Genomic DNA, 144,179 nt, shown 5'->3' on the forward strand with positions numbered 1-144,179 from the left:
GAAGAAAAACAAAGAAAGAGAGAGAAAGCAAGAAAGAGATGGTGTGGGACTGAGAAGGTAAACATTAAGCTAATTATGCATTTGCAAAAACAGGTTAATTGCTCAAGGAAAGAGGGAACAATAAAGGCTTCAGAAAAGAAACAGGATCCAGAATCCTTGTTAAAAAGCAGTACTTCAGCTTTTGTGTAGGAGATCAGACTGTGGGAGATATACAGGTCTGAGTCATCTGTCCATCCTTAATCTCGAAAACCAAAAGAAAAGGCCTATACTGTCCTACTGCCACTAAGCAGAGGCTCATATTGGTGCGTGGAGTAAACAAAATGGGACACTTATTCAGAGACAAATATATTCAACGTCACAATGAATGGAGTTTTGGTTTCTATAGCTGCAGTAATGAATTCACTCTAATGTGAGTTGGTTTAGTGCACAAACATCACTCAAATAAAGAGCTCACTGTTGGCTGAGCTGCAGTGTGAGGGAAGCTAATATAATCATCGAAGAATTATGTTGTTTTGTAAAACATGACAGCATGGGGTGAGTTCAAAAAGTGAAGCCATTAAAAGCCAAAACCAACAGTTCAGACTGCAATAATGTAGCCATTAACAGTGATTGCATTTCATCTAAGCATAAAGCAGCATTACCATTTTACTTAAAGTAAATCAGTCCCCACAAAATCAAAAATATATTTTTTTGGCTTTTAGTATGAATACGTTAAGGTTATCTGTAAGCTAGTGTGTTTTAAAACAGTTACAAAATTCGCATTTACAAGATAGAAGCATTCAAAAGTTAACAGTCTTACACTTCCGCCAATATGAATCAATGGTTTTAATGACATCACCCTGCACTTCAGCATTTCATCAAACTTTCTGTCCAATCAAATGCTCTCTAGAATCCGAAGTGTCCCGCCCCCTACACTATAAATAGATGCTGAAGCTGTGACTGAAATTGGTCACTTGTTCACAGAATTAGTATTTTCTGTACAGCGAATGGCACGTAGTGCACTATATAGGGGATAGAGAACGATTCATCTTTTCTTGTTTCAGTTAAAATTACGTCAATACATAGAATAACGCTGCATGGTTCAAAGCACTTCACTGGACCTTTAAACTTTTTAAAATCAGAATGAACTCTCTTTGAATTTTTAATTGACTTTAATTGGCTTCTTCAGTCAGAGATGTCCTGCACTGCTGTGATTATATTTAATACTTAAGTTAAACCACTGCATGTTTCACTGAATTATGTGGACAACACATTCAATCATCTGTTGGTAATTGTGGATCAAGTTTAGAATTACAAAAGTAATCACAAGACTGAACAGCTTCCAGTGTGACCTGCCAAGAAATGATGGAGTGCAGTGCATCATGAAATGAACCAGGAGTAATTAACTGCAAACGGTTGAAAGATAGGCAAAAGTAGGCAAAGTACTGGGCAGTCAGCTGTCATTACATTAGCTATTAGCAGTGACATGACCAAGACACAGCAATCAACAAAGTATTTGTAAGATGAGTAAAAAATCTTCAGAAACTCCTCCGCCTCCTCTGGGATTTCAGGGATACCAGGGATTCCCAACTTTTTTGTCAGACAAACTTCTTTGACCCAAAATATTTACTTGAAGCATCCCATGAGAAGTAAATATTTCCATAACCTAATCTGAAACAACTTTCAACTTTTTCATCATCTTCCACCACCCTCTTAAAGAGACCTTACACCTCCACCCATACGAGAGGAAGTTCCAGTAAAGTCGGACTAATGTTTTCCAGTCAAGTGCACTGTAGAGCAATTCCTGGTTCTCTGCCACATCTTCCTGTTGTCCAGCTAGTGAATGAGATGGGCACATTGTAGCTGGTTGTAAACATGTAGATGTAGCCAGACGGCTCTGCTGACATTCCACTCCACATCCTGCACGCGAGGGAAAACGGAATCAATAACTTTCCATGTGCGTCAGAGCGGTGACACATTTTGCCCATCCTGAATAGTGAGAATGACCGTGGTAAGGGGAGCTAAAATCTTTTATGACCCTCGTATCACTATGCCAGTCAGAGTGACACAAATATCTAAAAAGGACACCAAAAAACTCTTGAAAGTATGGCTATAAAGAATTCCATGATGAATAGACAGAAACATATAAATATTTCAAGATCTCAAACAATGTGTTAAAGGGGAAATGTGCCATGTGTTGTGCCACAGACTTTAAAAATCTCCTTGTCTTGTCAAAGCAGGAAATTACATCATGTGGAGGTGTTTGCAATATTAGACGGTTAGGCCTAGAGCCACTGTGTGTACACTAAGTGGATCTGGTCATTTTCCATGTGTAAAATTTAACCCTGTAAAGCTTCACATATGAAATTAGTTGTTTTTTTTTGTTTTTTTAATGAAACGTTTATTTAACCAGTCCCACTTTATTTTAAGGTCCAGTTCTCACTATTAACTATGACTTCTGCATCAGAAAAAACATTACTGTTCATTACTAACTAATTACTAACAATTAACTCATGACTGCTAATTACTACTAACTAAACTAATTACTGCTTATTAATAGTAAGGTAGTTGTTAAATTTCAGTATTAGATAGGATTAAGGATGTAAAATATTGTCATGCAGAATGCTTTATACATACTAATAAACAACCAATATGCTAGTAATATGCATGCTAAGGCAACTAGTTAATAATGAGAATTGGTCTCTATACTAAAGTGTTACCATTTAACCTTTTGACAATCTAAAAAATGCGTGTTTTTGTGTGTATCACATTTGATCTATCAGACAATATTGAGTTTACACTTGAGGAGGAAACTAGGAAACTAGTTTTATTCAGAGGACTAAACTGAGCAAATTTGTGCAGTTGCTCATATTCATATGGCCAAAAATTAAGATTGAATTCTGGAAAGCCTGTAGTCTAAACCAATTAGATCTTTATAACAGCACAGCAGACTGTTTTAATAAAACATTAAATATCAGTTGTCACTCTGTATCTCCCCATAACAGGTCATAGTAAGATGATATTTAAATTGTTGGTTTTATGATTTAAGTAAACCTCAGTTGCTTTAGGCCAGTAAATGTTCATCTTGAAATATTATTAGCAATATAAGAGTTATTCTTACATTTCCTTTTTTAATAAAGATTTTACAGCAAAAGAACTTATGTACTATGACCTAAAGGCCTTTTACTTGCTTAAAAAGTGTATATGGTGTACAACAAGGTTTTAGAATGCCTTAGAATGTGCAAATCAAATATGATACAGTAAGGTTTATAGAATAAAGTATGGGTGTAAGTTTGATTGTATAACTTCAGAGGAGGGACTGTAATTCAGCTCTTAGAGAAGAATGAAGTGTATGTGTTGCATTCAAAAATGAGGATTGCTGTGGTTGTTTAAATTGCATTCATCAACACACTACGTGGTTTGTGGTTACTGTTCATGATTAAAACGTAATTATGCAAATATTTTAGCCACACTGGTTGACCATAACAAAAAAACAATTCAGGAAAAGTATTTGAAATTCTCAAAATAGCCTTACTATGTACTTGCACCAAATACCCTTCTTTCAGCATAGACTTAATGTTCCTCTCTTCTGTCCTTGTTGGGAAAACTTCCTACTTTCTGGTCTGCTGTACTGCATACCAATCTTCTGTGCAATCTACTGATGGACTTTTAGTGCCTTCTCATTCATGAACCAATCACATTTCAAGCCGTCGACTCGAATGCTGAGTCAGCTGTTTGATTCTGCTTGGATTACTGTCATTTGCCAGTATGTTGCCTCTATTTACTGCACTAAATGACCTCCTGCTCTGGTCAGCTTAGCCGTATGGTAAAAATTAGCCTGAATTCTTAAAACAGAATCATATTAAATGGGAAAAGACAAGTGAGTGCACAGCACTTGTTTCAGTTTAGTCAGGCTGAGGAAGGACAGCTAACATTGTTAACGTAACATCTGAAGTGGGACTGTATTAAATCTGGGCATTTTATAGCTACAGAGAAATTAAGATTTGGAGTGGCTTAAAATGATGTATAGACACTGAGCAGGGCTGCTTTGATAAGGACATGTTAGCACTTGATTCATACAAACTTGTTCTTGGGTCAAACCCAATAAAAACTCACCAAATTATTTTGGGAGAGGCTAAAACAAGCCAGATATAGTTCTGGAATAAGGTTTCTTCAGTGACAGATACGCCAAATAATCAGAGAGCATGTACGTTCACTAGATTTTGATTTCTTTCCATTTCTGTTTTCAAGTATCTCTGCTATAAGCATCTTCTGAAGCATCTGAAGTAATAATAAAAATGTCCATTTCCACTGGGTATGCAAGAAAATCTTCTTGTGCATTGGGACAAATCCGACTATGAACTTGACAGTTTTTGAAACTTTAACCTCAATTTCTTGCTCATCTTTTAAATGATAGCAAACTAAGGGAAGTCCTTGCAGCCTTGCCCAGAGAGGAAAATACCAACTAAGCAGCTTCAGTAAGGGCGTCAAGCTGTCCTTTGTCTGTTTACTGTGAAAACTTTTTAACACAACCACTTTAATGTTTCATGACAGGAGACAAATGATTTCTGTAATGGACAAATAATTGCAAAGGTATGTTTATCTATCTATAGTACACACATAATAGTTAAACATTTATCTCTTTATGATCCACCAGCACCAATATACATTTACTTGTGTATGTGCTACAGTAAGATACAACACCCATAACAGGATAGAGATGCAATTCAAACATGACACACCTAAGCTGACAAACATAAGAGAGCATGTTTACTACAGTGAATAAAACTCTCATATCAGCAACAGAAAAAGAAACACTTTGCAGGCTTTGTTAAGGTCTCTCAGTGTGTTCATGCTGAACAGGCAGATGTTTTGTCTGTGTGACACTGGTTCAGCTCAGATTGTTTTACAGCTATCAAAATGATGCTGCTTATTTAACACTAGTATAACGTGTAAGAAAGAACAAAACCTTCCTTCACTTGTCTTCTTTAAACTCTGTTCTCCTTTTGGCACTGAAACCCAGCAGAAAGTGTTTTTGATGAAACACACACACATCTAATAAAGGCAAGTCAGATGCATTCCGGTCTAACCTCTTCCAATGATCTCACTGTGTGCAAGAGAATGTTCTTGCAACAATTCTTTCATACTAATCTGGGACCAGCTCTGTCATTACTTCTGTAATGTTTATTTTATTCCTGTAAAGCCAAAGCTGAGTTTTCAGCATCATGACTTCAGTCTTCACATGATTCTTCAGAAATCATTCCAATATGCTGATTTGCTGCTAAAGAAACATTACATATTTTTATCAATGTTTAATGCTGTATCAATTTTGCAAGTCTTTATTGTGACTTTTGAGCAATCTAATGTATCTTTGGTCAACAATATTATCAATTTCTTTTACAAATATGTAACTGACCCAAACATTTGAACTGTAAATTCCATTTTGGTCGATTATTCTGGTGAGTAATCAAGTAATCGTATAATTATAATACAAAACTTTTTGTGACAATACAAATTGAAAAATTACTTTGGAACTGTAAATTTCATTTAGGGCTGTCACTAACAGTTATTTTGGTAATCGAGTAATCGGTCGATTATTCTGGCGATTAAATCGGGAAATGGATAATTATAATACCTTTTTTGTGGTAATAAAAAATAAACCTAAGTAAACAAAAGTCTTCAAAATTAATTTCGGAACTTCTAAATACCATTTAGGGCTGACACTAATGATTATTTTGGTAATTGAGTAATCAGTCGATTTTTCTGGCAAATTAATAAAGTAATCGGATAATTATATTTTTTGTGTTAAAAAAATTGACTTAAGTAAACAAAAGTTATCAAAATTACTTTGGAACTGTAAATTCCAATTAGGGCTGTCACTAATGATTATTTTGGTAATCGAGTAAAGGGTCGATTATTCTGGCAATTAATCGAGTAATCTGATAATTATGATACACTTTTTGTGGTAATAAAAATAGACCTAGGTGAAGAAAAGTTTTTAAAATTAACTGTAAATTCTATTTAGGGTTGTCACTAATGATTATTTTGGTAATCAAGTAAACGACTGATTACCCTGGAAAATTAATCAAGTAATCAGATAATTATGATACATTTTTTTTGTGGTAATAAAAATAGACCTAAGTGAAGAAAAGTCTTCAAAATTGCTTTGGAACTGTAAATTCTATTTAAGGCTGTCACTAACAATTATTTTGGTAATCAAGTAATTGGTTGATTATTCTGGAAATTAATCGAGTAATCTGATTATTATAATTAATTTTTTTGTGGTAATAAAAATAGGCCTATGTGAACAATAGACATTAAAATTACATAGTATATAATAAAAATGGTAATTAGTTCAAATAAAGTATCAAAAGCAATTAATCAAATGTATATTTCGCATATTAAATGACTGCAGAGGGCGACAACGGCCTAACAATTGTTATAACACTGTGCTGTGCAATCTAATCCTTGTTTAATATTGGCTAAACAATATTTAATTCCAGTATCTATTTAATCTACTCTATCTCTAAAATACAAAAATGCTACAGCCACTGTAATTTCTTGAATATGTAGACATCAAAACGTGTAAACTCAGAATGAGCGTTTAAGCTTTTATTTTAAAATTGCAATGAATAGTTAGCATGTTTAGAAAGATATTGATGTATTCTCCTGTGTTTGCATCCTCACAAATTTGATGAAACAGCGCATGTTGCATTCCCAGATGAACTTCATAATAAATCCAAACTCACAGCAATATGCAGATATGAAGTTTGAGTCGCTCCACACATGTAAATTATAACAGTTATTGTGGAGCAGCATTTACTGTAAACAAAAGCTCTGAACACATGTACATAATCTACACACATGTAAATAATTAAAGTGCATATACTAGACCTGCATCGCATATATTTAATCAATTGAATCATAGTGTTTGTGAATTCCACAATAGCATTATGCTTTATTATGAATTTTAAATGGGTTTAATATATATCATGCAGCCTTGGAAAACAGTCTAAAATGTCTTTCATGGATTCTTGTCTATAGAACGCACCATTTGTGGTATTTTACCCATTATTTGACAAGGGGAATATGCAGTCAAGGATTTTTAAAACTCACATACTGATAGAATTCCATTATAATGATTCTTCAACCACATGTAAAAGCTTGTAGTACAACATTCATTGTGCAGTGTAAATGAAATTTTGTCACAACAATGTAATGTCTTTTAATTATTTTTTCTCATCAAAGTGATGCATGAGCAACATATTGACATGAAATTGATTTGATTAATTATTCAAAACACGACTGATTTAATTACAATTTGCATTTGATCGACAGTTCTAGTTTACATCCATCTGGCTGCAGCAGGGAAGTGGCACTTTTAACCGTGAGAAAGAAAAACTTGCTAATGAGAGTGAGGGCAGAGCTGTGCCCTTGAGCACAACAGCAGGTCACCACCCTTTACAGGTGAAGCACTTTGCATAATCTCCTCATTAATCACACCTCTCTGCACACAGGACACGCAGTGAATACCTATCAGACTGGAGAACATTTTCTGAATTCTGAATGAAAATATCATCTGTTGAATTAATCTCTCAGAGAGAGAGAACTGTTTAAGTGTCCTTATGTAAAACTTTTTGCTCTTTGGATGCTACTGTGTTGAAAATATTTCCTAGGTGGTTACTTACTGGACAAGACAAAATGCCCACCCCCAAGTCTCTATAATATTTCGGTATCTAGATATCCTTTTATGGTCCGGCAGAGGAATATTCGGAGGAAATAAAAACAAATTTTGAACCACTAACTCAAGGAAGACCATCTTTAGAAACTATAATCTGCTTTGGACAGTAGAAACTGTTAAAATAACTAGATGTGTTTGTATATACATGTATCATGTTTACTCCCACACACAGATACACCATCAATACTGTAGCTGTTCTCTTTGTAGCAGATAGAGTCATTCCAGAAACCCAGACCAAAATTCTTTTGTTGTTCTCTAAAACAGCAGTAGATTTTGCACACTTAATGACTGACGAGCTGGACAAAAAAACAAAACAAACAGAGCCGTTGTTCTAATGACCAGCACTGTTATTACTGTTGCTATCATCGTACAATACAATCAAAACCCTCTCTCTATCATTTCCCTTCAACAAAACACTTGGCATCTATGTTCAGTATTACACAGACCCTAAAACATGTGGACAATGTGAACCTAGTCACCCATGGGGTGTTGGAACGCTCTTCAATCCTTTTTTGAACAAGCAATTGCTCGCTTTTCCTCCAGTTTCTCACTATTTTTCTAACCCACCCTGATGTACAAACAGTACAGGCTGGTGCTTTTCATTTCGGAACTGATCTGAAAATAGCCTCACTGTTGAGCCATATTTGAAAGAGAGGGTCATCTAAATGGCTGCTTAGCACAGGCACTGGTTCATTCTCTACTCAGCTGACTGCAAATAACACCCTATTGCTTCCAACACTGCTGCCATTAAACATCCGATTCGTCTACTTAGATAAACACAAATGGGAAAAAAGTTTAAAAGTCATGTCTGATTTCTGTTCAAAAAACTCATTTCATGGATTTTTGGGATAGTCGCTTTTGACTTGCTTCCTTGGTATATCTCGGCTGTAGAAGAAGGGAATGTGTGGATAGATAAAATGAGCTTCCCCTTCCAATGAACAACCTCATTCTCACAACATGAAGCCAAACACCAGCTCTGACTCAGAGACTGAGCCTGTAACCTAAGCTGACCTTAAAAGAGTATTTTTGCTGTGAAGATTACAAGGTTTGAGTCTTGTTAGTCTCACTGGGTCCAGGGGTTTGGGGTCTTTCAAAACAGAAAATCTGATGCCTTTGAAAAGTTGAGGAGAAGACGAATATGCACTTTAGGCTGTAATGTATAATTCAAACAATTTGGTCCAATTTAGAAGCAGTCGTTACACAGTACTGACCTACTTTATATTAAAGGATTTGTTAGCTTCCAGAAAAAAAAAAAACCTCTGGAAGAAAATAAAAAAAAAATTACTCACCCCCATGTCATCCAAGATGTTCTGTCGAAAAGAAATTAAGGTTTTTGAGGAAGACATTCCAGGATTTTTCTCCATATAGTAGACTTCAATCATGGCTGTCATGGTTAAAAGTTCAAATTGCAGTTTCAATGCAGTTTCAAATGGCTCTACACGATCCCAGCCGAGAAATAAGGGTCTTATCTCGCAAAAAAGAGCTGTCATTTTCTACAAAAATATAAATGTGTGTACTTCTTAACCACAAATGCACATTTTGCACTAGCTCTGCAATGCGCGTCAGCGACTTTATGCATCACATTGTTAGTTCTGTCTACTTCGGTTCAAAAAGGTAGGGTAGGGCGAAAAACTCCATCTCATTTTCTCCTCAAAAACTTAAAAATCATCCAACATCATTTCTTTACCTTTTTTCTAAAGGCCATTTGACTTTCTTTGCGCGTTCGCTTTGTAAAAACTAGGGGCCAGATTTACTTAACAGGACAAATTAGCGCAAGAGCGCAATTCCAAAACATCGCCAATGGGCGTGGAAATTTCTGTGGGTGATTTACTAACAACACGCAAATTAAAGAATACAGACGCAACATCTCATTTACATATCGACCAACACAATAAATCAGGTGCAGCACAAATTAGCGTGGTCGCAAATAAAGATTAAAGAAATAAAGAAGCCACAGTACGCTGAAAAGAACCGGAGGCCAAAAAATGAAGGGTTGCAAGAAGTTTGGATAGACCTGGTATTGCGTGACTCCTAGTTGAGGGTTCCAAGTCGTCTTTTATTTCCTGAAGCAAATTAAAAATAACATAGCTTGGCAAATGATATGTTCAGAAAATGTGTTCTTCTGGCATTCCAAATAAATTAATAAGTGTGGAAAAAAATCCTCTCCCTTCTACCACGCGCTCTCTGTTCTCTGTGGTGCCTCCTCCTAGCAACAACAATTGCAGCCATTTCAAGCGCAAAACAGTTTAAGATGTGCTTTTTTGAGCATTAAATAATGCCACAAATACCAGTATGTTGACGAGTGCAAACATTAGTAAATCGCATTGCGTTATTCATTTGAATACCCTCCTCCCATATATTCTGCATCTGCAAGGGAAACTCCTACAAATGCATACTCAGAAAGGTCAGGCACAAAAATAACAGTGTCCACGCCTTTTCAGAACTAATTCATCACTGCGCGTCTTTAGTAAATCCTAACAGTATTATTTAAATGCTAAAAGATGGTTTGCGCTGGTGCAAGCTGTTGGTAAAACTGGCCCTAGGTCGGTATTTCCGCCTATGTCACACGTGCAAGATTACGTAATGCGTAGGGTCGAGCTAGTGCAAGACGAGCATTTGTGGTTAAAAAGTATTTAATTTTTTTTTTTTTTTTGGAAAACGACTGATCGTTTCGCTGGACAAGACCCTTATTCCTTGCTGGGATCATGTAGAGCCCTCTGAAGCTCCACTGAATCTTCAATCCACTGGCTCCCATTAAAGGCCACTATATGGAAAAAAATCCTGGAATGTTTTCCTCAAAAACCTTAATTTCTTTTTGGCTGAAGAAGGAAAGCCATGAACAACTTGGATGACATGGGGGTGAGTTTATTCTGAAAGTGAACTAATCCTTTAAGTTTCTTTAGCTACTATGTGTTAATATGTATCACTATGCATAATTTCCCCCCTTTAGAATCAGCAACTCTCCTATTGCAAGAAAAAAAATGCCAATTCAAAGATGGACTCACATAATAATGTACCATTGTCATATAAGCAAGAACTGTCGATCAGTTCATGTTTGTATGCTGTACAAGTTATCTAGGTATTGTGCTGTGAACAAAAAAATCCGTACTTTAAAAGGAATGTAACAAATGTAATTTCTTATTGGATTTTCATGAGGACATGTATAGTAGCGAACTGAACTTTCAGCGAATACAGTCTATACTACACTGTTTAAACTCTATACATGGTAAATGCATTAACAGTTGATCAGAGGCCATCTAACTCTATCCAAGCATGAACATATTTCATTTAACTGGGCAAGTGGTCAAAACACTGAGCTCTGAATTAATGATTTCATACAGATCTGAAGTTCAGCCAAAATATGAGTTTTTGTAGCCGTATATTTAGCAAGATGTGTTCCAACACTGTGTAGTATTGAATACAGCATTTATTATTCACTAACTCATTAAAAATTAATATATTACACTCATTGTTACATTGTTACGAAATCACACTTTTTTATAGCCATAATACGCTCACAACTGGTCTAATTCTAAAAAAAAAACTTGAACACTTCCAGATGTGATGCATCCAAATGTTATCTTTAAAGTAAAATCTCTAATAGGGTGGTCTTCATGAAGGGGAGACATCCGCCTATGGTGGAGGGGAGCGTTTGCACTCTTTTCCTTATGGAAGCTCATTCTTATGTGTGACTGAGCTGCCTGATATGAAGTTAGTGACAGTGGGTCTGCAGTGCAGACTCATGGAGTCCAGCTGTTTCAAAATGATCTTTAAATCACATTCTTCTTTCTACTCTGGTAGATTGATTCAGTGTTGACTCTCTCAAAGCCAGACTCATTTATCAAGCCTTCTACATCATTACATTGTTTTTTTGTCTTTCAATGTGCAGGCTGATTTACGAAAAATTATATCTGATCAGAGATCTGGCTAGTGAAAGGAAATGTCATCAAAATGAAACTCCTGGTGAATATTCATAGCATTACAACTGATATTTATTAAAACAATCTTTACTTTTGCCAAAAGGTGTAAAGCTGTAGAGGTAGATAAAGATCGAGTTTTTGTGTGTTCAGCATAAGAACCTACTGTTTCATTTCAAACGCACATACATAAACACACAAACACACAGCGTTTGGCAGCGTTTTCCATCGTAGATAAGGCTCCTGCAGTGGTAAACTGGCAGTCAGCCACAATCTCTGTGCCAGACAACACACATCCTCATTTACCAGCCACACACACACACATCAAGACTTCAAATTCCAGCAAGTCTTACAAAGAAGTCTTCTTGTGGTCTAACAAAGAAGACAAACCTTAGGAACTCAGTTTTCAGAAAACTCATGATTTTCACACATGAATCAATCACAAGGACAGGAGAAGATTACAATAACACTGTAATGTCAACTTTCATGAGCCACCGTAAATAAGTGAAGAACAGAGACAGCACAATATATGAAGTGATATGGAGAAAGAGATACCCGAGAGACTGAGGATGTGCAGGAGGACAGGGAGATAAAGCAGACTGTTGCTTTCCATCTCTGCAGTTAAAGCTGACTGAAATGAAGCAAACTTTGAAATGGTAATGCAATAGAAAGTTTATCCCCCAGGGTGGATTGTGGACATGTAACGCACACACATAGAGATAATCTTTTTCTACCACACAGACTCTTTTCATTTAGTGTTACTCAGCACATTTCTAGCACACACACTGATATCCACATGGCTAGATATTCAAATCTTCAGAAAAAATTATGTAGTGCTTCTTGCAAGTTCCAGCTATGCAGTTGCTAAGGTGTTGCTAGGTGACTGCTTACAGGCCCATGGAGCCTATTCTTAGGCTGTGTGTCCACCAAAGCATTTTTTTCTGAGGCTAGTGTATCAATTGTTTTCAATGAGAACGCCAAGTTTTTTCTTAAAACGCCAGCAGCGTGACAAGTGCTGAGCGTCTTTTTCATGCTGAGCGCTCAGGCATTTTTTCTCTTTGTCGAGAGCTGAAGAATGTTCAACTTTGGGTAAAATGCAGTGTTCATCACTGTCACTTTTTAGTCAGCCATCCAGTCACAGTGTTGTACAGGCGGGACTAATACCACTCCAACCAAGTGTCACACATTGTGCTTGTACTATAGCTAAACAACATTGGAGGAGACAATAATATTTCTTGTGTCTTAGTCTTCATGTCTGAACCTGATGGGATTCCCTGATTCCTGCCGTTTTCAGCTGGCTAAAAATGTTTTGGTGGATACACGGCCCTCAATTTGCCATGAAATGAAAACTATGACCAACTTTTCTTTTCTATTGTGCAATATATTTAAAGGGATAGTTCACTCAAAAATAAAAATTCTGTCATTAATTGCTCGCCCTTATGTCGTTCCAAATCCGTAAGACCTTTATTCATCTTCGGAACACAAATTATATTTAATTAATGGCATTTTAAAGTGTCGTAATATTGTGTTGGAGTCCCCTACAACAGGCTTAAATGCATCTAAGGTCAGGTTGTAATTTTCTGAGAATACACATTTAAAGGGTTAGTTCACCCAAAAATGAAAATTAGCGCAAAATTTACTCACCCTCCAGACATTCTAGGTGTATATGACTTCCTTCTTTCAGACGAAACCAATTAGAGTTCTATTAAAAATTACCCTGGCATTTCCAAGCTTTATCATTGCATAGGCTGGTGTCTCTCTTCATCAGTCCAAAACAACTCTAATAAAGTGCATCCATCCATAATAATAAGTGCCTCACACAGCTCCGGGGGTGAATAAAGGTCTCCTGTAGCGTATTGATAGGTTTTTGTAAGAAAAATATCCATATCTAAAATAATCACTTTAATTTAGCTTGTGCCAGCTGGTCGTACCCGAAAGCAGCTCCGTAGGACGTCGGTGTTGCGCATGCTCTGTTGAGTCTTGTGAAAACCAACTTTTGTTTACAGGAGCAAAGGAAAGTTTCCTTATTTTAGCAAAGGAAAACCAGTCTCCTCTTAGATTATACTAAAATCCTCCGACATTTTCCTTTACAAATTCTCGGTTTGAACAGCGTGTTTGCGTTCATCAATTTTGCGTATTACATCATCTGTCCAGAGCAGTGTGAGATACTTTTTATTATGGATCAATGCACTTTATCGGACTGATAAAGAGAAACACCCACCCATGCAATGATAAAGCTTGGAAATGCCAGGATGATTTTTAGTATAACTCCGATTGGATTCGTCTGAAAGAAGGAAGTCATATACACCTAGGATGCCCGGAGGATGAGTAAATTATGGGCTAATTTTCTTTTTTGGGTTAACTAACCCTTCCATATTAGAATCATTTTGCAATGATTTCAAAACAATTCAGTCAAAGCAGTTCTGAGCATTAAGTCTGTAAAGCCCTCCTTTCCATAAGCCTACTCTGCTCTGATTGGTCAGTATACACTACCGTTCAAAAGTTTGGGGTCAGTACATTTTTATTGTTTCGTTTTTTTTTTTTTTTTTTTTAAGAAATTAATACTTTTATTCACCAAGGACGTATTAAGTTAATAATTAAAAGTTTATTAAAAGTTAATAATAAATAATTTACATTGTTATAAAATATTTATATTTTGAATAAACACTGTACTTTTTAAACTTGTTATTCATGAAAGAATCCTGAAAAAAAAAAAAAAAAAAAAAAAATCACAGGTTCCAAAAAATATTTGGCAGCACAACTGTTGATATTATCCAACACTGATCATTCTAATAATAAATCCGCATATTAGAATGATTTCTGAAGGATCATGTGACACTTAAGACTGGAGTAACAGCTGATAAAAATTCAGCTTTTCATCACAGGAATAAATTCTACTTTAAAGTATGTTAAAATAAAAAACATTATTTTATATTGTAAAAACATTTTGCAATATTACTGTTTTTTTTCTATATTTTTAATCAAATAAATGCAGCCTTGATGAGCATAAGAGACTTCTTTAAAGACTATTACAAGTCTTACTGACCCCAAACTTTTGAACGGTAGTGTATATCAGTAACAGGCAGAAGATTCGAAAATATAACTGAAACAGTCTGCAAAGTTGTTAATCAAAAAAAGTGCAAGAAAAATAACGCTATTGTCTGAAGCATAGCTAGATTACAAACCTCAAAAAAGATATTTTTCAAAAACCCATATGCCCTGTTCTTTAAATTATAAGATATTTTTGTTGTGTGTCATAGTACTCTAGTGAACACGCATCAAAGACTGACACAGAATAGAAGAAATTGTTGAAAAAAAACTCTATTTTTGTCTTCGCTGTGCACAAAAAGTATTCTCGTAGCTTCATAACATTACAGTTGAACCACTTATGTCACATGAAATATTGTCCTTACTACCTTTCTGCCCTTGAATGTGTCAGTTGCGTTGCTTTATATGCAGAGTCAGAAAGCTCTCGGATTTCATCAAAAATATCTTAATTTGTGTTCTGAAGATAAACGAAAGTCTTACGGGTTTGGAACGACATTAGGGTGAGTAATTAATGACAAAATTCTCATTTTTGGTGAACTATCCCTTTAAGTGAAAGAACTTATTGAAAAGAGAAAAGAAAAAGGTAGTATGGCACTTGATTTTGACTTCTGATCCGGAATTGACAGGACTGTAGAAAGTGGACAGCTGATGACAAATGGATGGTAATTTTACGTGACAGGAAGTGACAGGAAGTTAAAGTAGAAGAGTTGAAACTGATTCCATTAAAAAAAAACAACAACTGTAAATTTTGAGTCTCTTTGATACTGGCTTAAACACTGCTTGTGTGCCTCCTTTAAAGTAAATTATGGGAATTTTGCTTATTTTATTGCCCGCAGGATGAAAATTGCAAATCTTCGTAACAAGCCACATGATTTGCGGTATCATTCATGTTCGTAGCAAAAACATGTGGGAAAGTCTATGTTTACTTAGTGTTAGTGGTTTGATCAGATGTCTAAACCTAAGTATGAACAACAGTAAAATGATGCTTGCTATTTCTGAGACGCTTTGAGGTAATGTGTCTTGACAGGATATACACACAGAGAAGTGATGAAGAGCAATGGGATCCGGACAAGTGTAGATAAAAGCTCCATTCATCATCCAACTTACATTTACCCCCTACAGCTGCACACTGATTCTGCCCACAACTGTGAGTAAAACAGCAAAAGAGAACCAAAGACAGAGGAGAGGAACAAAAAGATGCAAAACAGACAGAACAAACAAAATACATAGAGTAAAAAATAGAAAATGTATTATTGTTAGATGGTTAAACACAAAGAGAGTTGATCGCTGTGACTAATGAGCCCACACAAGTAAACATACAACCCCAGCCAGGATGAATGATAATGCAACAGATCCACAGCACAGTGATATGTTTGTCAAACCTGTGTCCGGATCTTCTACCCGGGTTTCCTGGTTCCCCATGGCTGCTACACGCTGCTCCACAGAGGACACTAATCCATCAGAGCAGAGCTCCGACACACCTGACAGAGCACGCTTGATTTGCCGCCCTTGCGTACGAGACAAAGACAATGAGACAGAGGTGTTTGTCCTCTCCCCTCGTCCTGCCGGCTGTGAATCAGCAGCCTGACAACATTCCTGCTGACTGTCAGTCCGTCCCAGCGCAACTCTCTCAATCTTCTTCTCATTCACTTGTTCTGTCTCTCTCTCAGCGTCATGCAGCAGCTGCAGCAGGAATGTATTCAGTGTGTTATTAGTCGTGTCTCTGTTTTGGGGGTGTGGCCTCCCTCCGTCACATAGCTGCTCCTCCTCCAGCTAAAGCATGAAAATTAGAGCAAGCAACTCCCTCTTTTATCTTGCTCTGTTTCTTCTTTGCTTTACATTTACCTTCAGAAATGAAGACTATGAAGGAGAAGAACAGATTGAAAGAAGAGGAGGAAAGGAGGTTCTTTTCGTCTTCCTTTACATGTAAACTTTTCTGACCTCATTCATCTGCTCTGTAGAGGACACTAGGTGATGCACTGGGACACACTTGTACAGAACCACCCTGTGTTTTTGTCACAGATTTCTGCATTATCATATTATAGGAGATTAGAGCCCCCAAGTTATACTGAACCATTTTTGTCTGTTCTCAGTAGGAGGCATGACAAGATAAATGTGTTATTTTCTTTAGCTCCTTCCCTCCCCCTCATTCTCTATTCATGTAAAATGCATATCATGAGTTAAATATTCATGCTCGGAAAAAACATGTCATCTTTGTCTGAATCTGTCCCTGGCTTGACAACACAGACAGAATCTTTGTTGCTCCCTGACTAGTTTCATCTTATTTTCATCTTTTTCCTTTTTTAATTTCAATAACAAGTTTTAATAATATATTTTATCTCATACAGAGTGTGGTCTAAAAGTCTGGTACCACTAGTGGAGTGTCTATTTTACAATTATCATAATCATTCGAGTCAAAAGCTGAATTGAACGCACGTTTAACGTACGTTTCAGTTTTTTGTTTCTTTATGACAGCAGCACTTAAGATTAATGAATTCGACAAGTTTTTGTCAAACCGATGATCATGTTTTCCAGCATGATTTGAGATGATGAAGTTCAGTAGGCTCTTTGGATTAAGAATATCTGTCTGTCTGCCCAGAAAGTCGCATGATCAATATCACTTATATAATCAGTGACAGAGCAGAATATTAAATATTTATAATTTGTTTTAAATCATAAAAAATATTTGGTGCAAATAATTCAAAATACTAAAGATAGTTTATTTTCAATTTTTAAATTTTAAATCCTGTATTTTAATGTGGTTTAATATGGTAAAATAAACACAGATGACTCGTTATCCTGCTACATTATCCTGCTTCTTATGCAGCTACTTACCAAATCAATAAATAAACGGGAATGAAATATTGATTTGAGTTATTTTATTATGTGAGAAGCAAGAGACTGTAGTGTGATATAAGACATATCAAACCAGCAAGTTATTTAGAAATTCAGTCAGTTCTATTTCTTAGCAGGTTTTACACAAAACTGAAAATTCTGCAACTGACCAATAAGAATCAAGCATTCCAGAGAACTACGTAATGTAAACTATTCCAGTGTTTTTATTTTCCTGTTTGTTGGAGTGCCTCTCATTCCTACATTTACTCAAGTACAGAAGTCGCAGGGGTGTTTTAAGTTTTCTTAAGGAAGTGCAAATCATTAAAGTTGTTAAAGACAGTGTAAATTATTATAATATTATTTCTTATTGTTCTTTTTGTCGTTCTTTCAAATTTACTGAGATTATATAAAGCCTCTCCACCCTTGGTAAATAGGCCCAGTTCTAATCTGCACTCCTGTAGCTCACTCACATTCACAAACAGAGGCAGAACAAAGCCTTTGTGAACTACAGCTGAGCTGATCTGTGCCCACCCAGACCTCTCACAGCCTCACCTCACTGACCATACATGATCAGAGATCTAGTACTGTTAGAAATGACAAGAATGTTCTAGGTTTAATACAAGCTGAGCTCCATATTTTCTATTACCTCTAAAAAGAAATTTTTGATTTTTCCCTCAGTTTAAAAAACAAATAACATTTCACAAATAACATTTCACTGTAATGCACTTGTGGAATTCAATGAGGCAAGGCATTCTATACAGACAATTTGCATATATTTTAAAGCGAATATTAATGTTCAAGGCAAAAATGTGTATAATTTGAGCACTTTATAGGTAGGACTTCCCAGTCTAAGAATTTATCTTGTGCCATAATGCTAGTATTCTTCAGTATTAAAGCAAATTAAGTTTAGTCATTGTCCAGTATCTGCCATATTTCTTCCCAGAGGTTATAAGCACTCAAAATGTAAAGCTGAGGACATCTTGTGAAACAATGGCCAGTGTTGCCACCATGCAGACGCTGTAAAAAATATTCTAAAATTGAGGGAGTTATGTGTGTCTCATATCCCTGCTGAGGTTATGGCCTTACCAACGTGATGAGATTTCAGAAGAAAAAAAATCCATAATGTTTCAAACTGGTAAGTGGTAAAACTGTTTAAGATCGACATACTCTATGGCAAGCCCTTTTAACGTTTAATCTATAAACCATACTAGTATTTTTTCCATGCTACTAGTAGTTATTTTTTGGATACAAGTATCTTTTCCATTAAATACTAGTACTTATTCATTAGCTACAAGTGCTTATTTTTTAGGTAGTAGTACCTTTTTAAAAGATACTAGTATTCATTAGATACTAAAACCTATTAAATAGCCACTAGTACTTATTTTTAGATACTAGTACTAATCCATTAGATACTGTACTTGTTGTTAGAATAGTACTAGTATCATTAGATTATTATTAGATACATTATTATTAAATGCTAGTATTTATTTATTAGATACTGTACTTATTATCAGATACTAGTACCTATTAAATGGATACTAGTACTTATTCATATGATACTAGTACTTATTTCAATAGTGACTAGTAACTATTCTATTGTTTCAAATTTCAGTTTTTCGCTATTTTCACAATTTTTATGTGCTAGTCAGTATTCATTAGGTACAAGTACTTATTTTTAGATAGTAGTACCGATTATTCGATACTAGTACTTAAGTATCTAAATAGATACTAGTTCTTTTTTATTATATAGTATTTATTCATTACATACTAGTACGTATTTACTACCTACTATTGTTTATACAACAGATAATATTACACATTTATTTGACACTAGTACTTATTTTAAATGTTACTAGTAAGTAATAGTATAGTTTATTTTACTAGTAACATTTTTAACTGACCTCTACTGTGGTCATTTGGACTAGTCATAAGACGAGTAAAAAAAAAAAAGCAGATCTGACTAGTAGATTAACAATTGTAACTATTAAAAATTATAAAAGATACTAGTGTCTAACAAAGAAGTACTAGTACCTAATGAATAACTACTAGTATCTATTAAAACGTACAGTATCTAATAAATGCTTACTAGTAATATTTAAAAAGATACTAGTCAGAAATACATGATATCACAAACAGAATAATTACTACTACCAGTTTATTTGGAGATATCTTTAACCTCATAAAGAACTAGTGAGAATTCATTTGAAGATATCTTCATTCAAACAGATCATTACAGAAACATGAGTACCTCTCATGAGTACCGTCTAATCAGAGTTCACATGGTATTACAACACATTTATATACTGAACGAAACTGATTGCTAAGTAGGCCTAACTGGCTTTGAATGTTTTTTTGTTTGTTTGTTTGTTTTAAAAGTACTACTAGCATGAAAATAGATACTAGTACGATTTATAAATTAAAATGTTAATTTGGCTTACCATACATACTCCTCTAAAAATAGTTCAAGTACTTTACTGTAACTTTCTAATAACTCATGTGATATGTAAATCATGGCACAGTGCACATCAAGGTCAAGTCATTTCTGTGACAGGTAGCTTTACTTAGTCACTCTGTGAAAACAACTGTTTGAATCAAAAAACACAGTTTCAGTTAAATCAGCACAGGAGAATAATTTCCTCACCCTGCCATGTTTTATGAAGGTCAAGCCAGCATTAATATTTAAAGGCAATCCATATGGTTGGCAATATGGAAGCAATCAAGAAACACCTTGAAGGCAAAAGCTCTGATTAACTCTGGGCTAACACAAGATAAAGACAATGAAAATGACAATATTAGGCTTCTGCATAGAGCTAGGAGTGTAAAATGATTTTACAAGCATTGCAGGCAGCTCTGCTATCAGTCAAGTGTTCATGCTGTCAATTTTAAATGACTATTTGCTACATAAGTTTCTAGAAAGAAATCCAAAAGAACTGTATAAATAAAAATATTTCATGCATTCTTGATGAATAAAAGTATTGATTTCTTTCGAACAACTTTTGAACAGTAGTATTTTTACAAAATTTATTTTGCAGAACAGAAACACTCGGCCCACACTCGAGAGAGATTACCATGGCAGCTCTGCCTAATTACCCATCAACGTCAGCTGAGCCAGACTGTGAGTCTGAACTCCTGTAAGCTGACAGCATGGAACAGGGTGACAATGCACTATTCACACGTACGTTAAATCCACAACACTGAGTCATGCACTTAAAATGTCTCACAATGACATAAGCGCTATTACATCCAGCCTAACTGTCCACATAAGCATCCAGTCTCTATATGGTAACTGATAACAGCGCCACAGAGCTTTGTGAAGTGGTGTGTATTGGAAACAAAATAAATGGGAGTGTTAATTAAAAAACAACAAGACAGAATGACATGTGACCTTAAGCAAAATGTTGTCCACCAACACAGATGTTATTTATAGAAGAGAGACCATGTGCTTCTCACTTCATTTCACTTTAGAGACCTAACAGCTAAGTAAAGCTTTATTTAAATATTGATGAGGACCTTCTATGGCTGGCTAAGGTGATGTGAGTTGTCATATACTGTAGCAGCGGCTGAAAAAGGATTCTTACTGCCCGCCTCAAATTATATTTCCAACACATTCCTATGGCAATTCGTAACTATTTTACATTTAGACTAATTTTTGTGAATTTTATTTTAACATTTCCATATGATCTTACACTAACTATAGGTTATGTGTAGGGATGGATTTTTTCCCCTAAAATTATACTTTTCCATACACTTTCATATAAATTGTCAGCTCCAAAGTAGTTACCTTTTCTCATGAGATCAGGTTGATGTTTCCAAGTGTAGTTTATTTTTACAGTGTGTTTCATTCTCTCATAGGGTATCTTATGAGCTTATGGCACAATTTGAGGATTTAGGTAAACTCTATAAATGAATGTAAAAAAAAAAATGTTTATTAGTATGATACCACTGATGATAATTCTATTTTTCATGTCCTCATTCACCTCACTGATCAAGCACATTAGCACCACCTTTGCCTACAGATAAAACAGCCAGCCGAGCATCACAAGAAGTACAAAGAATTCTGCTACACCCTGTCTCTGGTATTGTACCATAGAGCCAATCCTGCAGAAGTGATGCAGCCAGGCAACATTCCTGTTCAAACACAATGTCTAGCTTGCATCTTTTTTCCATGTGTGGGAATGTTGACGAAAAAGGAATTATTAATATCAGACTCCTTCAATCCTGTCCAACAAGTTAAATGTGCAATCTACAAAGGCACAATGCCTCACATTTCTCATTTTCACATTTCACAAATACAATCAAATTAGAAGCAAATTGAATATTTTTTATGGTTCTGTTTCCATCATCTAATACTGGAGGGTAAACCATGTTTTCCATATTATATCAGATTTGGATTCTGTTCAGTTCTGTTGAGAACACAAATCATCTATCTCATTCTTCTAGTCCAGTCAGTTCAAGTCCAAAGAGTGATCTTTTACACAAATACATAGTGAAATATTGAACTGCCATCACCCACATAGAACAGAGCCTGTCCAACTGATGCACTAAAAGCAAACTAATGAATTGCAGAACAGGAAATGAACCAAACGGCTCTTCATTATCGGAGAACAGAGTCCTGGTGCCCTCTAGAGGTGATCAGCTGCATTCACAAGAGCTGTGCAGTGATTGTATTCCAAGATATTAAAAGGATAGTTCCCTTAATATTTAATAGTTCCTACACAAAAATGAAAATTCTGTCATTATATACACATATCCATATTTTTTCAACCTGTATGATTTTCTTTCTTCTTCAAAAATATAATAAGTTACAGTTTGGCTACAAACCTTTGTAAAAATATATTTTCAGTCTATACCAAATACATAAATGATGAAAGAACTTAGATTTTTGGGTAAACGATCCCTTTAGGATTTTATGAAAATACTGAAGTGTCATATTGGTGTCTATCATCATGTTTGTCAAGTCTTCAGCAATACAGTATTTTAATACGTACAGTTACGGTCTGATTAAACATCAAACCCCAGAGCCACTTAAACAACACTTTTTTAATAATTTTTTCATATTTCTTATACTGGGAGAGTGCATCTATTGTGCGTAAATTTCATTATTGTGAAAAATGGACATTTTAAATATAAAGTACTCCATGCAACCAATACTTACCAGTTAAGAGATAAATTAAGGGGTTAAAAGCATTAGCACGAAGTCATTGCTGAGTAGTTTTATGACTGCACACTATTAGGAAATCTGTATGACCACATGAGTTTTATGAGATTGTGTGTACAATGTAAAATCCTACTTGAAGCGCTGCGTGGTCTGTTGTCTGAAAGCTCAGCGATGGCTCCTGTGGTGACGGTCTTCTTTATGCGGGACACAGCAGCCACTGAACCCTGAACAGGTTTAGCCAGAGCATCATCACTGCTTGCTCTTTTAATCTATGGACAAAAACATTAGCATTATCAGTGAATCAGTAATTTCTGATAACACTTAAAGGAGAAGTCCACTTCTAAAACAAAGATTCACATATAATGTACTCAACCCCTTGTCATCCAAGATGTTCATGTCTTTCTTTCTTCAGTTGTAAAGAAATTATGTTTTTTGAGGAAAACATTTCTGCATTTTTCTCCATATAATGGACTGATATGGTCCCCCGATTTTGAACTTCTAAAAGTCAGTTTAAATGCGGCTTCAAACGATCCCAAATGCAGTTGTAAATGATCCCAGCCGAGGAAGAAGTTTAGCCTTTCTCTCCCTGAACTCTGTGTATTCTGACTCAAGACAGTTAGAAAAACTCAGATTGTATTTTCTCCCTCAACTTCAAAAATCATTTTAAAATCATCCTACATCGCTGGAGAAGTTCTGACCCAGTTTTTGCAAAGTGAACATACAAAGGAGATCAAACAAAAAAGGTAAAACAAGGTAAAACAAAAAAGGAGAACATGAGATGGTTTTTCGACATACCCTAACGGTCATGAACCGGAACAAAAACAGCAGAGTAAGACAAGACGAGCATTTGGCATTAAAAAGTATATAAATTGTATTATTTTTATTAAAATAACCAATTGTTTCTCTAGATAAGACCCTTCTTCCTCGGCTGGGATCATTTACAACCGCATTTGGGATCGTTTGAAGCCGCATTTAAACTGCCTTTTAGAAGTTCAAAATCGGGGGAACATATCAGTCCATTATATGGGGAAAAATGCTGGCATGTTTTCCTCAAAAAACATAATTTCTTTACGACTGAAAAAAAAGAAAGACATGAACATCTTGAATGACAAGGGGATGAGTACATTATATGTGAGCCTTTGTTTTGGAAGTGGACTTCTCCTTTAACACTTTGTGAAATTAAATTACAAAAAAAAGTTTTGTGAATTTTAGTCCATGTCTGTTATCTCAGACAGCTCTATGCTTCTGAAAAGTTGATGAAATTATCTTTTAGCATCATTCTTGCACCTAAAATGAACAGCTCTTTTGTCTAAGAAAATTAATCGATATAGTATCTACTTCTGACCAGCAACAGCAATGGTAATGCAATGACAATCACTTGGGATCAGAATGACTAACACTAATGATTTTAGACTCAAAACACTTAATTTAGCCAGAAGGTTACAAGTTTGCAGCTCTGCCAAATATTGATAAATATGTAAAATACTGACATATTTCACTTATGAGGAGGATAAGGAATACAATGTAATTTTAATTGGTCCTATGTACCGTACATCTTTGGGCATCACATCTTGCAGTTTACACCACTTTTGTTCTGCATTCTGCTGTTTTATTAAGACAAGAACGTGTGCTGTGTCAGTGCCCCATTACTCCCACTGCTCATCCGTCCCACTGGCATAATACAGTTGAGGTCAAAAATTTACATCCCCCTCTCAGAATCATTAAAAATGTTAATTATTTTACCAAAATAAAAGCAATCATATAAAATGCATGTTATTGTTTATTTAGTACTGACCTTAGTATATTTTTTTAGATATTTCACATAAAATATGCTTACATTTAGTCCACAAGAGAAAATTATAGTTGAATTTATGAAAATGACCCAGTTCAAAAGTTTACATCCCCTTGTTTCCTAATACTGTGTTGTAACCTGAATGATCCACAACTGTGTTTTTTGTTTACTGATAGTTGTTCATGAGTCCCTTATTTGTCCTGAACAGTTAAACTGCCTGCTGTTCTTTAGAAAAATCCTTCAGGTCCCACAAATTCTTTGGTTTTCCAGAATTTCTGTGAATTTGAACCCTTTCCAACATTGACATGATTTTGAGATCTTGAGGACAACTGAGGGACTGATATGCAGCTATTATAGAAGGTTCAAATGCTACAGAAAGGGGGGTGAAAACTTTTTAAATTTAAAGATCACAGTAAATATAACTTATTTTGACTTCTGGGAAACATGTAAGTATCTTCTGTAGCCTCTGAAGGGCAGTACTAAATGAAAAAATAATATTTAGGCAAAATAAGAAAAAGGCACACATCTCCATTCTGTTCAAAAGTTTTCACCCCCGACTCTTAATGCATGGTGCTAACTTCTGAAGCATCAGCAAGCATTTGAACCTTCTGTAATAGTTGCTTATGAGTCCCTCAGTGTGAAAAGATGGATCTCAAAATCATACAGTCATTATTTGAAAGGGTTCAAATACACAAAAATACACAAAAAAATTTTTGTGGATCATTCAAGTAACAACAGAGTTAAGAACACAGTTTTAAGAATCAAGTGTATGTAAACTTTTGAACCTGGTCATTTTTATAAATTTCGACTATTATTTTCTCTTGTGGACTATATGTAAACATATTCTAAGTTAAATATATTACTCAGGTCAGTACTAAATAAACAATAACATGCATTTTTCATGATCCCTCTTATTTTGGTAAAATAATTAACATTTTTATTGATTCTGAAAAGGGGATGCAAACTTCTGACCTCAACTGTAGTTACAGCTCACCTTGCTAAGTCGCAGATCAGAGGCAATGGTGCTGGACGATCTAGAGGTTTTCATCCCAATGTTGCTGGAGTATGAGCTAGACAGCTTTGCACGCTCTGGGGCTCCCATCCTGGGCAGTGCCGCCTTGGCGGTGCCCCCTTTCAGCATGGTCTTCTCCGTTCACAACTCTCACTACTTGTCCTGCGGACAAAGCAAGAAAAGGAAGCAGAGGTTCAGAGTTAGATGGTTTTCAGATTATAGTACAGGAAATAGTTTAATCCTAATGGGATTGCTGTATACAAACACTTAAAACAATCTGAATTCAGCAGAATCAGAACACCCAAAATTAAAACACACACATTCTATGTATTGTTGCAGGTTTGTTTAATAAATATTTTGGCTTACTTCATAATAAAGCATTCATCTTTTAATACAAGTGTACCTAACCCAAACCAGACAAAAAAAAGGTATTATCTTAGGGTATCCATTAATTTGTATTTGTAATTAATGAAAGTTATTATAAAACTATGAAACTATTTTATTGTTAAATTACATGTCTGTAAGAATCTGTGCATCTGGGACTACTTGGTCAGTGATGTCAAGTTGGGATTAAAATTTCACAGTACCGCTTGGATCAAATCATAGTTTATTTATTTCCAGAATTCAAAGTAGTGCTCTTAAAATCATTTAGAATTTTGCAAGTTTTCCAGAAATCCAGAAAAATTAAAAGAAAAAAAAAGAGCAGCAATCTGCAAGAAATAACCTTCCAGGAAGATGCAGGATCATTCAACAGATAGCATCTTAAAGCAAGTGAAAACAGGGCAATTTAGAGAAAGAGAGATAAGGAAGAGAGAGAATGTGAAAGAGACACAACCCAAAGATAAACCTGAAGATGGTTCCTGTCATATTATTAAGTAATTTAGTAATCAAACGCCCCTATCAGACCCAACACCCTCAATGCAGAGTGTAGGTCTCACCCTAGAAGACCTCTAAAACTATTAATGCACACATACAGACTCAAACTGAATGCAGGAAGTATTAGTGAGCAAAACAGAGGTAATGTGAGAGGAGTGGACAGGTGGCCACTGACTGAAAGAGACATGAGTGCTCTTCAAAACAGAGAAGGGAAGAGGGTGAGGGTGCTAATGTATTTTGTAGAGAGCTGAGCATATACCCTTGTGGGTTGCTCTCATTGATTTGAATGATGGTGGGGTGCAAATGTACACAGGCCCAACCATTAACAACATCCCAAGAGATATGTAATGACAAATATATGAACAGCAGAACCTTATCAGTGAGAAATACTTCAGTTCACATCTTTCACCCTCTCTGTTCTTGTGTACCTATACACAAATAGCAATAAATTCCTTAATATTCAAGTAGAACTTGAACTATTCATCTTACTGTAGGGTGTAATGTATGACCTATGACTAATAAAATGAGTATCTGATCTCTGACTTCTCCCATCTTGGGGTGTTAGATCACTCAAAAATAAAAATTCTGTCATTAATCCAATCACGTCATTCCAAACCATAAGACCTTTATTCATCTTTGGAACACAAATTAACATATTTTTGATAAAATCTTAGAGCTCTCTGACCCTACATAGATGACCTACTGAAATGTTCAAATGGCCCAGAAAGGCAGTAAGGACATTGTTAAAATAGTCCATGTGACCACAGTGCTTCATCTGTATTGTTATGAAGCCACAAGAATACTTTTTGTGTGCAAAGAAAACAAAAATAATGACTTTATTCAACAATCCTGCTGGCGCAGGAGTTGCCGTTATTTTTGTTCTCTTTGTGCACAAAAAAAAAGTATTCATAACATCACAGTTGAACCACTGATGTCACAGACTATTTTAACAACCTTTCTCTCTTACTGATCATATTTCATACCTGCTGAGTTTACAGTTTTTAATGAATTTGACTGATAAACACCCTTAAGAAAATTAAGCATGGTTTTACTATAGTAAATATGTAGTAAAAAATATATAGTAGTTTTTTGTTTGTTTGTTTGTTTTTGCAGACTAACGTTTGGTTAACTAATATTTTACTACAAATACCATGGTTAAACTATGGTTAGTGTAGCAAAACCTGGATTAATTTGTGGTTACTATAGATCAGGGGTGGCAAACTCTGGTCGTGGAGAGCCGCAGCCCTACAGAGTTCAGCTCCAACCATAATTAAAACTTACCTGCCTGTAGCTTTCTAGTAACCCTTCAGACCTTGATTAGCTTGTTCAGGTGCGTTTGATTAGGGTTGAAGCAAAACTATGCAGGGCTGCGGCTCTCCAGGACCGACGTTCGCCACCCCTGCTATAGATGAACTACAATTGCAAATTTATGGTTTTATTTGTAGTTAAACCCAATTTTCTAAGAGCAGTATTGCTTGTGTGCATCAGTGCTCTTATTCCACTGTTTAAAATGGCTGAATGAATGTGCAGTAACTGCTTTAAAGAAATGTAACATTTAATTAAACATTTAATTAATTTTAAACATTAACACATTGACAGTGTGACTACTTTGAACATTCATATTTTGGCATTGCATGCAGTGAATGATTGTGAATGAAAAAAAAACAGAATAGTAACTAACCTATTGGATACAGATAAATAAAGGTTCATTCTGATCTAAATTATCAGATCTCACACACTGTAGTGTTGCAAATTACTAGTTTAGAGCAACAGTTTTCAATCCTGGTCCTGGGGGACCCCTGCTCTGCATATTTTGCATGTCTCCCTTATTTAACACACCTGATTGAGATCATCAGTTCATTAGTTCAGTTCATGGGTCTCTCTCCTAATAAACTGATGATCTCAATCAGGTGTGTTAAATAAGGGAGACATGCAAAATGTGCAGAGCAGGAGTCCCCCAGGACTGGAATTGAGAACCACTGGTTTAGAGCACTGACACTCTGTGTCATACAATTAGGACTGCCCTTGACTAAAGATTTTTCTGGTCAAAGTAATCGTTCTTTTCAAGCATTACTCAACTATTAGTCTCACGTTTACTAATAAAACACATAAATCATAATAATGAGTCATTATCGTCTCATCTCCACAGCAGTGATGCGCTTGCATGAAAGTTTCATACGGATAGCATGATCTGAGAATATTTGTTTTCTATTTGAATTGGTTCATTTGAACACAGACATTTCACGCTCTATAGATATTTTTTTTATTTCTGTAAGGCAAGTATACACAGAGTTTCAAAGTTTCACACTCAAGTTCACAGAGACTGAGACGGTAGAAAGCGCACCGTGTTTGCTTTATTTTACAAAAGCGCAACGTTTCGTTGTTATTCTAAGTGCACACAAATAAACGTTTTGGAAAATAAAAGTCTTTACAGATTCGAAAGATGCATAACTTATCTGTATGACCAAAAATGACAGAGTATTTTAAGAGCAAGTGACCACATCAGCGTCTCCATCTGTCCTGCAGTGAGTGCGCTACTATTCAGCTTCCACACTCCGCACAGACACTTCAATAGTGCACATTTTTCTAGGTTAACATTAGATTGAGCTGTCATGTAAAGCTGCTGCTACTCACATATTTCAGATGAAAAGCCATATTTGAGGTCGATGAATGATAGGTGAGCATTTGGATATCCTGCCCGTACTATATTACCACATAGACCAGCTGTTAACGATTTATTTGTCACGAACTGCGTGACTTCACCACTTCCTGTGAATTTTTTTCTGCAGCTAAGCAGCTAATAAAATTTTGGTCAACGAAGCTTCTTATCATCAACTAACGGTTAGTGGACTATTAGTGGACTATTAGGGGACAGCCCTCCATACAATCACATATGTTTCCCAGCCACTGCTTTCTCAGATCATCTTAGGTTGGATTTAAACTTCAAGTTCCATTGAGTTTGGAAAATTCTGTACACAGTAATCATCAGAATATCTCTTTTCTCGTCTCTAAAAATGTAACATTTTAATAGGCATTCAAGTCAACCAGATGATTACAGCACATTGAAAATAAACATAACCGGAAATAACTGAGTTGTATTATGTCAACGGAACAAGGCTTAGTAAAAGTAGTCCATTGAGGGAAAAAAAAAACAGTTTAGACTGTGGCCCCTGTAAGTGGTTGTCAGCTGGTAGGTTTATGATTGAAAAAAAATGGGTCTCAGGTCAAAACATTGTCAAGTTGGTTTATCATTTTTGATTTTCCTAAAATGAGTGATTATCTTTATGTGAATACCACCAGTGTTGTATTTTTATTGTACTTATTTTCTACCACAGCAGTAATCTTTGTATTATGGACAATAGTGCTCATCAGCAGCGAAAAAAATTCTGAAAGCCAACCACTCCAATTCAACCACATGTAAAACTGCACACTGACATGCACACTGACTGCTGTTGGCAAGAAAACAGTAAATATATGGTGGGTGGGTGTAATTAGAGGAAGCCTGTGAATGCTTATCTGATTACAGCACATTATGCAGACTGTTTGAAGGAACGGTCATATGACGGAAGTTCCCAACAGTCCCCTCTGAAGATCACACAACAAAGAGAGAGCACACAAGGATACTGTGATAGGAACCTTTAGAGTGACAAATGTAAAAGCCATTATTTAAAATGAAAAATTAAATAAAGAGTTTATTCGTTTAACATTCGTTTAACCCATGACAATCCACATCTCAGTAGGTTGCAGGCCCACAGCGCCAAAAACCCTACATAAAAAGCCACCTTAAAATAGAGCGTCATTTCAAATCTCACTGCCATTTCTTCAGGTCAAAATGTTAATGTTGCAATAGTTATGTGTTGCATATTTGTATCTCTTTGTATTGCAGCCAAAATGTCAGCCTTAGGGACTCAAGGGAATTTAAGGTTTATCCTTGCTGTTAATAGCCTACAAAAACTACATCAGCAAATTGCAGCGCAGGAGAGGTTAGCACGCTTCGCTCTAATAGCTTTCAAGCAGACCGTGACATTGGCACAGAGCATGTACAGTTATCTGAAGATAACCTTCACTTTGCCTATAAAAAAAAACAGGTCGGTCGCTCATGATGCTGTCCCATATAAAGCGACCTAAATTGAAATCTACTGTCCCCAAAGCAAGGAAGCAAAATGTAAACTAATAAGTGCAGGATTTAAAAATTAATATAGCAGGTAAGTCATACATTTAACACGCCATTATATATTTTTAATCTGTTCAATAAGGATCAAAGTGCTCTCCATATACTGCACATTCATGGTAATCAAACTGAAATATAATCAAATCAATTCATGAAATCTGTGTCAATATCCTGGACTATTGGGCAATATTACAAAAGAAAACTACAGCCTCTATGGTTGCAGCACAGCTATAAAAGGATAAGAAATATTGGTCAGCAAGGCATCCTAGTCTAGAAAACCATTCTGGGAATTTCCTAAACTAATGACCTGAAAAACATGAGCAATTTACCATGGTCTAAATCCTGAACTTTTCTTTTAATTCCATATCTATTTTCTTCTATTTACTTGCATATTTAGGACAAATACCTGGGACAAATACCATTCCATTTAAAACCTGCCTCTGTCCATCTTAGAAACAAACTATTCTTCTAACCAAGACAGATAAAAACTCTTAATGACTAAGCACTAAACCTGACTATAGCGATTCTGAAGTCACAAGAATGCAGATAATCAGATGACCTTCAGGGACTTCTCTATTTACAGCCATCATCAATGAAATGTCACCTTGCTATGGGTAAAATGGTTAGGCTAAAAATAGAGGTCTTTTACTAACATGACTTTGTTAGTTCCTGCTGATATAATATCTCAATATTTCTAGTATTTTGTCAGTACCAATAATTAGACTATATTTTGCTGAGTGTGTTTTTGTGCTGGCAGTTTGGCTGGTTTAGGCCTGTCGTGGACAGCTAACTCCTGAAGATCTTCACTGACAGAGATAAACTGCTCTATTAAAGGCTGGAACACACTACATAATGTCAGGATCCCAGACCTGTTCTGTCTAGTTTTTCCACTGTGTCTGTTGCTGTTCTGTATTTGGTCATGTTCCTGTCTTCAATTAGTCTAATTAGTTATCCTGTGCACCTGTGTTCCCAATTACTTCATGTACTGTATTTAAGTCCTAGTCGGTGTGTTCCTCCTCTGTTGGGTCTACATGTTATGTTTGTTTGCTTCTCCAAGTTCCTGTTGTGGATTTATCCTGTTGTGTTGCTAACCTTAAAGACTTACTCTGTGTCTTCTGCGTCCTTCCAGCAGTGAAACTGTGAAAGAAGACCTGACCAAAAACAGTTACCTCCATGTTTATTCCTCCGTTTTTGCTTCCTGTTTTTTGCACAGTTTTCTTGTTTCCGTTGTGTCTCCTGTGTTTTTGATGGTGGTGCCGATGATGGAGAGCCAGAGCCGGCCGTGACAGAGCCGAGGATGGCCATGGTGCCAGAGCTGCATAAGCCATCAGACCAGGTGTGTGACCCAGCTACAACGCCAGCCATGAGGGAGTATGCCGAGGCGAGTGTTATTGCAGAGAGGAGCTCCGCCCACTGCAACATGGCTGAAGGTGAGCTGGTTGAAAATTTGGGACTGTTTGAGGCTGAGGTGGTATTTGACAGGGACCTTATTGATTTGTGGGCTGACCTGTCCCCTCTCCTCTCCTCCCTCGTCCTTCAGAGCCCTCTGTCACCCCTGTTCCCACGTCCTGCCCAGAGAGTGTTCTGGTTTCCACATAATGCCTAGAGGGGGCTCCCGTTCCTGAGTTTAACCCAAAGAATGACTCTGTTTCTAAGGGCATCCCTGAGAGCCCAGAGGCTCACAAATGCTCGCCCTACCACCAGATCCTGCCTCCTCCTCCGCTGTCGTCTGGCAGCCCCTCTGCTCACCCTCAGCCCTCCAACTGGGCTCGCCGCGGATCAGCCAGTCTCCATCGGTATTAGGGATGGCGAAAACTAAAAAATTTCTTGACCGACCACCGAGCCTCATTAGCCGGTTGAAACCGGTTAACCGATTAGTTTAAAATATGGTACGCTATTTGAAATAACAGCCATTTCGAGCCGCGCCTGCAATTTCGCAACTCTGTCGCATCTCTCTGCCGCTCTGCCTCCCGCACACACACACACACACTGCCACTCACGTCACTTTTTTAAAATCCCCTACAGCGCGAAACATGAGTCCTGCAAACGCGGTGCCGAAGAGCTTGTTGTATGTAATCGTAGGACAAATGGCTCCTTAGTTTCAAATGGTTTGGGTACAAGGTGATCGCTTTGAAAATAAAGGCGTTTGTCTAGGTTAGAAGCTCATTTGAAACATTGCCACGGCTCATTTAAGAAAATGACAGCTCCGAAGAGACGCCGCACTAACCTCGAGTGTTTTAGCCTGTTGCCTTTACTTTTCGCAAACCTTGTGAGCACGCGTACCCAAACGCTGTGACCTCGCGCCAAATGTTTTTATTGGTTTATTAAGTACAAACAGGCGAGTTATGAAAAATTGAGTGTGAGGGATAATTTGTTCACTTAACACAAAAAGATGAGGAATGAGATGGCTAACTGTAGTAGCGTATAGTTCACTGTCTATAATAGCCTAATTTAGATATCACTTTTTTTTTTAACCGACTACCGACAACTTTGACCGGTTAACGTTGATACGGTCAACCACCGGTCAAACAGTCATCGGTTAACATCCCTAATCGGTATTACGGCTGTCTCCGCCTCCAGCCTTAGAGTCCAGGACTCCGCCTCGGCCCAGCAACCCAGCGGCTCTACCATGGCTCCTAGCTTTCTCCTCTCTGCCGTGGCTCCAACAGGCTCCCTCGTCCCTCCAGGCTCCGCCTTGGTCTAGCGTCAACCATCCTGCGCCATTTCTCCAGCTTAACCTTGGTCCTCTGTCGCTCTGGCTCCACCACGGCCTCCCAGATCCATGGCTCCGCATCAGTCACCGGAGCCACTTGTTCCATTTCGACCCTCCGGATCCTCCTCGTCAGCCTTGCTCATCGGCTCTCCATCTCCACCTTGGGTTCCTCCGCCACCTGCTCCACCACCATCGGTCGGCCTCCTGAAGTCGTCAGCCCTTCCTCCTCCATGGTATCCCCCTCTGTCGGCTCCACCGTGGGCCATCATCATGGCTATGGCCTGGGTCTCGCGTGGCTCCTCCTGCCCCAAGTCCCTCCTGTTGTCCCGAGTATCCGTCCTCCTCCCCACTCATGCCTCCCTCTGTTGTTGTTTCCACGGCAAAAAAATGTTTGATATCCTCTGGCTGGATGGAATCAAAGTCTGTAGCTAAAAAAATCAGAGTCTATGACCATCATACACTACACAATCTTCTATGAAAACTGTCGACTCAAATCTGCAGACTGGCTCTGACTTTCGCCAACTAGTGACAACTTCTCCAGACTGTAAATCAGCGGAAAAATGGGGCAAAAATAATGTAGTGTATTCCAGGCTTAAGGGGTGATATCTGTCCCCTTTGTATCAAACGTGCCATTTAGGTGCATTAATACCACGATTTTAATTAAAATCAATTCAAATCTCTCCATGTTCTGCTTTTGAAGAAATATTGCACTATCGTGCTACAGCACGCATTCTGTCAATTGCAGTTCTGGCGCCTCCGTCTCAATATACTGTACAACGTGACATACATTCACATCAAATGTTAACTCAGCAGTAGAGTTACACTCATAGGACACTGCACTTATTTGCACAAAAATACATTATTTGCATGTGCTTTATAGCCTTGCAGGTTAAACATTTAATTTGTGTGCTGTTCTAACATAGGCTTTTTCTAAGTGTGTAGACATGAAGCTTGTGCACACTAAAAAGCCTTTAAAACAGCGCCTGATTACTGGACTAGCTTATCTTTTGCCTCTGATAGCGCTAATGCTGTTAAAAACACACAAGGTTTACATATAAACACAGCTGGTTATGTTGAAAGTGAAAGTAAACAGTTGAGAGAAAAACAGATGCATGCCTGTATATTAGATGTGCGCAGTTCTTAAAGCGACAGTACTACACATGCTGCCGCTTGCAATTTTTCACCCCAAAAATTAAAAAATGCTGACACTATTAATTGTTAAATATAAAAGTTACTTTCAAGAATGTGGGTTACTGTCACTGCTTTTGATTGATGAACTTTTATATAGTTGCATTAATAACAATCAGTGCAGTGAAGTGTATAGTGTTTTATTTTTATATTTATTCATTCAATTTCATGAAATATTAATCGTTTGACAGCCCTAGTATATATAAAGACACACACATACAGTATATATTTAGAAAATATTTACATGTATATACTTATATTCATATAATTTATATTATATATAAAGATATTTAATATATAAACAACATTTTAATTAAATATGCATGTGTGTATTTATATATAATATAACATAACATAATATAATATATAATAAATATACACAGTGCATACACACATATATCATGTACACAAAAACTTTTTCATTTTGGATGCGATTAATCGCGATTAATCATTGCCAAGCACTAAATATTATTAATATTAAATTCTTGTTTATTAAACTGTTTTATAAAATGAATAGCACATTTGCAGTTGTGATGTTTAGAAAAAAACAGCCTTCTTGCTCCTGTGATATTGCTTAACTATATCATATGATATCAACTTATTCTAACTTTATTCAAATAGGCTACATCACGCAGTGCAAACATGGACTCTCGAGGTGTGTTTTTGCAAAGTCAGTGACATATTCAATGTCAGTTTTCACATCGTTAAAATAACAATTACGATATTACTGTAGATGAGTAATCCCAAATCCCTACTGACAGGCATTCAAAAGTAGTCATGTACTTTCAGCATTTGCCATTTAGATGGATGGTAATGCTAATGAATAACTCCAGTAACTGTAGTCTCTTGAAAAATCAGGGAGAAGACCTATTTAGGGAAAAATTTCTTCCTCAACCTATCAGCATGCTAAATGCTAAATTTAGGATCAGGTTAGGGTGTTTTTATTATTAACAAATGAATTCCTCCTACTTGCAATGTGAGGATGATGATGCAGTATAACCAACTTCCTGTTAGTGAGAGAGAGAGGAAGAGAGAGAGGAAACTCATAATGACTCAAGAGTTCTCAGTTTTAGCTGTTAATGACGCATGGACTCAAGCCACAATACTGAAGAGCTAACAAATTTTGCAATGGCCACTGCTAATTTCAGAAAAGACAACATGCTCCTTCCATTTCAACAAGAAAAAAACCTTCTGCATATACATTTTCTTTTCAGATGAGGGTGAGGCAGACCCAAATCCTTCTGGTTTGAGCTTCAGTCTCATGTGCTGCATGTTATCGCTGTGAAACCGGTTTGAGAGGATGTAGAAGCTAAATATCAGCCAGCTTCATCACATCCTCTCAACATTTTTCTGGTCTCAGCTCGAGTCCGAAAATAAATCAACAGCATTTCAACAAAAGGGGATATGAAAAAGGTGGCCCAAAAGTCCAGATTAGTTCCTTTAATGCAGCATGTGAAAACATGAAACTAAGAACAGGGAACTTGAGGTATCCAACCTAAAATGAAAGCTGTTTGCACAAGTAATTGGCCTCTGCTCTCTCAAACATAACCACATACACACACCCACCCACAAATATGTAAGTGCTCCCATTATAGCACTAGTACCAGTAGCTATACTATGTTAAAAGGAAAACACAGACATTGACAGGGATGAGAGATGAATGAGAGGGGAGAAATAGAGAAGATAAAAAGATTTAAGAGTTGTCAAGAAGATTAAAATGAAAAAAAGCCATCAGTAGTGTTTTTAAACAGTCACGGTAAAGCATAAGCCCCACTGGTACAGCATTTACTTACAGACTGAAGTCTATTAACAGTGTGTCACAAGGGTATCAAACCATTCCCAGAGTCCCAGCTAAATCACAGTAAGCAGCTTTTAGCATCTGTGACGCTATTGTTGTTCCTCATATGTAAGTGACTACTGACTGTATCCACAATCACTGTGTTGTGTTGTGTTGTAACCTGCTGAAAAAGCTCCTTTTAAGAAGTGGATAGATCGATTGGCTGTGACTGGACGAATTCCGGTTTTAACTACAGTGATCTGTTGTCAGACAATAAAATACATTTTAATCTAACTGCTAGAAATTAATATGACAAAAAATGTTTGTTTGAGTAGCCCAATATTACAACATTACAACATTAGAAACTGATAAAGCTACACAGACATTAGGACAAATGACAGTTGTAATAAACCAACCATAGCTTATACTATATTTTGCAGCACTGCTAATAAAATTTGTACATGCTTCATGTTTTGAGATCTTCAGCATGACTAAGACTGAAAGAACTAAAATGTGAGCACAGTTGTTTCGGGAATAACCTGGCTTAAAGTTTGGACAACCTGACAGAGCTCCTCTGTGTGAGTGTATGGAATCTGTGAGTGTCGGGAGAAGAGTGCCGTGACAAGGCTTTCCAATCCTTTCTTCATTTATAGACATTTTTCTTTTCGTGGTTGGCCACTCATAAGCCATGACTGATGCCAAGACTGTAAAGCAAAGGGGTAGAGACAGTAATAAGGGTGGAAGAAAAGAAAGAGAGCTAGAGAAACAGGGACTTTCAAACTGTATTAAAGACTGTCTTTGTGTCATTGTTTTAGTTTCAAAGTGAAAAGGCAGCAGTCTGCGGTCATCAGTAAAATTGAAGCTAACAGTGGCCACGTCTCAGCGTCTATCTTTCAAGACTTTGCTAATGAGGGAGACGTTTAAAGAGAGCTTTATGAGCCACCAATTGCTGTTTTACACCCAAGGAAGAGATTTCAAAAATGATTAAGGCCAGATCCTGCATACTTGCATCCCAGTATCAAGTGAGGGAAACGAACTCAGCTTTTAAATGGTATCAGACAGGCCACAGCAGGATATTGTGGCAATGCCTTCTAAACAGCCTGCATACGGTTAGGAAATTAAGGAGAGTGGGGGAAAATTGCTCTAATCAGTCAAGATTGAGCCACACTCAAGTATAAATCAAGAAAGACATTTGGCTGGGATCACTGTAGGTAAACCAAATGTGGATAAACTTCTCACAAGCAAGATTCATTCAAGACTTAGGTCATATTATGGGTGGGTGATTTTTTTTTACTTTACTGATTAATTCCAATACGTGTTTTGCCACAATTTTTTTTTATGAATCATGCTTTTGAAGAAAAATATATATACTCGCACCTATTTCATCCAAGATGTTTATGTCTTTCTTTCTTCAGTCGAATAGAGATTAAAGTTTTTGAGGAAAACATTCCATGACTTTTCTTCATATAGTGGACTTTAATGGGGATCAACGGGTTGAAGGTCCAAATTGCAGTTTTTTAATGCAGATTGACAGGTCAGGAATAAAGGTCTTATCTAGGGCAGCGATTGGTCATTTTCTAAAAATATATATATATATATATATAGAGATATATATACTTTTTAACCACAAATGCTTGTCTTGCACTAGCTCGAGTTCATGCATTACCTAATCAGGTTGGAAAGGTCATGTAGGCAAAAGTACCTCCCCAGTGTTTACAAAGCGAATGTGCAAAGAAAGTCGAATGCCCTTTACAAAAAAAGCTAAAACAATGTTGGACAATTCTGAAGCTGGTGGAGAAAATGAGATTTCTGCCCAGCCCTACCTTTTCGAAGCGAAATACACAGATGAAGAACTAATCGCATGTGACTTTTCAACATAATTACAAAATGCGTTAAGGCGCACTTGCGCATCGCAGAGCTAGTGCAAGATAGACCATATTTGTGGTTAAAAAACTATAAAAAAAATATATATATATATTTTTTTAGAAAATGAGCGCTCAGTCGCGTAGTGGAAAGTCACCACAAGTCCGAGGGGTGGTTGGGGGGGGCGGCTGTTATGTCACAATATTGGAATTTTTTCTTTTTAAACAATGAAGGCAAGGTCTTAATCTCTTGACTACACAAGAAACCCTATTTGGACAGGACTAGTTTTACAGGGGGTCGTTAGGGAAATTTATGTTTCACAGACGTACTTTGCGATTTTAATCCCGTCTGAATCTGCCACCTCTGTGTTTTTCTCACACAACCTCTATAATAATTCCAGAGCAAATTACCTACTGTTTTTCGGCAAAGAAATAAAAAATAACAATAATAAAATCAAGAGTCAGATTACGCAAACTGTTAGGACTGGTTACTGTAATATCAGCATCAGGTAAGATTACTCACATTCATTTCTGCACTCAATTACATAATGTTTTAGTAGCCATATTTATTTAACATAGTATCTGTAGTAAAAGTGTTGTTTAACTATGGTAATCAATCCGAATGACTATACGCAATGCACGCATACAGAGCACGTGATCTCTGCAACGCCCAGATGTACAAAACATACCCTCCCACATCTGTAATAAACACTGACATGCTAGCCTGGGACATGAAAATCACAGACGTCAAGTGATAAGAATTAAAACTTAAACGTAGTTTAGAAACTAGTCCCATCCGAATAGGGCGAAAGACAAATCTACTTTAACATATGCTGATAACAATATATAACTGTCTTATTCCCTTAATATTTTTCTTGTGGCCCTATAGTGAAAAACATGAGAAGAAACGTATTACACATTAAACAGGTTGTTTTTAAAAATCAGAACATGAATTACAGCTGCTCTTAATTTTCACTGATGACCATGGTGTTAAGAATTTTAATTATAGGGCTATAATTCATTCTTTAAATTAATAGACCTGTTTTAAAAAACTTTTTAAAAACATTTTCAATGAGAACTAAGTTAATAGCCAAATCTTTTATTATTCTCACAACGCGTCATGCGGTGATGCTATATTAAACTGTTGCGGGGCAAATTATTTGTAATTTATTAATAAAACTAACCTAATAATTATAATAGGCCTTTTAATAATAAGAATGTAACAGAAAGAAAGAAATGAACATCTTGGATGACATGGAGGTGAGTAAATTATCAGGAAATATTCATTCTGAAGGTGAAATAATCCTTTAACTTGAGCTCTGTATTTTTTAGTACACCATTTCATGTGTGAGACACTGCAAAAGAAGCAAGACACCAGAAGAACAACAATCAAATGCTCATCAAGCGCATGTTTACATAGAAAAAACAATGAAAAAGAAGTGCAGTAAAATGCACTTGTAAAGAACTACTACTGTATGTCTGATATCATGTTTGCATGATGGTGACAGACTGAAATGTTCTGTTATTTTCTTTGCTCTTAAAAAACATTTAAAGCTAATAGTAGCCTAAGACTGAATGTCTACATTTTAAAACATTTAGCATTTTTCCTATTTTATATTATTTCTGAACATGTTTAAGACATGTTTGTACAATATTTGTACATGCATCTTTTCAGCAAAAATATTTAACAAGTGAATTTGTTTGACATTTACATCATGTTGAGCACTTCATGTGTGGTGGACTTGGAATAGAACTTTCTTTAACCAGATGGCTCTGCAAGTTTTTAGTAAAGAGAATGTTACTTAAATCACATTGTAATTATGTGTTTAAGCTGACTAGTTAAAAAAAAAAAAAAATCATAGGTCAAGATTTATGTCCTTTTATTGTTTTGTAGGGCTAAATGCCATAAAATGTATAACCAGGCTCATTGCAGCAGTCAGCTCCTTCCTTTTACCACAAACTCTGTAAATAGATGCAGTGAGCAATAACATGCTAAACTAGCAGAACATAGTGTAACAGTGTTAATAATGCAGAGGAGTGGGTTAGGCCTACAGCCAATACAGACAGTCTCACTGATATCACCACCTGTTCTGTGATGGGAAGAGAAATTCAGACAGAAAGTGAGTTTGTGGGCCACAGCTGACTGAATCGCTCTTTTCTAAATTTGTCAGTAGAGGAATTAACAGGATATGGGAATGATCTCAATTATTGATAGCAACTTCAATTACATAATCTTGAAAAGTGCAGACTAAAACATCTGATTTATGTCTACTACTGTTGTTTCAAAGGTTTCTGTTTACAATGTGTGTGTTTTTTTGCAAAGGTAAACTGTAAACATGCAAAACCATGTCAGATGTATATATCAGTGCAATAGTGAATAAGTCTGTATCGGTAATAAATTATTACTTTTTTGTTGAGATTTTTGTTTGTAAAAGGGCTGGACTAGCAGGAAAAAGACCTGAGTTTTCTGTTGTTTTTTTACAGTGCTCTATTGTTTTGACTTGCTATTGAAAACACACTGTACCACTTATTTTATATCCTTCCTCAACTTTGTCTAACTAAAATGCTTAATGCTCAAACTGTCATCAAAGTGAAGCTATGAACAATGCCACTAAAATCCCAATAGCAGCATGGTTTTATTTACTCATCCATTTATGAAACCACTGCCTGAATTCCTTCAAAGCAATCTATTGTGATCCTTTTCATACAGATGCTGCAAAACTACAGCGTCAAAGGCAAATAAACCAAGGGTAGACTAACCAAACCTAGAGTAAATATCACCCGTCCACATTCATGTCTATTGGCCAATGAACAGAGAGGCCAACACCTACATACTGGTATACAATAGCCCCCTTTACAATATTAACATGCTACAATGCATAAACAGAAGACGGAGGCATGTGTAGTAGGGACATCTATTCATGTCTTTCAAATGACCCAAGACAACAAGTCACCTACGCAAAGTACAGACAAGGGTCTCTATTTATGTACTGCTCTATGACATGGCTAGCCTTCTGAAACACATGGTGATTATGGTTGTGTCCCAATCCACATACCTTCCTGCCTAAATCAAATGCAGTGTTAGAATTATACCCATCTTAAATCATGGTACATTAATAAAAAGTATGTCAAAGATGCCCAGATGATATACTATTTCTGGAAGGTTTACAAAGTGTGTTTTCAAAGCTCTACTCAAATGTGCCAAAAATGCAGCCACATTTTTTAAATCAGAGTAAGATCGATGTGTGGATTTAAACACATTAATTGGTTTAGCGTTTAAAAATGTACAGTATTCAAGCAGTCAAAATGACTAAAATGCACAGCCCTGATTGGCAAGTTGTGGTGTGGAACAATTATCAAAACTTTTAGGTATAATTATGGTTACAGTTGTAAATGACTCTACATGTTTAAATAAGTACACATATAATGCACAGTAAAAGTATGTGAATTGGGATGCAGCCTAATACCCTGCTGAGTCCAGTATTGGAGAAAACTCCAATAAATAACACATGAATAAAGTCAGTATGGGACAAATTCATCAGATTTTAACATCCCTTTAGCCCAGTTTCACTTCACTCTTCACTGCTACCAAAACCAGTGTGTTTTCCATTTTTACTGCTGATTTGACATAACCAGTTAACCACAAGACCTGCTCTGCAAGTCTGGACAACATCTGTATCTCATATGAACAACTGCGGTTTCAGTCCCCTTTTATTTAGACCCACCTTTAACTGAAGGCTTGCATTCTACTTCAAAACTCTGCAAACTGTGTCTAAGAAAGGAAAACTTTTTAGTGGTAGGGTAAGATTTGACAAACAACAGATGTGCCTTCATTTTCTAAGCCAATGGCTGTTTTCCAGCCTGACAGCTGATTAGACAGCAGACACGTGCAAAGAACTGCCAATTAGACATGTGTAACACAGGTAGCGAGAGGCTGTCGCCCCATGAGCCCACTTAGGAGTGCCTTTTACTTTTTCAGACACGCATAAACTAGTTAGCGGGTGGCCTTAAACTTAATTTAAACGTGACTGAGAAGAGCAGCGCTAAGATGAGACAGCAAAAATTTATAATGAACAACTACAATTGTATGATTTGATTTCTAAAGTATTCAAAGCTCTACTCAAAATGTGATCAAAATGCATTTAAACACATTAATTGGTTTTACATTTAAGTATTAAATGCACAAACCTAGTACATGTCAAAACTGAATTCAATCAGTAACACTTAAAAACTGTTTTATGTGAAAACATCTGAAAGTGCTTCCATGATGCCTCTAATGGTCTGTATCATCTCAGTGATTGACCTCCGCTCAAGATGCACAAATGCACACACACAGGATTAGCTGTGTGTCCACGTCAGTGAAGTAACATCTGTAGAGCACATGAGAGCAATAAATGTGTGCTGGCCCCTAAAATGCCAAGTCATAAGCTTCGAATTACAAAGCAGGACAGGAAGTTATCATTTCCATCCAAACTCTTCTCCAGTGCTGTGGGAAAGCTGTCACACAGTCTCCTCTAATCTAGAATGGGCCTACAGAAACAGTCCCCAAAGAATTATCAGGAAAAAACTTACTGATAAATAATATAAAAATTACTGTTGTAATGTCTTCTCCTACCAAGGCATCCAGTGAGATGTAGATGAAAAATGTGTGCTGTAAAGAAGATTACATGCACTATGATTTCCGAAATTTGGAAAACGTGGACGGAATCATGGAATTCAGTTATAAAATTGGCATGTACTATAACGCAGAATGTCAAGGAATTTTGGATAAATAAATTAAAAGCAGGTCAGTACACTTGAATCAAAACATGATATGGACTAGTGTCTATGAATATTGAATATAATAAGCCGCAAAAATGCTATTCAAATATGAATCTTAAGTCCTGTGTCTGTGTGAATGAATGGTGCAGACACGCGGTTTCATTTATTACACACATACTGAAGCACGCATAAACATAATTTTTAGAACTGCTCTGAATCACTTTCTCACACACAACAAGCCGCACAGCAACCCATCAAAAAAAAAGTTTGTTTTAACTTGCAGAAGCTGTGACAGAAATATGCTGCTTAATGTAGGCCTAATGATAGTACTTCTAGTAATAATTAAATTATTTTAAGGAATATTTACCAGAAAAAAACATTTACCACAATTTATTAACCAGAAAAAAGTAAATACATTACACAGTATTTCAGAAAAAAAAAAATAAAAGTAATAATATAATAATAATTTTATATATATATATAAAAATTCAGTTCATGGGAGAAAACGTAATAAAACCATTAAAATGGAATCAAGAAAATGAATGGAAAACATAGAATGTGACAAAATAAAACTGAATTTTAGAAAAAAATAAAATGTATTTCACAGGGCCTAAAAATCTCATTTTTGTTAAACTTTTAATAAATTGCTTTTAAATTGTGAATACACAACTATAAACGTGTACATTTTATGATTTAAATTAATTAGACACGCTTTTTGTTTATTATTTTTTAATTGAACAATTAAAACAGACCAAAAAACGGAATTTAGGAAACAATAAAATGCATTTCATAGAGCCCTAGAAGATCCACGTCCCCCTAAAGCAGAGCAGCTCTGCTAATGCCCACAGCACTTTTACCACTGCTGTCTGATTAGCTTGCAGTCTCATTAATTTCTGGTTTTGATCTTGATTTGATTCAATATAGATTCCTTTGGATATGTGTCAGGTACAGTAAATGACTTTTTTTTTTCCCAAAGAAAAAAAATCTCTTTCAACTAAAGCTTTAAACTATGCAGTAAATCCTGCACATTACCATAATAAGCTCAAACTATTGCATTAAATTGCTATTTTATTATTTATTATATTATAATGTTATAAAGATTATTGAGTGATAGCTTTCTTGAAGTAAATGCAGCATTACATGACATTGTTACAAGCTTTTTTACTGGTGCCCCTCTGTGTTTGAAATACTGATTAAGTGATTGCATGAGACATGATACATTTTCTAATATTAAACATTTAAGCTAAACGTTTTCAAATGTATGGTGTACACTACAGTCTCCGTGTTCACAGCGTCACAAACACAAATAATTTTTATATTTATTTATTTATATTTATATTTTCATTGTATGGCTATCTGGCATTTCGGTATGGAGTTAAAGGGTAGGACTATCATTTTTTGGTAGTATTACATCACATTGTGAGTGTATAATTAGTACCATTTGTTGTTTTCTCGTGTCATCTGATAGAGCGTTCGGACCCGGAAGTCACAGAAGAGGTGACGCTTGATGTCAGACTTAACAAGCGAACAACGGAATTAATATTGTCAATCCAGGCTAGCAAACATTTGTTTGGGGATTTTTTTTTAGCAGAAATCAATTAAATTGTGTCCAATACACATTTTAGTCCCTTCATTTCAGAATAATGAAGGGACAAAAGTTTATCAATAAAACATTCAGCTGAATATCACAAACAAGGCACAAGACAAAAAGAGGATAATAGTCTCTCTTGTCATAACTCAGAAAAGGACAAAGTATGCTCAAGGGTGCTACCAACATTTCCTTATTATAGTGTCATATAAACCATTACTTATTAACAGAAACATGTACTACTTAATGTAAGATCCCTGAGAGATAGTCGACATATTACAATATATTCAAAAAGGATGAGAACACAGATAAAAGAAGAGAAGGGATAAAAAGAGATGAACTGTATGTCAAACTGCTCATGCAGTATTCACAGCAGAGAGTTGATCTTTCTCAGAGATCTGCAGTCCCTGTGGAGCAGAGCTTCCTGTATGTGTGGTGTTAAAGCTGTGGATGAGTAAACACTCTACTGCTTACACTAGGGTTTCTTACTTCTGAAACAATAACCTCAACTGAACTAGACGCAGACTGAAGTCAGGAGGATTCATAGGCATAACTCAATCATTGAATGCTGCTTTGTGTTTACAATGTATTTGGACACTTAAAATGTGTGCAAATACCAGATGAATATATCATCATAATCAAATATCATCAGAAATGTAGAAGATGGGAAAATATATAGTATATATTTTTGACTATATTCTTAAATGTTATAATGCTTAACTGTGGTTGTCTGTTTGAAGGAACACACTTGTTAACCAGCTCTTTATTGACTGTGAGTAGTATACATTGGACAACAATTTGAATGATTTAAGCCCAACTTATTTAAAGCTTTTTTAAGTATGCAAGTGCCTGATTGACAACTTCATGCATGCACTAAATATCATCTTGACATCAGCTGATTAAAAGGCAATCCTGATCCTAGAGGCTCCACGTCCTGCAGAGTTTAGTTCCAACTAGACCCACCTTGCCTAGAGAGTTCTAGTAATACTGAAGATCCTGATTAGCTGGTTCAGGTGTTTTTAATTATTGGAGTTACACTCTGCAGGATAGTGGCCCTCCAGGAGCAGGATTTGACACCCATGTTCTGTCATCATTTGCTTGCAGATGGCACTTGGGCCTTGTCCACACTAATATGTTTTCATTTGAAAATGCATCTTTTTCTCTCTGTTTTGGCCTTCTGTCCACACTGAGATGGCATTTTTGACTAAATTGGATACATTTGAAAACACTATTTTGCATTGTAGTGTGGACTGTAAAAACAGAAGCTTTTGAAACAATGATGCACATTTAGTCATGTGACACATATTGTACCAACAGATATCTGTGTGTATACCACTTTCATACTGTTGCTACAGATTTCTTAATTTGTACACTCTCTATATTACAGTCCTGTAAAGATGACAGAAAATTTACCTGTGAAAATTTACTTTACTTGTGTTGTTGTGCCAAAACAAGAGGGCAGCTGCGTTTTAGATCAGACATGATCTAAATAACGATAAGTAAATATGACCTGGATTCGTCACTGAGATATTTTCCTAAATAAAATTATCTTGCCAGAAGAACTGCATGGAAAACTTTTCATGTCTGTTCCATCTGTATCATCTCAGTGAGCTTTTTTGAGACTTTACACACTGAAGCAAATTTAACATTTTCAACGTGTTTTGGTGGGAATACGAAACTTTTGGAAAATGCTTTAAAACGTGTGGATGGAGAGCGTTTTAAAATGAAAAGTCTGTTTTCAAATGTATAGAGATTAATGTAGATTTGGTTTGATATTTTCTATCTATTGCAAAAAGTGTGACTTAAAGTGGAACTTATTATGGACACTTATTACATGCCCTATTTGTTTATTTACTACATGCTACAAAGTGTTTCACATTATTCTTAAAAGACTACAGCAATATAATACACATTGTCATGAATAATAATCATCACTGAACATAAAAAGAAAACTATTACAGATACAAAATGTCTTTTTTGGGGTTCACTCTGGGCACACCAATGACACAAATAGCACAAATAAGCCTATACTAACTCAACAAAAATGAGAACAGGCCATACACAGTTATCCCAGATTGTATAATTATGCTTCTTCTACCTAGGGTATAAATTATTCCATATTAGCTGTATTTGCTATTATCACTATTGCCATTTATTTCTCATCTGCTTACATAGGTTATAACACCAATTTCGGAGGAATTTACCAAATTATTATGCCCTTACACACAAGCAGCAGTAATAAAATTGTAAGCAGAGTTTAAAATAAAAGCATCGCTATCCTCAAGTGTCAAGAACTTCAAAAATCAAGACTGTATGAAATTAAATTAACCGTGGCATTTCACTATCCGATGTGGCAACAGCATTCCATGCAGTTACCCAGGCTGACTGAGATTTACACAGCAAGTATGCAGTCCATTTCCTCCACACATTCCTGTCGTCTGAATGTAGAACCGCCAAATGTATTTTAACTGCACTACCAGATATTCAGCTTTGGGATATTCAGCCTGTTCTTCAGAAAAGCTACACTTAAGTTTTCTTAGGTCAAAATGCAACAGCCTTTACTAAACTACACCACTAATCACCATCATCAAGCATGTTTACAACACAAATAGGGTTACAACTAGGGTCAGTTACCTTTTATCCCAAACTCCTCTGTAGTGTGGAAAGATTATTATTTCCCAGAAAGCAGAACAGCCGGCAAAATGAAAGAGCGGCGTCAGAGACGCTGTAAACACACCTCCATCTGCCAACTCAGAACAGAGGCTGGCGCTTCAATCATTGTCAGTGACAAGCGAAGGGTGTGTACTTGCGTGCTTGAAAAAATGCAAACCATGCACAGCAAAGTATCAGTGAAAGCATCAGCGGTGCTCACGTCATGATCACCAACTGGGAAGTGAAGTTTAATGAAATGTTTGAAAGTAAGAAATCATAATTGGAAAGTAAAAATACCTTTGGATGAATGTCTAGGGTTTCACACATCCAGAGACAAAGGTAAACTGGAGCATGTCCTTTCGCTCTGATGTCTTTATGTGTGCAATTAGAGTCACAGTCCTCAGTTCTCCTGGGTACTGCTAAACTAATCCACCCACAAACCAAACATCAGCCACAGAACAAGACAGAGAGGAAAATTCGATCAGAGGAGGAGGCCTGAATGACTGTCTGTAAACAGGTCATGAATTAATTGAGTTTCTAGCTCCAAATTCAAAACAGGCTTCCCTGGTTTTCACAGAAGTCTAACACTATGTTCTAACCAAGTGTGACGCTGATAAAGATTCCAGTGGCAATTTGTGTGTGACAAAGAATATGACAATGGGGTGTGACAGGACACAGTTCTTTCTGTTTGTGCGCTCCCTTGCACTGGGATCGCAAAAAAAAAGATTATTATACTATTATTATACTATTATTATATTATGATTATTATTATATGATAAATTATACTGCCTATTAAACATGTATATTGAGTCAGTAAGCTCTACAGACCTGACCGGCTAATCTACAGTCAATTTGTTTGACTTAAGGCACACTGTTTAGTCATATCTCTGGAGGAAATCCCTGATGTCATTAACAGGTATTGGGGACACGTGGCGCATGCAGTTTCCCCGACAACTAAACAAGTCTGATGTTGCCAGGCATTTAATCAGTGGTGACTGATAATGTGCTGTGTGTGAAGATGCAAATGACTAGTATATTACACATCATTCCTTACACCACACTAGCTGTGTTCCAAAACCTAGTGAGCTCCTTATGGAGACAGCATTTTAAGGCATCTGACACAAAGGCTGTTCCAAAAGATCTGTATCTTAATTCTTAATTACACTGCCTACTAAGGTTTTGTTTTGGCAGCATCATATCACATGTACACTTCATAAAGAAATCTTAATACTGTGTTTTTTTGTTTAGTGATGGTCAAGTTTGTCCTGAACAGGTAAACTGCCCGCTGTTTCTTTCAGATTCTTTGGTTTTTCAGCATTTTTGTGTATTTGAACCCTTCCAACAATGACTGTATGATTTTAAGATCCATCTTTTCACACTGAGGACAACTGAGGGACTCTCATGCAACTATTACAGAAGGTTCAAACGCTCACTGATGCTCCAGAAAGAAAACACAATGCGTTAAGAGGCAGGGGGTGAAAACTTTTTGAATTTGAAGATCAGGGTAATTGTAACTTATTTTGTCTTTTGGGAAACATATTCTGAATGGCAGTATTAAATTAAAAAACATATATATGATATTTAGGCAAAATAAGAAAAATGTACAAATCTTCATTCTGTTTGAAAGTTTACACCCCTTTAATGCATCAGTTTTCTTTCTGAAGCATCAGCGAGTGTTGTCTGCGTTTGCACAAACTGACTTGCTGAAATCAAAACAGGGACGATAATAGGTGAGCACCAGCCAATGAGATCTGCACATTAGTTCCACCCACTACCAGAGACACTGGCAGTATCTTATAGTTGTTCTTAAAAGCTGAAGAATTCCAAAAAAAAAACTGTTATTTTGACAGGAAAATACAACAAAGAATATTGCATGGTATGTAATACTCTCTCACTCTCTTTCTTTGCATGTGTGTGAGAAACAGTGCTCTCAGCAAAGCAACGACGAGTTGTGTGCCTTCACACTAGAGTTTATGGTACGTCAAATACAGGTACACTGCGCATCTATTGAGATTAAGATTGAGATCGAGAATTGAAAAATAGCAAAGATCACTCGACAGAGAGTGAAACTCTGGAGGGCTTAGTCTGAGTGTTCAGCGAATTAAAGCATATCTGTGCTAAATTTATACTTAGCCTTTAACTCACACACTGGCAAGTAGAATTTATTAGCCAATGCTAGACATCATTTAGTTGCCCAGAGTGAAGATTAAGTTGCATATGCAAATAATTTACTTGCATTGTAGAGGGTTGTGTGATGATCTCAGTGAAAAGAATACATGTAGGATAACTCATAATTGTGATTATTAATTTTGATTAATATAATTTACATACTTTTTGTAGGCATGCACATGGCACAATGACAGATTGTCTCTTAAATTAATGTAATCTTTTTTTAGTATCATTGGCTGGGGTTATATTACCTTCCTTGCATTCAGGTAAGATTCATGTTAGAGAATCATCTCATGACAAGACTCATGACAAGAGTCAGCACTCTTTTCAGGCTCAGAATTGACAGCAGAAAAATGCAAAGCATCCCATTTACTAAAATAACTCCACTGAATCAGGTCTCTTCTGATCGTCCCATTGATTAGACTAAAGCTGTGAAATAATGTGATGCTGTGTTGGGATGTGTGATGCTGAGCTGCTGTGTAAGCAACATTCCTTCTGTATGCAATTAAGCTTTACTTCACACACACGCACAAAACCACACTGGCTACATAAGAACTAATGGTGCACTGATCACTTTTGAGAGCAAAACCAAATCATACATTCAGACATTCTCATTATTATTCATCTACAAATGCCTAAAAGTTTTCCTTTTTAAATATTTAAAATTCCCTCTACTACCAGATATTTACAAACATTCTTCAATTATTTATTTATTTTATTTGTTAAAAGAAAAAATCCCATCTTCTCATCTATGACTGTTACAGACACACACACTGCTATAGCCATTGAGAACCATTGACTCCTGAATGTCTCATTCGACTGGAATTGACCTTCCTATTCCAGAGGCCAAATACTATTTATAGTGACTTCATTTGATCTCAATGTGTGTGCTTTTGTTAGAGCAAAGAGGATGATGTGACCAGGAAGCTGGGCTGTCATTGCTTCCTTAAATTATCAGAGATAATTTACTTTATCTGAAGAACCAGTCAAGGTTCTTACCGTATATATGACTATTCAAAACACCTCAATTACACATGGATTAATGGTTTAAAGCTGTCTTAACTGCTGGTATGACCTCTCAAATTCCAGCATCTCATACAAACACTCTACACTACATTATAAAAAGCAAAAAGATTTAACCTTTATCTTTTGAGACAGCAGGGGTTTTATTCTGATCAGACTGCTGTAGTATGAACTCATAGAAATGCAGAAAGCTCTATCTAGGACAGTGTGTTCTAGAGAGCTTAGCTGTCTATCCTAGAGACACACTTGCTACTTCCTTTGATGGTTTAACCAGAAAAAAACTTGAGGGTGTAATTACCTACAAATAGCTAGACACTGGGTGATTTAGGAAAGTTTTACTTCGGCTGTTTTTAGCTTTATTTTGGTTGGTAGAAGAAGTATGAAAGTTTTCGAAGAAAAAAATGATGACTTGTTTTCCACTGTTTTTTTTTCCCTCTATCACTGTGTAATCACACTGGAGGACTGACTACGCCCAAGACTGATTGACTTGCTATGAAGATGCAATAGAGGTCTAAACATTTCCTCTGTAAAAGGGCATTTGTAGTTCAGCCTAATTTTATGGTTGTATGCAAAGCTAAATTTACCTCCTTCAATCTGACACACACTGACTCCAAAAAAAATGCAGACTTTTTAAAGGAACCCTGGCTTGTATGACTTGTATGGCTTAATATAACTTAAAAAAAAATAACATAAATTATGTCTCTTACTGAAATATGTAGTAGAAAGATTTACCTAGTTGAAAGATTTACGTCATGTAAAAAACTTCACATTGTTTTATACATATTTCACAAGTTCACCTGCCCATCCTGTCCTGATGGAGGCTCAAACCCGAGGCTCCGCTTTAGCAGTGAGTTCAACCCCCGACTGTGGTACTACTCAGAGGGAGAATAACAGAAATAGAGGAGAAGATAGCGGAGATGGACGGATGTTGGAAGGAATGACGCTGGGACTGTGCAATGAGTGCTGCTTATATAGGCTCGAAATGATGATTGACAGGACTGAATGATTAGGCTCCTCCCGAACCTATGTTTGGTATTTGCTATTTTTACCTCAACACAACTTGAAAAAATAAAATACTGATACGATGCCACATTGTACAGAAGGGCAACAAGAGAAGCAAAGTCTTCACTGCTTTCTAAGCAATAAGAAGAGGAGAAAAAAATGGGAAGATGCCTGTGGACGAATAAAACTTCCTAAAGACCCGCGTCTTTGTTCTCTCCACTTTAGCCCTGATGCCTTTGAGGCTTTTAGTAGACCACAGCTACTGAAAGAGCTTGAAAACAGCAGAGACAAGAAAAGCTAAATGACATCTTCGCAGGCTGTAAACATGCCAACACTTGTCATGACACCTTAGCCACTGAAGGAGTTTCTCAGCGTGGCTTTCACTCGATTTCCAGGGGCATTTATACTCCTTGTGGGGAAAAATTTGGTTTAAGCCTATGCTTATATCCATCTTCATCTGTAAGCTCTTTCAGTAGCTGTGGTCATCGTGTCAGTATTTTATTTTCCGAGTTGTGTTGCGGTTAAAATAGCAACAGATAGCGGCAGTAGCTGACCGAGTGCAACCATTTCACATCATCGAAATAATTGCGCCCCCCATAAACCAAAATATAAAACAATATGGATTTTTTTAAATAACGGAAATCTTTCCTGGATTTTCTACTGCATATTTCAGAAAGGGACTTCATTTACATTATATTAAGCCATAGAAGTCTTAATAATCAGGGTTCCATTTAAAGGGGTCCTATTATGCTTTTTCACTTTTTGAACTTTAGTCAGTGTGTGGTGTGTATCTTTCGGCATAAAAAATCTACAAAGTTACAAATCTCAAAGTCCACTCCAAAGGGAGATATTTCATTTTTAATTTTTCGTTTTTAAAAATCCCTTTTCAAGAACTACAACAAACGGCTCCTTTGGATTACAACGTTTGTTTTCCACATGCAATGATGTCACAACGCGGTCCATTAGAATATCATTAAATTAAATCCCGCCCACAGAAATTTGAATTCTTGGTGTGGGGATGAGGTGAGGGATTACCCTAACGATGCAGCGCAGAGAGCCGCTTCAACAAACCGCAGCGCGGTGGGTATAAACACAAGCATTGATTCAGAGCAATAACGCACCACAGACGTGTACAGTACAGGGGGTCAAAACACATGCCGAAGCCGTGGTCTGCTCCGGCTGCCGCGTCGGAGCCATAACGTGCCGGTGGTAAGATGTTTTATTGATGTGGTAAGGATTTATTCATCATACAGTGTAGATTACGTTAGCTTCACTTATACCGCGAGTGTTTTTAAAATGCATAAACTTGCACTCGAACAGGCTAGGCTAATCAGTGATGATGTTCTTTGATAATGTTAGGCTGCTTTTAGCCTTATGCTGGAGCTGGTTTCAGGCAATGAAACTAAGTATGTAAATAATTAAATACATTAGCACGATAATATCACGTATTGGCGATCTCGCAGGCTGATGACAGGACTCAACACTACTGTAGCGTATTATTTACTCACTCTCCATGCATCCTAGGTGTATATGACTTCCTTCTTTCAGACAAATGCAATCTGAGTTATATAAAAATTTGCCTCACATGGCTCCAGGGGGTTAATAAAGGCCTCCTGTATCAAATAGATGTGTTTTTGTAAGAAAAATATCCATATTTAAAACGTAAGAATCACTTTAATCCAGCTTACGCTAACAGCTGTACACGGAACTTGCTTCTTTGACAAGGGGCGTGGCAGTGCTGACACACCATCTAAGCTGTTCGCCAATCGCAACGCAGTGGGATAGCTAACCAATCACAACACATTTAATTTTTCGAAAGGTGGAACCCGGAACTAATCGAGTCATTTGTGCCAGGCTGGGAGAAATGTATTGTAATTATGTAAACTGTGTTAGAAATAATGCGTTTTTTGAGCCACCAAGCATGAAAGCATGTTCTAGTACACCCCCAAAACAAAATCAAGACTCTGTTAAAGAGCATAATAGGACTCCTTTAATGTTACATTTTTGGCAATGTGTTGAAATACACAAACCAATTCTCTTTATTTCATTGGTTATCATAAGATGTTTCATATAGAAGCTGCCATGGGCAGTAATTCTCTGAAACAAAAAACAGCTGTGAGACGTAATCAGAATTGTGAGAAAAAAGTCAGAATTACAAAACGTAAACTCAGGATTCATATGAAAATTTCAGAATTGTAAGATATAAACTTAAAAATGCAAAAAAAAAAAAGAATTTTTACAATTTTTTTTCCCTCAGAACTGAGAGTTTCTGTCTCACAATTATGTTTATATGAGAAAAAAGTCAGAATTTTGAGAAAGCGTCCAAATTGTGCTCTCTTAATGAGAATATATACTAGATGTAAAATGCAGCTTTGTGGTCATATCATAATGTGTGTGAGCACATAATAAGCCTTTAGGGATCTATTAAAATTCAGAAAGCAATTTCTCACAGACGCCCATAGTAAAAACAAGAACTTTTGCTACCGCTGCACAATACTCTAACCAAGAACAAATGCTGAAAAGACTGGAGGTGCTCCAAAACACACAACTAAACACAACACAACTAATTCTATGCATTTTCAACATATAAATACGTACAGGTTTCATATATGTTGAAACATTTTCATTATCCACATAATAAGCTAGCCAACGCGTAAACACAGCATAAACGCTTACGAAAAAATTTTCGCCTGTTCCCATAGCAACACTTCGCCGCTCCAACGATTTCTGGGCACTTGAACGGGCGCAGAATTTGTTTGTAACATTATCAGTATCAGTCAACTTCGATTATTTACTGTTTTAAAACACTACTGTTACTGTTTACCTAACACGAGTATACCACAAAAAGTGTTTTGTATAAAAGTTTTTTGTTGACAGTTCAGTTCCGAGAGACCTGTTTTTGAACCACCCTACAAGTAAAATAAATAAATAGAAATCTCAAACTAGATAGATAGATAGATCTGCATTAGCAATAAATACTAAACACTGTGTTACACTAAATCATCTGACGTTACGTCTGAACTACTTAAAGACGTAAACACTTCACTATTCAGTTCTCTTCAAAAACATTCAGAATCGTTTTCAAATAAATTAAATACGACATGTCCAATTTTGTCGATGCCTCTCCGCAGTGACTGGTGTCTCAGAGCTCTCGTGACAGAACTAACGTTACTGCAGTATCTCACCGCTGACTGTCACCGTGTCGCTATCCGAAGAAAACATCACGCGAAATAATGAATATAAAATAAAATGAACATGTGAGCTTTGAATCGCTATCCTTATCACAGCAAAGGGCTCATTAATCAGACAGCGGTGACCGTTAAAAACAGCAGCTCATACTCTGGCGCGCAACACTACAACATCCGCTGATAAAAGTGCGGGTAAGTACAGCGTTTGCCCCGACGTCGACTGTAAAGGATTCCTTTAAGTTATAAACTGTATTAAACAGAATCACTACCATGACAATATATTCTCCCACACAAGGAAAAACATCATAAATTGAGGTTGAGACTCACCTGTTCCCTGACGCCGAGGAGCGACGCTGTCACCAACTGAAGATGCTGGAGCGCCAAACATAACTTCTCCGCTAGGTGGAGCGCGCGACATTTTGGTGCAGTGAGCGAGGGGCATGATGGGTATTGTAGTTGTTTTATTTACAAATACTACATACCCAAGAAAAATATAGTCGCTCTATTATTAATAGATCTCAGATTTCCTTGCCTGCTTGTGTGAGTTTTTGGAATAACATATTTACTGATATAGAATGGGAAGATTTTTTGGCTTCTTTGACAGAAATTCAGTTTATCTAATAAAGTTGTTATTAAAATTCTCTATTAAAATTATACATAATTGCTATCATGTAAATTCTAAATTTGCTAAATTTAATAATAGTATGTATGTATTTTAAGATTTATATTTGTATTTAAGCTACTGGAGAGAGTCAGAAACAATTTACACCTCTTTGCTTATATAGATAGAATAGATAGATAGGAAAATAATAATTCTGTAAATATATTCAGTATCTTTAATAATCGTAAGAAAAGTAAATCATTCAGATTCAGAATACACACACACATTTTTTAATTTAATTTAATCACTCACATTCAACATTTTACAGTAGCAAGCCAGAGGGTGAAGGAAAGGAAAAAAGACAAAACACACACACACACACACACGTTTGTTTTTGTGAATTGTGGGGACTTTCCATAGACTTCTATAGATTTTATACTGACCAAACGATATTGTCTATTCCCTAACCCAACCCTAACCCTAAACCTACCCCTTACAGAAAACATGTTTGCATCGTTAAACTTTCAGATAAACACCATTTAGTATTTTAAATCATTTTTTAACATTGTGGGGACTGCAGGCCGGTCCCCACAATGTCAAAAATTTCAGGTTTTACTATCCTGGGGACATTTGGTCCCCACAATGTAGCAAAAACAAGTACACACACACACACACACACACACACGCATGTTTGTTTTTGTGAATTGTGGGGACTTTCCATAGATCTCTATAGATTTTATACTGACTAAACGATATTGTCTGTCCCCTAACCCAACCCTAACCCTAAACTTAGCCCTCATAGAAAACATGTTTGCATCATTACACTTTCAGATAAACACCATTTACTATTTTCAATCATCAGGCTGGTCCCCACAATGTCAAAAATTTCAGGTTTTACTATCCTTGTAGCAAAATGTAGCAAAAACAAGTACACACACACACACACACACACACACACACAAATCTTTACATACATTAATACACTTAACAGCTTTCTTGTTTAACAGATGGTAAATAGATTTTAAGTATTGCTTAACTTCTGATTTCAAAATTATAAATAATTGCTTATAATCTAATATATATATTGTCCTCAAAACAAAGATGAAAGCTATGATAAAGGCATGATATGAATAAGGTCAACTCCAAAAAAATCGTATTATCGTTATATAAAACATTCTCAACGTCACAGGACAGTCGTGATTGGTGGATTGCTGTGCCATTGCAAAGGTCACCTCCCTTTCTGTCGAATCTGCAGAACCAATGATTATTACTAGAAATGTGTACAACATAAATGTGGCGTGAAGTCCTGTAAATACTTATAATTTTATCACACACAAAACAAAATTGTAAGTATTTTCGGGATTTTATAACTTACCAAAATGGCGTCTGTTATTTAATTGTGTTTCTTTTAAATATAAACGAATGTGCTCTTGTTTTACGTCTGTGTGACTGAAACAACACGCTTTCAACATGGCGGCGCCCGCAAAGAGCACGGATGCTTCAATATCAGTTACTACGGGTCAATCGGCAACTGTATCAGTTGCGGAAAATGTTCCACTACAGTATAGTCTTATTCTGGATCACCTTATTGGTGACAAAAGGCAAATTAAAGACCTGAATCCGACTGTTATGGGTGCTTTACCGAGTCCTCAGAAAACCAAGGAGCAGAAGATGATCGAGAGTGGAATGGAGAGCTGCGCGTTTAAATCACTCATAGCATGTGTCGGAGGTAAATCACTGACAGACGCTCATTTAATACGTCTTACAAGCCATACGCCTTAAAACAGACTGCACTGGTAGATCCAATCTATGTGTTGTCATGTCTGACAGTTCAGCAGTGAACAGAGTAGACTCGAGTATTAGGATTCCAGTGATATATTAAAACTAAAATATTGAGTAATGCAAAAACCATATAATGTACAGCAGTATTTGTTAAGTTGCTCAATATGTTAATGATTCATAAGTGGACTGAGTCGTTAGAGGTTTTGTAAGAAGGAGTAGACTGTACTACTTTCTCTAATGCAGTAATTGTGTCTTCTGCAGGGTTTGTGTTGGGAGGTGCTTTCGGTGTCTTCACAGCCGGTATTGACTCCAACGTCGGGATTGATCCCAAAGACCCTCTAAGGACCCCCACAGCAAGAGAGGTGCTGAGAGACATGGGACAGAGAGGAATGTCATACGCTAAAAACTTTGCTATTGTGGGTGCTATGTTTTCATGCACAGAGTGTCTGATAGAATCAGTAAGTACTATCTGACTGACCACCTTTTGTTGTTATCCATTTTTTATTTTCTAGTCAAACACTAATTGTTTTTAAAAATGTAAAATCTGTTATTGTAACCTATTGTGCATTAGGAAAGAAACACATGAGGCAGATCACCATCAACGAATGTATTAGTATTAAAGGAAATGGTGCAACAATGATAGAAAACACACTGTTCTTCCAGCATATAGTGCATGGAGGGAAACCTGAGTCTTAAAGGGGCCAACATCCAGACCGTTACATTATGCATTATAATTTTTTATATATGCAAAGGACATCCTTGTGCCTCTGCTCTACGTCCTTAGGATGTAACGGAAGGAAAGAAAATGAGCACAGAGGAGTAGAAGGAAAAAAAATGTGTATGTTGGAATATTCTTGATCACTCAAGCATCACTTCAAAGCATCAATGCCCTGTTGAAATATCTGAAATGTATGGTTTATTTAAACTGCAACGGTAAAACATGTTTAAATGACTGACAGATGTGAAGGGGAGGAGAATTTACATGTCCAATTTACGTTTTTCAACAAGAAATACTTCCACATAGGATGCACCTGTGTATCCTTACTTATAGCTCCTCTGGAAGCTTCCTCACTCCTCGTTCTTCACAGTGCAGTTAGAGAATTTAGGATGGAGGAGCAAGGAAATGAGTATTTGAGTAATGAGATCCAACCATTCATCAATTTAAGCAAACTAGTCATCATCTTTTTATACTGATGTACACTGTATGAAATACTACAGTATATTATTATAAACACAATGTTTGACTTATTTACTAAAAATACAAAAATTAAACTTGCATATGCATCTTTTGCAAAATATCATTGAGCTAATCTGGATTAATGGCTGGCTCCACCTAGTGGTTCTGTGTTTGAACAGTCTTTCTGCTCATCCATTCCTTATAGAATGTTTTGCAAAGATTTTTCAGTCGCCAATTTTTCAGTACTGATCCTCCATCTGAAGAATAAATTTATTTCTCTTTTCTAGCATCGTGGGAAATCAGACTGGAAAAATGCAGTGTACAGTGGCTGTATTACAGGAGGCGCCATTGGATTCAGAGGTAAGTCATTTATCAACTTAAAGTGATAGTTCACCCAAAAATGAAAATTACCCCATTATTTACTCATCCTTAAGCCATCCAAAGTGTACATGACTTTCTTTTTTCAGATGAATACAATTGGAGTTATATTAAAAAATGTCCTAGCAGTGAATGGCTGTTGAGATTCTGAAGTCCAGTAAAGTCCATCCATCCATCATCATAAAAAGTGCTCCACGTGACTCCAGGGGTTAATAAAGGCATTCTGAAGCAAATCACTGCAATTATGTAAGAAAAACATCTATATTTAAAACTTATAACCCGTAATCTCTAGCTTCCTCTAACTGTCATACTCGCGTTCAAGTAGATGACGTAGGTGTACCATAAGCTCCAGTGAGAATATGCTGTGTGAACCAAGTTTTGTTTACAGCAAAGTAAAACCAGTCTCCTCTTGGCTCTGACTGAAGTCCTCCAACATTTTGCTTTACAAATCCTCATTTTGCACTTCTAATTAGTGACCAGTGTTTTGTTTTGCTCTGTCCGCTGTGCTTCCGCATTCATCACCGTGTTTGTCTAGGTCACTGCTGGAACACCCTAACTCGTATAGTTTCTAAAGTTTTAAATATGGACATTTTTCTTACAAAAACGCATTGATTTGCTTCAGGAGTACTTTTTGTCAAGTACTTTTCATGATGGATGGATGCACTTTTATCGGACTTAAAAATCTTAAACCCGATTAGTAAACCTTGGAAGCGCCAGGACATTTTTTAATATAACTCCAGTTGTATTTGTCTAAAAAGAACAGAAGAAAGCCATATGCACCTAGGATGTCTTGAGGGTGAGTAAATCATGCGGTAATTTAAATTGTTGGATGAATTATCCCTTTATAGAATAGAAAGGATTGAGATGTGTGGTAATTTTCTATTATTTTATCTATCTGTTCTTCTTTTCACTAGCCGGTCTTAAAGCTGGAGTTTTGGGTTGTGGAGGTTTTGCTGCTTTCTCTGCTGCCATTGAATACTACCTCAGATGAACACCAGCTTCGGGACTGTTACCATGTACTGTTGTGAGTTCCTCACAGTATAATGAAAGACATTATGACAGGGGACAATTGTCTTCTGTCCGAGCAATCAAGAGGCGTTCCATCCCTTCAGAAGAAATTCGGTTGCCTGAGTGGACCAATAGGACAGTAAACTCAAGCAGAAGTTTTGTTTTTGTTCAGAGGGATGTCTTCATTGTTCTGTCTCAAACCATCTGATGATGCTCATGACCTAAAAACATCCTAGGACAATAGTTGTACATAATTGTACCTAAAATGACATGTCTGTGCTGGTTTATGTACAGAAGCAAAATTTGATATGTACAGTGGTATACCTTGTCTGTGGAAAAAATAATAAAGAGTGGTATTAAGTATTTACTGAAGATCAGGGTGTAATGGGGCATAAAATCGTCGTATTTGTTCACACTCGTACCATATATTGTACCCTAGTAGTATTCTAGTGCAATATTAACAAGCTTCTTAGTAAACAAAGGCTGCTCAGTTTAAAAGAATTCACCAAATCAGATTTATTTTCTTCCAAAGTGGTGTCTGGATTTACAAGTTTCCAGAAAATAAGTTCAATCAAGTGTTTATATTAGTTTCACTCTGTAGCCCCTTTCTAAAAGGAGAGTTTTTAAAAGGTCATCCTACAAACAAACAAACAAACAGAAACCTATATATTTATATGAAATCTGATACAATATATATGTGAAAATCAAAATGTTATCAAAAATAAGAGGCAGGGAGTGCTAAAGGTTGTGCATTAGGAGATCAGAATGAAATCATGCTTGGAGGTCAAGCTGACATAGCAAGGAAGTGCATTTTCCTCACCAGGAAACACATAATGCAAACATGCTTCAAGCTACTTCCCAGTTCTCTGAAAAGTTTCCTTTCCCACTGGCCTCTAAACAAGAGTTGATAATGCTGAAATGCGTTTGGAGATGCAAAGGAATGTGTTGGAAGATAAAGTGAACATTTTATTACACCTTATGGACCACTGATATATATCTACACGTAGACAGTAGATTTGTAATCATGTCTGTTTTATGAGAAATGGATGCTGTTCAGAAAACTGGGTCACATTATAGACCTTCAGAGTTTTAGAGAAATTATATATAAGAATGCAAATATAAAGACAACACAGCAAGCATACAGAACTTCAATTAAAACAAGTTTAAGACTTAAACAGAAGCATGTTTAAAAGACAATGTTAGCTTTAACAATTTATTCAAATTATACATTGAAATCAAACCTACTAGCATAAAGAATTCACATGTACATTACACTGTGATACAGATGCTTTTCTTAATTTTGTGTAATGTACTTTAAACATAAAAAAAAAAAAAAAAAAGTAAGCAGAGATGGTCACAACCTAAAACACAGCCTGCCCAGGTCTCCTGTGCACCGAGCTTGTATTAATATCACACACAACTTTAATACAAGGCACTGTATTTACGATATTCCAGACAACACATCATTTGGGGGTAAAACAAAACTTTTATAGATTTAATAGTAATATGTATTATAGCTTTTTCTACCCTTAGACTTTTAAAGATTTATCTGCATATATCTGCCTTCGTGCATTTCTGTCCAAACTAAAGCTCCAAACAAAGCACCCATCAAACAAGCCTAGTCTAGTTTTGATATGTTTTAAAATCAGAGCAGCTGATAACAATTCTAAACATCTACACCTCTTATTCCTCCACCTATATCCTTCTCACAAAATCTGTTAAAAACATGTCAGTCGTATATTTAATATTCAAGAAACTTAACTCCATTTCATGGCCTTTTTTAGTTTGTGGGACTATTTTTTATGACAATTAGTCATTAATTTCTCATTACCACTGTAATTTGTTACTGACTTGGGGTGAAATATGATCCAGACATGTTTTCATCAGATTCACCCTGCTTGTTATTTTCAGTAAAATAGCTAAACATTCCAGTGAAAAAAAATTCCAGTCTTTTTGCTGCCCGAGACTGACTAACAAGCCATTCCTGTCGAGATCTGAGTCTCTTTGGATGGCAAGCGAGGAAAAGGCAATGACAGTTTCACTACATGTTACTCGTCTTTAAAAAGTGCCTAAGAATCTTTGGTCTACTGAACCCAAAAAACAAGTATTTTCAATTAGAAATGTCATGTGTCTTTTTGTAAATCACAGTCTCATCTTTCATCTCCAAATAATAATTGATAAATGATAACATCTTTATCAAACCCTGAGCTGAGAGAGGAGGCCTTGAAGACACAATTATTTTTTTTCCAAAACATATGATTATCAGCATCATACACTGCACTGCAAGTTCAAGCATGGCATAAATAAGCCTAAATTGAATGATTAATGGTAATGTTAAATGGTTTTGAAACTTCTGGATAACATGGATTTACACTTTAGGCCAAAAGTTTGTGAACATCCTTTTATAATATTAATTCTAGGCCCCTTAATTTAACATAATTGTGTGCTTACAACTTGTGCGACAGTCTGGGGAAAATGTAAGATGTTATAGCAGCAAAGGATTGACAAACCCCTTATTAATGCCCATATATAATATATTTTAAATGCTTTTTGGGTGTCTACATGCTTTCGGCCATATAGTGTATTTATTACACTCTTAAAAAATGCACCCAGCGCTGGGTGAAATATAGAGAAACCCAGCAACTTTGTTGTTTTGGGTTAAATGCTTAACCCAGCCTTCTTGGTAGAGATATTTAACACAACTATTGCTTAAAAATGACTATTTCTTGTTTAAAATGAACCCAAAATAGGTTGGAAATGAACATTTATTAATATATTCAATAAATAAACATTTGTTTGAATAAATGAAGTTGAATAAATAATAATTAAATAATAAACCTTTTTAATTGCTTATTAATAAATGTTAACCGTTTGACGCCTCTAGTAATTATGCGTCTGATTCTTAATTTTCAACCTATTTTGGGTTCATTTTAAGACAACTATATACACTACCAGTCAAAAGTTTTTGAACAGTAAGATTTTTAAAGTTTTTTAAGTCTCTTCTGCTCACCAAGCCTGCATTTATTTAATCCAAAGTACAGCAGAAACCGTAAAACTATGAAATATTTTTACTATTTAAAATATAACTTTTCTATTTAATTTTTTTTTTTTTTAAAGATTTATTTTTTTTTTGACATTTTTGCCTTTATTGTGATAGGACAGATCAGACAGGACAGGAAACGGAGTGGGAGTGAGAATGAGGGGGGCAGGATCAGGAAAGGTCCTCGAGTCGGGATTCGAACATGAGACACCCAAAGTGCAAAGGCGCTGTATGTCAGCATTAGAAATCTAACTGTTCAAAAACTTTTGACTGGTAATGTAGCAATTTTTAAACAACAAAACTTCCCAGAAGGCTGGGTTAAACATTTGGTCAGAACAACCCAGTTGCTGAAGTCTGTCCATTGGGTTGTATTTAACAGCATTTTTTAGACAATGGATATGAAAAGCAGCCTAACCTACAAATGAAAAATCAGAGAAAACAATGTTGGTTATAGAAGAAAAATACTGTAACAGACATCAGTAAACAATGGAGAAAAGCAACATAACAGACTACTAAATTATAAAACATGCATTATGATTAATACGGCCAACTCATCTGCCAAATGCATCCCACCTCAACAAAACTATGGAAAGCATAGTGTTGCCATAGACAAAAATCATCAGCTTTCAAGACTGCATAGTTAGTTTTGAAAAGTACTAAAGCTTTAGAAAGGGAGAGCAAAACACACATTCTCTCTCTTTAGTCCAGCAAAGACCCTGTTCAACCCTCTAGAGAGTGAGCTGGGAGCTTATACACACTCTTATATAAGCCTTCTCTCTGTCTCTCTCTCACACACACACACACTTGCTAAAGGCAACCTTTAGGTCCAGTTTGTCTTGGAAACACTAAATAAGAGTGCATGGGTACGTACTGAGCAACATTTTAATCTGACAGTTCTGCACTTCTGAAAGTGCTTAATGGAATCTGCAAGTCACTGTTAAAAAAAAACTCCTAAGATGCATTCATACGGCATCCAGCATTCACTAAATGTATTATGAAAGATGCTGCAGGTTGTGTTAAAAGCCCTGAAACAAAGGCTTCTGAGTTCCTTGCAAAGCCTACACTTACACAAGCTTCTATAAGCCACAGATTATTTCTAAAATGACCCTAGGCGACAGCAAATCACCCTTTGTACTGCAATATTCATTGATGTAGAATTAAATATAATTATTTACAACTCAAACTGTAGGCTCAGTTAATAGAAAGATAAAAATTCATGCCCCATATCGAGAGCATTTCACACTTCACACTTCTTTTGACCAGTGACTTTCCCAAATAAAATTTTCTAATCATTTAGTAGACAGCAATCATAAAAAGTGACATCTAGCCAAAAAAATGTTCAGCTGGAGAGCTACAGAAATGATACTGACTACGCAAGATAAGACTTCTGATGACTGTTCCACACACACAAAAATCTTAAATGTAAAACTCCCTGATTTTTTTCCTTCTCGAAACTGTACGAACCCAGTTTTACGCCTTTTAGATATACAAAGTTCAGTTTTCGGAGTAGGCTGTCGTGCAACTTTTCTATCCTTGCCCGTGTGTTCACATGGGCTATCTGTCTACCCATAAACCCTTGCTTTGAAACCCCTTGTTATTGCTTTGACTACTGCTTGGAGATGCCCTCGGGCATCGTGTGGCCTAAAAGATATGCCAAGCGTTATGTGATCGCTCTTTGTGCCCTGCAAAGACCTCATCCCCCTATAGACTCAATTCTTGTCTATACCATGTAAACGTAAGGAGCGACTTTCTACTGCCCCCATGTGGACGGGAGGACTTGGGATGCTCAAAGGGCCCACCGAAGCGAAGCAGAATTCATTAGCATTAGCAGCCTCCAGAGCGTAAAGGGCGGTGTGTGGTAGAGAAGTGTAAACAGTCACAGCAGGGCAGTGTGTGTGCAAACACATTCACAGAACTCTAATGAGCTGTAAACAAGAACAGCAGCACTGCAGCCATGGAAATGCTTACCATGTGATCGGAGCTTTGCGCTTTGAGTGGGAAGTGATCTGAAATGTTGCTCGGATGTGATCTGAAACACTGCGGGTTTAATCCAATGAATTTATCATGATCGCATAATAAATTCCCTGGTTTAAACCAGTGTATTTTTGTACTTCAAGCACACGCGGCAGCATTTCATACGGGACGAAACCGAAAATACGAAAAAGTAACAGATAATTCCTATGACATTCAAAGACACCAGTCCAACCTGTAACAGATACTCCAATCAGAGAAGGAAAAGAGGGTTATAACCCTCAATAACTGACCTAAAAGATGCTCACTGTCAAAGTCACTGTAGTAAATCCAGTAAATGTGAGTGTGCGTGTGGAATGGAGTAAAGTGAAAAGGATATTTCTAACATGAAGTCTTGGTTGTCCTGTAACAGTAGTAGATGCAGTGCCGTAGCCTTCAGCTGTGATGTCGGTTAATTGTTTTGTTCTAGATAAAGTAGGACCTTCACTAATCGGCCTTGGAGCTATCTGAGACCGGCTCGGGCGAGGACAGCGGAGAAGCCTGGTTTTGCGAATCCCGCTGCCGCTTGTAGAGTCGGTAGCCTTTACGGCAGAGGAGGACGAACCAGTAGACCTGCGGTGACAGGATGCAGAGGTTGCCCAGGTTGGTGGAGAGCGGCAGATGGAAGGGAACGCTGTACAGCGGGATGCCGTAGTGCGAGCCGTAGGCCCAGTACATGTAGGGGAAGAGTGCGATGCGGCAAATGAAGAAACTCAGCAGCACCATGCCGCCATTGACCTTGTGCAGCCAGCAGTCCTGCATCCCCAGCTACAGGACGAGACAGGAAGTCAACACAGAAGAATGAGAGGAAGAGAAAAGGAAGATTAGAAGATGGGGGCAAAACAGAGTCATACATGTTTGGAACAACAAAGGGTGAGTAAACAATGAGAGAAGCCTACAAAGCCTACAAAGCATTTACTCAACATAAAATTGTCATTGATCCCGTCATGTTAGTTTTACCCTTCTTAGCAGTTTTTTTTTGTCAGAAAGAACTGCAAAGTAAACCAGACTTCATGCTGACACATTATGTCACTACAACTAAATATGCTGCAACTGCAATACCCCTGACTGCCAAAAGGGGGCATGTGAAAGCATATAAAAGATACATGTCTGAAAGCAATTTCACTTAATCACTCTAAATAAGCAGTAACCAAGAATCAGCACAAAAGAAGTTATTTGGAAAAGTGCAGAGAATGGAAAATTGTGAGCACAGAGAATATTACATTTATTGGGAACATCTGTATGTGCCTGTCATACACTGCAATTCAGAAGATTGGAGTCGGTAAGATTTTTTTCAGCCGGTGACCGTAAATAATTTTTAATGTTTCAAAGGATTTGTGACCAAAAATGCTGTTCACTGAAGAATCCTGGAGAAAAAAAAATGTATCACAGTTTCCACAAAATTACTAAAGGAGAACTCCACTACCAGAACAACAATTTACAAATAATTTATTCACCCCCTTGTCATCCAAGATGTTCATGTCTTCAATCGTAAAGAAATTATGGTTTTTAAGAAAAAAATTTGAACTTCCAAAATGCAGTTTAAATGCAGCTTCAAAGGACTCTAAATGATCCCAGCAGAGAAAGAAGGGTCTTATCTAGCGAAACGATTGTCTTTTTTTTTTTTTTTAATAAACAGTTGTATACTTTTTAAGCACAAAAGCTTCATCGTCTGTGTACTCCGGGTCAAAAAGGTAGAGTATGGCAGAAAACTCCATCTTATTTTCTCCTAAAGCTTCAGAATTGTCCGACATCATTGTGCCTTTTTGTTTGTAAACAGTGTTTGACTTACTTGCACTTCCTTAGTCTTTGCGTGTTCTCTTTGTAAACACTGGGTCTGTAGTTCCGCCTACATTCCGCGTGACGTTTCAACATGATTCAAAAGTACACAGCGTCGTGGACACACATGCCAGAGGTAGCGCTACACAAGCTTTTGTGCTTAAAAGGTACACTTATTTTCCAAAAAAAATGACTGTACGTTTCGCTAGATAAGACCCTTCTTCCTCGGCTGGGATCATTTAGAGGCCTTTGAAGCTGCATTAAAACTACATTTTGGAAGTTCAAAATTGGGGCACCAACGAAGTCCATTATATGAAGAAAAATCTTGAAACGCGTTCCTTAAAAACCATAATCTCTTCACGACTGAAGACAGAAAGACATGAACATCTTGGATGACAAGGGGGTGAGTAAATTATTTGTAAATAGTTGTTCTGGAAGTGGACTTCTCCTTTAATATTTTGAGAGTATTGGCAATTTGCAGTGTGCCAGGGTGCTATACAGTGCCCTCCAATAATATTGGCACCCTTTGTAAATATGAGTTATGTGAAAATAAAATTGCTTAACTTTTAACTTTCATTCAAAAAAATTCACAAAATTCTAACCTGTCACTGAAGTAAAAAAAAAAAAATTGAAAGTGGGGAGGGGGGAACTTTGTAGCAATTGCCAAAAATACATTGTATGGGTCAAAATTATTGATTTTTGTTTTATGCAAAAACTCATTCTTAAGATCATGTTCCAAAAAGACATTTTGTAAATTTCCTACTGTAAATATATCAAAACTTAATTTTTGATTAGTAATATGCATTGCAAAGAACTTCATTTGGACAACTTTCTCAATATTTTGTTTTTTTTGCACCCTCAGATTCCAAATTCTCAAATAGTTGCATCTCAGCCAAATATTGTCCTATCCTAACAAACCATCCATCAATGGAAATTTCACAAAATTGACCCTTATGACTAGTTTTGTGGTCCATGGTCAAAATCGAAAGTGACTGTAATAAAATAGCTAATGCATTGAAAATCCCCATTTCCACCATCAGGCCAATAATTAAGAAGTTCCAATCAAATAAAGATGTCCTAATGCACAGTCAGGAGGAGAGTTTGAGTGGCCAAAGAAAGACTCTCCAAGGATCACATCAGGACAGTGATCCAAAACAAACATCAAATTCAACACACAAATGTGTCTCTGAGAACAAAATGAAGCTTCTGCCATAGCCATCCCAGCTCCCTGACCTGAAGTAAATGAGTGGGGGTGAACTGAAGAAGAAGCACGAATATGGAGCTGGGAATCTGAAGGATCTGGAGAGATTCTGTTTGAAGGAATAGTCTCTGATCTCTTGTCAGGTGTTCTCCAAACTCATCGGGCATTATAGGAGAAACTCAGAGCTGTTATCTTGGCAAAAAGATGCTGCAATTATTGGGTGCCAATAATTGTGGCCAATGTAAATTAGAGAAAAACATTTATTGTTTCGCCCCACTTTTTTTATTGTTTTACTTTAATGATAGATTAAAGATAAACCATGCAGATTTATTTTCACATCCACCGTTGCTCATGTAAAATGGATTTACCAAGGGTGCCAATATTAGTGGAGGGCACTATGCATTAAAAAAATGTCTAATGATTTGTCATTATTATCACTTTTTCCAATCAAAATTTGCCAGATTCCAAGATGTGACCATTTACTAAAGAAGTATTACCAACAGATTCGCTGGATTTTCACTTTAAAGCAGGAACACTTGTAAATGCTTGGATTATTTGGTATTCTGACAGACCTCCATTTCTGTATTTAACACACTTTTGTATTGACTAAAGGAAATTAGAAAAGTGTTGACTGGCAGCTTCTCCATCAAGCTGGCAGGAACAGCACTATGAAGGACTGCTGAGTAAAATACACAATCATGTGTTACCTGAATGAGGATTTTGCCCAGTGAAACAAAAGGAGTGCTGAGCTCTGTGAGAAATAGACAGCCAATGAAGTAATCACCCTGGTCCTTCCTGAAGAACTGATGTACACAGAAAGAGCAAATAAAACAGAGTCAGCACAAACACGCACACACATTCTACCAATGTGAACAATAAGAGTGTGAATATGCAATCCATCACCAGTCTATGGAATGAATAGATTATGGAATTTTAAGTAAACACTTTACATTAAGTTTCATTAGTTAACATTAGTTAACTACGGTACTTTAGTTAACATGAACTAAGAATGAACAATACTTCTACAGTATTTAATAATCTTAGTCCATGTTCATTTCAACATTTACTAATGCATTATTAAAATTAAAAGTTGGGTTTGTTAACATTAGTTAATGCACTGTGAACTAGCATGAACAAACAATGAACAACTGTATTTTTATTAACTAACATTAACAAAGATTAATAAATAGTTGAATAAATGTATTGCTTGTTGTTCATTCATGTTAGTTAATACATTAACTAACATTAACCAATAGAACCTTATTGTAAAGTGTTAACAATTTAATGATTGATTTGATAATTACTACAATAAAACCCAATGTACACTACCGTTCAATTTGGGGTGGGTGAGACGTTTTTAATGTTTTTGAAAAAAGTCTCTAACAGGCAACAAAGCGGCATTTATTTGATTCGAAATACAGGACAAATTGTCATTTCATAAAATATATTGTTACAATTCAAAATAACTGTTTTCGAATTTAATATATATTAAAATGTAATTTATTTCTGTGACGCAAAACTGAATTTTCAGCATCATTACTCCAGTCTTCAGTGTCACATAATCCTTTAGAAATCATTTTAATATGCTGATGTGGTGCTCAAGAAATGCTTTATTATTATTATTATTATTATTATTATTATTATAAATAGCTTATTATCATACATTTTGAAAACTGTGTATGCTTAGTATTATATGGACTATTTTTTGAGAATTAATAATTTAAAAAAATTACTGACCCCAAACTTTTGAACGGTAGTATACTGCCCTTTTTTTTTCTTTTTTTTTTACTTAAAAAATAAAAATAAATAAATAAACAAACAATACCAAAATAAGTCAATAAAAATATCTAAATTATTACTATAGTTCAGATTTCATCATAAATCATTATACTTAATAATAAAGAATGGTCATCTACATGAATCATTGTCAAAGAAAATATTTACAGCCCTAGTGACAAATCTGGCACTTTACATCACACCTCACACCTTCTTGTCTTAGGTTGAAGTCATTTAAACAGTAAAACAGTTCAAATCAAGCTACAGTAAATTCGTAAATTACAGGCAATGCTAAACTGAAAGACAAACAAGTGAAACAGACCCTCATGAGAAAACAAAAAATACACTAGACAAGATGTACAGAATGGTGTTTATACAGACCCAAATGATGTGTAGGAATTACTCTATGACTAGTTTTGTGAATGGTCCACATATATGTGTTATGATACACAGCGGTGGATATGGTGGATCAAAGGTGTGTATAAATGTAACCCTAGATAAGAATGACCAGTCAGAAGAGCCATCTGAACCCTTGCAGCTAACCTGCAGTGTAATCTAAACCACACTGTTCGGAGGGATTCGCAAACTGAGTCTATGGTTTCTACAATATTTATTTGTCTTTATTTATCTATATATCCTCTTTTCCCATGAAAACACCCTACTAACGCCCATAGGGTAATGTAATAAATAACATACATTTTATAAATGTGTGAAATGTTATACATCTTGTATAACACACTGGACAGCCAGATGTTTTGTTGTGGTGATCTGGGGCTTCGTCTTTCTTAGTGTTATTACTATGCATGTCAAAATCTGTTTGTCTGTGTTTGTGACTTTACATTTTGTGGGTCATTTTGTGGAACAGGAGCACAAAGCAGCGTGTGTGAGGTGGTATCCGAGTAGCAGCTGTGTGTGAATAATGGAAGCGTGGGTAAAGTGATCTCATATCACCACTGACAGCCCAGAGACACCAAACAAAAGACCAGGTTTCCACCAGTGTGTGTGTGCGTCTGTCCCGCTGCATGTACTCTGGCAATGTAACAGCTGCTATTAAGGTAATTGTTTCTCACGGATCAGGTACTTAACGGACACAAAAGCATTGCATCCCCCTTTTTACATTCCCTCCCATTTGGTCCTGGCTATAGGTGGAGGTGGTTATTTGAGAAGGCACATTACTCTCTCCCATCATATTATTGGCTGTCATATCACTCATTCTATATATCTGTCCTCTCTCTCTTTCTTTCTCTCTCTCACCAGAGTCACAGGTAGTAGGATGGTGAGTAGTGCAATGTGATGGAGGACCAGCAGGAACTCTTTCCTCACAAATGAGTTGACGGTTCGTAGAGAGTGGCTTTTATAGTCCTTGTGACCTTTGACCCGGAAGCGATAGTAATGGCTGAGGTACATGGCGAAGATGTCGTATGACATGTAGGGAACGCCATACCAAATGACAAAATAGGTGGCCAGCCAGTGTCTGGAACAGAAGACGGACAGAACAGGTGAACAAATCGTGTGGAGTGATTTCAGACAGTTTACAAATATCCTCATTCTCACCTTGTAAAAAAAAAAAAAAAAAAAACAACTTTCTAATTTAAAAAATATATATTTAATAAAAGTCTGTAGTTTATTATTAGTTTTTAATTTCAATTGTATTTATTTTTTGAAAGAAAATAAGAATAATACATTTTCCAGAGCATCAAATTAGAATGATTTCTGAAGGATCATGTGACATTGAAGACTGGAGTAATGATGCTAAAATTCAGCTTTGAAATCACAGGAATAAATTGCATTTTAAAATATCTTCAAATAGCAAACAGTTATTTTAAACACTGAAAATATTTCAAAATGTTATTGTTTTTGCTGTACTTTGGATCAAATTATGTTTTCAAATTATGTTTTGGATCATTATTATGTTTTCACTGTAATTCGAATAAATGCTTTGGTGAGCATAAGAAACTTTTTTCCAAAGTTGCATTATACTTACATTAAAATGAACTGCAAAATACTTCTAATAGATTGTACAGCTAGAGGAGTCTTTATCCGGGTGTGGATTGCGTTAGACAAACAAACAATTTTAACAGGCATGTATTTTATAGGGTGTAGCTAAAATGTGTCATGTTTATTTATCATGTCATTATGTCATGCGCTAGTAGCAATTTGAAATGTCTAAGCTACATAAGTAGTCCAAAATAAATTTTATATCATACATTTACTATGTGGCATGATGTATTATTTAAAAATATTTGAAAATCTAAGAATAAATGGATAAAATATTAAAATAATACTTTGTGCATTAGGAAATAGAAGATAAGAGACAGAAACAGCATATTTGTCCCTAGAAAATGTCTCTGCGAGGACATCCTCGGTTGTAAAAGTTTAGACATTATTTATGGATTTTTTTTTTTTGGGGGAGGTAAGTTTGTCATTATTTGTTATTAACTTTACATAAGAACAATAGATAACCCTGGACCACAAAACCTTAGTCTTAAGTAGTACGGGTATATTTATAGCAGTAGCCAACAATACATTGTATGGGTCAAAATGATCCATTTTTCTTTTATGCCAAAAATCTTTGGGATATTAAATAAAGATCATGTTCCATGAAGATATTTTGTGAATTTATTACCATAAATATATCAAAACTTAATTTTTGATTAGTAATATACATTGCTGAAAACTTAATTTGGACAATTTTAAAGGCGATTTTCTTAATATTTAGATTTTTTTTTGCACCCTCAGATTCCAGATTTTCAAATAGTTGTCTATTTTATTTTTGATGCAATCGATCCAATTTCAAATCCGCCTTTTGCCGAACTCAAGGGCATTTATTTTCAATAAAAATGAACGAAATAATAGAAAAACTTAAAATAAAGTATTGGGTAGGGTTAGGGGTAGGTATAGGGATGGCTTTATTGTCCCAATAGAGTGGCATCCATTTAATAATTAGAAAAAAATTATAAGTTACATTCAATGCATTGTTACTGCATACTGTTTTATAATGTACTACAATACTGAGGTGCAGATATTTGCCACTATTTGCACTAAGCAGTATAAATAACAGAAAATAGTGATATTTTTACATAAACTAAATAGCATCTATCACTATTTACATTTAGTGTATTAGTCGCTGCTGAAATTAATACTTTCATTCAGCATGAATGCAATAAATTTATCAAAAATTAAGAAATAAAACATTAAAGGAGAAGTCCACTTCCAAAACAAAGATTTACATATAATGTACTCACCCCCTTGTCATTCAAGATGTTCATGTCTTTCTTTCTTCAGTCATAAAGAAATTAGGTTTTTTTGAGGAAAACATTTCTGCATTTTTCCCCATATAATGGACTGATATGGTGCCCCGATTTTGAACATCCAAAATGCAGTTTAAATGCAGCTTCAAAGGACTCTAAACGATCCCAGTCGAGGAAGAAGGGTCTTATCTAGCAAAACGATCAGTCATTTTTTTCGGAAAATAAGTATTTGTACTTTTAAGCACAAAAGCTTGTGTAGCACTACCTCTGGCATGTGTCCCAAATCCCAAATCCAAAATGCGGTTGTAAACGATCCCAGCCGAAGAAGGATCTTATCTAGCGAAATGATCAGTTATTTTCATAAAAAAAATAATACAATTTATATACTTTGTAATATCAAACGCTCGTCTTGTCTTACTCTGCCTGGACTGTTTCTTTCGGTTCATGACAGTTAGGGTATGTCGGAAAACTCCCATCTCATCGCCGTTTTACCTTTTTTGTTAAGGGTGTTTGATCTTCTTTGCAAAATGTTTTCCTCAAAAAAACATTTCTTTATGACTGAAGAAAGACATGAACATCTTGGATGACAAGGGGGTGAATACATTATATGTGAATCTTTGTTTTGGAAGTGGACTTCTCCTTTAAGAAAGATTTCTGTTTTAGCAATAAAATCAATAAATCAAAAAATCCTGAAAAACCGTTCTCTGATCCCCATCCACTTCCACTGTGCGGAAAACAACAGCTAGGACATGCTGTGAAATATCTGCTGAGTAAATGATGACAGAATTGTACATTTTGGGTGAACTATGCCTTTAACTCTCACAGTGTCATTGGATGCTCCTTGTCACTCAGGATCATGGCTGTGCATGTACTCAAGCCAAGTATTAAGCCTTTGGGGGATTAGCAGGGAGGCTGGGAGTTTTCTCTAGGCCTGCCTGGCAAGTGCCTCCTGTGGATTACCCTGTTACACCACAAACACACGCACACATTGCCCCCGCCCCATATGAACAGGTGGCAGAGGCTGAATTGCAGGTGTCAATCTAGTACCAGGGAAGGGCAGAGGGAGGAAGGGTACAGAGAAAAGTAACAGCTGTTGCCCTGGGACTCTGTGTACCTAATCTCCTCCTCCCTGTGTCCTTGGGGTGAGGGCGGAGCCAAAGGGTTCAGCAGATGTGGCGTAGGAACAGAGGTAAGCACTGTTGCCCTGAGGCTGTTGCGATTGGCCACTGAGAGGAAGAAAGGCATGGGCAGGTAGGGTCTACTGGACCTCCTTCTTAAAGTGGCATTGCAGCAGTTTTAAAGATCAAACTGTTGTACTGTGGTGATGCTTAAGAGCAAGAGGGTTTCAGCAGATTTCCTATTTTGTAATTTAATACTTTATTTTACTCTTAAGGTTGAAACATTTATTTGATCAAAAATGTGAATATTATTATTATTCTATTTGAATACATTTTTAAATTTTATTTATTCCTGTGATGAGTTTTCAGCATCATTTCTCCTAGTCTGTGTTACATCTTTCAGAAATCATTCTAATATGCTGATTTAATGCTCGAGAAACAATTACCATTATTATCAGTGTTGAAAACACTTGTGCTGCAAGATTTTTGTGGAAACCATGACACATTTTTTCAGGATAGAATGTTCAAAGGAACAGCATTTATTTGCATTTTAAATGTGTTCCATTTAATGTGACTTTTACTGTCCTTTACTGTCATTAATTTAATTCCTCTTTGTTGAATAAAACTATTAATTTAGTTAAAAAAAAAAACATAATAAGCCTAAACTTTTGAACATTAGTGTAGAATTCAATTGTAATTAGTTGCTGAAATAAATCATCTTTGACAGGTACCTTTTTCTATTATAGGCACAATCATATAGGGCGCTATGAAATTTTATTTTATTTTATTTTATTTTTCCCAAATTCTTTTTTTTTTTTTTTTTTTTTTTTTTTTTTCAGTTTAATTTTTCTGGATTCCATTTTTTTCCATTTAAATTTTTTTGTTTTAATTTAATTTAAATTTTAATTTAATAGTTTTAATGGTTAAATAAAAAAAATATAAATCAAAAAGCATGTCTAATTAATTTAAATCATCAAACTTACACAATTAAACAGCAATTTACTAAAAGTTTAAAAAAGGTCTTAACAAAAAGACTTTATGAAATGTTTTTTTATATAGTTTTATTTCTCTCAAATTTAGTTTTCTATAAATTTTCTGGATTAATTTTAATGGTTTCATTAAGTAATCAAAAGCAATGGTTTTAGTAATAAAAAGCATCTCTAATCAACTGATATTATTATTATTTTTATTTTATTTTTTTCCCCCAGAAATACTGTTTTGTGTATTTACATTTATCTCTGGTAGATATTTCTTAAAAAAATAATGTTTAATAATAATTTTATTATTAATAGTAGTATTACCATTACATTAAGTAATATATTTCTGTCACCGTTTCTTCAAGTTAAACCAAACTTTTATTTTGATGGGTTGCTGTGAAAACCATTATGGCGAGTTTTTCTCAAAAGAATCCAAGTACTTCACACTTACATGTGTGTACAGGATTCATATTTAAAAAGTATTTGTGCAGCTTAATATTCTCAAATTTTGATTTAAGTGTTCTGAGCTACTTTTGATTTACTGATCCCAAATTAGGCATATTTCTTGACATTGTTATAAAGTAAATTCCATTTTTATGACTGGATTCCGTGATTCCGTCTCCGTTTTCCACATCGCGAAAATCATATGGGCCTATGTAGGTGTATGGGTGTTTTCAAGTCATTATACAGTGCTTTTTAGCATGTCTTGAGCTATCTTGACCATTCAGTATCAAGGCCTAAATGGATCTGGATCTGTTTTATCATTACTGTTATATCAACGCTACTTGCAAAGACGCAAGACAATATGATCCTTTGCTGCGGAAAAGCTTCTCATCTGTGCACAGTGAAAGGTGTGACAAGGGCTGGTCAACTTACCTGTCCATTATCACATTGCCTTTGCATGAGGACACTATGATGATGCCAGCTGTGGTGGCCATAATAGCATGAATAGATGACACCAGCCTTCAAGAGAAAGAGAAGACAAATTCATGCAGGTTACCACAAAGTTTATTATTTCAGATATTTTCACATCATTTAAATTTCAGTCTGTTCTTCACTCAAGCCTATTATATGACTCTCTTACACAAATCATAGGGACCACTTTTTATAATTTTGAAGCTTGACAGCCCCGGTACTTTTAAATATATCGATGTGTGGACAGACTTAAGTCAACATGGATTTCCGCTGATCTGAGCTTCTCTATTTATCAGAGGAAGGGTTGCAATCATGACCTGATGTTCGCGCCTGAACAACTGTTGCAACTGTGTTAAGGCTACATGTTAGAGTCACCCAGGCCTGAAAGACATCCACCACAATCAAACCTTGAGATAACTGATAAAATGTCTGTTTGTGTGTGGGAAAGATAAAGTGTTTCTGCTGTACCGCAACACATTTTTTTCCACACACTGTTGCACAACAGATGACAAAAAACAAAAATGACCCAGGGTTACACTGCAGGACACTGTCACTACAGGACACTCATTTACCAAATGGTCACTATTCATTAATGTGATGACAGTGTATGCGAGCAGATAAAACACAGTTGGACAGACAGTAACCCAAGCAAATATTTGAGCTTGATTCACTAATAACAGAGGTCATTATCTCTTTCCATGCTGACTGACGATGTGTTAGTATTTTTTGAGTCTATACTCTGAAGATGCTCATACAGTATACTCATGAACAGGAATGAATAAACTGGTTAAATATAAGTGAATAGATACTAGAGTCCTATACAGCATTATTTTCTTCACCAGTACTGTTTTTGTATCTGTCCTGCTTGAATTAAGAAAAAAAAAAAAAAAAAAAAAAAAGTACCTGAGAAGAAAAATTTAGATTTGCAGTCTCATTTTGAATTTTGTTTTAAATACATACTGTTTGCAGATTACACATGGAAATTAAATAAATGACACATAATATTCCAAATGATATTGTCTTATTGTCACAATATTTTGATTTTGTTTGCACCCTCAGATTCCAGATTTTTAAATAGTTGTGTCTCAGCCATATTGGCCCTATCCTAACAAACTATACATAAACGGAAAGCTTATTTATTAAGCTTTCAATTTAAAAAAAATGGACCCTTATGGGTTTTGTGGCCCAGGGTCACATATGCTTCTGAGGTACTGTAAATGGTACATTTACATAATTTACTTTAAAAAAAGATTTTTTATGATTATGATTAATCATAATATGATTAATCTGATTATGATTAAATTGATTTATTATTTGTCATATAATTTGAATGAAGGTTTTATTTTATAGACATTCTTTCAATATAATATAATATAATTAGAGATCGACTGATATATCGATTTACCGATATTTTTCCCGATATTTAAGCATTTTACCATAATCGGTTATCGGTTTTGTAATATCGGGTTCACCGATAAACGCCGCCATCTTGTGGGTGTTTTGAGAATTGCGCGCATGTAGTGCGCCTGAGGGCAGACCAGACAACAATGGCGTGCAAAGGTAAAGCATAGCCTACTTTCTTGCTTTGCTGTACTTAGTAACTTTATTTAATATAACAGCCATTAAAGCTCATATTAGATGTGATACATAAATGCCTGATATGTAACTAGTTTATGCACTTTGTCTCTAAGAAATAGAGACGAACTCAATAAACATAACTTTGCCTGAATTAAATAATATACAGCCATGAATGAGCACATGTTGGAAAAGAAAGCGCTGAATTTAACTCTCTCTCTTTTACCGCTTAAACCGTCATAAGAAATAGCTCAAACTCACAGTCACCTAAGATAATTCGTCAAGCCTTGTCCCAATAAACGCAATATTGCATGAATTAAATAATACAGCCATAAATGAGCGCATATTGAAAATAAAAGCACTGAATTTAATTCTCCCTTGTTGTCTATGCTCATCATTTGTCTCCTGAAGTCGCTTTCCTTTTGCCGTTCACTTAGAGCCCAGGCCTCAAATATAGGCCCTAAGTTAATTTAGAAAAACCAATAGATATAGGCCTAAAAGAGTTAAAGTATAAAGCAATGTTAGTTTCAATGTTAAACTTGGATAAATGTGCACTATCAGGCACATACCCAATGGTGTGTGCAGAGAAGAAGCTAAAGCTGCTTAGAGGACACGGGGGCGCCAGCGCGATCCCTAATCACATATTTTTCAGTGTAAACAATTTAATTATTCCGTCATTTTTGCTCATAATACATCATGAGCAATACATCATTCCAAACTGTAAAGGGTCTTCTTTTATTTGTGTGCACTCACAATATCAACAAAACGTTGCAAACTGTGCTTTTATAAAACAATCATTATGCGCTTTCTGTTGACTCAACAGGAGCGCTTCACAAAAATAAACCAAAACTCAGCGAATACAAACCTCACAGACGTGATCAATAAAGAAAGCTCAAAATTATTACTTAACGAAATAAATCAAATCGAAAACAAAAACTCTTTCATTATGTAATCTGTAATGATGCTTTTCTATCTAAAGGCGCGTCCAAAGAGAAGATGGCGAGTCCGGATCGGCAAATTCACCCTGAAATTACTGATTCAGAAAACACTAGTTTATTAATAAATAAATCAATCAAAAATCTCCCTACTATTTTCCCCTCGACATTTTCATGGTAATTATAGCAAGCTTTAGCCTATTGCGTGCACTTGAATGCGGATCTCTTCACGCTGCGCTGAAGGCGCGCTCGCTGCTGTTGATGGAGACACTAAACACCTTCCGAGCCGGTCTCACAAGTGAAAGCGAAAGTGAAGTCTTGTGTTGTTTCCACCAGCGCGGAATTTTTTCATCACCATAAATGGTGGATGTCAAAAATATAAAAATAAGGAAAAGCCTTAAAACAGAGCCGAAGCCCGGCCCGGGTCTGAGCTATGATGTGAAAATTGGCCCGAAGTCCGGCCCTAGAGACGTAAAAAAGTCGGGGCCCGTCGGGCTAGGGCTGAAATGCAGGGCTCTACGTTCACTCACCGGGTTGATGCTCTGATGGGCACCGCATGTAACTTTTAACAAGATTCACTTGTTTAAAACACCAAAGTGACAACAAAGTGACTTCTGTCCTTTATTTATTTTCTCTATTTGAAAACATTCTACATTCTACATTTATTTTGTAACTCATTAGTGTTGCAGCTGATGTGTTTTATAAATAAAATGTTTTTATTGTTGTAGTATGAAGATTAAATTTAACTTGAAAGACTGCTAATTTTCAACACTTTTTAAGATGACTGAAAGGAGGAAAAACCAAATTGAAGTATGGACTTACTTCACTCAGTCACTGATTTACTTTATAACAGTAAATAAATATCGGGTCTGCATATCAGTTATCGGGCACATAATTATGCAAATAATCGGTATCGGTAATAAAAAAAAAATCAATATCGGTCGATCACTAAATATAATATAATAATTTATACTGTATATGAGCTACTTTGAAAACTATTTGGTGGTAAAACAATTTTTACTCATAGATTGCTAGCAAATTTCACAAATAATTACAAGTAATACATTATTAAATATAAAATTTGGAAAATGGAAGTACTAAAACCTTTGTTTTATTTACAACTTCAAAAATATATGGAAATTATAGATTTTAACAATGTAATTTTGATTTAGTTGGTTTATTAATCATGATATCATGTATTTGATTTATTAAAAGCTGTTAATATACCTTGATGTTGGGAAAAATATAATATTTTTTATATATATTTAATTATTTATTATATTATATATAAGAGTCACACTCGGGCTGTGGAAGCAGAATGAAATGAAGTGTAAGTTTAGTGTAGAGCTCAGTCTAAGCCTCTGACTGTCTGGTGAACTGCACGGCTGAGCATTGTACATGGGATGACGCTTGCTCGTCATGACAACGGCGGTCACGTGACCTGGGCCTGACAGCTTACGCCTGAGTTGGCCACTAGATAAGCGTTCCCCTCCACAAACACACACGCACAGCGCTCTGCTCCCCACATCCCTCCATCCTTGGAGCCTTGCTGCCTGAATACTGTCACAAGACCCATTTCACACAATCCACTCTTTGTATCCCCCTCTCTCTCTCCATTTTTCTCTTACAAGAGCTCAGAAAGCAAGCAAAAAAGGAGGAGAGGAAAATGCTTCATTTGTGTAACTCTGGGGGTGGCTGGGATGACATACTTTTTTATTCATCCAAATATCATACATCAATAAAAAATCCTACTCCTTGCAATCTAGGTCTAACTTAGCACTTAGTTACAACACAAGTACTTCTTGAAATGTTAGTTGTGTTGTTGTCAGAAAGCTTTCAGAGTTCATCAGAAATATCTTAATTTGTGTTCTGAAGATGAACAAAGGTATGGGTTTGGAATGACATGAGGGTGCATAATTAATGACAGAATTCGAATTTTTGGGTGAACTATCCCTTTAAGGGCAAAAAGGTCAGGCAATGGCTTTCACAATGAATGAATGCAGGACTTCCATTCATATAGCCACCATATAAGCTGTGTGTGAAACAATAAAAATGCTGCCTTATCAGTCAGTATCCAGAGGTAGGAAGAAAGAAATCTATCATACCTAAATAGATCTCCTATATATAGCCATCCATTAGCATTACCATTCATTTCAAAAGGCACTTGTTTCACTACAGGATGCCAAGTTATATGCAATTTGAATTCTGCTACATTTGTTCGCTGACAGCCAGTTCAGAGTTGTTGTTGTTTTTCTTTTATCAAATTACCTGTCATGTAGCTAATGACAGTACGATCACAAATTAGCTTGTGGCATCACAAAAATCCTACCTATTGGTGACTAACAGGAAAAAATATTCACCCCCTTCTGTTATGCATATGTGTGACCCTGTACCACAAAACCAGTCATAAGGGTCAATTTTTTGGAAATTGAGATTTATACATCATTTGAATAATCTGAAATAAATAAGCTCTCCATTGATGTGTGGTTTGTTGGGATAGGACGATATTTGGCCGAGATACAACTATTTGAAAATCTGGAATGTGAGGGTGCAAAAAAATCTAAATCTTGAGAAAATCACCTTTAAAGTTGTCCAAATTAAGTTCTTAGCAATGCATATTACTAATCAAAATTAAGGTATATTTACGGTAGGAAATTTACTAAATATCTTCATGGAACATGATATTTACTTAATACCCTAATGATTTTTGGCATAAAAGAAAAATCGATCGTTTTGACCCATACAGTGTATTGCTGGCTATTGCTACAAATTTACCCGTGCTACTTACGACTGGTTTTGTGGTCCAGGGTCAAATATATGGAATATAAAGGCCATGCCAACCAGTCAAACCTGGTTTACCTTAAGCTAAATCACTGTCTGTTAAAGGAACACTCCACTTTTTTTGAAAATAGGCTCACTGTCCAACTCCCCTAGAGTTAAATAGTTGAGTTTTACCGTTTTTTTAATCCATTCAGCTGATCTCTGGGTCTGGCGGTAACACTTTTAGCATAGTTTAGCATAGATCATTGAATCTGATTAGACCGATAGCATCTCACTCAAAAATTACCATATATAATGACAATATTTTTCCTATTTAAAACTCTTCTGTAGTTACACTGTGTACTAAAACTGATGGATAATGAAAAGTTGTGATTTTCTAGGCTGATATGGCTAGGAACTATACTCTCATTCCGGCATAATAATCAAGGAACTTTACTGCCGTACCATAGATGGAGCAGGTGCAACAATATTACGCAGCACCTGAAAGTGACTGGCACTAAGTTTGTGTAGATGCAGAGTTGCAGCTGGCAGAGTTGATGACTGCATAATATCATTGCGCCCCCTGCACCCATGGTCCGGCAGCAAGTTCCTTGATTATTACGCCAAAATGAGAGTATAGTTACTGGCCATATCGACCTAGAAAATCACAACTTCTCATTTTTCGCCCGTCTTTGTACACAATGTAACTACAGAAGAGTCAAGTTTTAAATAGGAAAATATTGAAACGCTTTGGTCATTTTTGAGCAAGATGCTAACGGTCTAATCAGATTCAATGATCTATGCTAAGCTATGCTAAAAGTGCTACTGCTAGACCTGACGATTGGCTGAATGGATTCGAAAATGGTAAAACTCAACTGTTTAACTCTAGGGGTTTAACTCTATTTTCAAAAAAAGTGGAGTGTTGCCTCTGAGCATTGTAATTCCTTTTATTTCTTTTTCTATTTGTCTTTCACCTACTCTTTATACAGTCTTCGATTTCAAGCCTGCTGCAACAACATGTCTGTCTGTCATTTTAAAGTGAACCCCAAAACCAGCTGTGGTTCAGCTGTGTTTGATTAGAGTTGGACAAAAATCTCCAAACGCAGGGGTTGCCTCCTTCCAGATGCAGGGCACCCCTGCTGTTAAATGTCTAAAAATCATGTTTGCCATTGTTAATCCAATCAAGTCTTGCTAGAGTTTCAGACAGCACACATTATCAGAACTGAACACCCTTCAATATGTCCTGTCTAGACATACAGTTTTTAATTGAAAATTGAACAGAAAAATGTTCTATATACCACCATTCAAACATTTTAGTTTTTTTTTAAAAAGTGTCTTATGTTCACCTACATGGTTGTATTTATTTGTTTAAAAATGCAATAAAACTGTCATATTGTGAAATATTATTACAATTTAAAAAAAAATGTTCAATGTTAATATATTTTAAAATGTAATTTAATCCTGTGATGCAAAGCTGAATTTTCAGCATCATTACTCCAGTCTTCAGTATCACACGATCCTTCACAAATCATTTTAATATGCTAATTTGCTGCCTATTTCTTAGGCCGTTTAATATTTTTGTGGAAACAGTAATATATTTTTTCCAGAATTCTTTGATGAATAGATGTATAAAATAGTCATTTAATGCAACCTTGATGAATGAAATTATTATATTACTAAAAAATAAAAATTCTGAGCCCAAACATTTGAATTCCATGTATCACAAAATTGCACTCATCAAACAAATTCAGTGCCTTTCTTATTTGTTTTTAAAGGTACATTAAATGTTCTCATGTGGTAGCATTGTAATTGTGTATAATAAAAGCTACCATCAAGATATTGGTTACATAATGAGATAATGGACATTTTATGTCTGCTTTTACAAAGTTTGTGCTTTTAAAACATTCTATTAAAAGTTACATGCTCATACATTTGTGCTTACTTCTTATTCTTACTCAATGATGCTGTGACAAAAAATCTGTTCATGTTACATTATGTTTCTGACATGATGAAAATGTAAACCAACAAGCTGGCTTCATTACAGTCTGGATTGCCAGAGAGAGTGATAAACAGCCATTAGTGATTCAGTGATTCAGACTGGTTGCCTCATTCACAGAATACTGATTGAATCAACACTTCAATGTAAAAGTCCAGAGTCTGCGTCACTTCATTATCACTCCTCTAACAGCCTTCATCCTCTTCACTTAGTCCAGAGGCCTTCAGCAGCACATCCTCTAACTACCATCAACATCAAAGATCCATCAATCCACATGTCCATGTATCTGTCTTGTGGTAACGACAAAGTACACCTAGTTACTGAACACTATCCCTCACAAACTATTCAGCATCCACTGGATCATGTTGGTCAATCAATAACTCTTATTAAGAGAACAACATCTCAAGAAACATGACACTCCAGGCTAGAGTTTGGGCCAACACTCAGTTTTATGTAATCTATTATCTTTTCTGATACACAAGGGCAGAGAACAAACTCCCTTCGGTGATGCAGCTGTTGTTTTCTGTCATGCATTGGGTATTGATTTTCCTAGCTTTTTCATCTTAGCTTCCTCAAAAATATATCGATTCTAAAAATAGGCTCTTTCTGTAACCTTTGTGCTGAGTCCATATGATGGTTTTCTTGGAAGGGAAAGAACGTGAAGAACCAAATTTGAATTAAGAGGACAGGACTCTAAACAGCTGATACTAAACATACTCCTATGCAGACAGAGCATCTTTTTTAGTGTTTGACTTTCAATGATTGACACAGTTGCATTGGTTGGGGAGAATCTAACACAACAGGAACTCAATGGAAAGACAAAATATACAAAAGAGCACACAGTTTAGTCATAATATCAACTGACCTCCATAGAAACACCAGTTTGAAAACACAAACACTGATAGAACTTTATCTCTTAAAACCCAAAACGCTGCAAAATGAAAGGTGGCACATAAAAAGCAAAGAGATGGGAAGCAAATCAAAGGCATTAGCTAGGATTATGGCCATTGCTAAATAAAATTGCAAACAACTGCCCTTGGCAAAGCAGAAACATACTGAGAACTGAGGGATTAGCTTCAACCACATTTTCCAGTGGCAACAATAATTCAGACAAAAAAAAACTGAACAAAAAGTGATACATTAAATGTGACCCTGGACCACAAAACCAGTCATAAAGACACAATATGTAAGATTTTTTGATTAAAATATCCAAAAACCACTAGAACAGTGTTATATATTTTGCTGATTTGTGTACTTACATTATCCCAAATGTCTCGAAGAATGTCTCAAGGACGTTTTAATATGCTATGCATTTTATTAGACAAGTGACGAAGGCACCGCAGCATTATAAAAAAAAAAAAACTTCTAACACACGCAAACGTATCTAATATGATAAAACAGCTCTGCTTTTTCCTACATACACATGACTGGAAGAAGAGGAAGCAGTCGACTGTGGCAAAATAAAAGCTCCACTGCTTTCAAGCCGTGTATCACACTCGTCCTTCATTAGCAATCGCTCCAGCGGTCTCGTTTCGCTTCCACGACTTTCAGTCCCACCCTGCTTCATACTACAGTGACCTTAAGTTATTAATACATTAGCTCATCAGTGAACATGATTTCTGCCCAAGTATTGTTGGATTGCATCAGCTGTAAAAATGTAAACAACAACTCCCGTGATTCCACACTCAAACAAGGTGTCATCAAACTACGCCTTTGTTTCTTGTTTGTTTTGAATATGCACCCTCTAATGGCGAAAACGTACATATTGTGCCTTTAAATAGCATGAGTATATTTGGAGCAATAGCCAAAAATACACTGCATGGGTCAAAATTATGCCAAAAATCATCAGGATATTAAGTAAAGATCATGTTTCATGAACATATTTTGTAAATTTCCTACCATAAATATATCAAAACTTAATTGTTGATTAGAAATATGCATTCCTAAGAACTTCATTTATAACTTTAAAGGCCATTTTCTCAATATTTAGATTTTTTTGCACCCTCAGATTCCAGATTTTCAAATAGTTGTCTCTTGACCAAATACTGTCATAGCCTAACAAACCATACATCAATGGAAAGCATATTTATTCAGCTTTTAGATGTTGTATAAATCACAATTTCAACAATATTGGCCCTTATCACTGGTTTTGTTGTCCAGGGGCCACATATTATCCTATACCATGGATTTAACTAGGGCTGTGAAATTTGCTCCATACAGGTTACAAATCACACCAATAATGTCTTACATGCAACAAGCTAGTAAGTAAGCGAATAAGTGTGCAAAACTACTGTCAATGATAAATGATGCTGAACTCACCAACAACTGCTTATCTGCAAAAAGTGCATGTATGGATGACCACAGATAAAGGTTCCCTTCAAGGTTCTTTACAAATTTAAATAATGGTTAGCGGTTTCAAAAATGCAGATAATGCTCCCACCAATGGTTAACGGTTTGTCAACCCTTAACTGTTAACCAGTGTGTACTGGGTTTGTTACCCAGACTTGTTTGGATTTCTAAGATTTCAGGCTCAATTCAGATCATTATACATCTATTTATTTATAAAGTTGGTCTACTCACGCTCATTCTGCATCAGCTGCCCAAGGCTGAATTGATGAGGGAGTGATTAAGGTCATCAGATCAGCTTAATATATCATAGGATAACATTACAGGACCGATTATAAACATAACTGAGTCCCTAAACACACGCCACAACATTTTACTATATAAGTCTGCCTACAAAGTTTTACAAGGCCAAGGTTTTGCAACTGCCTGGGGGCCCAAAATTGTACAAGGAAATAATCTTAATGTTTGTAAATATTGTTTCAAAGGTTACTGTACTGTGAAAATATAGCTGATTTCTATATTGGGCCCTTGGGTTAACTGACAGTCTGTTTGGGGGTCCCTGGGACAGTGATGCCCCAAGATGCTAACACTGCAGTGGGAATTTAAAACCTGGTGTAAGTGTTTCTACCAAGCTGTAGTACAAATGCAAATGAGTTTATTTTATGTGAATAATATTTAATGTGTACACTATATTCTAATCTTTCAAACGGGCAGAATGAAACTCGTTTTACTACTAAACAGCAGCAAACTAGCAAACGAGCAAAAGAGCTGTCTGGCCTTCCAGAACTGCTGAACTGTCACCAAACTCACCTCTCGCTGACCAGCACGACGTCGGCATCTGTCCACTGCTTGAAAATGGACGGGAGCACTTTTCTAAAAGTGAAGAAGAGACCGGGAAAGACCACAACGCCGCACACCAACACTGGCAACATCTTGTCCCGCTATAAAACCCGATCTGACGCTTGGTCGAAAACAAGATACCGCGTTAAAATAGCAGCGCTGAGTCGGTGTGGTCAGGGAAGCATTAGAGCAGCGGTTCTCCTGCCTCAGCAGCGCTCACTGTACTGTACGCACACCGAATAACGGTGGAGGTGTCCGGTGATTGATTGCTCTTCACTCTTGCCTCACAAGCCGGGACCAGCGAGTATTCTATTACATGTTACGGTTCGTGAACTGAGGAGCCGCTTCAGTATGCGTTATCAACTCGTCAGTAATGTGAAGTTGCATACATAGTGTCCTGAGGAACGATTAAAATAGTTGTCGAGACTAGGCGCGTATCCGCTACTCGGCGAGCGTTGCTCATTCCTGAGCGGTTTATAGTTGGAGAACAGTAATGTCCGAATCGCGTGCGAATCGTTCTATTGAGTCGAATCTTTTTGATGAGTCGTTTGAACCGGTTTGCAAAAATGATTCGTTCACGAACTAGAGTGAGCGGATTTCATTTTATTGAACACGGAATTTATATATACAAATGAATAGATTCACCATGTGACTCACCATGTTCTTTCATATTTCAATAATTTTAAGTTATCTTCAGCCCTGTTTACGTTTCAAAAGCTTTGTTACAAACAAAAACTTTTAAAACAGAGAAATAAGATTTGCCTTACATTTATAGAAATTATCAAGAATCAACATAGGCTACATCAATAAAAAAACTTGCTTTATCTGAGTGGTTCAACATTTAATTCTGTATTATAAATGCTACTAATTAAAAGACTGAGACAGACCTGGTTTATTGAATAGCTTTTTAATAAGTTCAATTCAAACTGTGCTTAAATGTGGCCTTACTGAAACGTTTTAGAGCATTTAATATCTCATGCTTAGATGTTTAGAACCACGTGATGACGTAAAGACCGAATCTTTTTTTAAACGAACCGTTCGAAAACACCAGTTCGCGGAAACGAGTCAAGTTTCGCAAATGGAGAGCACGCAGCTGAGAAACAACACCTCTAGCAGACACTCTAGCCGCACAACAGCGCCACCTAGGCGCTTTACCATTAACAACCCCAAGTTGATTCTGTTTCTAAATAATTCACGCTTAAATGTCAGTGAGAGTTTGCTCATGAGTCTTTCAGGTTGTTTTTTTATATAATGTCTTGAATATAAAATGTCTTGTCGATTAATGAGCTTTTTAAAACTTGTGGATATGTTTATGTTGACTATATCTTCGTGTGCACAGGAAATAGACAAAAAAAGGCAAGCATGAGGGCTTTGGGATCACTAACTTTATGAATTGTGGTAGCTACAAGTGATCACACCGTGCTGAGTACACATACAGGAGAGCCTTTGTTCCCAAACAGCCTATACACAATCCTAATCCATCTGTCCCACCAACCCCCACTCCTTAGCTGCCCATTCATGCTGATCTAGGAAAGACGAGAGTGTGACTTCAACCCTTTAGTCCCCAGGACATAGTTTCCTCTCACAGGGACTAATTACAAATGCTCCTTGTTGTACCTTTCCACGCCACTGCTCCACAATTTTCCCAATCCAGTAACTACGATCCAGTAACTAAGATAAACTAGTCCACAACGTCAATAATGTGAACGCAACAAAATATCTGCAGGCTTCAAGTCGCTTTAAGTGAATTATAAACCATAACAGAACGTTTACTCCTGAAATCCACTGGAACATCACCGGAGCAGAAGTTGCGTCTCCTTTAATGATTTTTGTTTTAATGTTTAACATTAACATGTTGAATATTCATAAATCTTGTGTAAATCCCTGACATTGGATTATGTGATACAATTTCACATAATATTTATATAATATAATATAATATAATATAATATAATATAATATAATATAATAATATAATATACAATATTTTTAAATGCATTTATTTAGTTAGTTATTAGTGCTGTCAAACGAATAATCACGATTAATCATATCCAAAATAAAAACATTTGTTTACATATAGGCCTGTACTGTGAATATTTATTATGTGTATATAAATACACACACATGCATGTATATACTTAATAAAATATGCTGTTTATATATAAAAAAATGTATATACAATATGAATTATATGAATATATACATGTAAATACATAAAAATATTTTCAAAATATATTGCCTACTGTATGTGTGTATTATATGTACATAATAAATATACACAGTATACACATTTTTTTAAACAAAAACTTATTTTGGATGTGATTAATTGTGATCAATTGTTCAAAAGCACTATTATTTATTTGTTTATATATTTATATATATATATATATATATATATATATATATTTGTTTATATATTCACTACCCCAATCACTTGTACAGACAATAGTAATATTTTATAGAGAGTAAAATATATATGAAACAATTTAAGAATACAATATAACGCCACAATAATTGTAAAGAAATAGCTTGGGATATTTAGATAACTTTAAGTAACAGCAAGGCCGGTTCTACGCAGGGGCAAGAGGGGGCAGTGCCCCCTCAAATAAATGTCTTGCCCCCTCAAATCAAAATTTTGAAAACTTGAGAAAGCACATGTTAATATACTCACAAAATGAATATATTACAAGCTGACAAAATGATCTGCGGTAGCGGAAAAATCCGCCGAAAAAGGGACACTACATAATACGGTATTAGATTTTCCTCATGTCTCTGTCCCTCCGCTGTGTGTATTCATTCACAGGCTGCAGCGCACGCACACACGCCCACACACACACACTCCTCCCCTTAGCCTTCGGTAAACATCCAATCACCGTCCGTATGCAAATGAGTCAAGACGCAGGCTAACGTAGTGTTGTGTCGGATTTCAGCGCGGTCACGGAGTGGAAAGACTTTGAAGAAGCTGCAGCGTTTTTATAAAAAAAAATATATATATATATATATATATAAAAATGAATAAAAAAAACATAATATGATCTGTTCTATAGCCCATCTGCTTTTACTTAGTTTTTTTTTATTATTCATAAGACAACCTTTCAGTTTTGTAAATATTCTAGTAATAGTGTTAAGTCTTACTTTAGGTTAAACGTTTTTGAGAATTAGAGCACCCAGCTAAAATAAATGTTATGTCCTTGATTGATAAAATCTGGATTAAGGATATTTTATTTTATTTTGTTTTATTTATTTTTTTTTTTTTTTTAGTTTCCCCCCTGAGGGATTGCCACCTTATTGTGGTCAGGGGGTTTGCGTGCCTCAGTGACCTTAAGAGCTATACCAGCAGGAGCTTAGTCTTCAAGTGGGACACCCAAATTGGACAGGTCTGAAGGTAGAGGCCTGACAAAGTGCAATCCACTTCTCCAGGCTTTGGACACAGCTAACAACACAATTCAGCAAGGAAAATACTGTTACTATAAGCACAGGGAAAAAAACAGTGCTCGAACATGATGTGTACACATGATGCCCCCTTCACATTTCTGACTGCCCCCCCATATGTGCCTGTCTAGAACCGGCCCTGAGTAACAGTATTTCAAGTATGCTATTATTTTAACTATAGCAATATCAGAAGAACAACTTAGTCCAAATTAATTAATTCTTTGATATAAATACTAGATTTGTCAACATTTTAAATTAAATGTTAGACTTGTTTATCCAACGTCAACTATTGAATCAACTGAGAAATTTTGTGAGAAAATGAAAGAAGGAATCTGTACCAAAACATCTCAATATGCTCAACAGATTAACCCAAAATAATTTTTTGTTATATAAACCTTTAATTTAGCTTTTCTGTAGCCTGTTGTTTTTTCAATATTCAGTTTTTGTTTACATTATCTTTTGGCACTTATTGGCTTATAGATGGGCAGAGACACATTAGCAACAGCTTAATACAAAGAGTTAACTTTTAGTTTAATTTTAGATTAAACTAGTTTATCATGTTTACGGAAACTGACCATAGAGTTTTTGTCAGCATCTGATGATTTCGACATTACAGAAAATACCACGACATGAATGGTGAACGATTATATCAAACGGGTAATTTGCCAGCAATAAATCCATGGAGACGGAGGCTTTTTTATCACATCACCCTCATAAAGTTGTGCGTCAGTGTAATTTCAGTATACAGACCAGGTGGGTTGTTATAGTGATCCTGCTTATATAATATATAGGATATCCGACATGAAGAGAGGTATAAAACAGACAGATGAGGGGAGAGTGACTAGTCAAAGTGCCAAGATATCCAGCCATTCTTAACAGGTCAGTTTACATGATACATTTCGTTTTGTAAATTCACTTACCATGTACAGTAACAAGAACTTTGTTACATTTATTTTTATTTCATTTTCCTATTTTTAACTGGTAATAATTTTATTATTAATTTTTTTACAGTTATCTCCTTCCACGATTAAACAGTTTTTCTAAAAATATATTTTATTTACTTATTTATTTTATAGATGATTGATTATCCCAGTCACTCTCTGAGTTGATTAATATCTGAGCCATGTATAGAAACACCGTTATCTTTGGGATCCTGCTCTGTTCAGGTATGGTTTGTCTTTTCTTGTTTTTTGTTTTTTTTTGTGAACTATAAATGTATTATTCAGCAAGGCACTAAATTGAGCAATACAGTCAGCTGAAACTATATACTATATCTAGAGATGAATAACTCTTGGTTGTTCCTTGTTTTTTTTTTTGTTTTTTTTCCAGTGGTCTTCACTTTTGGTTTTAGTACAGAATCTACTAGTACTGCTACTAATGATACAGCTATAACAACTGCAATGATGTCTGAAAACACTGAGTCTGACTCCACACACACAAGCCAGTCTTCTTCATTCACATTCATGGATCCATCCACTACACAGAACCAGACCAACAGCTCAGTCGGTGAAACTCCTGAAGAACCGCAAGGTTTAACATCAGGCCAGATCGCCGGTATAGCTGTAGGATCCATCGCTGGGGTTGCAGCTCTGGGTAAGTGGTCACAGAACGATTTCTAATTTATTTGTGCACAATGTCTGTGTAAGATCTTAAAGGGGTAATGAACTGCCTTTTTAAATTATTTTGCACTGTTCTCTGAACAAGTTCATACTGATGTGTTCTGGAACTTTATTAAAAAGTAAAGTTTATCCACTCTTTCCAACTTGGCACTGCACAGCATCTTGTTGTCTTTGGAGCCATCTTTATGTATTTCTCTTGTACTTTTGGAATTATTAAAAACCGTTTTGCTTATCCACATCTCCGTCGTTCCTCCCAGCACAGTTCATGACAAGACTTGACCGGACAAACAGTTTATTGCGTATCTCTGTACATTTTAGGGTGGCCTTTTATTGTGGCCAGCCTAAGGCACACCTGTGCAATAATCATGCTGTCTAATCAGCATCTTGATATGTCACACCTGTGAGGTGGATGGATTATCTCAGCAAAGGAGAAGTGCTCACCAACACAGATTTAGACAGATTTGTGAACAATATTTGGGAGAAATAGGCCTTTTGTGTACACAGAAAAAGTCTTAGATCTTTGAGTTCAGCTCATGAAAAAAATGGGGGCAAAAAGAAAAGTGCTGTGTTTATAATTTTGGTCAGTGTACATATGGCTTTAAAAAATAGTTTGAGTTTGAAAAATTCCACATGAATTAACTGTCATAAACAGTCTGTTTATTAATTATAATACAGTAATAATAGCCCTCTATCCTAATAGTTTTTATCATATTATGTTATTGTTTTTAAGGTTTTAACAATATAAAACAAACCACACAGAACATAAGTCCTCTTAATTCATTCTAAACATTATCAGCAGAACAGTTACTCAAAAAATATTTTAATAAAATAGTATTTTTTAACTAAGTAGGGAAATATGTGAACCAGTAACTTCAGGCTGTTTATTTTATGAGTTTGGGAGGGGAAAAAACACCTAGTTTATTACTTCAGGGCTAACTGTATGTCATGTGTTTTCAGAGTACACAATGGATGTACACAAACTTGACATATCAGTTTGTACACATTATGTAATACCAATATTATGTAATACCAAATACACAGCAGATGGCAAGCTAGTATACCATCTCTATTAATAACCACAAACTAATAAAATACCTGTAAATACCTCAAACTTCTTATTGCACTGTCAGCCTAATCAATATTGTCTTGCTCTGTCTAGGTGGAGGGATATTCGCTGGACTGAAGTACACTGGAAAACTGGGTGGCTAATTTGACTCTAGCTTAACACACTGAATTTCATCATACTATAATCATTTATTTTTTTTAATACACAATTTGCAAATTTTTTGCAACATTTTTTTTTGTAAGTCTATTCGTTTTTATATGTAGCGCTATGTCATCTGACAAAAATCACTCTAATGTGGATGGACAGTGGGAGTTTTTCTCAGAGGAAACTCTTTCAGAAGTAACTTTTTTGAGCCATTTTTGACATCAGTGAAGTCAGCTCTTCACTTCACATGGTGTCCCTGCAGAGTAACCACTGGTGTAGATCATCACATTAACTATGAACACAATACACTAATTTTTGACATCTGCAAAGATTCTCTTGAACACTTTTATCATTTAAAATCTAAGAAATGTATTTTTTTGTGATTTTGTTTTTTGTTTGTGCTATATTTTCAAAACCTTGAACTACACTGTATTTCTCTTGTTTTTATAATTTGATAATAATCTACATTTTGTCTCTATATTTGCAGAGTTATCATTTTATGACATGGCCATTAGCAGCCATGAGTTGGCATGAACGTCATGTGTACATTTATGATATGTCTGTATTTTCTTTATGTAAACATGAGCAATACTGAGGCTGTATTCTGGGAAAACAAAGCACTGGGTGGTATGTGTGTTTTTTCTGTATGTAACAACAGAATTTGCGAGTTATAATAGGAACAGCACATAGGAGGCAGAATTATACATCAGAGTGTTCAGTCACACAGCAGGTAAAAGAGCTCTCTATCTCTGTCACCATCCAAACAGAACAGCACATCAAATATTTATCCCTCCCTCCAGCAACTGCTTTATAAACACTATCCAGTTTAATCCCTCATGCTGTGCATCTTTGAATGCACAGGAAGATACAGACAGAGTTAGTCCTCAATTGGCTCTGACCTGCAACACCTCATTTGTAAAGCTGATATTTATGTCATTGTGGGATTTTATATATATATACATAAATTATATATCATTGTATTACCTTTTTTTTGTGCATACAATAGCAACAAAACATATTTGGATGCTAAAGTCACACTTAAAGGTGACCTATTATGCCCCTTTTTACAATAAGTCTGTGAAGTTTCAGCTCAAAATACCCCACAGATCATTTGTTACATCATTTTGAAAACGCCCATTTTGAGTGGAAACTGAAACACTGTTTTCGTGCATTTCTCTTTAAATGCAAATGAGCTGCTGCTCCCCGCCCCCTTTTCCAGAATAAGGCTGTGCCTTTACAGCATGTACCTCAGATATTCTGCTAAAAAACATCTGTTTGGTTTTAATTATCATGTCTATCATGCTGAAATCATGTGTTTTAAAGCCATATCAGTTTAAACCATAGGCCCAGAGCTACTCATGATTTTGTCTGAGCTATGAAAAATCAAAGAATTCATATTTTTTCATTTTATTTATATTGTTTATTTTATATTGAATATATATTGTTATATTCTTATTGTTTAAGTGGATAGAATAAGCACATTTTGAGTAAATTAATTTCAGTTTAAGCCTCATATCTTCGCAAGTCACGACTCATGATTCTCAACTTGTCTTGACAGAGAGGATTCTTTTAAGAGAGCTTTTAAATAGCTTGTAGATGTGCAGTGCACATTTTACTTTCACTTTCAAATTAGCGGCAATTCAGCGTCAGTTGCTTGAATCCCATTCAAGCAACAGCAAAATACAATGTTAAACTCACTTAGGCAATAAATTAATCATGGAACTTTTATTAACAAAATGAATAAAAATAGTTTAAACCATGCTATATCAATAACATTATAATTAACAAATAACTTAGGCTAGGCCTACATACATTTTAAATAGCCTAGTATACAAAACTGAAAATTGGTAAACACGGTGGAACCAAATAAATATAAGCAACGTAGAACATTTATTAGCAAAACGAATAAGAATGAAATTACACAAAGCAAAATCAGCAAACACTGTAGGGCCAAATAAATAAGAAACCAATGTTCAAAAAAACTTACCACCATAACACCATAGATAAATGGCAAAAGTCAACAAGCTTTTCAAAATAAAAAACATTGTCAATCTTCCACTATCATCTTGTCTGTCTCGCCTGACCTCACTCTTTTTGTCGGTCAGCTTAGCACTCTGCTGGTTGATAAATAAAATCTGATCTGCGATGCGACTGTGGTTCGGCACTCTGCACTGAGCAGCCACATTCAGCTTTATTTGTAGTGTCTGTTCTCCAACTGTATTAAATAATATTTTATTACTATAAAAAAATCAAAACGACGGTTGGTGCCGCGGTGGGCAAGTGACCAAACCGGTTATTTTAATTTTAAATAAAATTGAATAATGTTACATAAATTATGTTAAAAATATATATGAATAATGTACACATATATTAATTGCATATGGCATATATTTAATTTTCCTGAAATAATTTGTATTCTTCATATTTCTTTTATGACTTTTATGAGGTTTCATCTGGTATACTCTTTAACACAAGCTCTGATAGCTCGGTTCAAATGTCATTTCACTAGTTGACAGTCATTTAAGATTTGGTGATCCAAACTTGCTAATGATGTGGGAACACAAATTGGAAAAGCATATGTTGTCCATAAGGACGTAATGGCATCTCTCATAAAGGTGTGCATCTTTACAAAGTAAACAATGGTCTAAAAAACACTTAGCCTCTTCGCTAATTAGCACACGAAATACCATTGGTATACCACGTCCGCCGCCTCACCGGAAGTTGTACCCACATTCTTTTTTACAGTAGCGCCCACCGGAAACTTGTGGGTTGGGTTTTCTGAGCACACACATTCGAAGCATGCGCACAGAAAGCAGCTGTCACACAGCATGTGATTACTAAACAAAGTTCTCTTTCATGTCTTATTGCACTTAAACTGTCAAATACACACAAGTTTATGTTAAAAACACACAGGAGTTACAAAACAGTTGGTTATGTCTGTGAAGGTGAACAGCTGGGAAAGAAATTGCATGTTTATATTAGATCTGTGTGGCAGCCGCGTAATATATAGTAAATAAATCAATAAAACCACTGCTATCTTGTTTCCTCTGAGGTTGGGACTCTAAATAGTGTTCTGTGCTCGTCTGTGCATCTTACTAGAGAACAGTTAGCATGCTTCGCTCAAACTTTTGCTATGGCTTCCCTGGTGAAAAAACCAGCATATGCTGATAGGTATGTTTTGATCCTGGAATGCTGGTTAGGTAGGTTTTGATGTTGGTTTAAGCTGGTCCTTTGCTGGTTTTTGCTGGTCATGTTGCTGGTCAAGGACCAGAATGAACCAGCAAAGGACCAGCATAAACCAGCTAAGGACCAGCTTAAACCAGCATCAAAACCTACCTACCAGCATATGCTGTTTTTTTCTCCAGGGTTTAGAACCGTTGTCACTTGTGAAAACAAAATGGTGGCGCCAGTAGTATAAAATAAATGCCAAGAAATATTCAGTACAATAACATTTATAGACCTGTGGCCACTGTAAATTAGAGAGTGGTATGATGTTTACTGTGGTCAATGTTACAAAACCCCTCTGACTGATGTATATGCTTTAGTCTTGACTGACTGTGTCAAGATCAGAGATTAGAAGTGTATGTTTTAATGTACAGGTTAAGAAAAGGGCAGCTGGGTAAGAGCAGTTTGTCACTACCGCTGAAAAAGGGATTGAGTTACTAGTGGCACAGTCAGCCAGTGGAAGTGAGATAATTCTCTCCTTCTTCTCACAAATTGAGTTCTTCTCAAACAGATCATCTGTCTTAGCCTGGAAACCTAATCTGAAAAAGCACTAAGAGCACACACATAGACACAAAGGTACAAGCTGTCTAAGGACATGTCTGATTGAAAAATATACACTTGCATGTACAGTATATAGGGATTTGAGGTCCTCGTTTGTATATAGGTATATTCCAAAAAACATGCATTAATTGCTGCTACATTATGAGAGCTTTTCTGTCTACACACACACACACACACAGACATACACTAATGACCTAATAAGCTCAGTGCCACAGTAAGTAAGATGTGAGTTTCTCCACTTACAGGTCGTTGTGAGGAGGGTGGTGACTAGGAGCATTTGTGTGTGTAAGTAAAGAAGCGAGGACTAACGTCGCCCTCTAGCGACCGTACACTGGTATAGAGGATGGAAATGAGTTATGACAAATTTATTTAATTTTATTTGCATATTAAATATAAATATAACACAATAAAAAATGGTAAAATAAAAAAAATATTTATTATAAAATAATTTAACCACATTGACACTCATTCTAAAATTTGGGAATGGTAAAAATATGGAAGGTCTCTAATGCTATCTAAAAATGCATTTACTTGATCAAAAATGTAATAGTAATACTGTAAAATCTTATTACAGTTTAAAATAACTCTTTTCTATTTTAATATATATTGTCATTTATTACTGTGATGTTACAGCTGAATTTTCATTCAGCTCATTGCTACAATCATTACTCCAGTCTTCATTGGTACTTGATCCTTCAGAAATCACTCAAATATGTCGATTTGGAGCTCAAGAAACATTACTTTTACATTTTTATCAATGTTGAAAGCAATTGAACTGTGTGAGGAAAAAAACTTTTGTAACTTAATGACTCCATACTGTCACTGTTGATTTAAAGGGTTCACCCAAAAATTGAAATTCTGTCATTAATTACTCACCCTCATATCGTTCATCTTCGGAACACATGCATTGATGTCACTTTCCCGCTGGAACACGCCCCTTCAGCCTGTCTGAGTGGCAAAAGATCTGCTTTATGAATGAATTTAATAGGGAAGCTCCGAAAATGCTAGTAAAACAAAACAGTAATCATTTTGCTGGACTTGATATAATGTTACTTACAACTTACCAAATATCCAGTGGTCCATGGATACTGGTATGCAGCCAAAGCAGAATTGCCTGTGAACACATTTTGTAAATACGAAATAGGCTGATCTAAACCCCGGTGATCACTTCTCCTTTGCCGAGATAATCCATCCACCTCAAAGGTGTGGCATATCAAGATGCTGATTAGACAGCATGATTATTGCACAGGTGTCCCTTAGGCTGGCCACAATAAAAGGCCACTCTAAAATGTGCAGTTTTACTGTATTGGGGGGGTCCAAAAACCAGTCAGTATCTGGTGTGACCACCATTTGCCTCATGCAGTGCAACACATCTCCTTCGCACAGAGTTGATCAGGTTGTTGATTGTAACCTGTGGAATGTTGGTCCACTCCTCTTCAATGGCTGTGCGAAGTTGTTGGCAGGAACTGGAACACGCTGTCGTATACGCTGATCCAGAGCATCCTAAACATCCTCAATATGTGACATGTCCGGTGAGTATGCTGGCCATGCAAGAACTGGGATGTTTTCAGCTTCCAGGAATTGTGTACAGATCCTTGCAACATGAGGCCGTGCATTATCATGCTGCAACATGAGGTGATGGTCGTGGATGAATGGCACAACAATGGGCCTCAGGATCTCGTCATGGTATTTCTGTGCATTCAAAATGCCATCAATAAAATGCACCTGTGTTTGTTGTCCAAAACATACGCCTGCCCATACCATAACTCCACCGCCACCATGGGCCACTTGATCCACAACCTTGACATCAGCAAACCGCTCACCCACACGATGCCATACACACTGTCTGCCATCTGCCCTGTACAGTGAAAACCGAGATTCATCCGTGAAGAGAACACCTTTCCAAGGTGTCAGACGCCATCGAATGTGAGCATTTGCCCACTCAGGTCGGTTACGACGACGCAGTCAGGTCAAGACTCCGATGAGGATGATGAGCATGCAGATAAGCTTCCCTGAGATTGTTTCTGACAGTTTGTGCAGAAATTCTTTGGTTATGCAAACCGATTGTTGCAGCAGCTGTCCGGGTGGCTGGTCTCAGACAATCTTGGAGGTGAAGATGCTGGATGTGGAGGTCCTGGGATGGTGTGGTTACACGTGGTCTGCGGTTGTGAGGCCGGTTGGATGTACTGCCAAATTCTCTGAAACGCCTTTGAAGACGGCTTATGGTAGAGAAATCAACATTCAATTCATGGGCAACAGCTCTGGTGGACATTTGTGGCATTGTGCTGTGTGATAAAACTGCACATATTATAGTGGCCTTTTATTGTGGCCAGCCTAAGGCACACCTGTGCAATAATCATGCTGTCTAATCAGCATCTTGATATGCCACACCTATGAGGTGGATGGACACAGATTTACACAGATTTGTGAACAAAATTTGAGAGAAATAGGCCTTTTGTGTACATAGAAAAAGTCTTAGATCTTTGAGTTCAGCTCATGAAAAAAGGGGGCAAAAACAAAAATATAGTGTTTATAATTTTAATCAGTATATATGGTCATATCAGCCAGCCTAAAATCTTATATAGCTTTTGTCAGTGTTTATTTAAAAACATCCAGTTATGCAGAAGTTAAGATGGTAAATATTTAAATGAGTTGCCAATACGATATTTTATAATACAATATATTTTTACCGCAATGTTCAGCATATTAACATGAAATGATATCTGTGTTTCGCCACCTGGAGTCCATTTGTTTCTTTGAATTTCAGCGATCCATTTGCTTTGCTTTTCTGTAGCTTTTGGCAGCCTGTAAAAATATACCTCAGGTTCTTGTCAAATCTTTTTGTACAGTTTTTCTTTGTGTGTTCTTCTGTCGCAGCTCTCCAAGTATTCACGCTGAAACCAATGCTGCCACTCAGTCAGGGTTGCCAGGTTTTCACAACAAAACTCGCCCAATTGCTACTCAAAACTAGCCCATTTGGTGGGTAATATACACATTTTTGAGGGGCTCCCCCGGTAAAATTTGCATTACAGGGGATAAACATCACGTTTTTGGGGTCACTTCAAAACAACAGTGTTATAGTAGCCCAATTCAACAGGAAAACCACAGACTTGGCAACACTGCACTCAGTCTTTTTGCCACTCAGTGGGCAGAGCCGCATAGTAACTGCAATGTTCTCAGACCCAGAAACATAGTAAAGACATCATTAAAATAGCCCATGTGACGTCGGTGGTTCAGCTGTAATTTTATGAAGCTACAATAATAACTTTTGTGTGCAAAGAAAAATAAATGACTTTATTCAACAGTTCTTCTCTTCCATGTCACATGGACGCGCATGCGTCATTATTTTTGTTTTCTTTGTACAAAAAGGATTTTTTGTAGCTTCATAAAGTTACGGCTGAACCATTGATGTCACATAGACTATTTTAACAACGTTCTTACTACGTTTCTGGGTCTGGGAACATGCTGTCTATGGAAGGTTAGATCTTGGATTTCATCAAAAATATATTTATTTGTGTTCCAAAGATGAACGAATGTCTTGCGGGTTTGGAATGACATGAAGGTGAGTAATTGATGACAGAATTTTCATTTATTGGGTGAATTCCCTGCTAAAAAAAAAACCCCAAGCTAAAACCAGCCTAAGTTGGTTGGCTGGTTTTTAGCTGGTCATCCAGCCTGGTCTTAACTGGTCAGCAGGCTGGTTTTAGAGGGGTTTTGGCCAGGCTGGTCAGGGTGGGAGATCAGCTGGAACAACCACCTAAAACCAGCTAAGACCAGCCAGCCATCTTAGACTGGTTTTAGCTGTTTTTTTATTCAGCAGGGTTAACCCTTTAATGCATCCTTGCTGAATTTACAAAAAAAAATGCATCACCTCCTATAAAAACATCTTGACCCCAAACAACAAATTTAGTTTTAGTTGTTTATGCAAAAAAATTATAATTCACCAAGTCTTGCAGTACATTAGTCATATTTTCTTAAGATTTCCATAAACCATAACTGATTACGTGGGCAACACAACTTACTGGTAAGTGACTTTATAGTTTTTTAATGCTCCATTTCTAAAGCTCTATAATTTATAATCACTACACACACACAATCTAATGTAGTAATGCAGACAGTCCACAATTATTTCTCTAGACATTTGCTTTTATTCATATTCACTTCTTTTTAAAAAGCCAAGAGCTCTTGATATGCGGTACACTATTCACATTTCAGACACAAAATTACCACTCATTTAAAATCTCTCTGTAGAAAAAAACATTGTCTGGTTCAAGCACAATGATAAGCTACATTCACAACATTCACATCATAAATAGAGAAATAATACATAAAGGCGCACGCACACACATACATACATACACCCTCCTGGTGGCTTCTTATTTGATGAAGACTCATTCTCAAATGAAACTGAATATTGTAGTCCCTGACAGAATGAGAAAAACATATTAAGGCCTCTTTCATATCTTGTATTGCCCCTGGAGGAACACATTGAGTCAGCAAATGCCTAAAGATGGAATACTTCATATTCTCCTGGAGATGGACCCTTTTCACAGCTCCAGTAGCAAAAGAAAAAAAATCCATGTTAGCATTTCCGTGACTTTCCAAAGCTGGTCAGAAGAACTCTGTGTTGGCTTCATGGTGATAAAACACTGGAAACGCATCATTCTGCTCTGTGAAAAGGGTCCAGGTTTTCTTTTGGGTTTTACAACTCCCGGCCACCAGGGGGCAGTCATACAATCTTCTCTGTAATGGTGAGAGTTTTTGGAAGGGGCACAGTCATGCATCAGCGTAAAACTAAGCCCTTCCCATGTGCATATTCTGTTGAAAATCAGCAAATCAAGCAAAGCGGAGACATATCTCGAAGGAACATATCTGTTCGAAATAGTAAACAATCCACTGAACAATCCAAGCATCATTTACACAGTTGACCTACATGGTCCCTCAGCAAGATGACCTCTTATTTAAATTAGTAGCAATTAGCTTGAAATTAAGTTAAACATTGAACTCATGTTAATAAATTAAGTAAGGGATGGGGATTGTTTGAGTCGTGCTGACTGTCTGTAGAGCCGGACGGCTCCGGTTACACAGTGCATAGAGTCCTACAGTATCAGTCCGGAGACTGACTCGTACACACACAAATACACACGCACACAGTCCTGCTCATTCGAGAGAGGTAGTAGTTCATGTTCCTCTGTCTGTCTTTGTCCATTTCAGTTTGTTAAATCCATCCCCAGTGCAGCAGCCTCTTTCAAGGGGAGTGATGGACGGAGGAGCCCTTACGGTGAAGCTCATTCTGGGCTTGGATTAAACTTTCATCCCAGGCTTCATTCCACTTCATAGACCACGACCATTATTCGGTTCCGGTATGTTTTTGGCCTTGGTTAAAAGGCCTGGGATAAAGTCCCATGGTCCTTCAAGCATGTAGACCCTGACCAAGATTTAGTTCAACAGCAGCAAAAGGGTTTCATTTATCCAAGGCTTGTCCATTTCAGGCTTAATCACATGCGCGAAGAGGTCGCAGATTCGTAAAACAGCACATATGCGTCGCTGCTGCGCACCTGGCTGGATGACATGGGGCTCACCCTGAAATACAGACAGAAATGAGACGTCAGCTAAACAATGTCTCAGCATCAGCATCTACATACACGTACATTAACACGTAAGGAAAAACAGCACAGGCTACTAAACAATGTATCCTATAACAGTGTAAATATACACTACTGTTCATTAAGACTTTTTTGTTAAAGAAATTAACACAATTCATACATTTTATGCAGGAAGGATGCATTAAATTGATTAGTGACAGTAAAGACATTTATAATGCTACAAAAATGATATTTCAAATAATTATATTTCAAATAAGTGCTGTTCTTTTGAACTTTGTTCAAAAATATAAATGGTTTCCACAACAAAATATTAAGTAGCACAGTTGTTTAAGATGATAACAAGAAATGTTTCTTGAACTTCAAATCAGCATATTAGAACATTTTTTAATACACTGAAATTGAAAATAACTGTTTTTTTTGGCCTTTTTGTCTTTATTGAGATAGGACAGATCAAGTGGGAGAGAGAGAAGGGGGTGGGATCAGGAAAGGTCTCTATTTCAGATAAATGCTGTTCTTCAGAACTTTCTATTCATCAAAGAAACCTGAAAAAATTATACTCAGCTCTTTTCAACGTAAGAATAATAATAAATGTTTTTGAGCAGCAAATCAAATTATTACAATGATTTCTGAAAGATCATGTGACTGGAGTAATGATGCTAAAAATTCAGCTTTGAAATCACACAAATAAATTACATTTTAAAATATATTCAAATGGAAAACAGGTATTTTAAATAGTACAAATATTTCTAAATTTTACTGTTTTGCTGTACTTTGGATCAAATAAATGCAGGCTTGGTGAGCAGAGGAAACTTCTTTAAAAAAACATTAAAAATCAGATTAGGATATGTTTGATGAAATCGCAGAGCTTTTTGACCCTGCATAGACAGCAATGCAACTACCACGTTCAAGGCCCAGAACGGTAGTAAGGACATCGCTAAAATAGTCCATGTGACATCAATGGTTCAACCTTAATTTAATGACGCTACAGGAATACATTTTGTGTGCAACGAAAACAAAAAACATGATTTTATTCAACAATTTCTTCTCTTTCATGTCAGTCTTCTGCTAATGCAGGAGTCGGCAAGAAATTGAGAAAAGAAATTTTGAATAAAGTCGTTATTTTTGTTTTCTTTGCACACCAAAATTCTCGTAGCTTCATAAAATTACATTTGAACCACTGATGTCACATGGACTATTTTAACAATGTCCTTACTACCTTTCTAGCCTTTGAACGTGGTAGTTGTGTTGCTGTCTGTGCAGGGTCAGAAAGCTCTTGGATTTCATCAAAAACATCTTAATTTGTGTTCTGAAGATGAACAAAGGTTTTACAGGTTTTGGAACGACATGAGAGTTAGAAATTAATGACAGAATTTTCATTTTTTTAAACAGTAATGCAAACACTATTACTCCACAATCAAACTTTTTTTAATACTAATTTGTTATGTCTGTTTACCTGGAGTCGTTGTACGTGTACCATTCTCCTGTGCAGGGATTGCGGCAGTACGCTGTGTAATGGCCACCCAAAGATGTACCGGTGTGATTGGACACAGCATACAGATTATAAACTGCATTTGCTGTGACGAGAAGAGAAGAGAAGCAACAGCAATTAAACACAATTATCCTGGAGCTACAGTAAAAACCGCATTGCTCAAACTACTGTACAGAATACAGATGCAATGAATGACACTGCAGAACTTACCGCTGTTATCAGAGGCAAATTCCCTGAGGTCCAGCTCTTTGAGGGGGAAGTTTACAAAGGTGGAGAGTTTGCTGGTTCTGACTCGACACTCAGAGAAACGCTTCAGATCTGAGATAGTTGGAGAGTCAAGGGCAAATACTCACAGCATTTCACCAAATCCAAAACTTAATTATGTTACACATTTAATTGATCAATACACAATGGTAAATAAGACTGAAATGCTTTAGATGAAAATTTGTTTAAAAAGGATACGAAGCACCAAGATTTTAGGAAATTTCTGAATGGTAAATTTCTTCGTGCATTTCCTTCTGGTTTTACATCTGTGGCATGTCTGTATGAAAAAAGATATGCAGTTAAAATTTGTCTAAACATATTTTTATTTAAAGATAGATAGATGCCAAATATACTTTATACTTTACTTACTGGTCTCTCATTTCCATCTAGTACATCTTCCTTGGTGAAAAGTCGAAGGCAATCCATCAAACTTACTTCTCCTGATGTCTAAGGAAAAAAAGAAACACGCATGTTAACACACACATGTTGCCATGTCAATAAGTGTGTGTTTAAGTGTGCCAGTGTTTATACTAACCTTAGTGATAGGCAGGGACAGATCCCAGAATGGATCAAACACAGTCGAGCAGAAGCCACACTCGCTGCACGTCAGAGAGCTTTTCAGCTGACCAACAAACAGATCTGTGAAAAAATAAATAAATAAAATAAACATTATCACTTTATAACCAGAGCAGGGAACACAGACAAAAACACACACACACACACACACACACACACACACACACACACACACACACAGAGCGAGACTGTAGCTGGTGTTAATATAGCAGGTCAACTCACCGACTACTTTGCTGTCCTCGCTCTCCAGGTACTTGTTCCACATTCTCTTGCCTTTTTCGTCGTCCCTGAAGATAAAACACACTTAATTTAAGACCCCAGACAGACTGCTTGCTATTACTGTCAGATTGCAACAGTTTAACCACACACACTACAGGTGATTCATCTGTTACATCAATCACCACATTTTTGGTAGTGAATGAAATATGCACAACTTTTCAAAAGTTTGAAATAAGTCTCTTATCCTCACTTGCATTTTTGATTAAAAAAAAAATACAGTAAAAACAGCAATACCGTGAAATATTATAGTTACAAATAAGGGTTTTAAAATGTCATTTATTACTTTGATGGCAAAGAAAATATGCTGCTTTGGTGCTCAAGAAACATTTCTTATTATAGTCAGGGTTAAAAACAGTTGTTCTGCTTAATACTTTCATGAAACTATGATACTTTAAGGAATAGAACAGCATTTATTAGAAATAGAAATCATGTATAACTTTAAAAATGTGACCATGGATCACAAAACCATTCATAAGGGTCCATTTTAGGACAATATTTGGCCAAGATAAACTATTTTAAAATCTGGAATCTGAGGGTGCAAAAAAAAATCTAAATATTGAGAAAATCCCCTTTAAATTTGTCCAGATGAAGTTATCAATGCATATTACCAATCAAAAAGTAAGTTTTATACATTGCCCTCCAAAAGTTTGTGTATTTACAGTAGGAAATTTACAAAATATCTTCATGGAACATGATCTTTACTTAATATCCTACTGATTTTTGGCATAAAAGAAAAATCGATAACTTTGACAATGTATTTTTGGCTATTGCTACAAATATACCCGTGCTACTTACGACTAGTTTTATGGTCCAGGGTCACAAATGTCTTTACAGTTTGATTAGTTTAATGCATCCCTGCTGAATGAATCTTTAAAAAAAAAACCTTACTGACTCCAACCTTTTGAACAATTTAGTACGTTTTTAGAGCAAACCGGAGCATTTACTTACGAGAGGTGATCAAAGTCCTCCATAGGGGATCTGGGTTTCACAGTCACTCTGTTTACTTCATTATGAAGCCCGTCCAACAGAAACCGCAAGAACTCCTGAGCATCCTGCTGACTGCAGGACAGAACAGAGAGGTTGATTTTTAAGAGGGTTTCAGCTCAAAACTACATATGAAAGAATGCAAGTAAATTATGTGTTTGCATGATGCAAAAGCTTTTACTGTAGCGCTAACTTACTTGTAGCCAACAAAGCGAGGGGCATATTTCTGAATCTGCATTTTGAAGTCAGAAGGGCTGATGGCCTCACTGCTAGCTGATGTCCAAAGAGTCTGAGTGAGCTTGGCAAACTCTGAAAGCAGAAAAACACATGCATTTGGAGGCATATGACTAAGACGCAGCACCCAAAGGCTCTCCTATCCCTATGATAAATCGAATGCTCTACTATATGAACTGGCAAACGTGTCTCTTACCCTCCATCAGCGCAGCTTTGGCCCTGCAGTTGTTGTTGAGGTCGGTGCGGTGCGTGTTACGCAGACAGTAGTCCCTCAGGTCATGAGTGTTGCTCAGACACTGCAGAATGGAGTTCATGAAACACTGCAGAGAAACATTTGAAAAAGGAGAACGAGATGATTACTCAGCATACAGAGTCTGCAGTACTCTTGGACAGATGTAAAAACAGATATTTTCATCTGTATTGTGACTTTTTTTCTATTATTTTAATGTTAAAAAACATTTAAATCCCCTACATTCTAACTTTAAAGGAAAAGTTCTTCATTTTTGAAAGGCGTATGCTCTGACATAAGGGTGGGTAAATATTGACAGAATTTCTAATGAATTTATATGAACTATACATAGCATACTTACAGTATTTCCCAGATTCCTGAGGCCCACCAGACCCTGAGCATTCTTTGAGTTCTGTAAAAGAAAGGGAAGAAAGAGTGAGCTTATTGAATCCAATGACACTTGAGAGTTATACCAATTTTATTTTTAAAATAAATTCAAATATGACTAATGCACATCTCACTTAGGCCACATTATTTGTTTGTCACCGAAACTCACAGTGAAGTGAAAGTGCATGTTTCTAGAGACTTGCATACCACAAAAATGTTTATAATAATATAATATTACATGAAAAAAATACTGTACATATATGTGTTGTATAAGCGCATGTGTTCAATATCATGTTTCGAGGACATAGCATGTGAGCTGACCAAAGTGTTTTCTCTAGGTTATTAAATGGCATGTTAGCAGATTTAGACAGGGACCCCTGCTGTTGAAGATTTGACGCAAACAAATGATGCCCATCTGCCACACCACAACAAAAACAACTATAAGCAATTTATTCAACTAGGGATGAACCATTAGTCAGGTTTACTCATACAGAGATATATGAAAATCTCGCATTTTACCCAATTTAGACAGCTGGGAATGGTGATTATGATTTCACACGTTTGATATTCTCGACATAAGTCAGCCTGTTGACCATGACATAACACGGATCGCTCCAGAGAACATGGACAATGCGTCAGAGGTTTCTCAGTATGAATCTCACGAATGAAACTGACACACTCAGAATCAGTGATATCGAGGCCTGGAATAGCAGCGCTCATTTTCATGTGCGTCATTCACTGATTGCAGTGTTAACTGTGTGATTTTACAATTGTGTCAGTGATGCTCGGCAGAACTCAGCGAAGTTGCAAACAGCCCATTGGACAGGTCATTTTAAAGACGGAGTGTTTGAAAAAGCATGTGTGAAGTTGCTGGTGGGTTTTAAGCAACTTTGAAATCAGTGATGCTGTTGTTAACAAACTGTTAAAAATAAATTCCATTACTTAAACTGAAGCTGAAATACAATAATAATATAACAAAATACTGTATATTAAATTAAATCAAACGCTACCAGTCAAACGGTTTTAATTTTTAAGAGGTTTTTAATGTTTTTTAAAGAATTTTCTGCTCATCAAGCCTGCATTTATTTCATCCAAGATACAGCAAAAGCAGTAATATTGTGTAATATTTGTACTATTTAAAATAACTGCTTTCTATTTGAATATATTTTTTGGAATATATTTTTAAATATTTTATATAAATATTTTATTTTATTTTTTTGTTTTTTTTTTGAGGGGGAAAGAAATTATAGAAATCAATACTTTTATTTAGCAAGGATGCTTTAAATTGATCAATGATAAAGACATTTAAAATGTTACAAAAAAAATTCTATTTCAGATAAATGCTGTTCTTCTGAACTTTCTATTCATCAAAGAAACCTGAAAAAAGTTCTACTCAGCTGTTTTAAACAATAATAATAATAAATGTTTTTTTGAGCAGTAAATCAGAATATTAGAATGATTTCAGAAGCATCATGTGACTTGAGTAATGGTGCTTAAAATTCAGCTGTGAAATCACTGAAATAAATGACATTTTAAAATATATTAAAATAGAAAACACTTATTATAAATAGTAAAAATATTTCAAAATGTTTACTGTTTTTGCTGTACTTTGGATCAAATAAATGCAGGCTTGGTGAGCGGAAAATCTTCTTTTTTTTAAAAAACATTAAAAATCTTACTGTTAAAAAACTTTTCACTGATAGTGTATTTTAAACCATCTTTGGAAAAAAGTGTTTTTGTCAAAACAAAACAAAAATTAAACTAAACTAAACAAAAATAGAAAACAAACCAAAACATAAAGGAACAAAAAAACTATGTTTGACTGGTAATGTGTGTGTGTGTGTGTGTATAGCAAATATTGTAAACCTTACACATTTGCCTTTAACTAATTAAAGCTAAACTTGAAAAAAACCAAAAACAATAATAGTAATAATAAAAATGACTAAAGCACATAATACAAAATTACTAGAAAGTATGCATATAAATATATATAATGCAAATACCTAATTTAAAATATAAATAAATTATGTTATAGCATATAAAATAACAATAATACTTAAAAAATAAAATTAAATACTAAAATAACTGCTTGAAATATGTCAAAAACGAACTATTTTGGTGTTGACATGCTCTCTACAGATGAGTCACATGGACAGCATGTGATATTAGTGATACAACATGTTGAGTGTGTCACAAATTGTACACTAATGATGCTATTTATGGTTGTTTCATATCTAAAAGGTCAATAACAATTCATACACACATTCATACACTACACATGCAGGGGAGTGCCATACATCTGCCAAAAAGAATTTATATTTTATTTTATTTTATTTTGTATAAGTTCGTATTATTTTAGTACTATTTGAGTCATGTTGTTACAGTGTTTTTCCAAGCATATAGTTATGCAAGATATTACATTATTTGAAGTATTTTGAATGATAATCATTCAGTAGCATGGTATACTACCAATGTCAGAGTATGTTTTTGTAAGGGACCGATCAGATTACACTTCAATTAAAAGTAATGAAGCGCACCAATCAAACACCTTCTATTAGCACCTCTGAGACTAAGATGCATCAGGTTCAAACATGTTCAGCTGCGCGTTATCCCGGGAGTTTTTCTGTTATTCATATATTCATCCAAACATCTGATGCGATTTTTCTTCCCCAAAGAAGATGAGAGAGGGGGAACAGATGGTCCAAGGCATCACTCCGCTGCTACCGCTGCTGAGCCGGTCTCTGGCTTTCACACCCAGCTCTTGAACCAAACAGACTGGTATGACAACAGCCAGCACCCAGCAGCAGCCATGGGTACGGCAAGCGTGGGGAGTTCTGCCTCAAAAGCGATTGGGTAACAGGAGGAAGGCAGGATCTCACACTGGCTGTCTCTTCAAAGATCTTCAGAGAGCCGTGAGCTAATTGGCTGGCTTGAGTTGAAAGCGAGTGAGTAAGAACACTGTGTCCTGACCTTAGTTTCTGGAAGCCATGGCTGTCACCAGCATAAGAACTCTATGTGCTTTGCTGCCAAAAGGCTGGTCACATGAGACACAAGCATTTTATTCAAGAAGACCTCTAAGACTCAGCTCTTTTAGAATGTAACATGCATCTATCCACCATCCTTTGTGTCCTTGATTATTTGTAAACACTTCATAGCAGCTGAAATTTGTCCTATATTTCAGTACATCTACTATTCGAAAATAAAGAACACATTTGGGACATCTGAATAGAAATGTCTGATCAGAAATGGGATGAAGTAAGTCTAACTCAACCATCAATGTTGATGATAAGCCAGTCCTTACGCTGTTATCTCAACAATGACAATCTCCATGGGTGGGATAAAGAGTTTGTGCAAGGTCACAAACATGTGAAGAGCAGGACATTTAGTGATTCTTGGAATGTAATCGCATAGATACACCGATAAGATATCCTTCAGAAATGCACTGCTGACTTAGTAGTCCATTTGTTGCTGAATATTACTCAACTCTCTGATTATTTCTTTGTTGCATAACAAACACTGGTTACACTGGGAAATGTGGTTATCAACCACTCCAATAACTGATGTTAAACCCTGTGTTGCTGCAAACTACTGCAAATAAGGGCTGCTTTCCCATCATTAAAAGCCACATAACCGTTTCAGATGGATTCTTAGTCTAGTGGATTATTCATATTGTGTAATTCTAGCTGGCATTAACTGTTTCTTTTTCTTCTCTCTTACTGAGATTTTTTAATGTTTTTTTTAAAGAAGTCTGTTCTGCTCACCAAGCCTGCATTTATTTGATCCAAAGTACAGCAAAAACAGTAAAAAATTTAATTATCTAAATAAATGTATATAAAAATATACTTTATTCCTGTGGTTTCACAGCTGAATTTTTAGCATCATTATTCCAGTCACATGATTCTGTAACTTCTTCTGTAACATTATAAATGTCTTTATCATCATCTTTGATAAATTTAAAGCATCCTTGCTAAAATAAAAGTATTAATCTCTATAATACATATATATATATATAGATAGATAGATAGATAGATAGATGATAGATAGATACTGACTCTAAGCTATAGTGTATAATGTTACAAAAGCTTTTTATTTCAGATAAATACTAATCTTTGGATCTTTCTATTCATCAAAGAATCCTGTACTCAACTGTTAAAATGTTGATAATAACAATTTTAAAAAGTTTCTTGAACAGCAAATCAGCATACTAGAACAATTTCTGAAGGATCATGTGACACTAAAGACTGGAGTAATGATGCTGAAAATTCAGCTTTAAAATCACACAAATAAATTACAGTTTAAAATATATTCAAATAGAAAGCAGTTATTTTAAATAGTAAAAATATTTCACAATATTACTGCTTTTGCTGTATTTTGGATCAAATAAACACAGACTTGGTGAGCAGAAACTACTTCTTTAAAAAACATTAAAAATCTTACTGTTGATTGGTAGTGTATAAATAACAAAATATAGTATAAAAATAAACAACAAACTTATTGTAGGCCTATAATTTTACATCCAGCAGTATTCTAAAATGTTAAAAAAATAATTACATTTTTTACTCATAAAAAATATACAGCTGTCATTCTAATTTGAAAAAGGGCTCAGCATATTTGGGGTCCTTCAACATTTGTTTAATGTATGAAATCTAGTTTAAAGGTCATCTTAGTATGAATGTGAAGTTCAGCACAAACTTGTCACAGAAAATCATCCTAACAATTAGCCTTTCTAGGAGGTGTAATTTAGAAAGATCAACCACCGAACACTCCACAAAGAAGTGCTGGCATGCCTCTAGTTATCATTATGTATCCTGAACTACATCATAGATGATTCAGTATCGTTTTAATTTACGCTCTAATTAACCCTGGCTTCTCAATGAGTAATGCGTTGCCTCCTCAGCGCGACGCAACAGCTGCGCAGGTAGATGGCGTCAATCGCTCAATGCAAAACCAGCGGCTTAAAACGCAACTAAACGATGTCCTGTGTTACGTAACTAACACTCCTCACTAGGAACGTTTACATACTTTATGCATTACAGGCCGTAATACAGACACACACACACAAAAAAAAACTAAAGTTTCGATAATGAGGCAGCATTATGAGTTTGTAAACACGTTTAAGTAAAAGCTGTCATTTGGCAAGGTCAGACTGATCTGAACATGTGCTTTTGTTTGGAGGTCTGAGGTTCGGATGATTTCTACTTCAAATGCTACTGCGTTTTTCTAAAATGAGTGAGACTTGGTCTCTACAAAACAAATACGTGGATACAAAAAGTAGAAATTCCATAGAGTGGCTAAAATCGAACTTTTGTTTCAGAAGAAAGAACTCTCGCTCTATTTATTCCAATTGCAACTGTTGCGTGTTCATGTACATGTTACATTGATCTCCCATCTTCATCAGTGGAACTGAAACATCTAGTGTTACTCACCTCAGCACAGTACATTCCTTTCCTAACTTACCTCAATCAAATTATATCACTAATTGAGGTTTCTAAATTGCATGTTTGTATCCCCTAACAATATCAAAAACAAATCAACATATCTTCCAAGTTCAACAAGACCAAGCAATATTTATTTTGTGTGTGGCGTATTGATTTTCATGGGTCAGAAAGAAGCAAATCAGAGCTGGCCCTCAGTGATTTTACACATCTGCTTCCAAACTACTGTCTACTAAATAGTTGAGATAATAGTCTGCATGACTACAAAGCAATGAGGCGTGCAAGTGCTGTAGTGTGAGTGTCAGTGCTATAGTCAAACTATATTGAGCGTTCATATTTCCACATTTCACCTCTATTTTAAACGCATTATTGCCGATAACTTACGAGCTGTGAGTTAGGCTTACCTTAGCCTGGTTAATGAGAAGCCCCACAAATGTGGACACCAGCATAGAGCGAGACATCGTCGGACTTTTTCTGCGCATATCCTGCTTGATGAAGGGGAAAGCTGACGCCGGCGGCTCCTCCGGGACAGTGACCGTGTACGACTGTCGTATACTCGGCATTATGACTGGAGAAAACTAGCGGAATATACGGTCTGAATGTGACACCGCAGTCACGGTATTCCTGCGTTATCGGAAAAGATCCTCTTTTAAATGCAGTCCCTTATTGTATTCCTCAGGTGATATTCTTGTCATACACTATGCTCAGTCTATGTCCTTGGGCTCACGGGAGCGAATAACACGGACGAATCGCGCTGGTTGCATACAATAAGTAAAGCAATGGATAAAAAACACAAAAGTGACTCGCGTTTAAATGCCCCCTACAGCGGTTCGTTCGGTGTTCAGCCGGTGTGCGCGTCCGCTGAGCGTCAGATATCAGCAGAGGAATAATGGAAAAGTCCGTGTGCTCTATGCTTTTACTCGGGCGAGCGCACGCCCCCTTTGGCACGAGAGATACGTCACCAAACGCCTCATGCTCTCCTGACGTCATACAGCAGAGGACAAGACCTTCCCATTCATCTGTGACAGCAACACTGGACGCACAACCAGAGCATGTCCGTGTAACGACAATGTGTTACTCTGACATTTATATTCATGTAATATTTCACTTTAAACCTGTATATGTTATTGATGTATTATGTAGACGTAATCATACACAAGATATATAGAGGAGTTGGAATGTGAAGATCAATATATTTTATATGGGTTAATAGCATCTTTTATTAAATATTATTACAAATATATCAAAAAGTCAGTATAAGATAATCTAATAAGATTTATCAGTAATATTTTGTTAGGGCAAAGCAAGTAGGCTATTTCATTGGAGGTCGTGGTCAAGAATCTATAGATGCCCTTGATCACAACTATAAAGAGAAATCTGGATTTGAAAAATACGTTCTGAAATACATTAATACATTGTATATTTTTTGCACCAGCTGTCAGATGCTTACATCATAGGCAGAAATGAGACTAATTACAGGCTTTGCAATGTAGGCCATTCCTTTGCACTTTTATAAAGCCTCCCTATTCAAGTTATTCATTAGGTGGCCAAGGGGTATAAAGAGTAGAGTCAGATGTTGAAAAGGAGTCATTCACTGCCCCTAGTCAACAAGAATGTCTGAATTAAATGTACAGTTCCTTACACAAAAAGCTCTCAAATACTTTTTTTAAGGTATTTGATCTTGTTTCTTGTTGCATTATTTGCTTTTGTGGAAATATATCAGTTAATATTATTATATTATATTATATTATATTATATTATATTATATATTTTAGTCTAACTAGTATTTAAATATACAATAAAAATAAAATGTATTTTTATTAAGTTTTCTACTTAATATGATGTACAGTAATAATAAAATTCCTTTTTAGTTATTAGCATAATTTGCTTTTGCAAAAATATTTCAGTCAATATATATTATATTAAATTAAATTATATTATATTATATTATATTATATTATATTATATTATATTATATTATATTGTATTATATTGTATTATATTATATGTGACCCTGGACCACAAAAACATTCATAAGGGTAATTTTTTTTTAAATTGAGATTTATACAACATATAAATATTAATAAGCTTTCCACTGATGTATGGTTTGTTAGAATAGGACAATATTTGGCTGAAATACAACTATTTGAAATCTGGAATCTGAGAGTGCAAAAAAATCTAAATATTAATAAAATTATCTTTAAAGTTGTCCAAATTAAGTTCTTAGCAATGCATATTACTAATCAAAAATTTAATTTTGATATTTTTACAGTAGGAAATTTACAAAATATCTTCATGGAACATGATCTTTTTTTAATATCCCAATAATATTTGGCATAAAAGAAAAATTGATAATTTTGACCCATATGATGTATTTTTGGCTATTGCTACACATATACCCATGCTACTTAAGACTGGTTTTGTGGTCCAGAGTCACATATCAGATTATGTTATTCCCAGCAATATTTCTGTACTTTAAAATTAATAAAAGGGCATTTTTTACTTTTTTACATGGTGCACAGTAAAAATATATATATATATATATTTCTGCATAATTTGCTTCTGCGGAAATCTATTATATTATATTATATTATATTATTGCATTTAACGATCTTAACATTTCAGTATTCTTTTATGAAAAATGAATAAAATGGAATTTTCCACCTAATATGACGTAATAGAAATGTTTATGTTATGTGGTTGGTGTAGCATCATGACTCAATACTGTTACTAATATTACTCTAAATCTATCCTCCAGTGACCCTATTACCTCACCCTAAATTGCTCCACACTAAAAAGCCCAGCAGACCAGTGACCCAGAAGCAGCTGCAGGGCAATTTGTGTGGGAACAACGGCAAAAGCCCTGGTGGTGTTTCTCTAAAGCTCTCCTGTGTCTTTTCACCAGCCTATTATGTAAGCGCCATCTAAAGCATGGCAGAGCTGGCCTATTCTGTGCAAATAATGGCATTCATCTTATGAAACGCACTCTGAATCAAGCTTATATAAGAGCTGTTTGAAGCTGTTTGCTGAGCCTTATATTCATGCCAGCCACAATCCACATCATCAGGGTGGACATGCCAAAGCATCGCCATCTCGCTGCCACAACTAACAGATGTGCTTATGTGAGAGAGACACACTCAAAACGAATTAGAGGGGCTGTCTGTTTGGAAAAGATCTGAATAACAGGCCTCTATATAAACAAACCAGAGTGACACCATAGGCACAAAAGGAGACTGTGCCTTCAGAGAGCGCACAGAATCACAACAGAGGACATCTACACATACAGTAACTCCCTCTGATTGTTACAGATTCAGATTTATTCTGAGGGTCAGTTTTATGAAAACATCTCCATGTCCAATTTCAGCCCAAAATTAGAAGCAAAAAAGAAGATTAAAAATATAATATAGTTGATAAGAATGTGTTTTTAGAATCATTAAGATTATTGTGTTAGGTTTGCAGTTATAAGCATAATTCATTTCCATTTCCATACAGAATTGTTATATTCTGCAGATACCTTGCAGAATCTGCAAAATTAATTATTTTACCAAAATAAGAGGAATCATACAAAATGCATGTTTTTTTTTATTTAGTACTGACCCAAATAAGATTTTTCACATAAAAGACATTTACATATAGTCCACAAGAGAAAATAATAGTTGAATTTATAAAAATTACCCCATTCAAAAGTTTACATGCACCTGATTCTTAATACTGTGTTGTTACCTGAATGATCCACAGCTTTGTTTTTGTTTAGCAATAGTTGTTCATGAGTCCCTTGTTCGTCCTGAACAGTTAAACTGCCTGCTGTTCTTCAGAAAAATCCTTCAGGTCCCATAAATTCTTTGTTTTTTCAGCATTTTTGTGTATTTGAACCCTTTCCAACAATGACTGTGTGATTTTGAGATCCATCTTTTCACACAGAGAACAACTGAGGGACTCATATGCAACTATTACAGAAGGTTCAAATGTTTACTGATGCTCCAGAAGGAAAAATGATCCATTAAGAGCCAGGGGGTGAAAACTTTTGAATATAATGAAGATGTGTACATTGTTCTTATTTTGCCTAAATATTTTTTTTTTTTGTTCATTTAGTATTTCCCTTCAGAAGCTACAGAAGATACTTACTTCTTCAAATTCAAAATTTTCATCCCTTAATGCATTGTGTTTAACAGTTTACCTGTTAACAATCAAGGGACTCATGAACAACTATCACTAAACAAAAAACAACAACAAAAAAAAAACACAAAGAAAAATCAATCATTTAGGTAACAAAACAGCATTAAGAATCAAGTGTATCTATACTTTTAAACAGGGGTCATTTCTATAAACTCAGCTACTAGAGAGAGAGAGATGAATAGCTAGATACACTTGCATACATTTAGATGTGTGTGTTTCACTCTCAAATTCGCATTATAATTAGGGACCACATTGCGAGGACTCTCTTAGAATTTCAAATTTTCTTCTTCTTCTTGCTCGAAAACTCATGAAACTTTGCACATGCAAAATGATGAAAATCATGGTGAAAATCTATATCTGATATAGGTTTCAGAATTAGGTGTAGCAAAATGGCTTGATTGCGCCACCTTTAACAAAGTGCCCCTCACGCTACGTTTCACATACATTTACAAAATTCAGCAGACAGAGGTAACGTTCCAATACCTACAAAAAATTCTCTAAGAGCAAAATCCGAAACCCAACAGGAAGCTGGTTATTTTGAATTTTCTCTGCAAATTTTTGTGTTGCGTTTTTTGCCATTTTCAGGCGTTGTATTTTAAACTAACTCCTCCTAGTGATTTAATCAGATCATACGACTCCTGGCCTAAAGACATTTACAGTACATGACAATACGCAGTTATAGTCAAAGCGCCACCTGTTGGCAACAGGAAATGTCATGTTTTACACTAACTAAAACATGCAATGTCCAATTGGCACCAAGTTTCTTGATTAAAATTTGAAAGACATAGCATTTGTACATTTACCACTTTAAATGCATATTGCCCACTGAGGTGGAGGTGGCCCTGTCAATGCTGCTTGCAGCTTTAATGGTCAAGTTGTGTTTATTTCTCTCACACAATAAAAGTTTATAAAATCAAATTCCTAGATTAAGGCAGACAGATTGACAACATGACTGTAAAATGTAAGATATTGCTCTGGACTTTAAGATAGTGAAAGGCTTACAGATGATATTATGACTTATAATTTAATATTACATAATATTATGACTTTATATTTCATTTGTAATGTGTATTTATGTATTCATAAATTAAATCAAATCTGAAACAGTATTATATAAAATGTCTTTGAATTCTCTTCATTTGGATTTAGCCCCAAACATTCTTCAATGGTCCACAGAAATAAGCAACTAATGCTTCCCGTGATTATTAAAAGCAGCGAAAGAGCAAAAAACGCCTATCTGGAGTGGAATTAAATGCCTTGCACAAGTATTTACCCTACAAAAGCAGTACACAAGCCATAAACTGGTGTTTACATAACTGAGCTAATCAGCATGCAGGGCTGTTGCACAACAGTTAGACTGGCAAAGAGGTCACTGCTCTCAGGAAACCAACCAGTGTAGCCTGGCATGCTGGAGGATTTAAACCCAAAAAGAGTGAAAATAATTGGGCATGTGCTCTTGTCTAACAGCTTTATATTCCCTCTAATTTAATTATTAACCGTCAGAGGTCCTGGAGACAGTTTAAGCAAGTTAAATAAAGTGTCAAGTCAGCACTGAAGAGTGCTAATGTTGGTGGAAAGCTACCAGAGGACAGTGAAAAAAAGAGAAGCATATCCTTACAGTTCTGCCACTGTTCAAAAAACAACATCTATGCACACAGGTGGATGACAAAAGAGGAGAAAAATAGAAAGGCTGCATGTGTTTGAGTCTATAATAAGCAGCAGTCCTCGACGCAGACGGAGTGATGTCACCAGAACCACTGCAGTGACTCATTCTGAACCCGCCAGTCAAAAATAGACCAAAACATCACACTGACCTCTAAACACTTCCAATACACACCCACAACACACACAGACACATCACAACACGAAAAAACATCACAGTGACCTCTAAATTATTCAAACAGTGCACTCCACCACACACAACAGGCAGAGCAGCAGAGCTCATCACTGAACAGCCTTGAATATAATCACACTCAACACAACACATACGCCTGGCTCAATGAGAACAAAGGAAAATAACTTTTAAAAATATGGATTAAAACATGTGACGAGTTCTTAATTTCATTCGTATGGTTTTAAAACACTTTTACATAATTTTCAGGAAAAGTTAAAATCTAATGAAGTAAAAAGTACGCTTTAAAAAACAATTTGTTGAGTCAACTTAAAATAATTTGTAACCTGGCTACCTTAAAATTTTAAGTTCAGTCAACTCAAAAAAAGTGTATTCAACTTGAAATGTTAAATTATACTGACAACTTAGATATTTGAGTTGAATCAACTTAAAAATTTAAGGCAGCTGGGTTACTTACCCATCTGTTAAGTTTAGCAAACACAAATATCTAAGTAACTTAGTACAACTTAACATTTCAAGTTGAATAAACTTATTTTAGTTGACTGAACTTAACATTTTAAGAAAGCAGGGTAACAAATTATTTTAAGCTGACTCAACAAATTGTGTATTTTTTTTTTTTTTTTTTACAGTGTAATAGCAAGAATACATGATGGTATACACATTAATTATTATTTATAATATAATACATAATTTTATAATATATAAATTTTTAATACATTTTAACAGGGAAAAAAACAAGATACTGTTCACTCTCAGAAAAAAGGTACAAAAGTTGTTATTGAGGCAGTAACTTTCTTTTTCTAAGAGTGTTTTATGTTGTACTAATCTCAGCCTTGTCATAAAAACATCAAACTATTTGAGAAATAGGAAACTGATATTGACAAATAGACTGCGTTCAAAATTTTGTATTAGTAAGCACACTGTAAAAAAAATCTGTAAAAATATAGTAAAAAATACAGTAAAAAAACTGCCAGCTCTGGTTGCCAGAGTTTTACCGTAAAAAATATGAAAGCAACATTTTAGGTTTTACAGATTTAACTTAAATATACATTTAAAAACTGTATTTCATTAAATTATATAATGTTAATATACCAGTACTGAAATCTATTTAGTACCTTTTTAATACACTGATAACCAAGCAGAAAGAAAAGCTGTTTTCTGGTAATGTGTGAGACTTCCGGTTCATAAGCCGCCGTAGGGAAACAACGAGAGTGCAGTAAGTGCAGTAAACGGCAAGTTGTGTTCAGAATTAAGATAAAATGTTAAAATAATATGGTAAGACGACCTGTTTTCTACAGCTAAAAGTAGCTAGATTCAGATGAGACCACAAGCAAGACCCATTAAACTCATTTTTACATGTTGTTTAAACATAAATGTGTGTTGGCAGTGTGTGTACACAACCACCCTATGATGATAAAAATCCACTCAGTGGCACTTTTGTATTCTTTATAAGTAATATCCCCTTTTTCAAATTAGGCCATTCTCAGCATCTTATCTGTGTGACATCATACCAGCCAAGGCCGCTCCCACGATAGTTGATTGACACGGCCGTCTTAACTTAGACCCGCCCTGAGTGAGCTATAAACAGTCTGACCACCATTGTGTCGACTCCGCTGCAGGGGAAGACAAGAATGTCTCTGATTGAGCGATTGAGGTGTTGAGATTGTTGGATGTAATAATGAACATAGCAGTCGTCGTTTACTCCCGACATCTGAGCTGCTGAAGATGCAGAGGATTAACGTTACTGTCGTTTTTGAAGGAAATGATTTCTATGTTCACGCAAATCATTCGTGATCCAGCTTCACCTACAGCAGAAGTGAGTATAAGGGTTTTTTATGCATCTCTGCAAATTGCCTTTCTTAATAATATTATAGTTAACAAGTTTTGCGGCTAAACATGGCTAAAGTAAACAGTACTGCTCGTCACTCCACAGAAGAAAGGGGCGGGGTAAGCATAGTTCATTAGCATTTAAAAGAACATGCAATTAAACAGCATGCTGTGAAAAGGGCTGATTTTGACAAGGTAAAAAGGGTGTTTTTTACACTACCACTGAGAAATTTTAACCAAAATTTTTTTTAACCCGATTAAAAAAGAAAAATAACCAACATGGGAAAATAATGATGGTTAGAGGTTCAGAATTTCGTTTTGATTTTTTTTTCGATTAATCATCCAGCTAAGTAAGTACTTACTTACCATTAAGCAGGTGTGTTCTATATAGTATGAATGTGTGTATTATCCTTGTAATCAGGACATACTACATGTTGTCACTGTCACATGTCCTTCAAGTGTAAGTTGTATCACTTTTATTTACGTATCCTCTCCTGTGGCCTTATGGGATGGTAAAGTGTCCATAGGATGCACACTTCAGAATCTTGACAGAAGTAGCTTTATTATTACTGTTTATTTTGGATACTACTCTGTTTACAAACCATACTGTTTTTTACCTGCTGTATAGTAGAGAAGCATGTAATTTTTTAATTTTGGATGCCGCCAATGTAAGTTAGTATTAGTATTTTCACTAGTAATATTTTTTTTTCTATGAAAAAAAAGATTATGGCAAACTAATTAATAAGGTTTGCTTGCCATTATGACATCAAAAGTCTGCATAATTGTATCACCTTGACCATTTTTGACTTTATGCCACCAAAAATATCACAAGTTAAAAACAAAAAATAAAAATATGATGTGTATTCAAGATTGTATGAAAGATCTGCACTTTTTTATGCTTGTTCTAAATAAATTAAGAGATGAGTGTCACATTATTGACTTAACTAATTTTAATAAAGATTTTGGGGACTTTTTTAACTAAGCTAGTTCTCAGCCTACACGAGGGATGCCCTGGTAACCACCCACAACTCCCTAGCATTGCACCTGTGGTTTTTGCACCTGCATGTCACCTACATTATCTTGAGAAAATTTACAATCTAATTCATAGCTGGAATCTTCAGTATCACTACTTGCCATTAGACGTCATGACCTACAAAACTGTACTTTAATGACTTCCTGATAGTTTAGAATATTGGACATCGTGTCATCTTTTAATGACTTCCTTGTATATACTATATAGTTCATAGTAAAATAGTGCATTGAACTTTTTGTTCTATAAAAACCCTACAGTTATAAGATCACTTTCACCAAAAACCTCACATTGTCATTTAGGGTAAGAAACACTGCTGTGACCTCTGTACGACATACTTACACAGCTGTGTTCTCTGAGTATGTTGTGTGTCATGGATTTTGAAATGTACACTATGCAAAATATGCACATGTGTGTGTGCGTTAGATGCCAATGACTACAGATAGGCCGAGCATCGAAGGGCCCCTGGTATGCATGCTGCTAGTTTGACAACGGGTCACATCAGATACCACTCATAGGACAATGCACAATCTCACATTTAGAGACACACACACACACACATACAGACAGACATTCTTAGCTTCTTCTTCATTAGAAATGGATTCTATTTATAATGGAAATCTGACTTCTCAGAACTTCTACATACATAACCTCACAGTTAAACTACAATCACTGCGGCTTCTTTGTAATGAGCAACATGCACATTGGCGCTGCTGGTTAATGAATTCATAGTACCATGTAACACATTTGTGGCATCCAAGAAAAGCCAAGCCAGAATTGACCCTTCACCCTTTCTCAGAATGAATGTAACCCTTAAAGCATTCTCATTTTCAATCAGCATATCTTGCAAATGGCTCCTGGCCAAGATCATGGCCAGCATGTTTCTACTGAAGTCCTTGCTTAATTCCTACTCATGCATGAATAGTGCGCTGTAAAACACGATTTGTTATTAACTCAGGCTGTTGATGGAAAACTACTGCATTAACTCTTTATATCCCATTTTATATTTCATGTGCATGGTCTAGTGCTTCATACTCAAATACACTTGTCTAGGAAAAATAAAACTGTCATGGCATCATATTGAATGCATTTATATGAGTGAAATTATAATTATATTTAATATATAACTTTCAGCTATAAAAAGGTCAACAGAGGTCAGGTGATGTGAGACAAGGTGTGCTGTATTCCAATATAGCTGCAACAAACATTCATTTTGATAATCGAATATTCTAACGATTATTAGAACGATTAATCGACTAATCATTGATTATTTCACTGATTAACCAGTAAACTTTGATGATTCAGCTTTTGCATGTTTAATACTGTAAAGCTGCTTGATTTAAGGCTGTCTATTGCATTGTACTGTATAAATAAATGTACTGGAATACCAAACTGCAGAGCTTGTGCAAACATCCACTTCGCTGTAATCAAATGCGTTCTTAACTGCTGTTTTCACATCACTGTCAGATTTGTTGTGTTTATTTCGTTATTGAGAGAATAGCTTGCAGCTTATATTCACATATTTAACCAAACGCCGCTCAAGTTCGGCTGCATTTGTTCTGAAGCACTGACTGTGTATGACTTCTCTCGAATTGTATTCAGGAGGGCTGAAATACAGTCTACAGTCTGGAGAAACCACATTATTGCAGGCTCTTACATTAGGTCATTAGAGATCAAATGACTACTCAACAACAAAAATATTTGTCAACAATTTTTTATTGATGACGTTGTTGAGAATGTCGACTAATAGTTTCAGCCCTATATTCCAAATATTTTTCTGTCAGTTCTGCAGCGTAGAAACGGTCTAAGACAAATGGAGAATCGGTTCAGCACTGCAGCTGGAATTGCTTGCAAGTTTAGTGCTAAACAGGGTAAGGATCTGTCTTGACATGTCTAAGAGATGTTGGACTGAAAGCGCACTCTGCAGTGACCACCCTGCTGAAAAAAACAGCTTAAACCAGCTTAGGCTGGTTGTGTGGTCTTAGCTGGTTTAAGATGGAAGTAGCAGGTTTTAGCTGGTCTCCCAGCCTGGCTAGGCTGGTCAGGCTGGTTTTAGCTAACAGCTAAGACCAGCCTGGCCAGCCAAGGAAGTAGCCAAAACCCCTCTAAAACCAGCCTGCTGACCAGCTAAGACCAGCCTGGCTGACCAGCTAAAACCAGCCAACCAGCCTAGGTTGGTTTTAGCTGTTTTTTTCAGTAGGGCAAGCCTCTCATCATAAGAAACAATCTGAGAAGCATGTTGTGTAGAGAGAGGAGAACTGGTCTAAAGTTCACTCTAATTGGAAACATTTTGTTTGGTGTCAAACTGAAGAAAGACTGAAGTCCAAGTGTGTAAAGACGTCAGTAAAAGATGGAGGAGGAAGTGTCATGGTTTGCAAGCATCTCCCAATCAGCCTGCAAGACAATGACCCCGTCACCCCGCAAAACAGGTAAAGCAGTTCCTTGAAGCTAAGAACATTAAAATAATGAAACGGCCAGGCCAGAGTCCTAATCTAAACCCAAATAAAAATCTCTGGACCTATACATATCTATGGCTCTGCTGTAGAGATTGTTCTGGGTGGTTGTTTGTGCAATTCTAGGTTCTTGCCAAAGTGTTTTTTCTCTCGTCTCTCTGAATCCTATATGGTGTCAGTGTAAGTCTGTGTAATTTTCACCTATTGTGTCATATGCTAGGTGAAAGCGCAAGTCTGAGAGGTACTGGTTTACCTCTCCTCAACCAGCCACATGATTTTAGGTGTCAATCATGTGCACAGCACAAATGATAAGAGACAAGGTATATGCCAAAGTGCAATACTTATGTGTTTGTTCAGTTCAGCCACTAACAAGGTCAGTAGAGTCTGTTTGAGTTCCATGAAACAAAGCCTGAGACACCTAGCAGAGCAACATTCTTTCAGTGGCATGAAAACAACAGTGGGTTAGGCCATTAAACTGCTATGCTACAGCCAGCCAGTATAGCTTTTTAGACTTACAACAACATGTTACATTCGAAAGAAGTGTTCACACAGCTAGACAGAACAACACAAATCCAGTGGTGTTGAAATACATTTTCCTCAAAGTTGAACTACTTTTAATTTGACATGGCGCATTTAAAATCATAGAACAGCTAGATATGACCAAAAAGGCCAAAAATGTCCATCTGACTCATATGATACATGCAACAGCAATTAAAAAGTAGGACAGACATTCTGTGTCTATAACCACCCTAAAACCACTGCACACAGAAAATTATGACATTCACAGCTGTTAGGCAGTGTAGAATCATACAGTCGGCTGTTTTCCAAACCGCTGCTCAACTGCAGCTGGGTTTAGAAAGGAAATCCTAGGCTGTTTCAACCTCAATTACATAATATTAAAGTCTTATACTGTCAGCCCAAGGCAAGCAATTGCAGGGACATGTGCCGGGCAAATGAGTAACTGCTGATGTTGAATTGACCAATGAATAAATGCATGAATAGAGAGCGAGTTTGGCAGAGAGTGTTTACTCAGCACTAATGAAATGTTCACAGTCATGAGTGGAAAAACTGAAAGGGGGCTTGATCCAAGTAAACCGCATGGATGTCTAAGAACAGGAACCAATGCTGTAATTCCTGTTCACTTCGAGGTACAGTCTTATATATATAAAAGCCATTCCAAATAAACTAAAATAAGCAAATACCATGAGATTTGACTCACAATACATTCCAAGTTTGAAGTTAACATGTCGCTGAGCCATCTGTGTGATACTCAAGTATAAACATATATGGGACACAAATATTAGGTAAAATAATAAATAAAAAAAATTACACTCAAATATTTATAAGTATACCTTTTAGTGTAGAATAAAATATGTTTGATTATTTATTTACAATAATTTCTTTTTATTTTGACAAGCCTATTGCAATGCATTCTGGCATTGCCTTCTCTACACCTTGCAGAATGTGCAAAATGTTAATTATTTTACCAAAATAACATCATACAAAATGCATGTTATTATTTAGTACTGACCTGAATAAGATATTTCACATAAAACATGTTTACATATAGTCCACAAGAGAAAATTATAGTTGAATTTATAAAAATGATCCCGTTCAAAAGTTTACATACGCTTGATTCTTAATACTGTGTTGTTACCTGAATGATCCACAGCTGTGTTTTTTTTGTTTTGTTTTGTGATAGTTGTCCATAAGTCCCTTTTTTGTCCTGAACAGTTAAACTGCCTGTTGTTCTTCAGAAAAATCCTTCAGGTCCCACAAATTCTGTTTTTTTTTTTTTCTTCAGTATTTTTGTGTAATTGAAACTTTTCCAACAATGACTGTAAGATTCTGAGATTCATCTTTTCACACTGAGGACAACTGAGGGACTCAGAAACACAATGCATTAAGAACTGGGGGGTGAAAACTTTTGAAAAAAATGAAGATGTATACATTTTTCTTATTTTGCCTATTTTTTTTCATTTAGTACTGCCCTTCAGAAGCTACAGAAGATACTTACATGTTTTCCAGAAGACCAAATAAGTTAAAATGAACCTGATCTTCAAATTCAAAAAGTTTCAACACAACAACACAGTATTAAGAATCAAGTGTAAAATGTAAACTTTTAAATGGGGTAATTTTTATAAATTCAACTATTATTTTCTCTTGTGGAATATGTAACATCTTTTATGTGAAATATCTTATTCAGGTCAGTACTAAATAAAAAATAACATGCATTTTGTACGATCCCTCTTAATTTTGTAAAATAATTAACATTTTGCAGATTATGCAACATGTATGCAAACCTTTGGCTTCAACTGTATATGCAATACTAAGTTACTGAGTTACTGAGTTACATAATGCATTTATCAGAAATCACCAATAAATTCCCATTAATATAGTATATTTCTGCACTAAAACAGGTTCTGTGTGTTTAAAAAATAATGTGCAGGCTCTACTGCCTTGTAAAACATAAACACAATCATGTAAGAGGTGTGGAATAGTCGGTCAGAGATTTTACTAGAATAGTTTTGAGCTTTAAACAGAAAGTTTATTGTTATGCCTTCTTTGTTATTTTTAACCACAAAGCCAATAGTTATTAGTTATGTAAAGAGGGTGTGACACATGCCCGGGCAGAATCTGTGGACTTTTCTGTAAGGCATTTTCTTTGTTGATTTTCAAGAAAATTCTGCAGAATTTTCCAGAATGGATTAAAGAGTGGCAAAATGTAAATGGAGCTACTTGTAATTATTAAAAAAGCCATAATATGTGATAAATATATAAACTATTTTCAATTCTGTTGAAATTGATTGTGTTTTGGATCTATTAATAATCACTGTCTGTTTTCCCAGAATAAATAAATTCACTGCAATTGGCTGGTTAATATTTTAAAACTATGTTTCTGAAATTTTTTATATGTAGAAAAGACATTCTTCCCCTTTAACTGAGATATGCATGTGCGAATGACTTTTCACATTGTATGCAAACAGTGTTTTCATGAGGATCAAAGGTTTTTCGGTGACAGCTGGAGTTATAAGAGGGATTACAGAAAATGGTGAGTATATGTGGGGCAGTGGACGCCGAGACAGCCAGAGACATTTCATACCCTTGTATTTGCTATGGGAACGCAAATAGACTTAAGGCCCAAAAACTTAAAAAGACTCAAAGGCTTACAGCAATAGAAGCACATGCGTGCACAACTGTGTTCTTAGGTAACTTTGGCAACGGCTCTTGTTGCTGCTTTTCTGTCCCATGTCTCTGATGTTTCCTCTAGCTCCCTCCGGATATTATATCATCGCCATGCCAACCACAGTGTGTCCTAGAGTGTGTAACACCATAATGTAAGTAAAACACAGTCCGCCTGTGTAATCTTAGTTAAACCATGATTTCTAATCAGTGACTTTCGATTAGCTTTTCCTGAATCTGCCCTATAGCAATGAGCACTGTTACCTGTGAGGACTGAAAATAGGAGAAAATTACCCACATCATTAATCCGAAATGACAACAGAGACACAACCGCTTGGGACGGAGACAATAGGTTAGTAACAGGTCAAATGTTGATGTTATCAGAGCAATCAGAGAAGGCTTAGTTGGCAGGTTTGTTGCATAACCAAATCTGAGGTTCCTAGAAAAACCAGGTCTGTATATATTCATTACAAATGAAGGTGGCACTCAACATTTTTCCAACTAAAAAAAGCAGTAATTACAAATATATCTGGATACTGTGGATACATATGGTTTTTCATAGAAAAATACATACTGACATACAAAATACTCCCTCAATCCTTAAGCCGCTTGTGTGCTGACTCAACGGAAGTGTGTACTCAAGGGGGCTAATTAATCCTGTGCCATTAGGTGTTTGTTACCTCTGGGGACACAGAGCGCTATGCAGTGGCAAACTAAAGCGCCTCACTGTGCACTAAGTGTGGCCTGGAGGTGGATACTTGCATACCTATCTTTCACGAGACCATCAGCTCAGAGAGTCATATGTCAAAGGTGTTTCTCCGATGAAATTATATGATATGATATGAAGTCAAAAGATAAAAGGTGACTCAGGAGCAGATAGTACGTTTAGAGAATCACCAAAGTTTTATGGCCTGATCTATTACAAAGTTCACACAAAATCTGCACACCTTTACATTTTTGCAAAGACCCATACAGAAATGTAATATATGACATATATATCCCTATATCAGTAGTGATACTCTCATATATGTTAAATATAGGGCAATATATTATTATCAAATATATCCATCTTCTGGATCTATGTAGATATATGTTTATAACATATAGTAATTTCCCATAGTACAATTTGTATATAAACATATATTTAAAGTATATACAGTGGGTACAGAAAGTATTCAGACCCCCTTAAATTTTTCACTCTTTGTTATATTGCAGCCATTTGCTAAAATCATTTAAGGTCTTTTTGTTTTCCTCATTAATGTACACACAGCACCCCATATTGACAGAAAAACACAGAATTGTTGACATTTTTGTAGATTTATTAAAAAAGAAAAACTGAAATAGCACATGGTCCTAAGTATTCAGACCCTTTGCTGTGACACTCATATATTTAACTCAGGTGCTGTCCATTTCTTCTGATCATCCTTGAGATGGTTCTACACCTTCACTTGATTACCACTTGATTAGGAAAGCCACACACCTGTCTATATGAGACCTTACAGCTCACAGTGCATGTCAGAGCAAATGAGAATCATAAGGTGAAAGGAACTGCCTGAAGAGCTCAGAGACAGAATTTTGGCAAGGCACAGATCTGGCCAAGGTTACAAAAAAATTTCTGCTGCACTTAAGGTTCCTAAGAGCACAGTGGCCTCCATAATCCTTAATTGGAAGACGTTTGGGACGACCAGAACCCTTCCTAGAGCTGGCTGTCCGGCCAAACTGAGCTATCGGGGGAGAAGAGCCTTGGTGAGAGAGGTAAAGAAGAACCCAAAGATCACTGTGGCTGAGCTCCAGAGATGCAGTTGGGAGATGGGAGAAAGTTGTAGAAAGTCAACCATCACTGCAGCCCTCCACCAGTCGGGGCTTTATGGCAGAGTGGCCCGAAGGAAGCCTCTCCTCAGTGCAAGACACATGAAAGCCCGCATGGAGTTTGCTAAAAAACACCTGAAGGACTCCAAGATGGTGAGAAATAAGATTCTCTGGTCTGATGAGACCAAGATAGAACTTTCTGGCCTTAATTCTAAGCGGTATGTGTGGAGAAAACCAGGCACTGCTCCTCACCTGTCCAATACAGTCCCAACAGTGAAGCATGGTGGTGGCAGCATCATGCTGTGGGGGTGTTTTTCAGCTGCAGGGACAGGACGACTGGTTGCAATCAAGGGAAAGATGAATGCGGCCAAGTACAGGGATATCCTGGACAAAAATCTTCTCCAGAGTGCTCAGGACCTCAGACTGGGCTGAAGGTTTACCTTCCAACAAGACAATGACCCTAAGCACACAGCTAAAATAACGAAGGAGTGGCTTCACAACAACAACTCCGTGACTGTTATTGAATGGCCCAGCCAGAGCCCTGACTTAAACCCAATTGAGCATCTCTGGAGAGACCTAAAAATGGCTGTCCACCAACGTTTACCATCCAACCTGACAGAACTGGAGAGGATCTGCAAGGAGCAATGGCAGAGGATCCCCAAATCCAGATGTGAAAAACTTGTTGCATCTTTCCCAAAAAGACTCATGGCTGTATTAGATCAAAAGGGTGCTTCTACTAAACACTGAGCAAAGGGTCTGAATACTTAGGACCATGTGATATTTCAGTTTTTCTTTTTTAATAAATCTGCAAAAATGTCAACAATTCTGTGTTTTTCTGTCAATATGGGGTACTGTGTGTACATTAATGAGGAAAAAAATGAACTTAAATGATTTTAGCAAATGGCTGCAATATAACAAAGAGTGAAAAATTTAAGGGGGTCTGAATACTTTCTGTACCCACTGTATATGGGTAACTTTTATATGGTATTGCATGTTATGACCATATATGTTTAACATATACACTACCGTTCAAATGTTTGGGGTCAGTAAGACTTGTAATAGTCTTTAAAGAAGTCTCTTATGCTCATCAAGGCTGCATTTATTTGATTAAAAATATAGAAAAAAAACAGTAATATTGCAAAATGTTTTTACAATATAAAATAATGTTTTTTATTTTAACATACTTTAAAATAGAATTTATTCCTGTGATGAAAAGCTGAATTTTTATCAGCTGTTACTCCAGTCTTAAGTGTCACATGATCCTTCAGAAATCATTCTAATATGTGGATTTATTATTAGAATGATCAATGTTGGATAATATCAACAGCTGTGCTGCCAAATATTTTTTGGAACCTGTGATTTTTTTTTTTTTTTTTTTTTCAGGATTCTTTCATGAATAACAAGTTTAAAAAGTACAGTGTTTATTCAAAATATAAATATTTTATAACAATGTAAATTATTTATTATTAACTTTTAATAAACTTTTAATTATTAACTTAATACATCCTTGGTGAATAAAAGTATTAATTTCTTAAAAAAAAAACAATAAAAATGTACTGACCCCAAACTTTTGAACAGTAGTGTATATTAAAATGGTATGTTGTACTATATGATATGACGATATATGTTAACAATATATATCAAAATTTTATATGGCACTATATGTTTTGACCATTTGTTACTAATGTGTACTAATGTGTATTGAATTTATGCAAGTTTATTAACCATATATGCCTAAAAGATACTGCTTATTGTAAATCATTTAACAAAATTAATTTTTTCTTAACTTTATTAATTGTTTTAATTCAGTTTTCTGGAGGAAAAAGTTAAGATGAATATATAACCTGTTCAAAAAATGCCAGTGTACTAAATGTCAATGATTGGATAAGTTACTTGTTGTAGTAAAAGGAATGTATTATAGAGTTATTGAGAAAAAAACAAACAAACAAACAAACAAACAAACAAAAAAAACAGTTAATTTAACTGTTTATCCATATGCGCTCTCATCATCATTGCACTAATATGCATTTCATTATACTACAAGCGTGATTGTGCGTGAACGTCACAGTACCGATTTTGCGCATGCGCCAAAATTCAAACACAACCGCGCTAACGGGGTCTGAGCAATGGCTGTGGCTAAACAAACAGTCATCTGCGTTAAGATGTTTTTCTTAGTAAGTGGAAGAATAACAGCTGTGTCAGTGCCTTCATATAATAAACGACAATGATTTTATAGACGGGCACGAAGACACTCGAAGATCACTGAGTGGAAAGGGTGAAACGCCCTTGTATGTGGCAGCGGTGCAGGTAAATTACGCTCATTCTTTATTCCTACGCTAATATTACATAGAAAACTAAGTGTTATATGATTGTTTTGGTCTGCAAGAGCCTCTGTCCCTATACAGATCATCTAATGTTTTAAATATTCCCTGTCATTGATTTATATATGATGTTATGATTACTGCTGCATTGATTTGTTTTGCTATTTGTTCGCGTTAAAGTTAATTATTTAAATACAAGCACCTTGAATTCTTAAATTACAGTACTTGGTTATATTGCACTAAGTGCATTAACATGTCAGTGACATGCCTAGAGTGGGTGCATAAGCACATGCATGTGCATATTGCATAAAGGTACAATGCACTAAAGGATGTGATTGTGGGGTTTTAAAAATATGGTTAACCTATTGTTGTAAATTTTGTTTATATCTTTGATGATAATCATGCTATTCTTGTTTGTGTCCCATGAAAAGGTAATGAGTCCCAAAATTCTCAGAAAATAGAAATGGAGGCTGAACCTGCAGATGTGGATGGCAGTGATGTGAATAATGGATTGTCTACACAGAAAATGTTACATATTTTATTGAAACCAAAACTAGCATCTGCAGTATACATGTAAACAAATCAACTGGCCTTTTTAATAAAGTGGTGGAACTATGACGTCACTTTATAGGCGGATCGGCTGTTAGCATCACACTGGTTCCCTCAAAAAAAACGGCAGTAGGATTTTTCCATAGACTTTTGGATTATCACAAGAAATAAGCTCTGTGTTCAACTATAGTTCATGAAACGTACACGTTTTGTCCATCAAGATAATCATCACAAAATAATAAAATTGTATGAATTTTGAAGCCTAAATAAAAGCACCAGACCTTAAAAGCTAAACTTAGCTTACGTTTATATATAACAGCATGGTCGTTCGCCTTCAACACCACCATGCTTCCGACAACTTGAATTTTAATCTACGTTACATGAACCTTTTCACATAAAAACTGGAATAAATACAAAACTAGAGCCAAACTAAAATGAGACTTTAGTTATAAATAGTATATTGAATAAATGAAATAATCATAACTCATGAAAGCATGTTTTTCTGTACATTTCGAAAAGTACATTAAAATGTACATTATTAAAGTTTCACTTTCACTGTGACTAAGGCAGTAAATGTGGTGTTTATATGGAACAATTGTAATATTTATGGTACAAACACAGAGAGAGTCCCCGTATCAGTAGGAAAGCGATAAAACGAGCATCTTTCATCCGAAGACTTGTGTTGCATTTCAGGGCAAAGCAAAACAAAAAAGTGTGGGAAACTATTAATTGGTTATTCTACAATTAATTGTACTATAAATTATTCTGCAATTCTACTGTAAATTGATAAACTGTTCGGCGTGATGACGTTTAATGTCTCTGACAGGGCCTGTAGTCCCATTTAGCAACATGTTAGCAACAATCTCGTTTAAGAAACATAACAGTTAAAAAAAAAAAAAAAAAGTATTTTGAGCTTGTGTGAACCGCGGACCTTATTTTAGGTGATTTAATCAAAATTGCCATTCAGAAACCCATGTCATAGTTCCACCCCTCTATTTATTTTCTCCAGGCCAAAGTGATGCACACATTAGGTATTATGAATGTCAACTCTTTATTTCATTGATGCTAAATAGCAAATTAAATTGTAACCTTAGTTGTGAACTCTGTCATTGAGCATTTGAGTTACTGTAGTTTGGTTCTTCATGTATATAGAGGCATATTATTTGAATGGGCATGTAGGCCGTGCTCTGTTGTTGTTCTGCTGTGTCCTTGTGGTATCTGGGAATATTTTACAACTACAACTTTAATTAGTTATATTATTACATAAATAATTAGTATTCTGCAGTTTTTAAAATAATGTTGAACTTTACCAACTATGTTTAATACTCAATATAAAATATTTATCACCTTATAGTAGCTAACCCCTTTAAGATATAGGCACAGTTCTAATTTAAAAGCAAAATTAAACTTTGGTACAATGTTGGATTGCAAGACTTAAGCAGATTATATATTTTAATATCTTGTTGACTAAAATCAAGTTTAGTTTACTGTACCACCCAACACTACCAAAGTTAAAAAGTTTCCCGGATCACATCAGAAGGGATTATATGTTTGTTCGGGGCAATTCTCTGTAGATTGTTCTGTAATCAGCTGTTTGTAATAAATTCCAAAACCTAAACATAAAATTCACTGCAGTTTCCAGCTGAAATAAGCACTAGTGGCAGTAAAATGAAACCCAACCCAGCTCTTCCTATATACACATTTCACCTTTTCATTATGATTACGGGGCATGTTGTAAATTAACGAATAGAAGTATTTTAGTGTGGTTTTAATACTATTATGATCTCAAACACTTGATTTGTGAATCTTTATACAATTTTGATAGTTGCATCACATAACCAGCTTCATATGTATGGCTTTTCTGACCTAGTAAACTTGCTTGATAACTCCCCTGCTTGAGTGCCATAATGAGCTTGGGTTGGGTGAATTTTTATTTTCTTGAAATATTCTTACTCATGGAAAGCTCGTCGTCAAGAGTGTTCTGGGTGGTTGCTAGGTGTGGTATGGCCTAAAGTCTGGAAAACACTACATGATCGAAGGATTATATGGTATATGGTATATATTATTTGGTTTGGTCCCAAATCTATGTGACCTATTAAATATAACTATTAAAAAAATAATAGTGATAATATTATTGCACTTTATTTATTTATTTTTAAAATAAAACAATAAACCAAATAAGTGATAATTATATTTTTAAATTATTTTATAGTAAACTTAAAAATAAAATGCTATAATTTCCTTTTTTATATACAGTTTCAAACTTAAAGTCAGCAAGCTTTTATTTTGGCGGGTCGCCAACAAGTATATGCGCTACTGGGTTTAGTGCTGCCCTTTGAAGTGCGTCAGTAATTAAGATGAAACAAGTTTTGCATTGTAAATTGAAAATGGCAGCGAATAGCCTAGATTTATGCTTTCAGTTAGAATAGAAATCTTATGTTTTACAGTTTGTTGATCTAAAATGGTGATTGTGCATTAACAGCTGTCAACCATGTCAGTATGCAAATGAGCGGTCTAAACTTATTTGTACAGCGCATTTTTTATTTTATTTTGGTCATGCATGCACACCTGTGTAAAACTTTTGTGCACCCCTGATTATATGTTTGGGGCAATTCAAAGCAGATTGTTTTGTAATCAGCTGTTTGTAATGAATTCCAAAAACATACCAATACATCCAATTCACTGCAGTTTCCATCTAAAATAAATGTTAATGGCAGTACACCAACCTTTTCACACATTTTACCTTTTCATTATGATTAGTGGGCATGTTATAAATTAATGAACAGAATTATTTTTGTGTGGTTTTGTGCACAATACTGTTATGACCTCAAACACATGATTTATAAATCTTTAAATAATTTTGACAGTTGTATTACATAGCCATCTCCATATTTATACATCCGAGATCATGTTGGAAAGGATTATATATTTGTTTGGGGCAATTCACTGTAGATTGTTTTGTAATCAACTCCAAAAACTGTTTATAATGAACTCCAAAAACGCACCTATACATGAAAATTCACTGCAGTTTACAGCTGAAATAAACACTAGTGGCAGTAAAATACCAACAACTTTATTTTCACACACTCCGTCTTTTCATTTTGATTACAAGGCATGTTATAAATTCATGAATAGACTTCTTTTTGTGTGGTTTTGTGAACAATACTGTCATGCACAATACTGTCATGACCTCAAACACATGATTTGTGAATCTTTATTCAAGTTTGACAGTTGCATCACATAACCAGCACCATATGTATGACTTTCCTAACATAGTAAACTTGCTCGATAGCTCACCTGGTAGAGTGCCATGATGAGCTTGGGTTGGGTATTGGGTTTATATTTTCTTGAAATATGCTTACTCATGTGAAGCTCGTCGTAAAGATGCTACAGTGTTCTGACTTTGCAAGGTGGTTGCTAGGCTGTTCTAGGTGCTTTCTTGCTAGCCTAAAAGCTGGAATACACTACATGACGTCCGAGATCATGTCAGATGGGATTATATGTTTGTTCAGGGCAATTCACTGCAGATTGTACATATACATAAAATTCACTGCAGTTTCCAGCTAAAATAAACGTTAGTGGCAGTACAAAACCAACCTTTTCACACATTTCTCTTTTTCATTATGATTATGAGGCATGTTGTAAATTCATGAATAGACTTATTTTTGTGTGGTTTTGTGCACAATACTGTCATGCACAATACTGTCATGACCTCAAACACGTGATTTGTCAGTCTTTATACAATTTGGACAGTTGCATCACATAACCAGCACCATATGTATGGCTTTTCTAACATAGTAAACTTGCTTGATAGCTCACCCGGTAGAGTGCCATGATGAGCTTGGGTTGGGTATTGGGTTTATATTTTCTTGAAATATGCTTACTCATGTGAAGCTCATCGTCAAGATGCTTAAGTGTTCTGACTTTGCAAGGTGCTTGCTAGGCTGTTCTGGGTGTTTTCTTACTAGCTTAAAAGCTGGAATACACTACATGACGTCGGAAAGGATTATATGTTTGTTCAGGGCAATTCACTGCAGATTGTTTTGTAATCAGTTGTTTGTAATGAACTCCAAAAACGTACCTATACATGAGATTCCCTGCAGTTTCCAGCTGAAACAAACACTGGTGGAAGTGAAACAAACACTGGTGGAAGTAAAACAAAACCCAACCCAGAACTTCCGTTATACACATTTTGCCTTTTCATTATGATTACGGGGCATGTTATAAGTTAATGAAAAAACTTATTTTTAATGTGTTTTTGTGCACAATACTATTAGAAACACTTGATTTGTGATCCTTATACAATTTTGACAACTGCATCACATAACCATTGTATTTTTTCTGACCTAGTAAACTTGCTCGATAGCTCACCTGGTAAAGTACCATAATGAGCTTTGACTGGGTGAGATTATATTTTCTTGAAATTTGTTTACTCATATAAAGCTCATTGTCAAGATGCTAAAGTGTTTTGGGTGGTTGCTAGGGTGTTCGAGGTTGTTGCTAGGTGGTTACTTAATCGCCTAAAGTCTGGAATACACTACATGATGTCCTGGATAACATTAAAGGATTATGTTTGTTCTGAACATTTCACTGCAATTTTATAATCATTTGCAAATAAACTAAAAAATGAAGTATTGCAAGCTGTGCTGGATCTGATAGCAGCCATATCGCAAAGCATAAGTAAGAAATTCCACAATGCTTTTTGTCTGCCATTTGGTATTTACAGATCATTATTTCAAAACACTAATTCTTATGGAATAGAGGGCAGCGTTGATGCTTTTTGCAGTGACGCTAGCCAATCATAAAATAACACAGCCGTTTGCTGACAAGTCATGAAGAAGACAAGAGGGTCAGTATGTGGGTTGAAAATCAAATATGCTTTTGCTTGATGTGCAAAACATTTTACTAACATTGTAAGCCAACCTCAAGTAACATATTGAAATAACTGAAAAGGCATGTCATAACCTTTTTAAAACCCAATATCTTCTGATGTATCCAGTATCAAAAAATGTCTCATACTGGCTGATAACCTATACTGATATTTGGTGTATCCCTAGAAAGGTGGGCCAGAGAATAATTTATTGCAATTTTATAGAAATGGCAGTGACTCTTCTAACATTATACTTTGATTATATAAGGGTGCAATTCTAATCAGGCCTTTACATGCATTTTCAGGTATGACAGGGCAACAAATGGAACTGAGGTGTTCCTCAACACATGCAACCAGATGATCAAATCAACAAAAATGCAGAGCCGTATGCACACATGCTCTTAACTAACGTCATCCAGACACGTGGTATGTTAGGAATCTGGCATGTATGTTCTATAGTGCAAGCCAGAAAGTACAGAGAGTTATTGGATTGTGTGGAATGTGAGCGAGAAGAAGTGAACAACTCATCACAGGATCTTAGGATCTCCAGATTGTCTCCTCACATCCCTTTAGGCGAGCCAATCATAACTTAGACAGGAAACAATTTTAGGACGGCATCCTGTTGAGTTTTTTGTCATTAACCCAAACGGTAATCGGTTTACATTTTACGTTGAACTTGAAGCCTAATTATACACCTATAAAATCATGCGGTGAAGAATTGTCAAGCATGGAGATGCACATGATCATCATATCCAATTATAGGTATTGTCTGTTGCAGTTTGTAGAACTGTAAAAGGGGCTTCATTTGTTGGAAGCCTACGTGACTGCTTGTGCAGTCTGTATGAAGTCACATTGTCTCTGGAATTTATCAGGGGAAGTCTCGTACTGTCACTTCAAATGGCTAATACCAAGCCACGTACACAGCTGGCCCCAGACCTGCTCTTACTGTGGGCCAAAATAAGCCAAATGGCCTTGACACTAATTTAGATGAAAGTACACAGTTGATCTGTCTGGCAATAAAGCATCTTATCTGGGCCATGAGTAATAAGCATGATCTTTACTGCTTTATAGTCAAATTGTAAATGTGCAAAAGTCATTAATTGCTAGAGTCCTTCTGAAAAAGCCTTTGCTTATATTATGACCTCTGCTCTAATAGTGGAGCTAACTAAATGATTTCTATGCCACAGGGAGCTGATTCAAGCAAATTATGTTGTAATAAGCTCCTTGTTGTCACATTTGGGAAAATAAGACTTAAAAGTATAGTAAATTTTTGTAGGTAAAAAATGCAGAGAAAGTAATGGGTCATTGGCTTTCACTGACTTTAGTTCAACATGAGTTCTGTGCAACAAGCTTTCTGTGAAATTCAGGACATTTCCATTAAACATCAAAGGCAGTAAAACAGTCTAGTCTACAGCCCTTCATTAATAGCAGAAAAATACCCAAAGGAAAATTTAATAGCTTTCCACAGAGCACGGGAGACATACAGTAATGGAAGTCTCAGTAATATTTTAAGACTTAAATGTTTCTCCTTAAATGGAAAAATAAAAATAGACACAAACAAGTCAGTCGTTCACATACAGAGCTAAGGCAATAAAATAAATATTAGAATTAGGATGAAAATTCATATTGAAATCTCTGAATTTTAACTCAGATGGTAATACCAAGATTGTTTATAAAAAAAAAATTAGTAAAATGAGACATTTTGTTAAGTAGTATTTTAATATACACTGCCCTCCAAAAGTTTCAAAACACACCTGGCAAAGTGTGGTTTTGGACAATATCAGCATAAATCTTTAGCATTTTTTGGTGCAACTTGACTTTATTATTGAAGACCAGCAATAATAATTTTTATTTTGATTACATAGTAATGTCAATATTTACATGTCGAAGTCAAACATGCCCCTTGCCAGCTGTGATGCCTGGTTACTGGTTTAAACTTGGTCCAGGTTTTTAAAAGATTTCTGGGTCAGCACACCTTAATAGCTTCAACAACTGATTTCCAATTAAGTTTATAATACAATGAATTTAGGCCCAGATGTATGCAGAGCTGTAATAGCTGCTAATGGTGGACATTTTGATAAATTGAAAATTTACATTTTTTTCTATGTATAAACCTGTTTATGTAATAAAATATGTTTTCGTAGTTTGTGTTGTCCCTTATCAGTGCAAAATGATCACAAATTAAAACGGATTCATGCCAAAACCCTACTTTTCTAGGGCGTTTCCTAACTTTTGGAGAGCAGTGCATTTTAAAATGTAATTTAACCCTGTGATGGTAAATCTGAATTTTAAGCAACCTTACTCCAGTCTTCAGAAATCATTCTAATATGCTGATTTGTTCCTCAAGAAACATTTCTTATTATCTGTTAAAAATGGTTCTGCTGCTTAACATTTTTGTGGAAACCATGATACCTTTTTCAATATTTTTAAATAAGAAATTCAAAAGAACAGCAGTTTTTAAAATATCTTTTTTAAATCAATATAAAAGTTTCTACTAAGCAATGTGTCCTCGCTGAATGTAAAAAAAAAAAAATCTTAAAAGCTTTTTGGACAATTAGTATTGTTTACATTGTGAGATCATTTTTGTCAGAATTAAGCACTTAATGGTTCTAAATACAGGCTTTATATTCTTTTTGTGTAATATAATTCCTAGCATGTTCTTGACAGGTGTCCAACTAGAGATCAGCTAGATGATCTTAGACAGGACAAAGATCATTGTTCCTGCCACGCTGCAACCTTCATTCTCATAGCAACACCCAAGCACCATAATATTCCCTGCTATACTACTAACAGCTTTTTTTAAGCTCACAAGAAGAGTTGACTCATTCTGGTGACTTGTGCAGACATGTTTGGTTGTCATGGTGAGAGATCGGCACAGATCCCAGGAGGTGATTCGTATGTGACAGAGTGATTTGGAATGCAAGACAGAAGATATGTTCTCATGTAACTTCATTTGCAAACCACATAGGAGCGTATCTTCTGTATGTGTGTGTACAAAAACGTATATATCCTGACCTAAACCTACATTACCACATGCTTTAAATTGACGTGGGAGAGTGAGAAAGGAGTGGCATCAGTATGAGACTCTCCCAGTGACTGAATTATGATGTTCTACTTAAGCATTCACTCCCTTTATCTCTTGCTCTCCACCTTTTCTCACTAACACACACACACACACAACATAATTGCAGTCTGACTACATTTTATTCGGAAACTATGCGTCAAGAACAAAATTAAAAATGGATCACCCCAGCAACTCCATGCGGTATAGCTAAACAAATATTCCATCTCCCTAACATAAGTATTTTTCATTAGTTTTTGTTACTGCGAATGCTTATGATGAAAGTCTTATGGTTCTAGATCTGGCATTTTCAGTAGACTGTAATATTGTGTTTGTAAAACTTATTGTGCGAAAAGTCAAAAGTTTTTGAACAGTAAGGGTTTTAATGTTTTTTAAAGAAACCTCTTCTGCTCACCAAGCGTCCATTTATTTGATCCAAAATACAGCAAATGCAGTTATATTGTGAAATATTTTTACTGTTTAAAAAACTGCTTTCTGTTTTAACATATTTTAAAATTTAATTTTAATATACCGAGTAAGAAAGACAGCATGCAGATGTGCATCTGTGATCTTAGAATAGCCAATAAACTAATTTACAATCAAAAGGTGCAAAACCTTGTAAAAAAAAAAATCTTTATAATGGACTTGTATGATAAGAAATATCTCTTAACCTTATCTCTCTGTGCAATACTCCAGCACTCTACTTATTCTTACAATGACTTTAAACCTGATTGTAGAGATTTATGTAACTTATGTAACATTCCATGCAACAAACCTTTAATGTTAATGTTTGAAGATTTAAGCAGATCATAAAGACACCACTAAATCTTTTTCAAGGCCTCTCCCAACAAGAGAATGGGAGCGGAATGAAGAAGAAGAGAAAGGAAAACAAAAACTTACATTCTGGCACAGTGATCTGTACTGATGTTTGAATAATGCATACAAAATAGTGAGATTAAATTTCAAAGCATCTTGTTATGTCACACTGTTAGGACAAGAGGCGAATGGGAACACAAATAAGCTTAAGTCAGAGTTCTAAGCAGAAGTGCACCTGGTGCTGCACATTTTTATAACACCCTGATTTGGCTGACCATACGCTATAGACCTGACAATGACAAAGTCCAAGCTAACAACATGAAATTTTGCTGATATACAGGATTGTAATTATATTCAGCACTGTACAGACCTCTGGCCCACTATGAGAGCAATCGACCAGCAATCAGTCTGGCACAATGTCAGCTGATAAATGAATGATCTCAGCCAAGTGCACAAAACCAGTTGCAATCTGAAGACTTTTATGGCAGGCCGAACTTTGCGAGACCAAATCAACGATCAGTTATTGCATGGGCTTGTTATATGGCCCAGGCAAGTCCAGGCTAATACTTCAATAATGACCTATATTTATGCATACACGTTTTAATATTTGTGAGATATTGAAAGCAATTTACATCTCAAAAAACAGTGATTTTGGCAGATATGTTTGAAATGATGTACATTCACTTGAAATAAAGACCTAGAAAAAGTTATACGATAAAATCTATAACAAAATACTTTTACAGCTCCTTCATAATGCAAAGTTTTCTAACTTTTCTGGTATGTAAGCAATGTAACCAATCATTCAAATACTCAAATATTGGACATTATAGTGCATTATGTACTATAATACAGGAATAGATTTTTCTATAGATAAAATTTCTTAGATAATATTTCTGTACCATATTTCACATTCTAGCCTATTATCAAAGATACTCATTGCTGTGTTCTTCTAATACAGCCTTAAATACAGAGGCTGTAATTAAAAGAGGAAGGCAGCGCACTCTAGTGAGTAAATCAGAGAATTACCGCACTAATAGTGGTTTCAGTAATTAGAGCTGTGCCTCACTTTGTCAGACCAAACGTATTTATTCTAATCCTTTTACATTACTAATAACATAATAATATGAATATTGAGGATAGTAATATGCTGACTGATAACAGACAAAAACTAAAAGAATGTCAGTACAAGTTCAATTGTAATGCTGATCACCACAAAAAATAAATAAATAAATAAATAAAATAAAATAATTTTCTTTTATTTTTTTTAATAAAAAGTAAAAATATAGGATATGGTAAGGCAGTTACAATGGGATTTGTTTAGGCCAATCCATAAATGTTAACACACTCGATAGTTTCAGTAGTACAGTCGCAGCATAATATGCATGTTAACATGACTTTATTAACCTTATCTGTATAAAATTCTATATAATCTTACAGTTTTGTCCCCAAGAGAATGCAAATTACAGTTTAGCTCCATATTTAAACAAACATGTTTGAAAAATCTACCTACAGTCTTCAGTATTATGCAAAAATGACATGTAGATGTGTTTAATTTGAGCTAAACTTTGCAGGACAGCGGCTCTCCAGGACTATCATAAACCCTGAAAGGACTGTAAAATTTAAACAGCTTTACATTTCAAATAACATACTCATTTTACTGAAAGAGTTAATGGAAGAGCTTTTATAAAATGATAAGCTTGACATTTCTGCAAAAATTGGCTCTATTTACTTCCATTGTAAGCGTCTCTCCGTAACCTTTTTTATTATAATTTTGAATACAATCTCATTGCCAAGCAGCAGAAAAACCTTTGCCTCATCTTAAAAAAGAAAACAGACAGATAGACAGATAGATAGACGACAGATAGATACATAGACAGATAGACAGATAGATGACAGGTAGATACATAGATAGACAGACAGATAGATGGATAGATAGATAGATAGATAGATAGATAGACAGTCAGGCAGACAGACAGACAGACAGACAGACAGACAGATAGAGAGATAGACAGATAGATAGATGATAGATAGATGGATGGATAGACAGACAGACAGATAGATGATAGATAGATGAATAAATAGATAGATAGATAGATAGATAGATAGATAGATAGATAGATTGTGCTGAACTTAAAATTCTTTTTAAACATGTTTATTGTCATTGTACAAAATAAACTCACCTCTGAGCTCCAGTAGAGAGGCCCTGAGTAATCTGTCCGTCCCCTGATGGTGCTTTCTTTGACTGTGTACACTCCTCTCTCCACTGCTGCTTGGTCACAGATCTCCAGCGTGGAAGGCTCCCGCATCAGGTCTGACTGACTGACTGACCTGCGCTGCCTTGACAGGGGAGACGTGCAGGTATATCCAGTCCTGGAAGGCGAGCGTCCCCTCGGCCCATTAATTCGGGGAATCTGACCTTTAACCTGCATCCTACTGTAGCTTTCACTCCGGCGGCCGATGTGGGGCTCTGAATGGGGTGCAGCTCGGCCACGTTCAGGCTCCTGGGGAAAAAACAGGACGCCTCGGGCGAGGCAAGGGCTGGGGTTCAGGTAGCGGGAGGTGGAAGGAGCATACCTGGAAAGCTGAGGTTGACCTCGGACGATATATCCTAGGGTGGGTTCGCACGGGTCATAGGAACTGTACGGACTTAAGAGGGTGGAGCCAGTGGTGTATTTGGGGGGCGAGTAGACTGGAGACATGATGGAGATGTGAAGAGAATTCAGCCCCAAGGTGGAGAGAGCCAAACTGCCACCAAAAGATAAATACAGTGTGAAACAAAACCAAAGATCAACTCTGAGATTAATGCTTATCAGAAACTGTGTGTAAAATTTTCAGTCTTATGTTAGAATATAACATACAGAACTTCTTGCTCATGCAAAAACAAAGACAACATCATAAACATGACTTGTCTCATCTTACAGTATCAGTTGTGTGCAAGTAGGACAACAGTCAACTAGAGTTACTAGCAGGTAATGTACACGGACGCACAAAATGTTGATGATGAGTGCGAGAATTGAAAAGTATTATCATTAACATGAAAGAAGCCTATGGGTGAGATCTCCTGTTCATTAGCCACTACAGGGAAATAACGAGAAGAATAACAACCTGCAGTAAACCGTAAAACATTACAAACCAGTGTGCTCATAATTAAGATACTACATTGAAGTAACATGGTAAGACACACCAATTTGCAAAAACAAGCAACAAAACAAGTTGTTTTGTACAGCTAAAAATAGCTGGACATTGATGAGACCGGAAGTCAAACCCATACCCAAAACCAAAGCCATTTACAAATGGCTGCGTCCGCTCTTACAGGTAGAAAAAGTTGAATAATTTTGGAGTTGCGTTGGACAAAAAGAGAAATGTAGAAGGAAAAAAAACTTTCAACATTTGAGAAATGGCTGAAGTCACAACTTCTTGGCTAGAACTTACCTAAACCATGAACAAAGGCACTTCCTATAAATAAAAAATCTACGTCACACAGTTGTCTAGTTACGCCTACTATATGTTACATCTCCCGCTAGGAAAAACATGGCTGGGTGGATAATCTTTTAAAGTACATTTATTTTATGTTTTATGTGTGAAAAGTTTGTAAAGCTAAATAATATTGCTTTCACAGCTTATGAAGTATGAAATAAAAGCCGCAACATACAATAAATGGTAACACTTGACAAAAAGGTTTTGTTAGTTAATCTATTATCTAATGTGACCCATACATTTATTACAGTATTTATTCATTTTCGTTGATGTTAGTTAATAAAAATAACTCATGTTAACTCCCAGTGCATTAACTAATGTTAACAAGCACAGCTTTTGATTTTAGTAATCCATTATTAAATGTTGAAAATTAACCTTTACTTAAGATTAATAAATGCAGCTGAAGTATTCATTCTTGAAGTTCATTCTTAGTTCATGTTAACTAAAGTAGTTAATTAACGTTACAGTTGAAGTCAAAAGTTTACATACACCTTGCAAAATCTGCAAAATGTTAATTATTTTACCAAAATAAGAGGGATCATACAAAATGCATGTTATTTTTTTTATTTAGTACTGACCTGAAAAAGAAATTTCACATAAAAGACATTTAGTCCACAAGAGAAAATAATAGTTCAATTTACATACACTTGATTCTTAATACTGTGTTGTTACCTGAATGATCCATTTTTTATATTTTTTATTTTTTTGTTTAGTGATAGTTGTTCATGAGTCCCTTGTTTTTTCTGAACAGTTAAACTGCCCACTGTTCTTCAGAAAAATCTTTCAGGTCCCAACAAATTCTTTGGTTTTTCAGCATTTTTGTGTATTTGAATCCTTTCCTACAATGACTGTATGATTTTGAAAACCATCTTCACACTGAGGACAACTGAGGGACTCATATGCAATTATTACAGAAGGGTCAAGCGTTCACTGATGCTCCAAAGGAAAAATGATGCATTAAGAGCTGGGGGGTGAAAACTTTTTGAATTTACAAAATAAATATAATTAAAGAATTTATGGGACCTGAAGGATCTTTTTTTTTTTTGAAGAACAGTGATCATTTTAACTCTTCAGGACAAACAAGGGACTCATGAACAACTATCACTAAAAAACAAACAAACAAAAAAACAGCTGTGGATCATTCAGGTAACAACACAGTATTAAGAATCAAATGTATGTAAACTTTTGAACAGGGTCATTTTATAAATTCAACTATTATTTTCTCTTGTGGACTACATGTAAACGTCTTTTATGTGAAATATCTTATTGAGGTAAGTGCTAAATAAACAAATAACATGCATTTTATAT

General features: G+C 35.9%; 4 protein-coding genes across 6 annotated transcripts in view; 1 reads left to right on the plus strand and 3 right to left on the minus strand.

The window, feature by feature from the left end:
• specc1 (sperm antigen with calponin homology and coiled-coil domains 1) overlaps positions 1-54,853 on the minus strand; it is a 128,796-nt gene extending 73,943 nt beyond the window's left edge. Inside the window, exons 1-3 of one of the 3 annotated variants that reach the window (XM_051108956.1) lie at positions 54,780-54,853; positions 25,465-25,644; positions 22,812-22,947 (exon numbers count right to left, since the gene is read on the minus strand). In XM_051108956.1, coding sequence (XP_050964913.1) covers positions 22,812-22,947; positions 25,465-25,611 — 283 coding nt within the window. In that variant the 5' untranslated portion in view covers positions 25,612-25,644; positions 54,780-54,853. Of the gene's footprint in view, positions 1-16,067; positions 16,457-22,811; positions 22,948-25,464; positions 25,645-47,052; positions 47,142-54,779 lie in introns of those variants that run through there. The other 2 variants (XM_051108957.1, XM_051108958.1) reach the window with 2 other exon arrangements.
• A 1,586-nt stretch (positions 54,854-56,439) lies between these two features.
• Positions 56,440-59,770, plus strand: timm22 (translocase of inner mitochondrial membrane 22 homolog (yeast)). Its single transcript, XM_051110110.1, has 4 exons — positions 56,440-56,782; positions 57,097-57,293; positions 58,300-58,372; positions 59,305-59,770. The coding sequence occupies exons 1-4, from the start codon at positions 56,524-56,526 to the stop codon at positions 59,379-59,381; spliced, it is 606 nt and encodes a 201-aa protein (XP_050966067.1). The 5' UTR covers positions 56,440-56,523; the 3' UTR covers positions 59,382-59,770.
• A 522-nt stretch (positions 59,771-60,292) lies between these two features.
• Positions 60,293-86,405, minus strand: tlcd3a (TLC domain containing 3A). Its single transcript, XM_051110109.1, has 5 exons — positions 85,888-86,405; positions 75,427-75,513; positions 70,459-70,678; positions 68,136-68,231; positions 60,293-65,216 (listed from the first exon to the last, which is right to left on the minus strand). The coding sequence occupies exons 1-5, from the start codon at positions 86,007-86,009 to the stop codon at positions 64,896-64,898; spliced, it is 846 nt and encodes a 281-aa protein (XP_050966066.1). The 5' UTR covers positions 86,010-86,405; the 3' UTR covers positions 60,293-64,895.
• Positions 86,406-100,264: 13,859 nt separating this feature from the next.
• Positions 100,265-112,343, minus strand: LOC127165455 (ubiquitin carboxyl-terminal hydrolase 2-like). Its single transcript, XM_051110106.1, has 12 exons — positions 111,852-112,343; positions 105,987-106,037; positions 105,593-105,716; positions 105,360-105,471; positions 105,127-105,237; positions 104,122-104,186; positions 103,859-103,962; positions 103,693-103,770; positions 103,522-103,600; positions 103,270-103,377; positions 103,024-103,144; positions 100,265-101,547 (listed from the first exon to the last, which is right to left on the minus strand). Exons 1-12 carry the CDS (start codon positions 112,008-112,010, stop codon positions 101,463-101,465), a joined length of 1,197 nt encoding a protein of 398 aa, XP_050966063.1. The 5' UTR covers positions 112,011-112,343; the 3' UTR covers positions 100,265-101,462.
• Between the last annotated feature and the right edge of the window lie 31,836 nt (positions 112,344-144,179).

Source organism: Labeo rohita, chromosome 5 (assembly GCF_022985175.1).
Source record: "Labeo rohita strain BAU-BD-2019 chromosome 5, IGBB_LRoh.1.0, whole genome shotgun sequence".
NCBI classification, from domain to species: domain Eukaryota; kingdom Metazoa; phylum Chordata; class Actinopteri; order Cypriniformes; family Cyprinidae; genus Labeo; species Labeo rohita.

What these genes read in the sequence shown, in the direction of transcription:
- timm22 (XM_051110110.1), top strand. Translation starts at nt 56,524, where the DNA reads ATGGCGGCGCCCGCAAAGAGCACGGATGCTTCAATATCAGTTACTACG. An exon ending in ACTCATAGCATGTGTCGGAG is followed by an intron (nt 56,783 to 57,096) that starts GTAAATCACTGA and finishes TGTCTTCTGCAG; the next exon opens with GGTTTGTGTTGGGAGGTGCT. An exon ending in CAGAGTGTCTGATAGAATCA is followed by an intron (nt 57,294 to 58,299) that starts GTAAGTACTATC and finishes TCTCTTTTCTAG; the next exon opens with CATCGTGGGAAATCAGACTG.
- tlcd3a (XM_051110109.1), bottom strand. Translation starts at nt 86,009, where the DNA reads ATGTTGCCAGTGTTGGTGTGCGGCGTTGTGGTCTTTCCCGGTCTCTTC. An exon ending in GTCGTGCTGGTCAGCGAGAG is followed by an intron (nt 75,514 to 85,887) that starts GTGAGTTTGGTG and finishes TTTCTCTTGAAG; the next exon opens with GCTGGTGTCATCTATTCATG. An exon ending in TCCTACTACCTGTGACTCTG is followed by an intron (nt 68,232 to 70,458) that starts GTGAGAGAGAGA and finishes TGTGTACATCAG; the next exon opens with TTCTTCAGGAAGGACCAGGG.
- LOC127165455 (XM_051110106.1), bottom strand. Translation starts at nt 112,010, where the DNA reads ATGCCGAGTATACGACAGTCGTACACGGTCACTGTCCCGGAGGAGCCG. An exon ending in CCTCGCTTTGTTGGCTACAA is followed by an intron (nt 105,238 to 105,359) that starts GTAAGTTAGCGC and finishes TCTGTCCTGCAG; the next exon opens with TCAGCAGGATGCTCAGGAGT. An exon ending in GAGGACTTTGATCACCTCTC is followed by an intron (nt 104,187 to 105,126) that starts GTAAGTAAATGC and finishes TTTTATCTTCAG; the next exon opens with GGACGACGAAAAAGGCAAGA.